At 44.1% G+C, this 144,179-nt stretch overlaps 3 protein-coding genes and 1 long non-coding RNA gene across 4 annotated transcripts in view; all 4 read right to left on the reverse strand.

Moving 5' to 3' along the window:
- Positions 1 to 2,185: 2,185 nt before the first annotated feature.
- On the reverse strand, positions 2,186 to 33,593 carry LOC146170771 (uncharacterized). The gene is made up of 5 exons (XM_084586791.1): positions 33,449 to 33,593; positions 18,747 to 18,880; positions 18,586 to 18,686; positions 14,933 to 15,025; positions 2,186 to 2,389 (listed from the first exon to the last, which is right to left on the reverse strand). The coding sequence occupies exons 1-5, from the start codon at positions 33,500 to 33,502 to the stop codon at positions 2,274 to 2,276; spliced, it is 498 nt and encodes a 165-aa protein (XP_084442917.1). The 5' UTR covers positions 33,503 to 33,593; the 3' UTR covers positions 2,186 to 2,273.
- Positions 33,594 to 51,194: 17,601 nt separating this feature from the next.
- On the reverse strand, positions 51,195 to 70,042 carry LOC146170772 (uncharacterized). Its single transcript, XR_014703112.1, has 5 exons — positions 69,896 to 70,042; positions 64,853 to 64,989; positions 64,694 to 64,784; positions 56,676 to 56,762; positions 51,195 to 51,402 (listed from the first exon to the last, which is right to left on the reverse strand). It is a non-coding gene; the product is annotated as an uncharacterized LOC146170772 (long non-coding RNA).
- Positions 70,043 to 83,247: 13,205 nt separating this feature from the next.
- On the reverse strand, positions 83,248 to 116,120 carry LOC146170773 (uncharacterized). Its single transcript, XM_084586788.1, has 5 exons — positions 115,966 to 116,120; positions 105,491 to 105,630; positions 105,336 to 105,433; positions 104,459 to 104,557; positions 83,248 to 83,466 (listed from the first exon to the last, which is right to left on the reverse strand). Exons 1-5 carry the CDS (start codon positions 116,083 to 116,085, stop codon positions 83,300 to 83,302), a joined length of 624 nt encoding a protein of 207 aa, XP_084442914.1. The 5' UTR covers positions 116,086 to 116,120; the 3' UTR covers positions 83,248 to 83,299.
- A 21,688-nt stretch (positions 116,121 to 137,808) lies between these two features.
- Positions 137,809 to 144,179, reverse strand: part of LOC146170774 (uncharacterized) — a 13,597-nt gene continuing 7,226 nt past the window's right edge. The window contains exons 4-5 of the mRNA XM_084586789.1: positions 141,152 to 141,238; positions 137,809 to 138,070 (exon numbers count right to left, since the gene is read on the reverse strand). Coding sequence (XP_084442915.1) covers positions 137,895 to 138,070; positions 141,152 to 141,238 — 263 coding nt within the window. The 3' untranslated portion in view covers positions 137,809 to 137,894. The remainder of the gene's footprint in view (positions 138,071 to 141,151; positions 141,239 to 144,179) is intronic.

Below are 144,179 nucleotides of genomic sequence, written 5' to 3' on the forward strand. Positions count from 1 at the left end.
CACTTCTTCCATCCGCGGTGCGCATGGTACGGTCCTCGTGGTAGTCGGGCTCGGCATAGGCGCCGCGGTCGGAATGGACGTCGTGGCCGTCGAGGTCATCACTGTAGGCGTTGTGTCGCTGTCTACTTCGTCTTTAAATGGTCGTGGCACAGAGTAGTTTCCTAGATGAAGTCTCGGTGACCTTTGCCGAGTGACGGACGTACGTGCGCGACGTAGAAAAGAAATTCAGCGAGGCGAAGACGACCGATAGGAGGCTCTTTTCCGGTTAGTGTTACGATGATGTTGACCAGAGAGCGGTCGTGGGGTATTGAACTTGGAACCACGAAGTCCAAGGCGTCAGTATTCAGGTACAACAAGAGTAAGATGGCTACACGGCATCAAAAGAGCACAGAACAAGGGTAGAGGAGGGAAAGCTTCAGTTTGCAGGTCGAAACCACGTTTCGGCAAGTGGCCCCAGACGAAGACAACTCCACTTCTAGAAACGTTGGCTCGACCTGCGAACTGAGGCCTCCTCTCTCTACCCTTGATCATTGATATTTCATAAGGCGCCAGAAAGAACAATATCAACGGATGTGACTACCTTCAACACAGTGATAGGACAAGGGCCGCGGAACTGATCCAGCGTTCGCCACACGACTTCCTTTCGTGGAACACGTGCCCCCACAGGATTGAAATTGGTAGGTGGGCGCTGGATGCAAGGCGACGGCAGAAATTGCTCACGAATGAGCTCCGATAGACTCTAAAGGGCGATTAAGTGATGCGGCGTACCTCACATCATTGATTTCGCAGCCATGGCGGCTGCAAGGAAGGCTGCGTGGCTCCCAATGCCTGCTGGGCCTCCTCCCGGATAATGTGAGAGAAAGCAGGAGGCTGGGACTGCGGCAAGAGCGAAAAAACTTGCGCACATCTTCGTGTACAATTGGCTCGTATAGTTTCGCGAAGTGTGTCTTTGTTGAGACCAGCGGCTTAAACACAAGCTGCAGAGGCAAATTGGCGAGGGCGGTCCAACTGCCTGAAGCACATTTCAATGCATTTTCGATGTTCGAAGCCTCGGTGGCGAATTGGCTGTGAGGGGTAGGCGTGTCCCGCACAAGTCCGATAAAATTTCTTCCTTCAACCTTCTCATTAGAAAATGCACCTTGTCTTCAGGAATGCATGGTTCAACGCGTAGAGATAGTCGCTTTATTTCTTCCACAAAAACAGCGACATATTCGTTTGAATGCTTTTGCAGCGTTGAAGCAGGATCCCATCTCGGCCCTCTATTTGCGTACCATGGTCATGATTGTTTGAAGCAATTCCATCTTTAACATGTCGCAGGTGGTTAGCGACGCTGCTCTGTTCTCGAGGCACACCCTTAAAGTAATGGGTTTGGAAATTGAAAAATGAAGTGTGCCTCTTTTTGCATTTTTTTCGCCGACCGAACGACAACATGGTTTTTAAGATTACTGCTCATTCTTCCTTGCCTATTTAGTGTCAATCACCTATAAAACTTTAACAGAGAAATAGACGCGAGACCTCATTCCTCCCCTTAATGTACATTCATAATAAGAAAAATGGACACATCAAATAGTATAACACAATCAAAACTTTATGGAGAAATGCATAAAATTGGTTCTCAGAAGTAACCATCAGAAGTAACCAGAAGTATCGATCAGAAGTAACCAAAATACAAATGTCTCACAGCTAAAGAAAATACTTTCGCAATTCTTTGAATTTGAAATTTGCAAAACAACAGCTCGAGGGGCTAGTTAGTGCTGCATAATACCCAGAAATGTGGCGCAACAAACACAAACACATGCGAAGAGACACAGCACATGCGCACACTTCCAACTGTAATATGGATCTGAACACTTCCTCTTCACCAGTCCTCTTCTTCTACACGCAAGTACATCTTCTCACTATCCTCTTCTTTGCCAAGGAGATAGTGCCACTTTTTCCCCGCAGAACATAAACATCGTCCAAGCATGGCAGTCACCAATTCTACACTCACGTACATCTCCATACCACTGCTTTGCCCAGCAACTAATCACGCTGGACAGTCGCCACCACATAGTCACATAGTGACTATGTGGTGGACTTTCCGGTTCTGTTGTTAATACCTCTGCTAAGTATATATACCCCATAGCCCTTCCAGTGGTTTCCTCTTATAACACCTGTGAAAAGAACAAGCAAACTATTACGGGCCAATTAGATTTATTGCTCTAATTTCTTGACAGTGGTACTTATGAAGTGCCTTTAAGGCTTCCCCGACACTCAGAATAATAGGCTTGTCTTCAGTGTTCTTTAGCAAGATGGGCAATATTGTAAAATGCCTCCAAACAGTCTTGGGGCGGGCTCGTGCTTACTTTAGAGTCTGGCATACGAATGTCGGTCCACTGAAGTGGTTTTCCTAGAAAGAGAAGGAACCAAACAAGTATTTTCTGTACTTGGTGATATTAAGCAGGCTAAATATCAAAATGTCACCCATAGGGCGCTAATAAAAGATGCACCGCATTTGGCTAAGTTGGCTAGAAGCCAAGTAGTGTGCAACAAGTCACGTTTCCTTTCGCCTTTGATTCAAAACTTGGATTTCAAGGTCAGCCACCAGGCGAAGATCGGCGAAAGCGGTGGCAGGGAACCATAGTGGTAGCTGGCTATAAAATTCTGCTACCGCTTGACGCACCTTAAGCACAGAAAGTGATAGCTGTGTAAACATTCGATTTTCTAGCCCCGGGATACTTGCTGACAGGTCTCGGCTTCTGCTCTCACAGGAAGTAGCGTTATGGCCAATTCACTTTACTATGACCTTTATCCTTTGCATTAAGTACAAGCTGCCAACCATCCGTGACCATGATGCTATTCTCTCCCAGTGACGCCGCGCATTTTGGCGTGCGTTTAATACTAAATGTTGATACCTGAAATACTAACCGATGAATACTTTCCGCTAAGGGTGCGTGACATGCCAGAATGCGAAGCGTTTTATACAGAACTCGAATGGCAGGCTGGGACAGGACAAGGGGTGCATCGGAGCAATGGATCAGCTAGGAGGGTTTTTAAGGGGAAAGACTATCTATGCTCATAAAATGAAGTCCCATGAGCAAGAATTTTGCGAGATGTGCGTGGCATCTGTGCGTCAGATGTTTGCGTGGGATCTGTGCATCGAATATGTGTGCTGATGTGTCACATGCCAATCATCCTGATTCCGTCATCAGAAAAATAGAAAAGATTTTCTCCATCTGGAATCGAACCTCCATTCATCGGATACCCAGCCGAGTCGCTTTAAACAACTGCGTCACGTCGGGATCGTGAAACGAAGATCATAATTTTCCGTGTCTACCACGAAATGATAGTAGCTATGACAATGACGCTGCAAATAATGATAATGACAATGATTACATTAGCAATGATACTGACGGTGCATTTAGTTGATAAAGATAATGGCAGAAAAGGTGATGCACCGTGTGTAGCAGCGACGTTCAGGCTTTTGCATTTCTTCAGTGTAGATTCCACAGTGCTCTCAGAATTTGTTGCGCGTTAGCATTCGTGGCATTCGCTGACGTAATGAGAGATGAAGCGGTATATACCCCGCCAGTAATAATGGGGACGAAGACGTGTATAAGTCTTGAACGCTCCGGCAGGCACAACTGAGGGTCGGTGTGAGCTGTCCCAAAGTGATGTCGAGGAATTACAAGCTGCCACAGCCACCCGTCGGGCAGGTAATTTCTGCGGTAAACATGCCTTCGCGGATGGTTTAATATCAGTCTTGGCAGCGCAAAGTCCGAGGGGAAGGAAACAGAGACGGTGTTATAAAATAGTGAGAAGGGAAGCGATTCAGTAGTCCTGCTTTATCTCATTCGATGTGTTTGCAATGTCCAAAAAAGATGAGTCACCGATAGTGACAGCTGTCGAACCAGAGTCACATTAGAGAGGTGACCTAATAAAAAAGCCGCGTCGGTATGCTTACGGCTAGGCCGGTAGGTAACTCTATTGCCATATTCTACTAAGCGGAGCACCCAGCGAGCAGGATGTCCGGATCTTTTTAAGCGAGGACATGGGCTAAAGTGCGTGGCGATCCATGACAAAAGAGAAGAGGCAGCCATATAGATAAAGGCGGAAGTTCCCTATGACCCAATTATCGCCAAGCACTCCCTTTTGTTACAGAGCAGTTCTTTTCTGCCTTTGTTAAAGTGCGGCTAGCATACGCAATAACGGAATCACCGAAGCCGGGCTTTCGTTATGTAAAAAAGAAAAAAAACGCGGAGGGCCACGCCATTACATCAGTGTGAAATTAGGTAGACTCCCCAGGTTCGAAATGGCGGAAAATCAGGAAGGAAACCAGGGGGCGCCGAAGCATCTAGAAGGCCTGAACACAGTCAGACGTCCAAGATAAAACAATAGCGGCACGGGCAAGGAGCTCAGTCAGCGTTCAAATTATTGTAGCAAAATTGCGGATGAAGCGACGAAGATAAAAACACAGCCCAATAAAACTACGTAGCTTTTTGAGTCCCATGTAGCACACAAAACTGGGCTCTTGTAGGTCTCTCTAGGGCAATCGGAGCGGGGGCAACCCTTTTAATAACTACGTCGGCCCCTATGGGCCATAGGTGAGGAAGCCCAAATGCGGGGTTTCCCTGTCAATCCTACGTGGCTACCATACGGGCCTCGCTTGGGCTACGGCTGCCCACAATTTTGCATCTAGCTTGCATTGGTCCCTTGTCGGGTAATTGAGGACAAGTGTAGCGTTAATGTGGGCTCCATATTAAAAACATACCATGGCAGCCCAAGTGGGGCCGCTCAACCAAACTGCTCGAGGTCCCATACTGGCTGTCGCGGAGCTGGAAATCTAGTGTGCCGATATCTGATCCGCAGGAGTGCCTTGTGGATTATTCGAAGGCAGCTGGAATAAGAATGAGGACTCTATGCAGGAAATACCTCGTCAAGCCCAATTGGCGTGGCTAGAAAACGGTCATGCCTACATGCTGACCACAACATTCCCTTGTAAGGCACATGAGAGCAGGCGTAGGAAAACCACCTCAAGTCTAATTGGGGCTGCCCATACGAAGACGAACATCGGCCGCGATGGGGCTGCAAAAGTGGGCGTGCCCATGTGCCACCCCCCTTTTTCCCATCTCGGCGTCTTGAGGGGAGACGATTTGCAAAAGTTGAGAGATATACTGAACGTTTCAGGAAACAATTATAAATATTCATAAAAATAGAATTTTTCAAATAACAATGATTTGCAGGGACAAGTTGTTAGGACCGTTGGGAAAATGTTGGCACAAATCTTGTGTCGTACAATTCATCAACTAAAACTTCCTTCTTAACTCTGTAATTATCGCTGTTCGGTGGGTAGCTTTAAGGAAAGTCCGAGCCAGTAAGCAAGGGTATTGCATATAAGTTTTTGAGACGAAGAAATACCCGATCCTCTTCAGTGCTGCAGTGGAAGAAAATCCGACGCTTTGTATGTACGATACCAAAACCAAGCGCGAGAGATTCTCAGGAAGCATGGTGTACACGTGATTTACGGCGATTATGCGTGCAGTGGCTATGGCGTTATAATATGTCTGTTGTAATGTGGCATATCATGTAATTTAATTTGCTCTGTCGCTGTCAGAATCAATGGCCATGAAATTAGCTATGACTGCAGGCTTTGTCTGGCACCGAGCTGTGAGACAAAAGAAATAATATGGAGCAGTGCCGATGCAATGTGAACTGAGCGCCGTGCCTAATGCACTCCTGAGTACTAGATATCGGCTCAATACCGGCCTCCTGGCGCGTCTTTGGCACTCAGTTCAGGCAATATTTGGCAGCGGCCGTCATCTATTCTCTGCTCCTTTTCCCTTCATACCATGGTGATTATAAGAGTGCCGCCATCTACGCCAAGTACGTCACACCCATGTCCTCTTCCCATGTCCCACGGCTCATTGGCGCAAGACAATCGCGCTTTAGAATGTTCCACGTGTGGAAGGTGGCGTCGCTTGCGGCTACCGCTCCGTTCGTAAATCGGTGTAACAGCAAAAGAAAGGGGCTGTTGAATACCGCATGTGAATGCCCCAAGCAATGCTTGGTTTAGCCATCTGTACCTGACACCCAGTTACGCATAGCAGTCACAGACTGGAGAATTCTGGCCTGGTGGTGGTGGTAGAAAACATTTATATAGGACAAATACAGGAGGTTATGCGTAAGCTGACCCTGAAGGGGCTAACCCTCACAAACACTAGGTGGAGGTCCCTAGTTCGGGACCCCAGTGGCGTCTGCCGCCGCTCGGGCTCGCCCGACTAAGGCCCGTTGGGCCTTCAGGTCGGAGCAGCCGAGCAGGGTCGCCTCCCAGTCCTCCCGGGTTAGGTTGGGGTGAGGGGGGATAGCCGGATTTGAGTTCTGGCCTGGGCCGCGAGCGTAACTCCAGCAAGCGAGAAAGCCGGAATAAACCGGGAAATGTGTATGCCGAAAGTGAAGTGGAGAAGCCGTAGCGCCCTGTCCCCCAGCTGCATCCCAAGTTTGCGGAGGTCTCGATGGGTTTACATATTAACAAGATAGTGTAGCAATGGTCGCTGCGACATTCGCTCTGTTGCGATTCTGTAGCTTCCTGTAAACAGGGCTTCAGTACCTGGCACAATAACCTGCTGTCAAAAGCGTTGAAACAAGGCGATGTTCCGTTCTTTCAAATAATTGTTTGTGAAGATATGAGTAGGCCGCCTAATAGTTTATAATAACAGGTGGAAAATTGTACATTGACCTCAATTCTTGGCAAGCAGTTTCGGCAGATACCTTAAAAAATGTTTGGCTTATATTTAAAACAAGCATTATTAAGTTCGCGAATGAAATACATTCACCAGCTCGCCCTTATCACGTCAGTAGACTGCGCTAAAATGTAGCAGCTATGAAAGGTAAAGTCCTAAGGAAAATATATCATATATCCGAACAATCATAGAAGGCGCGCATCATTAAGGAAACAGCGAGATAGCTGCCGAAGGTTGCCTACAATGTTTGAAAGCACTGGCAAGAAGGAAAATTTTTTTCTTCTGCTCACAGATCACTCCCTGAATGTGACAATAGTGTTCAAGAGGCAAAGCGACAAAGCCCCCCCCCCCCCCCAAAAAAAAAAAAACAAACAAACACCGCTGGTGGTACACCAGAGCTCATGAAAGAAATTATACTTCTTTGCTCTATGCGGATAGCGCTGAGAAGTTTGCTATAATATATTAAATGGAGCAAATTGCTGATATAGCAAGAATAGGAATAATTCGAAAACTACAATAATCACAAAACTAGAAACAAAACCAGTGGAAACGACAGAGGAACCGTAGTGGAGGGCTAGGGCTCCTCTTTGCACTTTCACTCCCATCTTCCTCCATTCCTTTGCGGTGTTTTTCAGGTGTCTAAATATTGTGTCAGGTACTGCTCCCATCCTTTCCTTTAAAGAAGAAAACTAACCAATTTAGTTTTTATAAATCTGAAATTCGTAATTCAGCTCTGTCCTGTGACCCTTTTTGATCGACATGGCTAGTTTAGTGGATTCAGGCATCTTGAGAGAGCATGGCATTCCTTTTAAATTCACCGCCATCGGAAAGCAAATTCAGCGTCTTAATGCTCAAAGACAGTAGAATAACCTAGTTTTGTTTTTTTTTGTACCGATGGATTATTTAGCATGTTAGTACTATACCGCTGTCAGCCGGATAGCAAGCCGTTTTATGTGTCGGTGTCAGAACTCCTAAACGTTTAGAAAGATATAAACTAAACATGACCGAATTGAGGCAAACCTACGTTTGGAACCCACGGCAAGACGAACAGAGGACCTTCGCTAGCCAGTACATCAGTATCGTATGCTATCACCGTATTTTTGCTTTACTAAACTATGCAATCGCCTTACCCGATCATCCAACCAGCGTACCAGCATCTCTGGCACTGTGCATTGAATGTAGTCGTCTCCACCAACTGCCATTCATGAGCAACGATAAAAAACACACAGCCTTTTCATTGCTTTTTTACGGTGCGTTAGGCAGCAGCATAATTTTGTGCTATGCTGGAAGTGGTGCTGCGTGGTCACCGATTTCGCCGGTCTTTACATAAAACCAGACCTCTAAACTCTGAGTTTGAGTGGAAAGCAAAGTAAAACGCAAAATTGTACCACCTTCTGCAAAGCGCCGCACAATTAAGGTAAATCGGCTTCATGTGTAACCACTTACTATTAGCGATTATATCAGTATTATATTTCTAATCATTATTTTACACGTGTACACGTCATTGAAGTGAAATACCTTTATCCTCGTCATTTCAACTGAGTAAGTGGTTGTAGCTAAACTAAACATGTTACTTATGTAATGCCTTCCTCACAAGCACCGTAAAGCCGCCTCTTGTCTGGCAGTAATAGGGATGTGATTGCGGCAGCCAATCATGGGTCGAAAGGCATGCAACCAAGCTTTTAGTTTGCTGAAAGTACGTCCATGTGGTATATGTACTCATGTAGTATATTTAAAATTAGCCTAGCCCCTACTTACTGCTTGTAACTTGATGTGCCGTTGCTATGAAGCACTCGTAAATGGACCGCATCGCGTCTAGACGTCATGCGCTTGGGATTTCATCTTAGTACGCTTGCCAGCAGGAATATTTCTGAACAATAGCATGTTTTATCTTTCTGACTCAAAAGAGTTAGCTGAAGACGACGCAAAAAACTACTTGAGCCAGTTAGCCTGTCGATGTTCTGTTATCTCCCGGATGCCACCTACAAAGCGCGCATAAAGATATGTAGAACCACAGGAATATCATATTTTGCATCGGAGGATTAACAAGCGGATTTTCCTTTAAAAGTAAAGTGCAGTGCATTGTGACTTCATAGAAATCAGTGCAAGGGTATTGGAGGACTCAGTGGAAACCTAACAGTTTAAAGGTAAAGTGCTGTATACGGCAATTTCCGAATGCAAGACAGGGACTGGGACAGCAGGAAGGAGAAAGCGCGGGGAGGCAGGAGGAATTTAGTATATATGCTGATGTGATATTGTCACGACTCAAGCCACAGAGAGCCGTGAAGGTACACATAGACGAAGACCCGAAGGTAAGGTCGGCTTCTAGCTCCGATAACAGTGTCCAGGATCAGCGCGCCTCTCAAGCCAACCGCTTCGTCGTTGTCGGTGCCAAGCACGGCATCCGCGCGGCGTTAGGCACGTGGCAATATTCCCCCCTGTTAAAGGAAAACATCGTTCCGATGACAAGGTGAGAGAAAAAAAATTAAGTGTGAGGTGAACTGTACAATAACTCAAGGTCTCACTTGCAGGAAGTGTCAATGTTACGAAACGCGACGTTGACCCAGCGCTCAGTCACACGAAAAGTACGGGTTTAAGTGCACCACATGCACAAATTCAGGCCGCTGACGCTGAACACTGACGGTCACACTTCCATCTGAAATGACTTCGTAATTAACGCTGTTTAAGCGGTGCAAGATTTTATAGGGTTCGAAATACCGATGGAGCAGTTTCTCGCACAAGCCTTTGTGCGCACGGGGGTCCACACCCACACTTGGTCCCCTGGTTCGTAGTGGACATCCCTGTGCCGAACGTTACAGTGTCGAGCGTCGGTGGCATGCTGCTCCTTGATCTGCAAGCGGGCCAGCTGACGGGTTTACTCTGCCTGTTCCGCGAAATGGGCAGCATCAGGTTCGACCGCTTAATCCCCGCACGGGAGCATCACGTCCAACATAGTGCGGGCCTCCCTGACATATACGAGATGGAACGGCGTGAACTTCGTAGTTTCCTCCAGCGCCGTATTGTAGGCATAGGTGACATACAGCAGGATCTCGTCCCACATTTTATGTTCAATGGCGACGTACATTGAAATCATGTCCACCAACGATTTGTTCAGTGGTTCCATTTGGCCATTTGTTTGTGGGTGATAGGCTGTTGTCGTGCGATGATCGGTATGGCTGAGAGTTAAGGTGTCCCGCAGTAGCCGAGCTGTAAATGCCTTGCCTCGGTCAGTAATAATGGTCGACGGTGTACCGTGTCTAAGTAGAATTTCATTCATAATGAAGTGAGCAATTTCCCCTGCAGTACCTCGGGCAAGGGCCTTTGTTTCAGCGTAGCGTGTCAGGTAGTCTGTGGCGACTACGATCCACTTGTTTCCGTTCGAGGATAAAGGAAATAGGCCTAAAAGGTCCATGCCCACTTGCTCAAATGGTGTGAGGGGTGGCTCGATAGATTGCAACATGCCGGATGGCTTGAGCACGGGTTTTTTTCGCCGCTGGCATTGTCGACAAGTCTGCACGTAACGTTTCACGCTCGGAGAAAGGTGGGGCCAGTAATAGTTCTACCGAACTTGGTTTAGGGTGCGTGTAAAGCCAAGATGACCGGAAGTAGGTTCGTCGTGGCAGGCCAGGAGGATTTCGTTCCTTAGAGCAGCCGATATGACTAGCAGGTATGTTTTTCCACTCGAAGTAGAATTCTTATAGAGTACCCTACTGCGGAGGCAGTACAATGACAGCCCCCGGGCAAGATACCGGGGTATTGTAGGGTGCCCACCTTCAAGATGGTCGATGATTAGTCGCAGCTCGGCGTAGGCACACTGTTTGGAAACGAGGTCGGGCGTAGTGACTGCTCCGAGGAAGCTATCGTCGTCGGTGGCATCTGACGAAAGAGGGTCGATGGGCGCGCGGAAGAGGCTATCAGCATCGGTATGCTTTCGGCCGGATTTATACATAACGTCGAAATCGAACTCCTGGAGGCGCAATTTCCAACGTGCCAAGCGGCCATAAGGATACTTTAAGTTTATCAGCCGACACAACGAGTGATGGTCACTGATAATACAAAACGGTCGGCCATAAAGGTACAGGCGGAACTTGGCAGCGGCCCATACTACTGTCAAACATTCTTTTTCAGTGGTGGAATAGTTGCACTCAAGAAGGGAAAGTGCACGACTGGCGTAGGATATTCCTTTCTCGACCCCGTCTTGGTACTGAACTAGAACGGCACCAAGGCCGGCGTTGCTCGCATCCGTGTGTAGCTCCGTGTCGGCATCATAATTGAAATGTGCCAGGATCGGGGGTGACTGGAGCCGGCATCGTAACTTGTCGAAAATCATCTGCTGCTCGGCGCCCCAGGAGAAGGATGCGTCACCTCGAGTCAGGAGTGTCAGACGGCTGGCCATCTGTGCAAAGTTTTTCATGAAGCGGCGATAATAGGAGCCCAGCCCCCAAAACCGTCGGACTGTTTTTTGTGGGCAGGGACGGGAAAAGCAGCAACGGCAGCAAGTTTCTCAGGGTCAGATCGGATGCCATCAGCACTCATGGTGTGCCCAAGAAACTTCCATTCTGTGAACCCGAAGTTGCACTTTTGAGGCTTGAGAGAAAGGTTGGCAGACCGGACAGCTTCGAGAACAGTTCTCAGGCGGCAGAGGTGTTCTGTGAACGTCGGCGAAAAGATTATCACGTCGTCGAGATAAACAAGGCATGTCTGCCACTTCAGACCTGTGAGCACAGTGTCCATCATCCGCTGGAAGATTGGAAGATGGCAGGAGAACAGCAGAGGCCGAATAGGAGGACGCGGAATAGGAGGACGCGGATCGACTACGAAAAAACTGCCACGAAGACAGTTTTTTCACGGTCCTTCTCATCAACTTTGATTTGCCAATAACCACTCTTGAGGTCAATCGAGGAGAAGCACTTGGCTTGGCGAAGTCGGTCGAGAGAGTAGTCGATCTATGGCAGCGGATAGACATCCTTCTTTGTCATACTGTTAAGCTTCCGGCACTCAACGCAGAAACGCAGTGTTCCGTCTTTCTTTTTGACAAGGACGACAGGGGACGGCCATGGGCTGCTTGACGGTTGAATGACGCCATCGGCAAGCATCTCTTTGACTTGCTGTTGGATAGCTTCTCTTTCCCGAGGAGACACATGATAGGTCTGCTGATGGATAGGTCGAGTGCCTTCATGCGTGATAATCCGATGTTTAATGACCGACATTTGCTGCACTTTATACGAAGACGTGAAGCACGCACGAAACCCCAGCAATAGATCCTGCAGTTGCCTCTTTTCAGCGGAGGAATGGCTAGAATTGATGTCGACAGCATGTAGGGCCTCATCCGGTTCGGTGCAAGGCGTAACTTCCTGGGAAGCAAAACATTCGGCGACTTCCTGCAGATGGTCGACGTAAGCGATTGCAGTGCCACGGAATAGATATCGATGTTCATTGGAGAAATTGGTGAAGAGCATCTCCGTCTCTCTGCCGCGAAAGAAACAAAGACCTCTTGCCACAGAAACTCCCACGGCGAATGAGAGGGAGACATTATGCTCAGCAACCCGGAAGCCGTGATGTGGCTCGTCGCAGGTACTTCTGGCGAGGATGCTGGCGCGTGGTGGAACTGTGAGGCTATTATCGGCGACTCGCTGCATGGAGTGGGACCCACAGTACTCATGCTTTTCGGTGGCCAGTTTAGAGGAAAACGTCCCCAAGTGATTAGGGAGATCTACAGTGGCGCCGTGCTCACGAAGGAAGTCGATATCAAGAATAACATCACGAGAGCATTCGTGTAGAACAAGAAACGTTGCGACAAATGTGTAGCCTCGCACCTTAACCCGAGCCGTACACATACCCAGTGGTGTAACCACATGTCCGCCTGCCGTACGTATGTCTGGTTCGTTCCATGGTGTCATCACTTTTCTCAGCGTCCTTGTAAGCCGCCCGCTAAGCATAGAATGATCGGCTCCCGTATCGACTAAACCACTTACCTTCTTCGTATTGATGATAACAGGGATGTCCAGGGAGACCTGGCCCTGACCAGGGCCTGTCGACGTGGGTTCGGAGTGAAGCGAGGGGTGCGACGCGAAATCTGGGGGCAGTTGGGTGGTCGGTGTCGGGGCGGTTCAATGTCGACGGCGGGTCGGAGTGAAGCGAGCGGTGCGGCGGCGGAAGCTGGGCGGCAGTTGTGTGGTCTGCGTTGGGGCGATTCAGTCGACACGGCGGTGATAACTGGTCGGCGATGCGGACGACGTCGGGGCGATCTGGTCTGTGCGGCGAAAACTGGACGAGAATTCGGCGTTCGACGTCGGGGCGAATCGAGTGGTGCGGCGGTGGAAGCTATGCGTTGAATCGGTGTGCGGCGGCCTCGCCCCCAAAGGTCACCGGAGCTAGTTTTCCCGACGAGGGCTCGAGGAACCACGGTGAGCAGCGGTATAACGTGGCCCAGAGGGCAAAGAGCTGCGTGGAGAAGGCGAGCGCGACACACGACGAGGAGAATGCGGCGGACTATGCTGGCGGGTGACGTACTCGGCGATGTCCTAAGGCCGCTGACCAGGTCGTGGATGAGGGCTGTGGGAATAAAATCCTCTCAGGCCCATCTGGCCATAAGGATACTGTCGGAAGAGGTGACCTGCCTCGCCACAGTGGTAGCATAGAGGGCGGTATCTGGAGCGCGCCGGATATCAGTCTTTCGGGGCGCCTGGCGCCGATCTGCCCCGACGGGCAGCGGATACGCAGCGTGTACAGCGACCTCAGGTGGATTGTAAGGCGAAGGAGTAGGAAGCAAGGCTGGGCGGTGTGTGACTTCAGCATACGTCATTGGCTGAGTGAGGCACGGGTGCGGCGGTTGAACGACTGCACTTATCGGTGGCGTAAGTGCATTTTGGATCTCTTCACGGATGACACTGGCCAGAGAAGCCTGACCAGGGGCAAATGTCCCGTGAAGTTGCTGCAGCTCCTCGCGAACTACGGTGCGGATGAGGGCGCGAATGGAGCTCAGGTTTGCCCCAGGATTGTAGTCGGTGCGATCTCTCGGCGGTAGTGTGGAGCGTACTGACTGCATTGCTGTTGTAGCAGTTTCTCCATAATCACAGCTTCGGTCAGAAACGTCGCAACGGTGGTGGGCTAGTTCCGCACGAGGCCAGAAAGAAGCTGATATTTGACGCCGGGCATCAGGTGCCGCACCTTTTCTTCACTCATGGACGGGTCGGCGCGATGGCAAAGTCGCATGACGTCTTCAACGTACATTGCGACCCCTTCGTTCGGACGCTGGACTCGAGAGGTCAAGGCACGCGCCACGTTTTCCCGGCGGTCACTGTTAGCGTACGTACCGAGGAGCTGGTTTCGGAAGGCCGGCCACGTAGAGAATGTGGCCTCGCGGTTCTCGAACCACGTCCGAGCAGCGTGTTCAAGGCTGAAGTCGACGCTTCGCATTTTTTCAGCGTCGTCCCAGCCGTAAATATTGCGACCCTTTCGTAGTGAGCTAACCAGTCCTCGATGTCTTCGAACTGCTCACCATGAAATGGCTTAAGGGTACGTGGGGTCTGAAGGATGAGACAACACGAAGGGGTGGAAGGGACAGTCGTGGTATGGGCGGGTGGGGTCGTGCCATAGCTAGGGTGGAAGTTAGGGGCTCTTCGTCAAGAGGGAAAGCCTCGGGGGCAAGCCTCGGAGCCGCCGGCTTGTACGATGAACAGGAGTGGTCACGAAAGGCGGCCACGTCGGGTCGTCCGCAGGAGAAGGGAGCATCGATGGGGCTTCCACCAGTGTCATGACTCAAGCCACAGGGAGCCGTGAAAGTACCCGTAGACGAAGACCCGTAAGTAAGGTCGGCTTCAAGCTCCGATAACAGTCTCCAGGAGCAGCGCGCCTCTCAAGCCAACAACCGCTTCATCTCGTCGGCCGCAAGCACGGCAGCCACGCGGCGCTAGGCACGTGGAAATATTAGACTTACAATAATGTCATTTTTCAAGCGCAGAAAGGGTTTGATAAGGTTATCTAAAAGTGACATAGATTTCTTTACTCCTCGTGAAGCACATGACCACACCACCTCAGATGCATACGCCCCTGCATTATTGTCGAGAAACGTACGTCTCTTACTGCTTTGGGCATAAGACTATATGCAGATGCCATCACGCAGGTGAGACATTTTCTCTAAGTGTCAAGCAGTATTGTATACGAAGTCTGAAAGCAATATCTACCATATAAATTCAAATGCGCATACTTACCATTGGCTTTCGAGAGTCCAACCATTAAGACCGATATCACGGCGCAGCCGGCGTCGCTGGTTAAATAGGCTAAGTCCTCTTGACTGTACCAACCTGAGAGGAATCATACCTTTGTTATGCGAAAAGAGGCCCATAGTATAAAAGAGCTAGGTGATCTGTGCACCGCAGCCCATCGATAGCTCTCTCCGGAAAAGAATGCGCCTATCTTGATTTGTGTTGATGGGGTTTTTATTGCGTGTGTGGTTGTGAGATTACTTTTTTCATCTCTCCTGTTTTTTCCTTGCCATAAATTCTTTGGTTCCTAGTCAGCGCATGTGTTTGTCATCTGTCCTGTCCCGTCTTAGTAGCGCTGTTTCTTTCCATTCGTGATCATGTGCCACCCAGCCCGTATTCACCATCTTCTTGTATGTATGTATATCTGAGAATATGGGTATGTGCGTTTGTGCGTCTTATGGTGGTCAACATCCTAAAGCGGCTCGGGCTATGACGAACGGCATAGTGAAGGTCTCCGGATGATTTCCACTTGTTTAAATGGCAGTGGCTACGTGCAGTGTACGGGCCTGTAATATTTCGGCGTCGGATTGCGGGGACCGCCGCAGCCGGGGGGAACCCGCGTCTTTCGAGGCAGTCTCCCAGCACCGTAATAACTGAGCGCGCACACATATGTGTGTGCAAGGGCGTGTGCGCGAGCAACATGGCATGTGCGGAATCTACACAACTTTGCCTCCATTAATGGTGTTTTAGGATTCTCTCTTAAAATACAAAATCTATTAAGTTGTTTACTGCATTGTGTTGATTCTCAGTGATGTCTTCAAGACGTTTAATCCGGACTTAAAGCTACGAAAAAAGGTGCACCAGAACAGCAAAGTCTGTAAATTATCCCTTCTGCGCATAAATTATGAATGACCACACCGAGTGCTTGAAAGACATGTTCCATGTGGCGGGGAACCATTCTTCATACTCAGGAGTGTTTGGTGTTCGAAGTCCAGATAAAACATGTGAAAGAGAGCCGCCCATAACGCGGTGCTTTCTGAGCAAACCACAATTCCTCTAAAATATTCTTTTAAATATAAACGTGCTAGAGGCGAATGAAATAATAAAGTTTCTTTAATTGATCGTATTTGGGAACTGGCGAAACATTATTTGGTATCGACTGATAATTTTCACTTTAATTTTTATGTAATGAATCTATGATACTCTTCATTAACACGACATTGTAGAAGATGCCAGCATTTATCTAAAAGCGATCGTTTTATTTGGTCTCTAAACTTAATTCGATGTCCATCAGAATACAAGGCACTCCATGCATGTGAGCATAAAATCTCGACAGCTGTGATGCGAAGTGACAGTGGATGTGGTCGGATGAATGAGCATTTAGTGTGGGATGGACTAAAAGGTCTTGCTGCCTACAAAACATGGCAGTATCTGAATTGTTAACAAATAAATAATAATATGCCTGAGGCAGGTAATGTTTAGCTGCAGACGTAGCAGAGCACTGATAAATAGGAGCGTTGTTAGACATCGCACGACCATAAAACCTCTAGTTGCTAGGAACTGAGCAATAGCGTAGCTCATGTGATATGGGAATCCAATCCGCAGAGAACATTGGATCCGAAATGCGATGATTTACGTTTAAGCCACACAGACATGCATGTAGGACTTTGTTATAGCTTCAATTTATATTTTTGGTTTTAATTTGGTTTGGGGTTTAACGGCGCAAATCGACTCAGGCTATGAGAAACGCCTTAGTGGAGGGCTCCGAAAATTTCAGCCACCTGGGTTTCCTTAACGTTGGTTGGTTTGGGGAGGTGTAACGTCCCAAAGCGACTTAGGCTATGAGAGACGCTAGGTTTCTTTAACTTGCACTGACATCGCACAACTCACGGGCGCCTTACTTTTCGCCTCCATCGAAAAGTGGTCACCAGGGCTAGGATTCGATCCCACGTCCCTGGGCACAGTAGTCGAGAGCTGTAACCATTGAGCCACCATGGAGGGACTTCATATATTTGCCATATGATCTTGAACGTTATGCAGTAGTTTACAACATAACGATTACGTGTGAGATAACAGATAACTTATGTATAGCATAGACAAACACTGAAATTTCAGTTTATGGTGCTCGGCTTTCGCGTATACTGGAGGAGGCAGCACTGAACAAATGGCGGTGTCAAGTTCGTCTGCCTCAATGGGAATTCGTCTTCGTTACCATGTTTTTGGAAGCGCTCTCGCCTGAATGGTACCCGTAGCTTTCGCTTTGCTCATGTAACCTTTAGCTGAAAGAGTGACTCATATGTTCTGTTTTTTTTTTTCTCCTCGAATAAACAGCTGTCATGCCTTATAATTGGTTTTATTTTGATGGTATGGAACCGCCATGAAGTGGACCGCCTTGGCTTGAACATATACGCTTTTTTCGTGAACAGATGTTGTGGTAGATCTTTTGAGGTAATGCATCTGCGAGATAGCAGCGCAGGAAACACCTGCTCCTTGTCTGCGGTTTGTAGCCGTAGGCGACTTAGCGATATTTCGAGAAGTAAACGCCGAAAACTCTTCTCGAGTCTCTTGGCATGTACGCTGATAGAAGTAAACGTGATTTTGCCCTAAGAAAATTCCTAATGGTGTGCTTGTTATTTGATAGACTTTATCTGCTTCTTGATGTGAAATAAAATCAGCGCTTTTAATGCTTCAGTATGGCTCAAAGTTCAATACGGGATCAAAAAGACGGCCGAAACTCTCTGTGCCACTTGACTTGTTTGGTTTGCGAACTGTTTTCTTATTTCAACTCCAGATGCCGGCACTACATTTTGCGTTTGGACGTTAACCCCAACAAACCAACCAACTTAATGTACCGGTGTGACACATAGAGTAACGTCTCGAAATTTTCTGGCGTTTATAGTGTGAAGTTCTCATCGTTATACTAATAGCCTCTAGTATTGGCAGAGACAAGGGGATACGTAGTGAAAAACAAGCTAAGTGCACGTATGGGTATTAAAAGATACAGAAAGGCAGCCGGCAGGGTGATGTCAATAATGCTGTCACTGAACTTTCGCCATTAATTTTTAATGAAACACCGTTAAGCATCCCCTACTCCAGAAAATAGGGTACTGATGGTGCGAGAGTAAAATCATTGTCGTTGCTGTGGTATATGATATTTTACAGATTACATGACTCGGCACTGACTGGTAGTAAGATTGTTTGACGTCTCGAAGGCGCCTGAGACGGCGGAAGTGGCAGCCGCTAAGGCATCGTCTTTGAGGTTGGAAGGCTAGATAGCAGGGCAGGCTTCCAGGAATCTTGGGCGGCGCGCGTACATGCCGCTTCATCAAAATAGGCACTTTCATTTATGCCGGGTGGTCTTTCAGCAGTGTTGTATTTTACGACTTTATTGCAGTTATCATATATATGTTCAAAATATTCAGTGCACAGCTTACATACTACTGATTATGCTAGTAGCTTAGATATCTACGTAAACTAGCATATCGCAATGATAGCCTCAGCAGGCAGCCACTAACGCAGTCCCCTCATACCAATAAACGTGATGCCTAAATGTTCTTCAATATTTAATTTTTGTTTCGCTGCGTACTGTATTTATACCGTTACTCTTTGCGGACACTGTTGGCTGCTAGAGGGAAAAGTGTGCCAAGCTATCAACTCACCTCCGTTATACTTTGAAATTAACAGTCCGTTATACGGGGTATGCTTTGAATCCATATTATCCCAATCAAAAAGTAGTCCTGTCAGGTTCTCTTGAGATTCTCTGCAGGCAAGATAATCAGTCAAAAACACGGCACATACTTCGAAAACTACATATACTCACACAGTGTTGTTTCTTAAGTATCTCGTGAAAGACACATTAGTTCCTTTGACATCCCAAATGTGGTCTCTTCGGCAAGTGACGTTTCCAGGTTCGGTTGTGTTGACAACCGAAATAGAATCGCCTGGCAAGAGGAGCTGCAATACGCATACCAGTTTTAATGTTGCAGAGGGGTACGTACCTGTACATTTATAGAAACTGCTAGTAATTACTATCTTGCTATTCATGTCCGGTAGATCGTGAAAGTGGCATATATTGTTCGACATGAACAGAGAAACGCTCGTTACAGTAGCCTTCAATATAAGGCAATGTCATCGGGCAGGAAATTTGGGCTTCATTGCTTATTATTGGTCTAGTTAGAACATTAGGAAAAATACGTTTTCTGTTTGCATTTAAAAAGAAAGGGTTAAAGACACCACAAACGTTTAAGCTCAAATCTTTTGTATTTGGAAATTTGTGCCATCTTTTTAGTCGGCCTTTAAAACACAGTCAGCGGGCGTAACGTTCTGAAGGATGTGTTATGTTTTTTGGAGAATTACGCCAAGAGTAAACTACTATCAACGTCCTGAATTTTATACTCCAATTTTGCGCTGAAATATGATGCTAAGTGCAAATAGAACTAAAAATAAATAAAACGGCCGACGTTGTGGAACAGTTGCTCCGTTCGTGTGGCTGTCCTTTTCGCCATTCATCGATTTACCATTCTCAGACGACCGGCCTAATTGAACGCACGAACCGTACTTTCAAGAACATGCTATCTATGTACCTTGATTCTAAGCACAAGAACTAGGACAGCGTCGTACCATTTGTCACGTACGCCTTTTATACCTCCCGCCAGGAGACTACTGGCTTCAGCCCATTCTTATTGTTTTACTCTCGTTCCCCACAACACACCCTGGGCACCTTCCTCCCCCTTCCTGGCGGTCCTGATAAAAATTCGTCTGTCGCGTAGACACTCCGACTTGCCGAGGAAGCCCGCCGCCTTGCCCGCCTTCCTATTTCTTCATCTCAGGATCGCTCAAAAGCACGGTACGACGCTCACCGCCATCACGTCACTTATCAACCTGGGGATTTATTCTTGCTGTGGCTGTCTGTCAAGAAGGGGGCTTGTCCGAAAAGTAGCTGTGCCACTATAATGGACCCTTTGTCGTCCTTGCCGAACTCAATTACCGCATCACGCGCCTCACAACCAGCGGCCGTCGTTCCGCGAAAAGTGAAGTCGTACACGTTGCTCGTCTAAAGCTCTTCTCATCACGCGAGGTCGTTTAACTCGCCTTGCGAGCATAGGCTGCATAGGAAGAAGTGTGACGTCCAGATTGAGACGACGACGAGAAAGAGACGATCGTGAAAAAGGGAAGACAACGAACTATCGGCTCGTGCTGGGGGCTCTAGCAAGCAGACTCAAGCTTCCGACGCTTCACATACGGGCAATAAAACCTTGCTCGTAACAATATTACCAGCTATATCCTTATTGGTAAGAGAACCTACCCCTAATTATCGTTTCTCCGATAAACCTCGATAAAACAGTACATGCCCATTCTTCACTAGTTACCCCGCCGGGGTGGTGCAGTGGGTACGGCGCTCGACTACTGTTCTCAAGGATGCGGGATCGAATCCCGGCCTCGGCGGCCGCTTTTCGATGGCGGCAAAAAGCAAGGCGCCCGTTTGCTGTGCGATGTCAGTGCACGTTAAAGAACCCCAGGTGGTCGAAATTTCAGGAGTCCTCCACTACGGCGTCTCTCACAGCTTGGGCTGCTTTGGGACGTTAAACCCCACAAACCACAACCAGAAACCATTCTTCAGTACTGCATTAGCCTCATTTGGCCTCCTCACCTCACTAAGCCCTATGATATCCCATTGCATACCATCTAGTTTCTCTAACATTACTGCTAAACTAGCCTGACTAGCTGGGACTCTAGCATTAAACGTTGCCAGGGTCAGTTTTCTAATGGTGGTCCGTCCTCGAAGCCAGAAATTCTTAGCATACCCCGCTTCCTCCCAGGTCTCACAGCTGCCGCGATCAGCTGCGCCGCAGCAGCTGGTGACTGAGGTCTGGGGTTTGGTAAGACTATTCATGGAAGTTATGGAGGATGGAAAGAACTTAGGAGAGGCCCTGACGTCATTTTTCTGAAGCCGACGCGGCCGCACCGCGACCGGACGCTGCAACGTATCTCCTCCTCCTTTACGCTCCGCATTTTCTTTCTCCGAGACGCTTTTCTTTCTTTTTCTTTCTTTCTTTCTCCTTAGCAACGCTGTTGCTAGTGGCTCGAGTTTTCATAGCAACAGCGTCGCCGTTGCTAATGGCCCGACTTGGCTAACCCTAATATTTGACGTCACTTCCGCCACACTATCTCCAATGCATTGGGAATGGCAAGGGCCTCTTTTAAGTTGCTTCCTTCCTCTATGATGGAAGTTAACGCCAATTGCTGCACCAGGGGGGTCAACTGATCTTCTGGTGGGAGTGCGTTGCCAAAGGTGTTCACCGGCATGAGGTCGCACCCCAAAGCTGTGCTTTATGCAATTCCATCGACACGCAGTCTTTTGTTTTAACTCCGGTGGAGAATTGGGCTGCACTTCAACGCGAGGCGAATGCTCTACCTTTACGCCACCGCTGTCGCATAAACGTTCAACCGCTGTTATTAGAAGTAACTGTAGTCATCTCAACGTGTTGCTTCACTTGAAACGTTGAAGAGCAAAGCAATCTATCAAGCGCCAGTGAAGGCACCATTAAAAGTTTCGCTCTCCATTTCCAAACACACCTATGTTCCCTTTCAGTTCAGGCGTTCAGTCGTGTCCGACTCTTCGTGACCCTATGGACCATGTCACGCCACGCTTTCCGGTCTCTCACTATCTTCTTAACATCACATAGCTTCATCTGCAATGCCTCGAGAATGCCATCTAACCATCGCGTTCGCTGCCTACCCCTTCTCCGGCGACCCTCAACCTTTCCCAACATCAAATCTTTCTCCAGCGACTCCTCTCTTCTCATCAGATGACCAAAGTAGCTGAGCTTTAACTTTAGAATTTGACCCTCCAATGAGCAGTCAGGGTTTATGGTCGACAATATCGACTGATTTGATCTTCTGGCAGTCCAAGGAACTCTTAAGAGTCTTCACCAGCAACACAATTCAAACGCGTCAATTCTTCGGCGGTCAGCCTTTTTCACAGTCCAACTCTCGCATCCATACATCACAACTGGAAAGACCATAGCACGGGTTATACGGATCTTGGTTGGCAGACTAATGTCTCTGCTCTTTACTAGGCGGTCAAGGCTAACCATTGCTCTCTTTCCCAGAAGCAGGCGTCTCCTAATTTCATGGCTGCAGTCTCCTTCCGAGGTAATCTTGGCGCCCAAGAACAGAAAATCTGTCACAGCTTCCACTTCTTGTCCATTGATGCTCCAGGACTTGATAGGGCAAGACGCCATGATCTTCGTCTTTTTAATGTTCAGTTTAAGCCCAAACTTCTCACTCTCTTCTTGTACGCGCATCAGAAGTCTCTTGAGTTCCACTTCACTTTCTGCCATTAAAATGGTATCATCCGCATATCTAAGGTTGTTGATACGTTTTCCAGCAATCTTCACTCCAGCTGAAGACTCGTCCAGACCGGCCTTCCTCATGATGCACTCTGCATATAGGTTAAATAGGCAGGGCGACAGTATGCAGCCTTGCCTCACCCCTTTCTCAATCGGAAACCAATCAGTAAGACCATGCCCAGTTCTGACTGTGGCCTCTTGCCCTTCATAAAGGTTCCTGAGGAGACAGATGAGGTGAATTGGAACTCCCATCTCTTGGAGAGCTTGCCACAATCTGCTGTGATCTACGCAGTCAAACGCTTTCGCATAATCAATAAAGCAGAAGTAAATGGGTTTCTGGAACTCTCTTCCTTTTCCATGATCCAGCGAAGGTTGGCAATTTGGTCTCTAGTTCCTCTGCCCTTGCGAAACCCAGCTTGCACGTCCGGAAGCTCCCGATCCACATACTGCTGCAGCCTACCTTGCAGGATTTTTAACATCACCTTGCTAGCATGCGAAATAAGCGCGATCGTGCGGTAGTTGGAACAATCTTTGGCACTGCCTTTCTTTGGAATGGGGATGTAAACTGACCTCCTCCAATCCTGTGGCCACTGCAGGGTTGTCCAAATCTTTTGACATAATGTATGCAGTGTGTTAACAGCGTCGTGGTTGAGGTTTTGAAGCAACTCAGCTGGAATACCATCAACTCCGCTAGCTTTGTTGTTAGCAAGGCTGGCTAAGGCCCATTCAACTTCACTCTTCAGGACGCCCGGCTCGATATCAGTAATCACCACCGTCCTATGTTGGGTTTGCACATCCGGGTCCTTCTTGTGCAGTTCTTCTGCGTATTCCTGCCACCTCTTCTTTATCTCTGAGGCTTCAGTGAGGTCCTTGCCTCGTTTGTCCTTTATCACGCCCAGCTTAGCACAGAAGCTTCCTTTGATTGTCTTATACAGAGCTCTTGTGTTCCTTGATTGGCTGTTGTCCTCAACTGCTTGACACTGTATGTTCAGGAAGGCATTCTTATCTCTCCTTGCTATTTTCTGAAAATCCGCATTGAGAACCTTGTATCTTTCTCTTTACCCCATACCTTTTGCAATCCTCCTTTCCTCAGCTATTTGCAAAGCCTCTTCAGATAACCAGTTTGCTTTTTTGCATTTCTTTTGCTTTGGAACTACCTTAGTAGCAACTTCTTGTATTATATCACGAACATCAGTCCACATCTCTTCGGGCTCTTTGTCTTCTAGATCTAATTCTTGAAATCGATTCCTCACTTCCACAGCATATTCTAATGGAATCTGATCCAGATCATACCTGAAAGGCCTTCTAGTTTTCTGCGTTTTCCTCAACCGAAGCTTAATTTTGCCAACAAGAAGCTGATGATCGGTGCCACAATCGGCCCCAGGCCTTGTTTTTACTGCTTGTATAGCGCTTCTCCATCTCTGCCGGCAAATAATATAATCGATCTGATTCCTGTACAGACCGTCCGGTGAAATCCATGTGTACAGGCGCCTCTTGTGCTGTTGAAAATGAGTATTCGCTATGGTCAGGTTGTTTTCTTGACATAATTCTACTAGCCTCTGCCCAGCTTCATTTGGCTCACCAAGACCGAACTTGCCTGTAATTCCGGATATTTCTTCACTCCCGTCCTTAGCATTCCAGTCTCCTATGAGAAAAACGACGTCTGATGATGGGGTGCGGTCTAAAAGGCATTGTAGGTCCGCATAAAATCTCTCAACGTCAGCTTCTTCAGCAGCAGTGGTCGGTGCATAGACTTGGATAACTGTTATGTTGAAAGGGTGACCTTGGATCCGAAGTGAAATCATTCGGTCGTTTTTGGGGTTGTACCCTAGCACTGCTTTGCCCATTCTTCTGTTTACTATGAGAGCGACCCCATTCCTTCTCTTGGATTCGTGCCCACAATAAAAGACATAGTGGTCGCCGGAGTTAAATTCTCCCATTCCGGTCCACTTGAGCTCGCTGATACCCAAGATATCAATGTTCAATCTGTCCATTTCTCGCTTGACGATATCCAGTTTACCTTGCGTCATAGATCTTACATTCCATGTTGCTATGTGATATAGCTCCTTGCAACATCGGACTTTCCGGTCGCTTCCCGACACATCCACAACTGAGCGTCCTTTTGGCTTTAGCCCAGCCGCTTCATTCGTCCTGGAGCTACTAGGAATCGCCCTTTGTTCATCCCCAGTAACATGTGGGACGCCTTCCAACCTGGGGGGCTCATCTTCCGGCGCCATATCGATAATGGTATTGTGACTGGCCATAGGGTTTTCTTGGCAGGAAATACTGGAGTGGGTTGCCATTACCTTCTCCAGTGAATCACATTTTGTCAGAACTCTCTGCCGTGACCTGTCTATCTTGGGTGGCCCTACACAGAAGAGCTCACGACTTCATCGAGTTTCGCAAGCCCCTCCGCCACGACAAGGCAGTGATCCATGAAGGGGATGTTCCCTTTAGTGCTCTTGTATGAAGTGCACCTGGAAGATTTTACTGCGGTAACAAAGAGGACAGCATTTTTGAGTAAGTTGTGACTAAATCGAGTGAATAGATATGCTGTGAAGAAGCGTATAGGTTTGGAATGAAAGGGCACTGAACAATTGTGAGGGGAGCCTCAGTTGAAATGCCGAATTAGCGTTTCGACAAGGGGACTTCGTCTGGGCAGCACGATTGTCATTGGCGGAGGTTTAAATACACGCTTGCTTTCGAAGAAATAAAGCCAGGCAGGGGAGAGATTGGGTAAAAAGGAAACGGGGAAAGGAGAGAAAGATGTTTCCTCTCCCAACGAGGCCTGGAAATAAAATAAAATCGGCAACTGCGCGAAAAACTTCAATGCGGTATGGGGGATAAGTCAGCACCTAAAGCAGGTACGATCCTTACACGTCTTCCTTGTAAAGGGACAGGTAACTGCATAGGATCCTATTAAAGAATACTGCTGCAGAGGAGCAGTTGTCAAAAGCTTTCCGAAACAAGGGCTGAAGGACAAATCGGCAGAATAATAAAAAAATCAAGTGAACCACACCTGCCTCACCAGACATTATCTGAAGAATATATTTGGAGCCGCAATTTGTGAGGCATATTGGTAGGTAAGATGTTACTGCGAGCTGTATGACCGGGCCTTTCTTTTTTGATATAAGAACTCTTTCAGAATAAAGGATAGAGGAAACACGCTGAGCTCCAATGTCTACTTATATACGTCAGCTAACACTGGTGAAGTAGCCCCTTTAGACAATATATATATATATATATATATATATATATATATATATATATATATATATATATATATATATGTATGTATACATACAGATCAATTAAGGGGGAATGAGGGTACTCGTTATAATACATGAAGGAAAGAAGCCAACAGTCGGCGAGGCCAAGGAAAGCGTTGGGGATGGTACTTTATGTCTTTTTTTTAATGTTTACTTAGATAAGGACAAAAATTAGTAATGTAATCTGTTTAAGGGAAAGATAATTAAGCACAAAGTAGAAGAAAAAATAACGTGCCGATGGTGGGAACCGAACGCACGGCCTCCGAATATCGCATCCGGTGCTCTTCCAACTGAGCTACATCGGCCGCTGTCCCCCCTGCTACTTGCTTGGGTATTCATGTTGCCTGTATACGAACCTTGAGAGTGTTCACCAGCGCCACCCTCAGCCATAGCGGCGGACGTGGAACGTCCTTTGTTACTGTCAGCGTCACGTAGAACGTGATCAAGAGCGAGGGCGAAAGCTGTGCTAGAACCCTCTTACGCTACCTATGGCTTCAAGACTGCCAGAACCTAGACCCCCGTAAGCTACAAGCAGATCAATTAAGGGGAAATGAGGGTACTCGTTATAATACATGAAGGAAAGAAGCCAACAGTCGGCGAGGCCAAGGAAAGCGTTGGGGATGGTACTTTGTCTTTTTTTTAATGTTTACTTGGATAAGCACAGAAATTAGTAATGTAATCTGTTTAGGGGAAAGATAAATAAACACAAAGTAGAAACACAAAGTTCGGTTCCCACGTAAACATTAAAAAAAAAGACATAAAGTACCATCCCCAACGCTTTCCTTGGCCTCGCCGACTGTGGCTTCTTTCCTTCATATATACATATATATATATATATATATATATATATATATATATATATATATATATATATATATATTGCTCATATTAGGATTTAGCTGCGGATTTGCAAATTAATCATACTATTATTCACTAAATTGTATATTGTACAGAGAGAGTGTGTGTTTGTGATATGCTCATGGATGTAGTATTTAAGTGCGCCCAGGGGTGTCGGCTTTACTCTTGATATGAGGAATATAGTTGTCCGCATTCGCCATGAAGCAAACCGACGGTGGCAAAGGCGACCTGACTGGACGCATGGAACACGCCAGAAGATCCTTGCAGGTTGTCATACTATACTCTGCAAGTGCGTGGCTAGGTCCGCACGCTAACCGCAGCTGAGCACGAAGCAGACCCTCCACTACAGCACTGTTTGCGATAGACGTCTGCTCTAGTCAGAGTACCCACTGTGAAGGGGCTCTTTGAAACCCCAAGGCACACTCTCAGCTGTATAGCTTGCATGACTTCAAACAGCTTTATGTTTGTTTGCGAAATGCCCTGAAGATCAGTGAGACTATAGCGAAGAATGCCTTCACAAAGTGCTCCATAAAATGTATTAAAAATCCGTAGAACTGCCTGTTCTGGTAGCTGATAGGATGAAAACAATGGAGATGTATAGAGGACACAGGTTTATCCTAAGCTATTGAACACGTGTGAGACCATGAGATGAACTTGTCAAAAGGTCACGTCGGGAAAAGTTTGGCAGTTGACATATGGTATAGGCGTGATAGCAACTACAGTGTCCACATATTGTATAGAACAATTGCTGACCCTTTATAGAAAATCAGACCACGCGTAGTTTCCCTTAACTAGCCATTTCAGTGAGCTTCAAGCTCACTCGCTACAATCTCTAAAAGCTGTAGCCTGAAACATAATATTATAAGAGCGGCAATAGTTTCACAGCGAAATGATGGCATTGAGCCCAGATTTTTAGGAACATTTTTTCCACATCAAGATATGAATAATTCCGATGTTCGATAGATAAGCACTGAAAGCTGATTAAATAAAAACGACATATGTATGACATTGAAATCAGAGCAAGGTACAAATAGGAGTGGTCGTACCTGTTCGAAACCTAAGGTTGTCCAATCTAAGACCAGGGCTCTAAAAAAGGTGCTGTTTGAATTTTTCCTAACGTAGAAGTTTTAACGCCTGTGTAATAAACAATTACTTACATCCTGATTATGTTCTTATTATAAAAAATTATTAGGGACTTAATAAATATATTCGCTTAAAAATATAACGTTTAACTCTTTCAATGAATTCTATTCTATTTCAATAAAAATACAGATATATCTTTACTGCACTCTAGGTACAGCTTAGCATAGAGAACTGCAGTTGACATATGGTATCGGGGTGCTAGCAACTGAAATCAAAACTCTTTGAAGTTCAATCTCTCTTAGTTTACAGTGTCCGTGTCTTACGTTCGGTCGTGAAGCCTTCAAATTATTAGTATTGCGTTTCGTGGGAAAATTGAGACATAAATTCGAGATTTGTATGCTCTATTTAGAAGGGATTTATAAGAAAGTTAAGTATTGTTTCCTTTCTGGAACTAAAAGAATTCGAGAATGGTAATTTTTTCGGGCAAAAATATATTTGCGATGCTTCGGCATGCTCAAGTTCATTAGTATGAGCAACTGCTAAGTCTAGTGATAAGAGGTTGAAAATTTTAGCTGTGTCAACATGAGCGGTCCCCGTTTTGTTGAAAAAAAAAAAAAAAACGCACAGGCCATTTAAGTTTAAGTACCTGTGGCTAACTTCAGTAAGTATTGTTGTCTTGAAACACATTGCATCGCTTCTTAAGGAGAACAAAGAAAATAAAATTTACTTGTCGGAAGTCATATTTCGTTTGCCCAGTTGCTGCAGTGAATTCCGCTATGTTGGCCGTGGTCTCATCATCAGCTCTTATTAACACCGCTGTCGGAAGCAAGGAAAATAGGAGTCCTGAAAAAATATTGAGTGTAGTCATTGGTTCTTTTCAAAAGCACCCTGTCGTATTTACTTTAAGCTGGCAATTTATATGAAATGATATTCAACACAAGTTAAACATAATAAAAACCTGAAAGTTTATTTTAGCACATGAGGTCGACATTTAGATTTTCTAACTTGCTTTCGTTCTTGATGGCAAATGGCCATTTCCTACACTCAATGAAAAAGCCACTGCCTGCAATCTGTGACCTTATGGCAATTTTTTAAAGGGCTACAGATATTGGAGCGATGGTTCATGCTTCAAGTGAAAAGCAGCTGGATATTTTGTCATCCCCACACTGATGTGAAAAACTTCGTGTCAAGTATTTGTCCCTTGGATGTCGTAAACCATGAATGCAAGCTTGCGATGGAGAAAAAGCCATAGCGGACACGTGATTATAATTGCTACTTCAAATAAAAATGGAGATAAAAATCACGAATAAAAAGGGACACACCCTAACCTCGGTTTTGCGCACAATATACACAAACGTGACTGTAGCCGCAAAAATTAGTAACATCAATGAGTGTCAGTTACACTTTTTCAGAAAAACGAAGAAATAAAAGAATCAGTGTTACTGACAGAAGTATGGCTCGAAGTTGTATTGTTTCTATCAGACTATGTGCATATATAAATAAAAACCAGCTATGGTAACAGTCTGATGTTATGATAAAGGCTGATGTTCAATTTCTATGGATGCCGTTGTCCTTGAACGCTTTTCCGCCTAAGGTTCGTCGCAAAAACCTCGCAATGACAGCACGCCTTTGTCCTTACTGGCAAATGATGTGCAGGTTCAACGGTGTTGTCAGAACGCTCAGAGAGAACTAATTTCGTGTTACCGTGTCGATGTCTCCCGTGATGTGTTAGTTCTCAGACGGTTCAACTCTGTGAATTACAATTTTCTGGCGGCGGCTGTACCGTTTCAGTTCTTTCAATTCTTGTATTAGTGATTGGGCACTTCTTTCATCGGTCGTACTTTCAACAGCCTCCAGTCGGCGCCACAAGTGGCCGGTTTCCTCGTTCTAAAATTGAAGGTTGACTCTAAGTTCTTCATAGGTGTGAGATAGGTGCGGCAGTGACTTTCCTATGTTTATCATGGTTTCGTGTATACTCAATATAATGTCAAATTGTTCTCCAGTTCAGGCTTCTGAGGCAACGTTTTGTTCATTTCAGCTAGCTCAGCGTGCAAATTATTAGCGAGATCCGTTGTGTAAGACTTATCCCGCTTCTTGTTTGCAGCTTGCGTATTTCAGCGCTTTTCTAGTAGACTTTTCATCATCCGAAACAAACGCTCGATCGCGTCGCTGAATTTTGAAATCTTAAAAGTGCAGTGGACACATGTCATGAAAATGTCGCCACCGAAAAAACTTGTTTTGCAAGAGGAGCAAGTGTCATTTGCAGAATTTGTGACAAAATGTGCAACAGCAAACGGCGTATGACCAAAAAAAGAAATCTACAAAACAGCAAGGTCAGCGGCAGGGGCAGTCGGTAGAAACATAAAGGACTGGACAAAATGCTTATTAGCAGCTTGGGAGAATTCGATGAGAGGTTTAGGCAGATAACATGAAATTAATCTAACGCCACTGCTATCGCATTTCAGAACCTGCATTTTTTCAGGTTCCACGCAATTGGCAAGTTGCTGTTCACTACTGACTCTGTAATGTATGTCTTGACTTAAACTGCAATATAGATGCATGTAAGACACCTCGGATGAATACAACCTGTTATTTTCGGCATTCCTTCCCCAGTGGCTACGGAACAACTCATATCGGGGGCAGTAAAACTTCTGACCACAATTAAACGTAATTGGTTACATGTAGTTAATTCCATTTAGGGGTAAACTTGAGTCAATTAATAATTTTTTAAACAGTAGCGTGTCCAGCAATTCAATTGTTTTTCGGTAATTGATTACCAGTTAAACATCCTGTTCAGAAAAGACTACAGTGGCGAAGTGAGTCAGATTGTTCGGCCGCACAACGGTGCTCATTGCTGCCTGGCATGTTGCGCTCTCGGCCGTCTATGTTCCTGGCGCAGGCTCTGCTGGCATCTCTTGCTCCTCCTTCATTTCAGGAGAAATGGTTTCAAGTGAAGAACGATGTCATGGACTCCCCCCTTGAAGGCGCCTTTGATGTTCAAAACAAGAAACCGATAAGACTTATCAAGCCTATTTTGACTTTACCTGTAATGCGCTTTCACAGCGCCAACAACGAAGCGTGGCGCTTGGTATGGGATGCTTGTTCTGATTTGTCTTAGTTAATGTCCCAAATTCTCTTAGGCTACGAGGTATGGTGTAGTGGAGGGCTCGCGAAATTTCAATCACCTGGGGTTTACGTGCACTGACATCGCACACAACACAGACGCCTTGCTTTTCGCCTATATCAAAAAGCTCACAACGCGGGCCGTATTCGATCACGCGACCTTGGGATCAGCACTCGAGAGCCCTGACCACTGAGTTACCGCGCTGGTTATGAGGGATGTAGAAACTGACACGGAGGCATTGCGCAACAACGAGCAAGTGCACAACATGTTGGTATGGTATAACAGCGCCCTACCCTTTAGGTCCTACATATCGAAAGTGTTCAGTGTAGCGGTTGATGTCTTCACACAGGAACGTTGTAAATTCAGTGGCGACAAGCTTCAAAAACAACTCCTGTTTTATATTAGCGGTGTGTAACGGAGTTAAAGCAAGCCGAATTAGTCTTGTAGTTTTAGCGTGTTTGTGTTATGAAGGTTCGACGAAAACTAACACAAATGTACTCGATTACTGTTAGCTATTTGGCATTAACGTTTCTGGGACTGTAATTGAATGCTGTGATCAGGTACGTTTTAAATAATCACTAACTTATTTTCTATAACGTGTACAATATATATAGCGACGCAACCGAGGGTGCCGATTTTATTGGTGTAGAAACTCCGTTGGAGAGTATCCCTTGCTATGCTTACTGCTAGCAACTTGTCTTGCGAGGGTAATCTAGCAGTGCTCTTGGAGAAGTTGCTGGTAATAAATGCAGTATGAAAAGACCTTCAGTGATGTTTGAGATACAAATGAAATGTGCACTATAAAATTGCAAACCGCGTAGTTTATTTGCTACTGCGGTTTAGTGAAAAAAGAATTAGGTTATTTAGTATGCGTAGTTTAGGTTTCCAAACCGATTCAGGCCGTGACAGACACCTTTGTGGAGGGCTCAGGATATTTTAACTACCTGGTATCCTTTACCGTGCACTGTTGTCGCGCAGCACACGGGCCCCTTGCTTTTCGCCTCCATCGAAAAGCAAGGGACCCCGTGTGCTGCGAGATGTCAGTGCATGATAAAAAAACCACGTGGTCGGAATATCTAGAGCCCTCGTCAAAAGCTGCCGATATTTCGGGAAATCGATTTGTCGTCCTTTGGTATAGCACTCTAGCGCCCTAACCACTGCACCAGCGTTGCAAGCAGGGGGGAACTAAATGTGGCTTCCTGGCGAATGACAACAAAGCTGGTAGCGTTGAATTCTATCTATTATCAGTGGTCGGTAGTACATGTTAATTAAGCGTATCAAGCGGCAGAAATTGAAGTTTGTACATGTCTATTCTCCTGCATATCACCAGAAAAAGTTCGTGACACTTCTGTCAATATAGAAAATCTTGAATGTCTGAAGCAAAGTCTGAATGCAAGTTACTACCAAGGCTTAAGTTCCCAGCGAGGACAAGATCAATAGAAATGTTGCGAAGTATATGACAATGTTATAGATTCTAGAAATTGTAGATAATAAATGTGAGTGGAATACTCAGAAAGAAAACTTTACGAGCCCTGAATAGTTTCTCCCGCAAACTATAGCCACGAATTGGGCATAGAAAAGCGCGAATTGGTCAAGAAAAGCTGACATCAATTTTCTGTTTTGCTCGCTAGGTAGTATGAAGCATATGCAGCTCATTGCAAGCTTCGAAAGCTTCTAAGTGCGAAACATTTATGGTGGAAAGGCCCTGAATTTGTGTAGATTTGAAGAGAGAAAAATGAGAAGAAAGAATACTAGCTTATAATTGTGGTAGGATCGAACTTCTTGAATTAGGGGTCATGCTGCTGAGCAGACATTCAGCTTTATCCCAAAAATTAGACTTTGTATTACAAGCAATAGGAGCACCACAAACATCATCAATGAGGAGGCAGTAGTGCAGTTATTAAGAGCAATCGTAAACAGTCTAAGGAGACGAAAACCTAATCAAGAAACACCACACATAGAAGTCTCCAACACGAGGCACAGGAATGAACATCTGAGTTTTAGCAGAAAGAAAAATCTATCTCATTACGTATATGGAAGTAAAATATGGACAGCATAGAGCCTACTCTAAAACTATAAGTAACGGCTATCTTAAACGTATGTGTCATGTGTGTGTGTTATATGTGACGACGATAATGGACGATAATTTGATACGCCGAAACTAGAGAAGGCGGATTAAAAAGTTTGAAAACAATAATGGCGGTGAAGCAGCTGTGGAGTACTAGGTAACTGCTGATTTGGTCAAAGACGGTTGAGAGTCTGGCTGAAAAAAAGGAAAACTTCGTATATGTACGGCCTATAATCTCGAGAGCCCTTGACGTCTTCCAGGCCATAGCTGTTTATTGGAGCATGCTTACTTATATCAATATGTACTGATTAACTAATTCACTAAGCTGGATACCTGAGTTCTGGTCTGTGTGATGATTAGAAGAGTTCACACTTTTCCCTGTCCAAAATAGTGTTTAGCTTCCCGATGCGGCTTATTGGTATGCAGCGTAACTTTCCTACCGTGTACGTTTATCGCACGCTTCGTAATGATGAAATTGATGTGATCTTGTCTTTCTGGAAACCGAGGTTCTTAACATTCGCTGTAAGTATCCTGATCTCATGTGTCTTCTCTTTTATCGTTGTTTTTTAAAATGCATCTCTTGTTTGTGGAAGTATACAACTACAACCCGACAATTGCGATCAGGTAATACTCGTTAGAAAACTCGGTATTCGAGGAGTCTCCCAAACGGGAGATCTGTAGGCTCTCTCACCACCTAGGTGGCTGTTTGAGAAGCTCGTTTCGGCGTCTAAAACATGTACGCGTGTTTACGCTGTTTAAGCGTCTTACCGGCGACGGCAGATGCAGACGCCCTTCAAGCAGCGTGCTGGTTGTGCATGTCATAAATCCATTTTTTCGCGGCGTGCTGATGCTGAAACCCGGCGACTTTGTATGAAGGCGTCCAAGAAATTTCTTCTTCGGTTGACAGAGCGTGACATCACATACGGTACCAGCACATATTCTTTAAAACACTTACAAAAATGATCAATTTTTACGCCAGTGATCGAGACTGTTACAACTGATGGGATTACCTGATCAGCATCGCTGGAAGCTGCATTATATGACAACGCCATAAGCGGCGTTTACTTTTCGGACTATTACATGTATACCAGTCTCTTGGGTTTGACTTTCGATGCATTTATTATAACTTTTTAAATGAGTGCAAGTCATTTGCAAAGCAATGGCTTGATGCGCTCATACTTTCAGGGCGAAATATGAATGCAGGTGCAGTTTACTCACGAATAAAGGAACAAAGGTTCACTCAGGAAAAAAGCACGCAGCACATCTCGTGAAAGAGTCTGGATGTTACAAGAAGCAGGTAAGGTTATGGATAAATTCATTAAATTAAATATTGGTCGTTATCGCACTGCAAGCAGTTGATGGTAATTATGATGCTGTGACCTTTGTTGCTAGTTTGCCTCTTGATAAATTTATGTTAAGTTAACGTTAGCTCAGCAGTCGCTTTTCTCTCAATTCGTTGTCCCATCCGCCATTTTCTTTCTGCACGCAATAATGGTAATGGATAAACGAGTGCCATTTCTGAGTCCCGTGTACTTTAGTTTTCTTTTTTGTAGAGCATGTATGGTATAGGCGCGGCTGTTGTCTAATGCGAAATTCATGAGTACAAGGGAGTATTGCGAGATTTCAGAATATTGAAAACCCCAGCACAAACGCGACAGAGAGATCTTCACGGTTTTTATAGAAGGATTGCCCATAGTGTCTTGGAATCAAGCAATAGACATGAAAAACAAAAATTGAAACAAGGCTTTTGGTGCACTAAAAGACAACATCACGCGCGCAAGTTAAGAAAAGGCTCAAGATCAATCACTGGAGCTGTACATGAAAACGTCATCATGAAGTTGAAGACCTGAAAGGGCGATGGCCGCCCGTGCAAGCAAGACAAAAAATATTCCGAACCATGAAGGCTTTCGACACTGACTAATTGAATGAAAAACCTTATTGAGAGATAAAGGAGGTGGATGTGTGGGTTGGATCCTAAGCTCGGAATTTTAGTACTGCCGCTGCTATCCGAGCGCGTGTCACGAGGGCTTTTTGTGGCGAGATCTCATTCTCTCAACGATATGGTCCGCTGGGTAGCATCACCTTGCGACAAATAGTGGAAATATTGTCAAAGGGATTATGAGCGCATTTAAACCCGCCATTCGCGTCGGTTCTCTGGCTCAATGGATTAGTACGACTTATCTCAGCACTCACAACACCTATTCGAATCCTCTGAGTGCAGTTTCTTTCTGAATTAGTATTTAATTCATAATATTCAAATAAATTACAAACATCTTTCCTGGAGTGTTTTTCTTTACGTTGCATTATGTAATATCTTTATTCTTAATAGCCGTAAAATGAGCCATAAACAGAACCACGAGGTCATGGTATGACAACGGTTACACTACCGAATTACCTTCACCGTGATCATTTACTGCAATCAGTGAGTTTATGTTACATTTTGGTTGTGCTGAGAGACAGCTCTACGCAACAATCGCCGTTTAAATTGCTGAGAGACAGCCAGTGAGGAGGAAGTTGCTGACCCTACTGTTGTGAGAACGGAATTACGCCTATGTGTCTCGAGACCAATTATATTTAACGCTCTCGGTCGTCTCCCCCTCCTGTTCTGTAACATCAGAAAATTACAACCCGCAGCAGGCACAGGACAGAGGGAGGCGACTACACAGGACCATAGTTGCAGGACAGTCGCAACTACCACCCTGCCTTGTCTCGTCGCTTCTCTCTGTTCTGTGTCCGCAGTGGTTTTAATCTTCCAATTTCCCAACATATGGTCTACATATCTATCCTCCTAAACCTTGTTCTGTGTCTGCTGCGGTTATTATTATCCTGATGTTCTGCCAACCGGCCTCCACCAGCTCTACACAACGGCCCCTTCCGTCTACCTTTTTCATGACTTCACGGCTCACGTGCCCGCACGCTTGAAGACTGGTACCGCAAATTTGGTTTGCGAAGGCGCTTACTCTTCACCGACATGCTGCTTTGCCCCATTTTGTTTTAGCGCAAGATGCGCCGGGATTAATCTCAAATGACCGCAACCATGCGCTACTGCTTCTACATTCTTCCAGATCGTTGCTTAGTTGCCTGTGGCCGGTTTATCTCGATGTTTATTTGCCAGCCTAATCCAACTGAGCAATTCCGAGAGGGGCAGATTAATCTGTAGTTCTTCGGCAAGGGAGCATCTTGCTGCTACCACCGTCACCGGGGTAGCGCAGTGGTTACGGAGCTCGACTTCTGTTCCCAAATACGCGGGATCGAATCACGGCCTCGGCGGCCGCTTTTCGATGGAGGCGGAAAGCAATGCGCGCCCGTGTGCTGTGTGATGTCAGTGCACGTTAAAGAACCTCAGGTGGGCGAAATTTTCGACGTTCTCTACTACGGCGTCTCTAACAGCCTGAGTCGCTTTGGGACGTCAAACCCCACAATCCAAACCAATCAAGCCTTACTTCCACCGCCGGTGCCGAGCTTCTTAATTGTGCTGATGAAATTCAGTTTAATCAATGATTTGGCCAGATTCGTATTGTTTAACTTCCTAAATGACTCAGGCTATGAGAGACACTGTGGTGGAGGTCTGCAGATATTTCGACAACGTGGAGTTCTTCAACGTCGCAGACGAGAGCGCATCTCGTCCGCGGGGGCCGTTTTCGATGGAGGCGAAGAACAAAGCACCCGTGTACTGCGCGATGTCAATGCACGGTAAAAAACCTCTAGTGATCGACTTTTCCGAAGCACCCCTCTACGGCACTTCTCGTAGCTTGTGTCGCACTCGGGTCTTTACGAAAGCTATCGCTATTTCTACATTGCCACGTGATGTGGCATAATGAAGGTTTGCTGCCACACCATGGGCAGGTGTTCCGATAATGCGACGGGTAAATTTTGCTTAGAATATGCAGGTAATGGAACGTTCCTGTTTGCAGCCTTCGCCAGTGCACTGCCTCTTGTTTTAGATCCCGATGAGGCGGCGGATAGCGGATCCGTACCCGCTTTTAGCAGTTCATAATGTCTGAGTACGTAGGGCCGACTCGCTCGGGTAGATCGTCCGATTGGGAGGAAGCTCGGCTCGTGTACCCTCGAGCTACCTCGTCGGCGCGTTCGTTCTTCGCTATGTCGGTGTGTCCTGGCACCCAGTAGATGTTGTGTGTGACTTTTGATGTGGTCGCGCTCTGGAGGAGCCTGAGCGCGGCGCGACCTATGCGGCCGTTCATGTAGTTACGGCACGCTTCTGTCGAATCTGTAAGAATGGTAATGGATGTCTTGCTTCGATACCCGGCTACCACCGCTAGAGCAACGGCCAGCTCCTCTTCTTCGGTTACCGTGCAATCCCTGACTGAGGCGCTAGCTAATTCCTTCAGGTTGGAATCAATAGCTACCGCCATTGCGCTGTCATGTGAGCTTCCTGTATATGGAGCCGCGTCCGTGTATACCGTTCTGGATTTTGTAGCTAGATTTTGTTTTACATACTTCACCCGGGCTGCCCTACGGACCACATGCAAGTTGGGGTTCATGTTCCGGGGAAGGGAGCTAACTTTTAGCGTCTGGCGAATTGCGTCCGGTAAGCTCGCAGTACGATTCTCGATTTCCGCAGTTCCACCTAGCTCCAGTCGCCTAAGAAGCGAGCGCCCCGTAGGAGTCTGCTGGAACCTGGCTATCTGCGTGACCAGTTGGGCTTCTTTGATCTCTTCGAAGGTGTTGTGAACGCCAAGAGCTAGTAGTTTTGCGTTGGATCGTCATCGGTAGGTGCAGGGCTGTCTTGTAAGCTGATAGCATTACCATTTATGCAGTACGCACTCTTCATGCAACTCATCACAGTTATGTGCTTCACTGTTTTCTTTGCTTACTTTTCTATCCTGCTTCTCTGCTGCTGTTTCCGTGTGCTGCTTTGGCGCTATGTTGTTCTGAGTTCTATTTGGAGACATACTGATTTATACCGTTCACACACGGGATTTGTTTCAGACATTGAATTTGCTTTCTGTCGCACACCTCTATACCTTTAACTTGTTGCCAAAGTACAAAAGCGGTCTAAAGCATAACAATAAGTATTTTATTCAGGTCTGCAACCTCAAAGCTACAACTGCCATACATAATGAGGCAAAGAGAAGTGTGGCAATTGCTATTTTGTCGCTCCAATAATGGCTTTAATACGTTGCAATACCATGTGCCTTGTTTGTTAAATACCCTGGAAAGGCAAAAATGTTAATTTTAAAATTATGACTACAAACAGTTGCAGGGAATATTCGACGTCGTACAATGGTCTCGAGATGAATTGTATTCTTTGAGTAAATTTTTTTTTTTCCAGCATAGAACACTTGAATCAAGTAACCTGCTTAAATAACTGTGTATAAATTTCGATGTAATTGTTAACATTGACAATGTTTTGTTCGCTCGGCTTTTTGTTCAGTTTGCTTTCGTATATGTGAATATTTATTTGAGATATTTTGCATGAAAATGGGTTCTTTACTGTTGTAAAGTACAACTTATGCTTATGTGTGTTGAAATATGGAAGTATTCTGTGTTTACCGTGTACATAAAAATCCGCGGTGCCGAATGATAAAGGGGCAAGATCCTCGTCAAGCTGCTTGTACGAGCTTTCTTGTTCTTGTCCTGGCATTTCTTTTGTACATTTCGGAAGAATACTAAATAAAGATTGATTGATTGATTGAATTTTTAGAGCCCTGATCAAAGGCATATCTCATAGTCTGAGTCGTTTTGGTACATAAATCCCATAAACCAAACCAAACATTCTAACCTATTACATAAACTCTCTTTACGCTTGAACTTCGTTTTATCGGACTCTACATGCAAATTTCAGAATATTTTAAGAACTTTAATTTCAATTTACCGACTTGGCAATCCGGGTCTAGGATGGAAAGTTCCTTTAAATGTTTACTGTTTAAGTTTCATATTATAGTTAGCGTGTTGTTTAAAACGATTGCAGCCAACATTCATGTGTTTGAAGAGCGCAGAATAAGGGATGAAATATAAGTAACTCTATTCGCCAACATATTCGACATGACGTCGCTCACTGAGGAGCAAAAACCTGTTTAGGAACCCTGTCTCTGCAAGATTGTGTCGCCTTTAATACAAGTATGCTTTGTCAAGCTTCTTTACCATTATCAAGGGTGCCCGTGATTTATTTGATGACGGAATAGCGCTTGCCGTAATGTAATTCGTTTTCATTTTCATAATTCACAATAAGCTATCGTACTAAAATTAAAGCCAGAACCAAGCATAGTGGATATTATAGAAACGATTGAAGGCTGATTGTGTATAATGGTACAGGGCCCGAGGTAAGTTTGTCCGTTTTCAAGAAGCGCTTAAACATACGAGCGAGACTGGCCATGTTCTTAGGTATACGCAGGTTTAGTTGACATCGGTTGCGCTTTTACTGAAGTGACACATACATTGGGTGGCCAGAGACTTCACTCTCTCTTTACAATATTCAAATCAGAGTAACCGATGATGCTCGGAGTTCAATTTAAAAAGAATTAACTGCTGCTGATTCAGTGGTCTTACCAACAAAACTGCCGGATTAAGTACTGCCTTTAAAGGGTATATACTTGTTTAAAGAGGCAAGGCATAGAGCCCATATACGAAATGTCAGCCGGCAACCTTTCAATTCAGATCGGTTGTTCTTATGGTACAGCTTCACATACGTGACGTAAAACAGCTAGCAACGAGAAATTGTAAGAAAGAACGCAGCTTTTCTTCAAAAACAAACATTATGCTTGAGCCTAGTCGCGACAGAGCGGTGGCCTCCTAAATATGAAATGTCAGCTACATCTGTACAACAAAGGAAGTATGTTTTATGAAAAAGCTTTCTTTTCCTGGCGGCCAAGTGAAACGAGCACAGAAAGATAGGAGAAATGCTAGAACTATGCAACATAGAAGAAATAAACAGAAAACGCAGCATGTTTTTACAGTTGTTTTATTTTATTCGCACTAGCGATTCTTAATGCGAACCAACAAAACAGACGTTCGTCCCTGTTTGAGCGTTTAGTAGCGTAAAAGCGTAGTAGAACGTGAAGTTGAGATCACTTCGGCGCTGTCCACAAAGGAAGGCAAAGGAGGAGTATGGCAGCGATTATTGCGCTATACATCTCTGTATGTTGCAAGAAGTGCGCGCGTTCCAACACTATGACAAAACACTGTGGGCTTATTATTTCAATTTTGCTGGCATTCTGAAAGACGTACAATGCATAGTGAATATGTGGAGTAGGGAAGACAGATCCGGATAACCGCAGCAATGACTAGCTCGAGACCTTACTTCCCGACCTGGTCAGTCCGGCCCAGCCGAACTTTTCAATAAGAAGGACAAGCTAGTCAAGTTATAAATGTATTTTGCAGCACTAAAAGCTTGCCAGACTGAAATACCGACCCACAGACAAATTGCTTACTAAATCTCAGGCATCAGTTTGGAGACAACTCCTAACCATTCCTTTCTAAATCCCCAATGATGCGGGTTCGGCTATAAAGGAAAATACTCAGAGAAATGCAAAAATATAATGATAGGGCTTATATAAATAATATGATCTGGAACTGCGCTCAGGCTTCACAAGCGAGTCAATTCATTAAAGATTCTGAACGCTGGGAGACACTACTGTTCAGTTCCGACCCGGAACTCAACTCGAACGGATCCGACTGGCCGAAGACACCGCGCGCTCCAATGTAGCACACCACAATTGAACCACCGGTGGTTCAATGTTGAAAAACAAGCGCTTCAATATTAGGCCTGCATTGGACCTAAGGGAATTACTACTTTTTCTTACATTGGGCCAGCCTTCATGTCATGACTGGTTAAGCTTTAAGCCAGGTTAGCACTACCAATATGCGTTTATTATAGGCGTGTCCATTCATTGCCCAACTATTTCGACCTTCCTAATCCATTGGCATTCCCATGGGTGGGCGACAGTGATTTCCCTATATTGTCATATCAATGGCTTTTTCATTCATGTCCCATATAAACCTGCGGATTGCAAAGGCATTGCCCTAGCCTTGCAGCAGATAATACTTCATGGTTATCCGACTGAATTTTAGTATTTTATATTATCAGAAGGGCACAGAATTAAATCCTCACTCACTAATAAATATGCCATTTCTATCTTTCTGTGGCAAAAATAAGTGCAACGAAACTTTTTCTCAACCTACTATAAGGCTATAAAAAAAGAGGCAGCAAAATGATTCAGAAAAAAATGTTTATTTTACTCCTAAATATATGCCTTCAGTGCCTGCTGGTACAACACTCACGGGAGGAGAAGGTTCAACTAATGGCTATTTTATTAGATTGTGAACAGCCGTTCAATATTCGGTGCATATGTCTTAAAAAATGTATACTTTCTTGGTACCATTATCTTGCTGGTTTCGGTACAAAGTAACTCAATAGTTATAAAAGACGGTTTGTTATGTATAAAATGCACGGCGAGAGAGCACTTGGGAGGTGGTTCGGGTCGTCGAGGAAGGTGAGAAGTTTTGTAGGGATGGGAACAGTGTCTGGTTGGAGAGGATACACAGCGTCAGCAAACCGCTTATTCCTGCGCCTCCTCGGTCTAAAAAGTCCAGCAAACATTTTAAGATTAAAATTCTGGGAGCCAGAAGCACCCATTATTTGCTTCCACTATTGCATCCGCAAAAACAAAGAAGCCCAGGCGCTACAAAATGCACGTAGAAATTCGGTTAATTGTGTAAATACACAATCAAAAAAGGGGGAGCTTACATGCCATTTCGAACAATGAGTCCCATGCTATAGGCCTTAAAAAGCAGTTAAATAATAAACTTAAAATGAGACAAAGGTCTTTCATAAAAAGCTGTTATGAGCTATTGTCACCAGATCGTGGTTATTGAGCTGGTTGGTATACTCCGTTTAATGATGTGTAGATGACATTGTAGGCGGCAGCAAATCTGCAAGAGCGCCTTGATAACATATGGACCCGAATGGTAGCGGACCTCTGCTCCGATTGAAGGGCATCTGTCCTTTCACAGTTGAGTTCATTCCAGCTGTAGAATCTCAGATAAATGCATAATTAATTACTCAAAGGTCATATTTATTTACTCATACAAAACGACGGAGGGGCTGTGAAAAATGAAACAGAAACGGAAATAAAATTCCAGCAATACATGCGAAATGTAAAAAAAGTTAATATTCGTTGGCATTCTTGGAAATAAATTCTACGGTAATTACAAAATGAACTGTTGGCTAGTAAAAAATAAGGAAACAAAGTATTCAGCAATGAAATCATAGGTGCACTGAAGGTTTACGAAAGCATTTAAAGTGTCGTATGGCTGCTGCGTAGCCACAGTAGTGTTCTTCCCTACCCTGGTGTCCGCGCAAAGTAAGATGGAAGCTTGTTCTATAGCGCTTGATCTGCTGTAGTGCAGGTTACATCGCATGATATAGCCGAAACGAGTCATTTTAACAGGCTCGCAATTGCATCTTTTTGAGACCACGTAAACTGTTTACAGCAATCATATATGACACTTGCAGAAAGATTAGATAGTATCACATCGCTGGAAACAGACAGCGCAGTGCTGCAAGGCTGCAGTGCATTGATGGCCAGTCCCTTGTCGTTTTCAACGCTTCACCAAGCAAGCACGTGGGATTACTCATTCGCTGCCCCTGCGTTCGCACAAGGTGTCGCCCTGTTCTCAGTCGGCGCGGTTCCTGGAAGCTCGGACGCGCCATAAAGAAAAGGCCAATCAGTGTACGGGATGAACACTTTAACGCTACGTCTTGCGTCGACATTCAAGAATTTTTAGTACCGATGACCAGTTTGGTGCGCGCCCGAATTAAAATCAATCTCGCGTCTTTTGCTCCGGCTGAGCCATTCTCGTCGGGTTCGCTGAACCATCTACCATTCGGGCAGGTGGATTCTTGGAATACTGAACAACGCGCAGTTGGTCTGTCCGATTGCCACAGCGTCGTCTGTGGGCATTTTACGCGGCCATGTAAACGCAGCTGTGCCGCAGTGCGGTACTGCGTCATCTGCGTACAACGACAACAATATGATGGATTACCCAGCATGCATAACTTCATAAAAGATCTCTATGTGTCGCATTCATGTGAGAGCTACCCGGGATGTGTGATGCGTAGAAAGTTGTTCTTTTAGCGCTTTCTCTTTCATGCCCATCTTTATTTCCCTTCGTGTTATCGCGCACCAGTCGGAAAGGGGTGTCGTTAGGGGGCCCAAGGTGGTTGGTGCGCAATGCCAACATTCTGAATTCGCGGCTGGATGGCTGCTGGATATACACTTTCCGTGACTACCTACAAATGATGGAGGAAATGAGGAGTCGCTAACGCTTAGTAGCAAAGAAACTGCCACGAAAAATTTTGAGGAAGCCGGCGTAGAGACGAGCTGTGCCAATGAGAACGGTACCTAATGTTTCGGCATGGTAAAGAATCCAGGGTTATTTATTTCACATGGTACCCACGCGTTTGGCACCCCCAATGGTCTGTGTGTCACTTCGGGAATTGTTTTTTTCTTAAAAATTGATATTCAGCTGATCAACATATATTAATAAAGCGCAAATATATATTTCCAGCCTTAGTTGACAATGAGAATCTCTCCAGTAAAATGTCTGCAAAATTCTTCGAAAACAAAGATGTCGTGGGAAGTAATCTATAAAGCTAAACATGAAATGGATAGTCGCTAGGGATGTCAAATGAACTATTAAAGCACAGGATTGCGAATGCGATGCAGGCAAACTGCGCTTCTTTGTATGTCAGTTTCCGCTCGGGATAGCAAATAGGACTTTTCCCTTTTCTCTTCTGTCGGTACATCCGAAGGCGCAAAACCCCGGCATCTTCGGCGAGACAAAGCTGCCAACTGTGCATGTTTTGTGCACACACGGCGGTGTAGCGAACTCAATCGACAGCCCGCCGCGCGACTGTCGCCGAAGAACTTCGCTGACTACGGGTCGTCTGCCCAATGAACCATTCAGGACGGAGCTTGACCACGCTATCACAACTGGCTATTTGGTTGCGCCGAGGCTAAGACAAAACAGCTGCGATACTTTAGCATCGATCAGCGCCGGACGCGAACTTTCGGTAGCTTCATATACGTCTCACGGCACTCCAACAACCAAGTGGCCAAATCAGCGCGCGCTACTGCCACAGCGTGGGGCTACTGAATTCGAGTTCGGCACTGAAGAAGCCTCTATCCGAGCCTGTGACATCAGCGAGGCGACTTTCGAGACCGGTGGGACCAGCGCGAACTGAGCTTATCCGTGAAATAATTGGCAGCAACTCCGCGACCGTGAGCGCATTGAGGGCTCGGCGCGGACATTGTCGGGGAAGAATCTTCCATAAACATTATGGCAGCTGTGAAGAATGGATACAGTACGAAATGAAGTTTAAATGCTAACACGTCATATAATGCGATGTTTTTTTTTTTTTTTTTTTTTTGCAACACGCGGAACAGGTGAAATTGCATTGTGTTGCTTCTTTGAAAGCGAAATAAAGATTTATTGCAATTGTAGTGCTTTTCTGTACTTTATTTATCAATGACCAACACATGTGGTGCCAGTAACTTGCAATCTGCAAGATACTGGCAACAAACTGTAGCGTTTTAAATTTAAATACGACAAAAATAAATTATCACCTATTCAGTAAATTGGCACTTTATTTACTGTATGCAGATGATATTGCAGATCCGCTTTACTCCCAACCAGCCAACAGAAATTCTTTCTACCTCAGCCAATTCTCAACAGAAGCTTCGTAACAATAATCGAAAATTGCAACTAAATGAATACCGGTTATTGTCTAGTTGATGCAAGTATTCATTATTGTCAAAGGGTAGCTTCTTCAACTCTCAATTTATTATGCTGTAAACTGTACAAGTTTGGTTTCTGGGGCACTTGTTTACGTAAACGCAACCATCCCCATGTGATCTGTGGAGTGTGTGTGATATCAGACTTGAGTCATGAATGTCATTAACGTTCCCGATTCCGAGACAGAAGACTTCACTTTTGAGATACCAAGTTTGTAGATGTACATCCTCTGTCAAATGTTTACAGCCCACCGGGTCTATACTTCTGATCCATACTATGTGGCTAGCAATGAATTCCGAGTTTTCAAACTTGCTGAAGGCAAGATTTTTCGTCCTAACCTCCCCAATGGCTAGGCCTTCCACGATTGCTGAAGAGCTTATATTATACGGCTTAAAAACAAATCCTCTGGACTCTAAATTTTTGACAAAGGCTGTACCTGTTTTACTGCACATGTTTCAGGAATGCAATTCATGCAGCTATGGCAAATTAATCGATTGATGCGACTTCTTCTATAGATGAGGTGTGTGCGATGACGATCCGCTGAGAAATGCCCAGGTTGCGCGACTAGCGACGTGAGACCAAGATAAATCAGTACAAATGGTGTTTACGTCAAACATGAAATATGTCCTCGGCAGCGGAATTAAGAAATATGTTAAAGAATTCTTGCAGCTTGTAAATGTTTGTCTTGCCGTGCGTAATTGTTAAACATCAGTTGTGTCATGTGTGGGAAGTACGAATGGGATGCTGAAAGTTGTGTGTCCAGAACACAAAAGGGGAGTCGCGGAACATGTGTATATGTTACGTGAAAATTACTTCGAAATGTTAACGCAAAAAATTCCTCTTTTATTAATATAATGGCCACTCAGTGAATTTACCAGGGTTTGAGAGAGGGTTAAACATTTCGCATTTCATGTGCCACAAATGTCAAATACTGCTATATTTTTTCCCAGAAAAGAGTGACTGTTAAATCAATTGCTCTTAAATGCTCGTAGCCCTTCCTCGCACTTTTATTTAACCGAGCTCAATTCTCAGAGTAAATCAAATCAAATTATGTTTTCGGTTAGGTGGTGCATCGACGTCCCTACAGAAGCCAGTAATTAATAGGTTAAATTCAGCGTACGAAGCAAGGCGAATAACAACTAAGCGAAGAGAAATTGTTTGAAACATAAACCCTGAATCTAGGGCTGACTCGATAGCCTCACTCGCTCACGTCTACGGCGTAGCCTTTCCATCATATTTTATGCACATGCACAGTATCTATGGGTCGCATCTGTAATTCTTATATTTGACCTCTCGTCTCTTTACATACTGATTAGTAAAAAATAGAAATCTCCCACGTAATGTGAAAAAAGGTCTACATAAATATAAAGCTCCAATTTAAACAACGCAGTGAGAACCAGCCTGCATCACCTAGGTGTGCCGTAGCTGACTCGGTAACCCTAAAGCCCGAGTAGAACTATTATCTTATCCCTCAGTAACAAAGTAGCTGCCTTATTTGAGAATACCTACGAAATGAGGCAGCTCATAATTGTTCTGAGCTTCTCTCAACTCGCAGACCAATAAGTGCTTGGTTAGGTCACTGGTTAACACCTCACCCTCTGCCAGATCCCTGCCTTTAATTTTTTTTTCTCACCACACCTACACCGATAACGCAGAAAGCAGATATTCTGTAAAATTAGGTGCTTATAACATCTCTTCTGTTTCTTGAATGTTCTCTAGGCAGCAATCAGCAGCTCCAAGCAATGAAGTAATATAACCCGTGCGAGTTAACCATAAATACGTCGATGTGCACGAGTAGCTGGCAAAACGTTTTGAATGTACCAAAATTTGATTACATTTCGGGTCATAAATTAGGCGTACGTTTCAGAAATTGAGCAAGGGTTCTTAAGGAACGCTGTAAATGCGTTATTTTGATAGCATCAAAGGCTGTACAAAGTTGAATATGACGTGGGAGCCCTGCTAAGTCCGATGCAGTCAATGAAGGACAGCCCGGTGGGCTAGACATGGGTGCTGTAAGGGGGGCCGACGTATGCCTGAAGTCGGCTGCCGACAAAAGCCCCGATGCACCCCGCTCGGGACAGATGCATCCATCTCTTGTGGACTTGCCTACATTTTTCCGCATTGCCAAATGTGCCCATTCCGCCAACTTTCCTTCATGGTCTTTGAACAGACTAGGACAGAATCTGCATGAACGTTTATTTTTTTATTTCGGTCAGATCCTGGGATAATGACATAGGACCGATGCGGATTTTACAGCGGCAGGCCGTACTTGGGCTTGCCCGCGTGTTCGCATAGGGGTCGAATATAGATGACTGATGGGAAGCCCTAGTGCAAGTTCTCCCACTGAATATTTACGGACATAATTAAGCAATTATTTTATGCATGTGTGTTTTTTCTAAAAAGTTACAATAAATTTCACAATAATTCGTATCAATAATCTAGCCTAAATGACTTCATGTACCATCTTGTTCCGGCGTTGGAGATGTGTGTTCTAAACAGTAATATTGTACTGAGAATTGCAGGCTGTCCACGGCAACCACATAAGAAGCACAGTTAGCAATGAGCATTTTTCAGCCTTTTTCGAGCAATTTGCTTAAGCGCGAGAACTAAAGCCAATGAATATTTCTAACCAACCAAATACAATGGTAACAACTCTAATAAAAATAATTCCGAATAGCACTTTAGGGCAACGTTTAATACAAATAAAGGATTGAAAGAATGTGTGCACAGTAGTATGCGGACAGTCCGGTGTTTTCAGCCCCGCTGTGGCCAATATATCACCCACAACGGCATTGATTCGGCAGCCCCATTTGGGCTAGCGCTATTTCCCTCGACAACAAGCCGCATTTACGTTGTGTTAGCAATCATTCTGAACAAATCTGACCAACATGTGGATGGGCGGGTTTATATCCCCACCAAGGCAAATGTAGGACCTGCTGCAGTTTTTGTGGGCAGTCCCAATTTTTCTGGGTACCGTTTTTGGACCTAGAGCCCACTTGCGGTTTCATCCCTTACAAAAATGCATGTAGGGTTTCTATAGAAATTCGAAAGCGTTGTGTCAATACACGCTGTTGAAAGTCTGTCGATAATCGGCAACATCTTGGATGATGCAGTGTTGACCTCTTGTTGAGCGCTTATGAAATAGTGGCCCATGTGTTTCTTAAGAGCGCTTTTGGAATTCGCGCAACTGAAATTCTGTTGATTTCAGGCTCAAATGCTTCAGAAACTCTGCAAGTGACGCTTTTTGATTTTCTGCTACCTTTCCACTCCTGAACAACAGAAAATAGTACACGACCATCGGTTTGCCAGGAGGTGATTTTCTTTAATGCAAAAGTAGTACAGTACATCTCCTAGCTGCGATAAGTCACCACATTCTATGTTCTGCCCGACCAATCAACAATCCTGTCTGATCAGTGCTGGTTAATGATAAGCATAGTGAGGCATAAAAGAACAAAACAGATCTTGATCTTTTAAGCCCCATTATACTTACTCACTCATTAACCTACACTAAACTGACTAAATTGTTGATTGGTCGAGCAGAACATAGAATGTGTTGACTGACCGCAGCAAGGATATGTGCTGTGCTACTTTTTCATTAATGTAAACCACCTCGTGCCTGCTCCTGGCTAACCATTGATCACGCAGCATTTTCTGTTAATCCGCAGCGGAAAGGGAACACAGAATAAAAAATGCGCGTTAATGAGAAAGAAGAAATATGCATCTTTGGTGAACCCATAACATGAGCTGGGTTGTTTATTTGCTTTATTTCAATTCATGTGCAAGGTATGACGCCAGGCTGTTCTTTGCGTAAAACGCTGATACGTCCGGGAACTCCTCGCATGTGATGCTGAAATAAACAATATAAATCATAATTAAGTTGCGGTATATACTAACCTAAAAATAGAGCAAAGGCATTTGTGCGCTGCTCCACGTCATAGCTGAAGAAATTTCTTGTCTAAAATGAGTTGTCACTGTCTTTCACTGCTTAGACGGCATCGACCGCCGCCTCCACAGCTCGGCAGCACTACCACATCGTTCATTTTTCCCGATAAACAATATATGCTGCCGTCAAAGATCCCATTGTGAATATAAATAGCAAAGCGCAGGTCACAAGCATTACTACCCAGAAAACTTGAAGCAAAATTACCAACTATAGGCACTAAAATGAGTGGAAACAAAAACAAACACTGCAAAAATGGCGGAGCTGCACAGATTCAATAATCCACAATGTGTGACAGAGGCATATTATGATCTCGATAATGTGTCCGTCTCAGCGCGAGTAGCGTATCGAAAGAGTACAGCACTGTGCCGAACAATCCGTCAAAAACGGTCACCGGTTAAAAAAAAGAAAGAAAATGTCGCCATTCTAGCTGACGTTCCATCGGCCCCAGCGTCCGCGTAGAGACAAGCCTCGTTCTCTCTCTCTCTCTCTCCCCCTCCTTTTTTTTTCCGACGAGGCTGGTTTGTCTGCTAGAAATATTTACATGCGAGCTTCACCTTGTAGCACACACTGTACAAGACTGGCACAAACACGAATAGGAAAAAGTAAAACACTCACCAAAGTGCAGACGCTCCCTCCGCCCGCGCTGGCTTTTCGCCTAGAATCCAAAACGCCTGCGACTGTTGAACTTCTTAAACACGTCCTGCTTGCGCAGAAGCTGCCGCCCAAGAGCGGAGTCCTCCGAAGACTTAAATTCGTACGTTCGCGCTCCAATTTGAACAAAACGATCTTCGTGATAATCACCAGCGAAAAACCTACATACGGTGCTTCGTTCACAGTGCAAGATGCGACCACGGTGGCGGGAAAACGCCAACTGAACTGGCACATCGCCGCACTCAGCGTACCCGCGTCTGCGTGCAAAGAAAACGGGGCGCAGAACAGCTTCGGTGAAAAGCCGCCACCCCCGCTGCGCGACTGCTGAAGCCAAGGTCATCTCCGTGAAAACAAACCACGGTGAAGGCAGAGAGCGGAGACCAAGCGGGAGCTACCCCTCCTCCCTCCCCCTTTTTTCCCCCCAGCCGACAGGAAGCAACCCTCGACCTCTCTGGACATGCTGGCGCCGGTCGCGGGGCACGGGGGAAGTGGGATGCGGACAGAGCAAGGCGGTGGCCGAATGTTTCTTTGAAAAGAAGAGTCGCCGTTAGAAGACGCATGCAATCTTGTTTTTTTTTTTCTTCTTTTTTTTTTCATACGCGAATGTTTTTGCTATGCGTGTTAACTCTATAGTATGCGTGGGATCAATCCGTGATTATTAGAACCCCTCAATGTTTAAAGTGACTTCATTTTAGCATGGTGTCCACTAAGAAAGGAAGGAAAAGAAAAAAATAACAGTAAAATTCTCCAAAGACATACAGCGGTGGAGGATTCCAGTACAGACTGCACCTCATTTTGCGGCAAAAAGCTACGGGCAAAAATACCTATGCTTGGGCAGAATGTCAGACCCTGAAGCATATATATAGTGAACTTTGGAACTGGTTTAAAAAAGCTCTGTCCTGCCCTACATGGTAGGTTCAATCTAGGATCCTGTTTGGTAGTATGATGACTCACTGAACTTGTTTATGATAAATATAAAATATGTCCTACCACTAAAGTTACCTTCTGCGACATACAGAAGCTGATCCATTACGGATTCTGATTGACATTCAACGATGTATTTGCATTATTAGTGGAGGCTTTGCCATCATGAAGTTTTTAGGGCATATTTTCCCTGTGTTGCGAAGCTTGAGCTAAGTGTGCACCGTTAATATGTACTTTTATATAACATGAACGAGCACGCAACTGCATGCTGCTCTTATATTTATTTCCGTTTGCAGAATGTGGCCAATAGTTGATTACTAGTGAGACCAAAAATTCATAACGAAATTGTCACATCATGCTCTTATCATTTGTGCCTAAAACTACTTAAAAACATGGGTCAGCATGAACAGTACACGCTAATTGTTCGTGAACGTTGAAAACTGACAACAAAAAGCACATAGAAAAAAATTGCACAAAAAGTCTATTGGGTAGAACACAATGAAAATTCTGTTGGCCCTGTAAAGATTGCATTCAGCTGGGGTTGAATGTCTATCGAAATTCAGTAAATTCAAAAGGCGGTCAATAATCCAACAATAGAGTTTCAAAACTCATTTTTGTAAGGGATGTGCCTTCAGGTTCCCTACAAGGCACCCATTGTGGTATCATGCGGGCACGCCCGCTTTCCAGCCCCATTACTTTCGATGTAGGACCTAATGCAGTTTGGCTAAGCCTGCCTCATTTGAGCTTCCTGATGGCTTGCCCACATTGAGCTCTGATTCATATTCCTCCTGCCCTCAAGTAACTTGCAAGGGGCTAAGTGGGGCAGTAAGAGGACATGCCCGTTTTCTTGCCCCACTACGGCCGATGTAGGACCCACAGAGATCTGATGTGGGCGGCCTTATTTCGGAACTATAAGGGCTTGCCCATAAAGAGCCGCAAATAAATAGATTTGCTGTCAAATATCCGACAAGGGACCCATGTGTTCTAGATGCAGGAATGTACTCTGCCTTAGCCCAAGCGACGTCGCTATGGTACCTTTGTAGAAGCAGCAGAGTCAAGCCCAAATGGGGCTAGCCCACTTTTGCCAACCGATGCAAGTATTATTGGTTCCCTCAACCATACATTCCTACCTCGGACCTACTGGGGCCACAAATTCTGCGTTACCTGGGATGTCATACTTCTATGATCGACATATTATTATAAGTATAAAACAATACGAATAGAGTTACTACGACTTCACTCAATAGTGCGGCTGATTTGAGTTTATTTCTCTATAAATAGAATTAGCAGCTTGTAGGGGGAAGATGTTGACATGTCGATGAATATTGGGCCTTGGCTGTTCTATTCACTTTTCCGAGAAGCTTCTCGAATGCCTTGCGGCATGCTGTACCAGGACCATTTTTCAGGATCTGCTCGCTTACTCGGAGTTCACGCTCAGCTGGTACTCCTAAAATGGCAGCATGAGAACACAGGTACATCTGTTACATTTTACAAAGTGTTACCATTTCTTGCACAAAGACAACCGTCGTAGAACGTCCGCATGAATATAACATCGATAAATGTTTATATCATAGGAGGTTGTGGCCAATTACTGCACCAGGGTGGCCAACTCCTGTTCTGGTGAGGGAGTGCGTTGCCGGAGGTGTTCACCGACATCAGGTCGCACCCCAAACCTGTCTATGCAATTCCATCGACACGCGGATTTTTTTTTCTTTTATCCGGTGGAGAATTGCGCGGCACCGGGATTTGAACCCCGGTCCTCTTGCATGCGAGGCGGATGTTCTACCGCTACGCCACCGCTGCGCCTATGAAAAGGAAATAACAAGAAGAATAAGATTGGGATGGAGTGCATTTGGCAAGTACTCGCAGATTATGACTAGCAGCTTACCGGTATCGCTCAAGAGGAAAGTATACAACAGTTGCATCTTGCCTGTACTCACCTATGGGGCTGAAACGTGGAGGCTAACCAAGAGAGTTCTACTTAAGTTGAGGACAACCCAGAGGGCTATGGAACGAAAAATGTTAGGGGTAACATTAAGAGATAGAAAGCGTGCAGAGTGGGTCAGAGAAATAACTCAAGTTACCGACATTCTAGTGGAAATTAAGAAGAAGAAATGGACATGGGCAGGACATGTAGTGCGAAGAGAGGATAACTGATGGTCGCTGAGGGTAACAAACTGGATTCCAAGGGAAGGAAAGCGTAGCAGGGGGCGGCAGAAAGTTAGGTGGGCGGATGAGATTAAGAAGTTCGCAGGGGTCAAGTGGATGCAGCTAGCACAGAACCGGGTTAAGTGGAGAAATATGGGAGAGGCCTTCGTCCTGCAGTGGGTATAATCAGGCTGATGATGATGATGATGAAATGTTTATATAAGTTACATCTGACGAGAATTACAATATTTGCTGGCAAATAGGGATAACCGTTTCAGTATGTGAATATGACTCTAACCGAAAAAATTATTTGCGTAAGATTGACAAATAATATTCACTACAAATACGCATATACAAAGGTTGTTTTATGGTAGACAAATTTTATTAAATCAGATGAACGATGATCCTAACGCTTACTCACAATAGCGGATCAGCTCGATGAGACCATCATACATTTCTTCCCTGTGCAGTTATGTGGTCAACAGGTAACTGGTACGGCGAATTAATCATTACTATAATAGAGCATGTGTACGTGGTACGTGTCTGTCGTTTTCTGTCTATAATTGCTTTGTTTCATTTATCAACTTGAAGGTATTATGTTTACTTTCCCTGCGTGAAATTGTTTTTTAGCATTACCGATTCTTTTAGCTTGTTAGTACTCGCGTGATCTTAATCTAGATTTAGTTATGAGGATAGGCATATTATGTGGGCACTTCAGCAGGGCACTCCATGGTGAATTCAGGACTTAATTCCAAAGTTTGCATTCTGCCTTGTTCATTATAATCGGAATATTTCACTCTTATAACAAATGAAGTCGTTGCACTTTCCAGAAAATTGCTAAATTACGTTCCTAAATTCGTCATTTTCTGAACGGAGCACAAAAACTACCTAGAGTTTTGCTCTCTTTCAGAGTAACGGATCGCGGAACGTAAGACTAATCCTCCTGCCCTATTTTCGTGTTTTTTTCCTGGACCAGCTCTTTGTCCCCATGAGTCCATGATAAATATTTTTATTGTTATTTGCACATGTCTCTTAGAATTTTTAAATTAATGCCTACTGCAAAGCAGCAGTTCGAGACCAATATTTGCTCGTTACCAACGAAGGCCGCTAGGGATCTGATTATGTTGTGGGAAATTCTTCTTCAACGTGAAAGGCGTTTCCGAATGTTTAAGGGACTCTCGTGGGGAAACCAGTGACGCCTACATGATATCCGCTGAAAAATTATCTTGCAGTCTGCGCATGCGCGATGGTAAAGTGCATTCGCCGAACAGAAATATTAAAGCAAGATAATTTCTGGCACGTAGCCGGAGGCACTGAACGAACTCCGTCATCGTCAAAGTGTCACATCGCACATGTTATGGATGCATAATAAATAAAGCATTTGATGGCGCTGACGGCAGGTGTTCTTATCGTGTTCGACGGCGGCGAAGGAGACAGGCCGCTGCCCCAGCGCTGGCCCGGAGACGCCATCTTTTGCTGCTTTCCCAAACCCTTTCACGCCGAAGGAGAGGCGACGGAAGGGTGTTGTAAACAGCATAAGATGGCGCCTCCAGTGCCAGCGTTGGGGCTGCGGCTTGTCTTGTTTCGCCGCCACTGAACACAATAAAAACGTCAGGCTTTTTCTAATTTAGTCAAGCAAGTAGCCCAAAGAAATTTGGTATTAAAAATAGTAACGTAAACATGGCAATTCGGTGCTTAATTTGAGCTCCTAGGAGCTCTGAGGAGCATTCTACAGCGCGGCTGTAACTATGCAGCGCGTTGTCTGTGTGAGATAGCATATTCATAATTAAAAAAAAAAGGTAATGATTATGCGGATAGTAAAATTGCTTCTATTCGAACATGGGTCTGTAAACGGAGCAGGCGAACGCCTGCCGTTAATTCTGTCGCTTCATGTCCTTAATTAAAGGCAGAGCTTGACTAACTCTCCCTCCTCAAAATTGTTTGCATAATCTGCCTGGACATAGCTTCGAGCAGTGTCTTGGTACAGTTTACCATTGGCGCTTGAACTTGGTACCGGGTAATGTTATATGCAGTGATAGAGGAGAATGCAGCTAAATATTACCCCAAAGATATCGAGTCTGGTTTTATGGTGTTCTGACTGTGTAGCCTGCATGTATACATTTATGTGCCTTTATAACAATTGGGATAATAGGTATATGAGCCAGGTTTTATCAAGTTGGCATATCTTTGTTTCAGACGAAGATAGCTATACATGTAGAAATGTTGCCAAGCAGACTGATTCTCCTTCTTTAACAATGTTCGGTATCTCTTGATTCATTCTACACGCACTTCTCGTTCTACCTGGACCCTTGTAGAATTATTGAGGTTTTGTATGGCAAATGGTGTCAGTGGAAAGCCTAACTGATAGATATGTACTTATACGTTACTCAAACATATTCTACACAAAAACTTTGGTGCGGGCCGTTGCTATTGTGTGTTAAGGTTGCGATTTTCGGATATGTCAGCTCGTTCCTACTGGCTTGATGTTATACAGGGCACGTTCTAGAAGAGGCTATACAGGTTTCCTCATTAAAGCGAAGGCTTTACTAGCCGCATTATTCGAAAATCCGGATGTCGGCTTGAGCACTCGTTGGTACCCCGCCACCCTAGACTCGCCCCAGCCCGAAATAATTCCTTTCATTTCTTGGCAATAAAAGTTGTTACCACCACCCCAGAAAGACTTCAGGTGTCCACAGAAACAAGTGTGACAGATACTACGCCTTTCCTTTTTTTTTTTTTTTGATTCACAGGAAGGGTAAGGCGCAGTATCTGCCACACTTGTTTCTGCTGACACCTGAACCGCGCCGTAAGGGATAGGAGAAAGATGGGACCCTGTGAACCAATTATTAAGGCAAGGTGCTAATCTTGCGTCGGCAAGATTTGTCTGCAACATGTGTCAGTGAGATACTGCGCCTTTCCTTCCCTGTAAATCAATTATAGAACGCCATAGAACTTTGATGCGTTCAAATTTCGTTATCTCAACGTAGGATCCCGCAACTTCATTCTCCTCATTGGTTGTCTTTCAGTGAGTTCAACGGCGATTGTTGAGACAAGTTTCTCTGAAGGCAACCTAAAGTTAAAATACGCTCATTGAGGACAGGAAATGATTACTGTGAAGGTAATTGCACAGTGTAACCGTTGCCATACTACATCGTGGCTCTGTTCATGTCTGGGTTTGCGTCTAATAAGATTCAAAACCATCACATAATGCTACCTAAAGGGGACACACCTCAGCAAAGATGATTTTATTTGAAACTTAGGAACTTTAAAAGAAATAGATAAAAGAATGCACTCAGTGAATTCGAACGGGTAATTCAGTGCTGAGAGAAGCAGAGTTAACCCGTTGCGCCACAGAAGCGACGGAAATAACAGGCTTTCAGCATATCTCATCTACTCTGGGATTGCCCTGCTTTTTCTACTGGACGCTCCGAGATCAAACCCTATCGCTTGAACTACCGTTCCCTTCTAGAAACTGATTCTAATACACAGATATTTGCCAAGTATGGCTCGCTTAGTGGCCTGGTTAGAGCAATGTGATTCGAGTGACGACCTAAACAATGAAGATTCTGTCTACTCCCCTTTACCCCCATCCATGGCCATGAGCCTTCCCATTCAATAAAGAGCAATCAATCAATCAATCAATCAATCAATCAATCAATCAATCAATCAATCAATCAATCAATCAATCAATCAATCAATCAATCAATCAATCAATCAATCAAATTCGCTCTTATTATTTTGACAATATTACAGCTATTTCTTGCGCGGGTGATGTTTCTACCGTTGAGAGAACCCTACCGTTGAGAGAATGGAATCACGCGCCAGTGGAACGCTGGCTGTGTTCGACAAGGGGCTCGGATGTACGGTGTGCAGCCGCAACGTTCAGGCTTTCAAATTTCTCCTCAAGGAGGAGGGTGTCGTCTTCTGACTCTACGGGTCTACCACCGGCGCTTGTACTTGTTGCAGCCGTCATTGGACCCGCCACCGCTTCGGTGACGGATGACGGCTGTTGCAACATGCGTCTTTGTCTCCCCCTCTTCTTCTTTTTCATTCTTCTGTGTTTCCTCCCCGGTCCGCACGAGGCAACGGATGTGGCTCAGCTACAGGGCCAGTATAGCAACAGTCACAACAAGTTCTCAATTGCAGATTCTGTACTACTCTCGGAGCTCACTTCGAGCGGAACACGAAACCTTTCGCGCTTCGTTTCCATTAAACATCCGGGAAAATTCAAGCCAAATTCATTCTGCTCTCTTTTCTTTTTCTGCATCTGCTATAAATTCTCATTTGTAACAATCATGCGCATAGTAATGCGCATATGTTATCTAGTGGCCACGTTCTCAGCGTCGAGAATGTAGTACTAATTTTTTCGCTTTTTGTCGCGCATAACCCGCTAACAGTCAAACCTCCCTTAGGGGTTTAGATGGCAGTTTTGAGAAAAAGTAAAGGTAAGCCGATTGAGAAATGAATCTTATGGAAGTTGGTATTTCAGCTCTAGTCAGTACTTAAGAACGGTTTTATTTTTCTTGCAGAAAACTGTCACAGGCTATTACTTGTAATATTTATTATACTTACCTGATTTGAAGAGGATGACAGAAAATATGGCACACTTGTATGCCTTGCTTGCATACTCTACTGCTTCTATGCCCACTACTTTACCTCCTGTTTGAGAAAGAAGAGTATAATTATTGTCGGAGTATGTAGAGCATCCCATTTGGACACATTTCATTTCTTGTGCGAAAGACTTGAAAATCCGTCCTTTTATGTTACGCCACTTTGGCATGACAACATTTTTTCTGTATTCGACATATCAGCCACTTGGCTCAATGACCCTCAACCCCCCGCGCTTCCTATCACAATAACTGTGATACCTAAATCATTATTGATATTTTTGTGTTAAATGAATGTTATCTTCAAATGGTGGGGGGGGGGGGGGCACCACGATTCATACGTATATACGTTGTAAGAAGGCGTGGATTATAACATCGAGCTACGGGCAAACAAGTGGAAGCCTAACAGTGACGAGAAACTACAGCCTGTACTTCATGACTCAATACAATGTGCTCAAGACGCACAAGCGGGCGGCACGGAAATCTTCTTACACTAATGAAACTATACAAGTACAGATGTCGTCATAATGATAAGCCTGGTACTGTCACTTATTTTTATAAAAAGCGATTACCTACCAGTACATTTCTTGTCAACAATCAGACCCCGTACTACTGATGAAAAAAGTATTGATAGGCCCTAAATCTTCGAGAGAAAATGGAAGATGCACGTTTACGGTTTGCTGTGCAATCCTCTAGTTTCGAAAGAGACCCATGAAAGAGTTGGTGCTTATAGCCCACGCCAGCACGCGTTACTGCCATTCCAATCAAGGAAGCTTGCTAAAGTCACCTGATCACATGTAGGGTGTGTCTGCACAAAATTCCGATTACGATTGCGGCTTTCCTTAACGTGAAATTTGTGCGCAGCTGTTAAGTGCGGGGTTGCATCGCCCTGACCGCGGGGAGAACGAGAGGGAGAAAAGAGTGCTATATGTGTGTATATGTTAGTTTGCATTTATGTTTGTTCGGGGAACAGAGCGGCCGTGGCAGACACATCCTCACGCTGAACGGTTCCAAATTGTGAGGAGCTAGGTATGCTTGCTGGCGCCGCACAGACGGTCAGCGGGCGAATAACGATGCCGGCCGCACAAAAGCGTCCCTCCTTAAAGGACACCCGATGCTACCGCAACCATCCCCAGCCAAACCAGCAGACCAGTGTTTGGCAATTCGACGAGTGCTGGCGGTGCAGTTATACCAGCGGTGGGAGACGCCTGCAACGGCCACAAACAGCCGCGGAGAAAGTGATGAGGAAGGAGGGTGAACCAGGAGCCTGGCAAGGAGGACGTCGACGAATAGAGAGATGTTTTGTAAGAATATTGCCTCAGGACATCAGTAGGCAGACCGACGCAAGAGAAAGGAGGAAACAGGATTCCGGTACCCAGAAGAGAGACCGCATCCTGACAGACCAGTTTTTCCGCCATTTGTGCATAGCTGCAAATCAACTCTCTATTTTGTAATTAGACTGGACCAGTTTAATCGGCAGGTAAGAGAAATTTGAGGAGAAAAAAGAACCTGCAATTTACTCTCCAGATTTTTTTCGCAGAAACCGTCAGAGAACGCAGGCCGAGCACGCGGCAGCGGAAATACAGAGAGGGAAAGGGAGAGAGAGAGAGAGAGAGAGAGAGAGAGAGAGAGAGAGAGAGAGAGAGAGAGAGAGAGAGAGAGAGAGAGAGAGAGAGAGAGAGAGAGAGAGAGAGAGAGAGAGAGAGAGAGAGAGAGAGCGTTTGGGGTTGATGCCGGCCTCGGTGAGTCTCGCACTCTGCCTATCGAGCCACTTTGGGTTTGATACGAGCAAGTGGCTCAGAGTTTGTGGCTCTGTTTTCTTCTGCTAAATTTTCTTTCACTCGTGACTATCTAGTGGATCGCCACTGTCACTCGGTTTCACCGACAAAGGGACCGACGGCATCATGGCATCACGGCACAATTACCAAACGGTCTCAGAAGGCCTACATTTTAATAAGCTAACTAAATTGGTAGGATGCATTGGTAGGACACCCATAATGCGTCCCTTGTTATCAAACTTGTGTTTGGAAGGTAACCCACATATGCCTGCAATCTGCTATCTATAGTGCATTCCCCGCCGATTTACATTTTGTTTCGCTAACCTTATCACGGCTTTGCTTAACCGGCGCCTTGTGTGAATCCATTTTTCTCTTTTTTTTTTTTTGATTTTTAACTGCTACCTTTACCACTGCTAGTTTCACGATGCTTTACTTTGTCCGGACTCTTATTCAAGCTCCTCTCTACTGCCCAACGAAAAGATTATGATAAAATATAACTCAAAATAAGAAAATGTTTAATGAACACTGTAAAGATTTCTTTTGCGTAAAGTACCGATAAGGATAAAGCTATTGTCCCAAGAAAATGTTAGTTACTGTCAACAATTTAACAAGTAACCTAGAAAAAATCACAGTATTTGACCTCCCGTTAATTAGGCTGATATAATTTTAAAGTGCCAATACTGAGCTTATAGCTACAGGCTGCGTGATGTGTTAGCTGTATAGATGGATCCCCCACGCAGAAGTGTCGGAAGCGGTTCCCTCATTTAGTTACGAAAACGTTTATTAATGTCTAGAAGTTCACAATCACCTACAAAAAGGCACCGATACACGGACGCTAGCATCTTGACCTTTGATTATACATTTGAAAGCTCTTTCAATTATAATGGTCTGTCATGCTGAGTTTTGTCGCGCCTGAGCCTGACATACAGTGGGCCAGCCGGGCAAAAAATGGAGTTCCCGTCAATTACTGGTGATTACTGGTGTGCACCGCGAATCGCTTGTGATCGGGTGCGGGATGAGAGTACATAAGGTTCATATTATTGTGTTTTAAATTTCCAAACATACCCCTGTTGGTTTGGTATTTGTGCTGCAACATACTGTGACTTGTGCTACAAACGCTTACAGAGAGCCTCGCTAGCATTCAAGTCATACACACTACTACAGTGTGCTGCAGCACAGCGCACTGCCATCTTCACCGAGTAGCAAGTTACTGCTGTCTGCGCTCTTATGGAAGAGACATAACGGAGACGCTTAGCACCCCTCATTTGTGTGAAAGCGAAATCAATATAGCGCGACGCGCGGTCGTGAGGCACGCTGTCCAGGCTTCTTTCTGTGGCGCGCGGCACCTACGTGACCTATAGCACGAGGCCTTTTGTGCTTTCTCTGCTTCTCTGCTTGCCCCTAATTAGTCATTTACATCGTCTGACGCCTACCGCTCCACTCCTGCTCGGACGGCGCAGGCTTCGCTAGGTTATTTGTTGTGATGAGGGGATTAAGTATTCCGAATGATAGTACACATGTTGTAGATCCGAATCCCTGTTAAAAACGAGCTTCAACTTGACTAGCAGATATATATATACGTAGTAAATGGGATTCGAAATGCTCTCATACCTCATGAAACACGGTTTACAAAAGGTTGCGGCACAATCTTTGCATGGAAGGATATAAATCGGGCACCACACGAAAGTCCACTAGCGCTCTGGTATGAGATAATGACGCTCCAGAGTCGACTAAAAGGGGGGGGGGGGGGGGGGCTGTTAAAGGGTTATGTGCAGTGCATGCCGTTATCACACGAGCTGCTTAGGGGACTACATAACGTTTGCTGAGAGGCCAGCTTTATGCGCACCATGGAGTAATGGCAGCAGCTAGGTCCACCCCTATTAGAAAATCCACCCGTTTTCTAGTGCTGCGAATGTGATACCAAGAAACATATAGCAGGGGTAAGCAGTACTAGCGTATCTACATCACATATGTTGAAATAGCCTAATTGGATGCAATTCTTGTTGGATAACAAACCCGGCTGTTCCACTGGTACCTGTATTTGAACTAACTTTACACACAGCGCATTTGCACTCGTCTCGCGTAATGACTTCATGACTGTCAACAAAGTTTCAATAAGTCAAACGCTTTCTCATAAGCAATGAACGCTATAATAGCCATACGGGCTAAAATCCAGTATGGGTCACTTGTGTTTCTCGCAATTACCCTGTTACGTTATTGATGGCTTCTATTCAGTCTACTGTGGAGTAGCATTTACGATAGCTTATCTGGTCCTGTATTTCAATGAATAATAAAATCCTTTCAATGCTAGTATCGTTTATTTTGATAATTTTCAGGGAGCTGTCAATTGTAAACTAATCAATATTAATGGGCCAAGTGTATTGAGCAATATACATATTTCTTGAGCATTGCAGCTTTGCGTATGAGGCGTGGCCGGTTCTTTTAATGTTTTATTATTAACAGAGCTATCACTTCTTTTATTATCGGCCGAATATGCTCTGTTCTACATTTCTGCTTCCACCATTACTAAATTAATGTGGTAAACGACAGCGTTTTGAGAAAATTTGGTGGCAGCGTTGTTAGACAGAAGTCCCGGGCGTGGGCTCTCTCAGATAGTATTTGGCAGGTGACATGGCTGTGCACTGATTGTACATCGGGTTATGTGACTTCAAGATATCGCATAATACGTCCGGTTTGGCAGGCGCTGCCAACGTGGGCTTCGCCTTAAAGTCAGGATGATGAGATTTGTCGATGTCGAGACGACAAGCCTTTCGGAACACTTGATACCGTATACCAAATTACACATGCAACCTTTAGGTCATGCAGGCTCAGTCGTACGGCTTGGCACGAGAGGGCTTTTACGCCTACGTCAGGTGTTCTTTCGTATGATATGGGAGCTTACAACTGTATGATATTGTCTTGATTCGGGTTTATAGGGGCATACAAATTAGGTTAGTAATTAGGCTGCAGCAATGCGCATGTAAGCCAGAGAAGAACCGCAAGGCGGGGCGGGGCGATGGGGATCCGCTTACATGTGCCTCTGAAGCAGTCGTATCATGTCCTTAAAGGCATATATTAGGTGGTCTTTTTAATCTTTGCCTAATTTTTCTATCAATTGTTATCAATTGTTATCACTTTTATTAATCTATAAGTATTTATCTTGAGCATTTACCAGATGGCATTTTTACTACAACTCGATCTGATTTTCTATTCATGTGAATATAAAGGTGTTGCAAAGCGTATACATCCATTACGCAATATGCATTAGATATTATACATGGTATAAATTATGTAATTTAAGTCCATGCTGTTTGAAGACAGCTGCTTTGAGAAACTGCGTAGTGTGCTTTTTCCGTGTTCCATTTCTCTCCAGTTTTTAGCAAAAAAATTATTCATTGACTCTAAATTTTGTGTACTGATCCGGCAGCAGGCAAAGTTTTCACTTTCCACTCAAGATAACAACTCGGGGGCGGACCGCTAGCGTACGCGTTGCTACACAAGACGAAGTATTTCAGAAGGCTCTATTTTAAAATTTTAACGTGAGAGCGTTTAACGTGAAAGCGTGTCGCAGTGGAGTATGAAATAGCAGTATGGAGTATGTAGTATGCAAAGTGGAGTATGGAGCTCAGCAGAGCAAATACTGTCCTACGCGTCCCATGAATAAAATGCCTCAGTTTATTGACTTATCACCTTGACAGCAGTACGATTTGCGAAATTGAGAGGCATAAATACTTAGATGTAATCCTGACGAATAATTTGTCGTGCTCCGTTCACATCACAGAAATCTGTCCTCTTCATTTCAAGGGTTTCGCTTTCTAAAACGAAAGCTAAAATGTCATCCGTGAGTACAAAGCTTTTAGCCCATAATGCATGTATAAGGCCCAAGTTGAAATGTGAATCAGTACTGTAGGATTCCTACACCAAGAAGGATTGGAAAAACATCAAGGTATTCATAAAAATGTTGTCGGATGCATACATGGCAAATACAGAAGACTAGATTCACTTTGTCGTTTTATCCAAGAACATCAAATTTCAAGGATAGAAATACAACGAAAATTCAATGAACATTTCTGACTTCCGAAATTACTAGATATATCCTACTAAACCATCCGAAGTGCATTCATCAAGCTACTACTAGAAGTGGAAGACGTACTGCAACACAGGATAGTTCGAATGTTTGCAAAAACAAACTCTAATAAGAACAGCTTCTTCACTAAAAAGTGAAAGAATTGAATGAACTCCGACGAATTGTGATTGAGCCAAACGAGTTCCTAAAGAACTGGAATGTCTTTTTATTCAGACAAAGGAAACGTGAGTTGCATTGTGTTAATAGATTGCACCCTTTTCGTTCAGATGACCCGCGCTGAAACTGGCCTCAATGTTCGCGATTTTGTTTAATAGTCTGTTTAAATTATTCATTCTTTTTGTTGTAATGACCCTCCTCAACAGGGTCACCGCATTGAACCTGCAGTATGGTTAAATAAATAATTAAGTAAACAAAATTAATAAAAATACGTTACCGGCATTGTCGCACAAAAATGAGCACGAAGAAAAAAAAATGAAATGTGTCCCCACCATGCAATTGATATAGGTTCCTGAAGTTGGCGAGGTGAGTGTCAAGCCAAAGATTTCCATTGTCGCTTTATGATAAAAGTCGGTTATGTGTAGTGTATGTATGTCTCACTACTGTCAGGTAATCAGTCGGTGCATCAATAGCAGAAAATAGTTATAGAAATATCAGTTAAGAATGTAGCAAAGTGCATTTCTATTCATCTTCCATCTTGCTTATCTGCGATTGTAGCTCCAGCGTTTTAAGGGCTGCTCACCAAATCTTCATTGCATCTAATACAGCGAAAAAGACGCGCATATGGAATCCGTGCGGATGCGGGCAGCTCGTACGACTCGTCTTTTTCGAGTGCGCATGCTGCACCTGCATCTGATTTTCTGCGAGGGTATTGCTCACGTAAGAGTGAAGTCGAGAAGGTAAAGATAAAGGCTAGGAGTAATAAAAGGGCGATTAGGATGGGTAAGAGTGAAAATGTCGGAATCAGAAAAAGTTACGCTGGCGCAATGCATCAGAAGCGGACGAAGAAAATCGGTTATCTTGCGAGGCACGCGGAGGCAATGCGGCAGACGCGGCCCCAATCTGCTGAGTACCGACAGAGACATGCGGGGGGAAACTCTAGGGTTGTGCAGTGCGAACTGCGTAGTTGTGAGCCTCAAGAGCATGAGAAGGATATGAGAAGGCGATCCGGCTAAGTCCGGTGGCACTGACGTGTTCAAAACTCAAGGCGAAGTTGAAGTGTCCTCTATTTTTTTGCCATTTGGCCAGATGTGAGCTTGAAGGAAGCATCAAGTGAAAGCAACGAAGAGACCCATTTCCTGAAATCACTAGGCAGCAGGTGCCTTAAGCCCCATTCCTTAGGTTTTTGGCTACCAACAATCTTATACTTCGGCACCGAAAGGACAACCCTCGAACTTTCACTTCGTCGCCATCCACGTTCACGGCTTTTTTTTGAACGATTATTCGCTCCTACGGCTGGGAGTAATACACAAGCTTTTTCAATTTTTTTCGACGGTGACATTCGTAGCGCGGCAGGCTCTCTACAGCTGGTGTGGAACTGCTATCTGGCGTATGACTAGACAAAGCGCTTAGCCCGCAAAGCGTGCTGTGTACAGCTCTCAGAATGTGTATTTCTGTTCTGGATCAGCCAGCTTAACAGGACCCGCCATCGCTGATATCAATTATCACTCGCCTCCCTCACTGTCAAGCACGTGGATGCATCATGCGGACAAGGCTGAGTTGCGGTCACTAATGGTACAATGTGGCAGTCGGCTTGCTGGGACGTTCGAAATCAACGGCTTCGTCAGCCAGCATCCGAAAGTGATGTCAGATGGTCAAATTGATCTTAAACCGGAAATGAGAGCATACGGAATGAGGTATAAGCGTCTTCATTCCGATAACAGAAATCGGGCTTGACCATCTTGGCTTTTTTATCTCCGTGATTTCTGTGATTTCTAGGGACCTACTCTCTTTTTCAATTACTTATGACATCATTTTAATACCAACTGATCTCCTTGTGATTGTCTTCGGCGAGTCCATTGTAATACTAAACTGTATCATTAGCGTGACTCTCCTGCTTGAATCGACTCAAATCGCTATTTAGACTTCATACTATGGTTACAAAACATCCCCGCTACTTACCTGCGTCGAAAACAAACATAGCATGTAGGGCATCATTGCGTCATCAGAGCTCCTATCAAAGTCTCCTTTCAGAAGTTTTTGCTCCCAGAAACTGTGCAAAAATAAGTCATGCTACAAAATGAAAACCTCATTCACTTTCAAAACAAGCAAACCTCTCACCTTTTGTTATAAAATCTGTGAAAGAAAATTTGTTCCTCGCTAATGTTGTACTTGAGGTCGTATCTACAAATTGTATTTCCACGTTCCTGCTTCTGAGTTGTATTATAAACCCACAATTTTTCATTTATATTGAGAAACTGAAATTTAAGAAGAATGAAGATTATCCTTAATTTTCATGAGGTTGAGGATTTTCGCCGTGAAGCAAGATATCGAAAACCAAATATGGCTAACTGCTTTTTATTTAAGATTCGGCAGTTACAGCTCGATGAAACCCAAATATATCAAAATATTTTCAATATCAAATCGCGTCAGTTGCCTTTACCACGGCTACCTTTTTCAGTATTGCTAAAGTACGTGTTCCCACAAGAGGGTCTGACATTGAAAGGCCGCAAAGGAGAAATCGGTAGCCATCATTAACAATGAAAGGTTATGTAAATATGGTGTACAATATATCTCTCCAGACAATAATCTTTTCATTGCATCTCATATTTAAAAACAAATGACCAACTAAAATATGTATTACGTGCTCATAAACTAGTTTGTGCAAAGTGATTTCACTAGGAGTTTCATTATGCCACCGCTGCCGGGGTACATGCTGGTCGAGGTATAGTTATGCACCTCCGGCTGCGTCCAAGTCGTTTCTGCCCATCTGTTTCTCTAAGTGTTTTACAGTGTTTAAAGGCATTTCATGCTATTTCTTCACGGCGTACAATTAGCAGTTTTACATGCTGCGTTTGGTGCAACAAGATCGAAAAGCGTCGGCCCAGTAGGCGGCGTCGCCGCGCGCAGCAGAGCTTATCTATTAACGCTTTCGCATCGCCTGTTATTGACCTCATTGCGTACACATTACTGAAACTGATGCAAGCAATGCATACGAGGAATATGCCAGACGCACAGACTGGTAGAACCGCAATCGTGACCAAAAAGGAAAGAAAACTGGAACGAGACCACTTCTGCAATAGTGTTCTACTACTTTATCGGAACCGTTTTTAAAAATCTCTCGCCTCAGACGGAGGCTCCTCAACGGTGAAGTCGCTCACAAAGCTTGCGTGTCGTTCACCCTTTTTTGCTTAGCAAGATTCAAAATGGGGCTTGCATGTTTTGTCCGAGTACAATAAGAAACCAGAACAGCCTTGTTCCTAAGCGAAAGAGCCCAACAGTGACTTCCCGGCGGAGGAGAGTGTTGGCTCCATCTGGGAAGACACGCGCATTGCATCCATTGCCTCGGCGGCTCTCTGCAGTGGCGCCTTCGTTCAGGGAGGCCAGATCGCGCTACCAGTGCCCGTTGCCGAAACGTCAGGGTCTGCGTCGTTTGCTCGCTCGATACGGCCGCAAATACTTGCTGTTTCTCATGATACGCAGCCAAACTAAGTAAACAATATTGCCATTATACGTACTTAACAAAAGAGTACCCAACGGGCTTGCTTCATGCGCGATTCCACTATAAACTTTTGTGCGACAGGGTGAGTTGCTCGACTTCTTCAAAACATTTTAGATAAATTTACAGAACGCTGATACTATCACTGTTAAACCGTCCATTCCAAAGTGTACTGCCAAAACAGGCAAAATGCTCGCATACATAATAAAAATTCTCATGTGAACGTAGGTATGGAGTATCGGAAAATTGCAAATGATTGAAAACTTCTGCCATTCCCGTTGAGATTCAACATCGCACTTGATTCGCTTTGTTCGTCGGGAAATAATGATTATTTCTTCATGAACTTGCTCAGCAGCATTATGCAATGGTTCCTTTTAAGGAACTCGGACAGAGCACACGTGCTTGTTGGCCGTCGAACAAAGAATGTCCGTTGCGTTCGGCCGGGCTGAATTTAGGCGCAGGAATATATCAAAAACACTGCAGAAAGGGCTAATGGAAGTTCGGAATAGTACGGAAACAATTGTGCTCGCCTACAATCTTTCCAAACTAATCTTGGCGCATCTCGGGCTACAAATGAAGTAATAAAGTCGCATTTCGCGACACCGAGTATGAACAAAGAACTGAAGATCGGTCCGTGCGTTACAATCACAGCGATAATGTCGCATTCTGGCGGCAGTTGAAAACAGCAAATAAAGTCAGAGAAAAAACCAGCCAAGGGACGAGGACGAAGAAAGACGATGTACACACGGAAGCTGACCCAGATTTCAACCCTCCTTCAAAGCAAATAAAGGTTCACGGCAGTACAGAATACATACATACATACATACATACATACATACATACATACATACATACATACATACATACATACATACATACATACATACATACATACATACATACATACATACATACATACATACATACATACATACATACATACATACACATACATACACATACATACACATACATACATACATACATACATACATACATACATACATACATACATACATACATACATACATACATACATACATACATACATACATACATACATACATACATACATACATACATACATACATACATACATACATACATACATACATACATACATACATACATACATGCATGCATACATACATACATACATACATACATACATACATACATACATACATACATACATACATACATACATACATACATACATACATACATAATTGCCTAGGTAACCAGACAAGACCACAGGCAAGATAGGTAACAATTACCTAGTCTTTCCCTCGACAGTGCAACAGAGACCCCTCTTGGGGCCAAAACAATCGTCCGAAATGCGGCCTCAGCAGTGACAAAGTATTAACAGTTACAGCGCATGAAAAAACGAAAGTTACATCGTATCAGAGTTCAGTGTCAGTAATATACACACATAAAAAAAAACAACGATCACACAGGCATAATCTGCAAAAAAAAGAAGAAAAATCGTTACAGAGACTACAACGAAATAATGCAGTTTAACAAATAAATTCAATGAAACGTGTAGCATATTTGTCACCATTCCGTTTATTACAGCACTTAATGTATTCTAGACGTATAGGCTAGGATTTATTTGAGGCTGAACCTTCTTGACTGACTAAATTGTCAACATCGGATTAGGAAGCTGGTTAAGACGGCCGAGGAATAGAACTTTTGGCACCCTTTTCCCTAGTTCGTGTACACTTCGAACACTTTGAATGATCGTATTGTCCTTGGTATTATAGGTTTGGTTTCACGACGCTTATGTCTTTTCTGCTCATTACTACTTGCGCGAATAAATCATTAGGAATGTACACACCCACTGCTTCTATCTGCTTGCAGTTATACAAGCTCTCAATTGACGTGCCGTGCAGGTCATTTGTAGCAATCATGTGCACTATTTTATTGATTTTACATATTCTTGTCAGTGCGCACAAGCATTAAAAAGCGCGACCGTATCTTAGAACAGACTTTTACAAAGCCTTAAATACAAGCGGACGTAACATCATGATGTATTGAATTTCATCCGTTATACAGATGATATTTTCAACATGAGGCACCCTGGACACATTGCCGTTAAAATGTATACCCGGATTTTTTTTATTTCATGGAAAGGTAGACAAAGAAGCATGTAGAACAACTGATTATTTTAAAATAACATTTTTGCGACCACTTCCGAAACACCACAGATTCTATTTTGCTTGTGAATGTATATATGGTTATCAGTGAACCAATCTGACACATGCTGATCGTTCATTTGCATTAGCTTTACCGCCTTATTTGCTTCATGCAGAGCGATCAGCGCCATGTGATCCACCTACTAGCAATGCACTGAATTCAGTTTAAGATAAGCTGTCATTGAAATAAACATTTATAAACTTTCCCAGAACAACGCCTTGTTGTATACCATACAAAACAGGTTCAAATGTTTTGAACTCGCCTTCAATTCCTGGACATGGTTTGAAATAAAATTGGAGAAACGTTCTATAAGCACAACGAAAACCAATGTTTTAATGTTTTTGTAACAAAGTTACCTGGCCTGAAAAAAAAGCAAAGGCAGGCTAATATCCGTATATATGTATCTTAATTTTATCACAACACATTTCACGATCTACAGTGCTAGACTCACGCCGAAAGCAAAATTATGTGGTGCTGATTACAACAAATCGGTCACAAAATGGCAGCTTACCCTTATATACCATTTTCTTGATTATAATAGTAACCGTTTGCAATATTGTCACGTAGTGGTGACAAGGCCGTACACGCCAAACGAAAACGCAGGCGGGATGGTACTGAAATAACTCTTTATTGGGGCTGACTTGCACCCGCAAAAGAACTAAGCAACTCGGCGGCGGCGATAGCAACAAACGTGCTCGTCGGTCGTCGAACAAAAAATGCCCGTCCCACTCGGCAACGCTCAATTTAAAGGCTGCACAGAACAATCTAGATAACGTCGCAAACAGCTACCAGCACGGGCTGGAACATTGTGGAAAGACACCCGAGTGGCCGGAACCTTCGAGACAGATATCGGTGCATCTTGCGCTACAACAAAACTGATAAAGCTGTGACTCGCGACATCGAGCATTAACAAACAAAGATTACGGAACTGATACGCGGTCCAGAATCAGAGTGATAAGCCTGTATGCCGGCGGCTGTTAAAAAACAACAAATACTGTTTTGAAGGTTTCGCGGCAATATTCTATCCAGGAATGTAATACACTTCCTTTGAAAGTCTCAAGCGGTAGCTGATAAAGGAAACAGACCATTTCTGCAGAAGTGAAGTCTTAGACAGTGTGGTATGTGATACCACATTTTTACTGCATTCTATATGCGAGAGGCCCTACCGTTAATGGGCTGTGGAAAGGCATTGCTCTCACTCATGGCTATGTGATCGTGTGAGGCGGTCCCTACCATTAAAATAATAGAATTATGCCCCGGTGAGTGTCCTTGTGGGGTGGGCAGATTATAAACCGATTATGCCGAAGGTGATGACGAGAATCTTATTTGCTGGAATGCAGTAAGAAAACATGTTTCTCCTCTCGATTAATGCCAGATGCAAGAAACGAATGAAAGCTAAAGATGCTCTTCTGTGTGCAAAATTAAAGGAATTGTCCAAGGGCACTCGCTGAAGCAAAACGAAGTCCTACCCTATGTATGTCGTCTTCCAATATCCGCTTCTTCTCAATGCGTGGTGTCACTAATGGAAGAATCATGACAAGTAAGGACATCTGCAAACATTGCCGTATAGCCATAGCGCCAGTAATCAACGAAAAGTCCGCACAGTGTTCTCTGATTGCAGTGTTATATATATCAGACACTGCTCGGCTGCTCAGGAATGTGCCAAGTGTGCTTCAACATTTCAACGCTGTGACGGCAGTTTTAATTTTTTCTTATCACAATTTGTTTTCATTGCGTGTCAGCATAAGGGTACAGAAGTGTAACGCTAACGACGTATTCACAGATTCATTTCAGCTATCATGTAACAGAATGTAGCTGGTCGTTGGAATTTAGGCGCTCAACTCCAGACTATGAAAAAAGCGAAACGAAGCAAGGAACAGTAAAGGTCGGTAGACATGTTAACAACGTTGGTTATGTAAAATCACACTACGTTGTGTTGTGCTCGAGTTAGCTTCTATTGCAGCTTTGTAACTCTCACAAATTTATCTCTAGCCTGGTTGAACCCATCCTAATGAATCCAAAGCAGCCCCATACATAGAAAGGCTTAACACTAAACAAGGGCTTCAGTAGTTTGCAGTGCTACCACGCCCCAGCCTTTTATCTGGCGCTTCATTCAGACTGGTCAAAGTGTGATTTCCAGGATCTTCAGACACAAATGTACTACAGAATTTGTCGTTACATAAGGAATATGCGGCTAGGCAGACGTCAGCTGTGACTAAGATTGTCATTGTAATACCACTAATGCAATAAATGAATAGATACTGTGTTTATACACAGCCTTTCTGCACACGGCAGTCAGTAAGCACTATAGGTTTATAGAATAGTGGCTTTAGTGGATATTTAGTTTGGAAAAGTTTATTAACATCCTGATGTCCAGTACTATGAATGCCTAATATTTCAAACCAATCTATTTAATTGCGCATTTGGCTCCTCGGCACTCGACGGCAAGCTCCTGACTTGACTGGCGGCGTGTATGGTGATTTGCCTGGCAAGAAAATGAATTTATGAATTTACAGCCAACTGTGACATGCTTTCGCTATTTTACAGAAAAAAAAACTTTTGGAGAAATAGAACGCGCTCCTCTCCGTCACTTCAGTGATTTGTCGTTTGTGCGCGCCAAAAATGAAAATGCCACCCAAGAATGAAAGATTATCAGCGCCGAGTGTCTACATTCCTGTGAAGCCAAGTACTAAAGATCCTCTAGAGCAGCGTCATAGCACGGAGGAGCTTCACACCGAGCGGCATGGTCTTGTATGCCTAATTAGCCGCATTAAGCATAAATCTCAGACACACATATCTGAGTTAATAAAATTCTAAAAGAGCGAACAATCATCAAATGTCGCTACTCAAGTTCTGAATACATTGCATGCGAGCTAACTGCAGTAAATAAAATGTCAAATATTGCAGTTAGTTAATTATAGGGACGTACAGGGGGTTTCGCGTTTCTTAAACCAATGGTAAAAAAGCGGTACAGCGGAGCTTTGTGAAAGAAGCGGCATATCGTTTGTCGTTATAGAGCTCATCACATTATTTTCATTCCGCCTAATTACTTAAATAACTAAGATATATTCTGCAAAATCTTTGTCACTACTTGGGGGCCAAGTGGGTTTCATCAAGTTGCCGAAGAGGTTCAGAAACAACCTGTCCAGCTTTTTCTACCGACTTACCTCCAACGTGGCTGTTTTTTTTTTCGACATTTGAAGAAAGCCCTCAAAATATGAAAAACGTCTAGGGGCCACTTAGGATCACTAACTTGCGATGAGGCGGAAGCTTCTTTTGCACTGTGGTCCAAAGTCCTCCACTACTGCACCTCTTTCTGTTTTCAATCCCACCCCCGCGATGGTGCATTAGTGTAAGCTACCAGTCAACATATAAAGTCCCGCTTTACCCGAACCTTAGGAACGTGCCTGCGTGGCCTAGGGATAACGTGAAAGCAAGGATCCTGGCAATCCTGGCAGGCAGATTCTGATATCCCCTCCCGTATGAAAGGAGAGCACCGAGTTGGCAGCTCCTGACAAACGTAATGTCAGGAAGCCATACTTCCAGTTAGTGCTCAGCCCTGTCAGCTGCCAGCTACCGCCTCCCACGTAACGCAAGCGTCACGGACGTACACTATCCGCTAGCAAGAGCCAATAAAGGCTGTCGCCTTAAAAAAAATATCGTTTGACTGTGTTCGTGCCTTATAATGTAGAAGCGCTCCCACAAACGTCTAAAGGAACAAAACGTGCGCTCTGGCCACGCCGAAGTAAGCCGCCTCCGTTCTCTTAGAAGGGTTGAACCATGACGTTCCATAGCGCACAAAATAGAAGGGACAGAACACGAACGCTACTTGCACTAAAAGAATGTTTATTTCGCTCTGACAGCTTTATACAGCAACAAGCTACGTTTATCTTGTCAATCGCATGGTGAGTGAATACATAACAACAAAAAACGCAAAAACCAACCTACACTTCAGCACTTTTCACACAATCACCTATTACCCGAGTCCAAAACAAATTGGTCTTTTTTGATAATGAAACAGAAGGACTACTAGCACACTTTTCAAAACTCTCTTTTTCCATTGCCGCAGCTACAATTATCTCTCTTTTATTGATCACCATATTTGCCTATCACTGAACAATCTTCAAACTTGGGCGCGCACGTATTTCCACGGCAGGTGGTGAGCCGGTGAAAAAAACAATCACGCTTGTAGATGATTACCTGGATGACCTTAGAAAGAGCAATGGAAGCCTTTTTTAGGTAGCAGAAAGACAATGTCTATCTTTGGAAAATGTCTTGAGCCACTGTCAATTACCCATGAGCGTCCTGTAAAGGGCACCATCCGTATTCTTGATTTAAAACTTGTTTCTCTGAATCGAGTTTGCCGGATGTATGACCTCAGAGGGAATAAGACGCTCTTGCCTTTTTCCTCGGCGTGCACGAAGTTGTTTAAGAGAATGGTAGTAAAAACATGCCTTTATATGCAGTCAATACGTCATGTACATGTTTAATGCAGAGAAGTTTCAGGAATCAAGTAGACCGCGTACAGGAAGCGGGTTACCCGGGTCACCTCGTAACAGCAATAGCAGAATGCCTGCACAGTCAGGGAAAAAGCGTTTCTTCGTTCAGAATACTGCGCCGCCAATCTGCCCCGCCATGCGGAACCGATTGGGCTGTCTGAGCATTCCGAGAATACCGGTAACGAGGCCACTAATGTGTTAGCCCCGTTAGCCCGAGGTTTGTTTTAACCTGGCGCAGGCTGCCTCGAATCCAGGATTCACGCGGGGTCGCATGCACTCCATCAGTGAACTAACGCAGGCCTATCGGGCTGAGCAACTGCTCCACCTCCTATCCCACCCATATCTAGATAACTGCCACCAGTCACTCTGGCGACGACTCTAGACGCACACGCTCCCATCCTCTTATAGAAAGTCTCCCTACCACCAGACCCTCACCGATCCATCCTGCACCCTTTGCAAACACCCTACATCCACGCCGCCGACATTCTGTTCCAACGTCCGGCGGATCCTCCCCCGGGAATTTGACTTGGGGCACCTCAAATCCAGGGAAGACTGGGGAACCCTGCTGTACTCTGAGCACCCGCTACGACAGAAGATCACCGTAGGAACATAGGAACACATGCACCCTTAAAAGAAGGACGTTTGAGCGTAGTGGGGTCGTGCAGGGGCCCAGAGGCATGCATGCCCCAAGCTCCTTTGTATAATAAAGTTTTTACTAATACTCCACAATTCCATTGTGTCCATTCACACAAAAGAATACTGCACCTTCTTTTCACCAGGATTTAAAGGTCCACTGAAATGGGTCACCAAGAAGGGTAAACAACGCCATAAGACTGATAGATATTGAACCACCCATCATTCTCCCGCAAAAATTTTCTATCTAGCTTCTGTAACACCAGAGATATCGGCGATTAAAAATGACCCTTCCCATTTTCCCTCTCAACTCGTACGCCGAAGGGAGCCATAAAAAAATAAAGAATACAAGCAAGCTCAAAGCTCCACCCAGAAATACGTCACTTCGACAAACTTCCGGTTGACGCGCGCTCGCTCGCTGGCGTACTCGCGTCATCCCGTCCTCGCTAGCACACGCCTGAGGAGTTCGCGAGTTCGCGCAGCGACGGTTAGTGTAACCGCGAACCCGTGGTTAGCCCATGTTACACTGCGGACCAAACCATGGTTACACCACTAACCGCGGTTATCGCAAACCGAGCTCGGCGACCTCAGTTTGCGTCGTTAATCGAGGTTATGACGGCGTCTGTTGACGGAGGCTACTCGTCGGCGCCCGAGTGCACGAAACGTACGAGCGGGTCTGATTCACAAAGTTATTCATTTGCCACTGTATCACGTTTAAAGATCGACGTATAGAATATGGTGCCGCCCGACGTCTTCGATTACGGCCGACAGCGCACCGACTGCGTACTGAAGCCTTGCCTTGCCTGCAGTATCGTTTGAACGGCTTGTTGCTGCGCAAAACGTCAAAAAATGCGCGGCCTTAGCTATGAAAGTACATGAGTTTGCAACGCTTGCAGCACGGGATGCCGCGAGCAGGCTGAGGTACAGTCGAGCGTGATTTGAAGGTTATCGCGCGAGCGTCGACCAGCCTTGCACTCCAGGCACCTGGCGGCCGGGTTTGGAACAGGAAAAATCTTGATTTCGCACTCTTCTCTCTCGTTCGCTGTTCCATGCAACAACCATCACCCCCGCGACATACTCACCGCCCTTTCTCTCTATTCTAAGCTTTCCATTTGTTGCGATAAAGTGTCCAATTTCAGATAATACCGAAGAATACGTCGTGCTCACAATGATAACTGCCTGTTCGTAGAACCAAACGAAAAAAAGAATGAAAGTGATCTCCCAGCAGGGAGTGACGGCTACTAAAGGAACAGCAAAAAGAGTGAGGGAGGCTGGCTTGATACCTCCCTCGCCTCGGCAGAGAATTCTGGGCCATGGCGCTGTTGATGTACCCGGTCGACGCTCGCGCGATAACCTTCAAATTGCGCTCGACTACGTTACACAATTGCCGCGGGGGTGGGGCGCGCGAGCGCGGCGAACGATGGCGCCGTGCTTGACCGTCCCTAGTCGTCGCTAGGCCTAAATTGTTTCGCTTCGAAGCCGCGGTGGTCGGCGCTTTGGAACTGATCAACGCTGTCGTAAATCGTCTATTTATGAAACTGACTTATAGTGAATCCTATCCTGCCGTAGTAAAAAAAAAAAAAAGTATTAACTCTGATGACGCATTAATCGCAGAGCTAGTACGAGCAGATCGAATCAGCCGAAATGCACCAGCGGCAGCTGGCTTGAGCAGAAACTTGCTTGTATCACGGCTATCGCTCTTACCAGCAATTTGCTGCTGGTCAGCGATCCTCACGAGGGCCACAGCGGCGGGGTTTTAGGCGGTCGAGGAGGTGCTGCCATCGTGCGGTGCTTGACCGTGCTGTTGACGCCTCGTCGGACGACACTCCGGTACTCCTGAAACCACGTTATATAAATAAGATATTTGTAAATGCAGCTTCGTTCCGCCGATCACTGCGTCGCTTCGGTTGTTGTACTTGATGGGCAATGGCCGCCTAACCGACAAGGGCGGCGAGCTGTGTAACAGCCCGCACAGAGTTCGAGCAGCGCACGAGCAGACGATTTTCGCAGCAACCGGAAGTGTGTCCGTGACGTCATGGCTGCAGTGGCTGCAGCGAATGGCAGCTTCTAGCAAGCCTTGCCAGTCAACTCACCCGTGACGTCACGGGTTAAGGAAATAGTTCCATGCGACACCGCCAAACGACAACTTCTCTGCCCGCGAATTTCAAAAAACGCTGTTTTTAAAAATTAATAATAAATCGCTGGCTTTGTTCCAAGGAGTTATACTTTGGGCTAGTGCTCACAAGTATTTGTTCTACACACTGAACATGTGGCTTCTTGGTGGCCGTTCCAGGAGACCTTTAAACTAAACGGAGAGACAGCCCTGGGTTGGCGCGATGTCAGCACACGTTAGAGACCTACAAGTGGCCGAAATTACTCAGTGGCTTTCACCTACGGGACTTATTTCACTCTTTTTGCTTTACCTGCCACCTTCCTCCTTCCCTCACAGCATGGTTAACTTTGGTTAACGTAACCAATTGAAAAAATGCGGACTGACTTACCGGAGCTCGCGTACTCTAAGCATGGGCGGCCACTTATTTAATGCCAAGCCCAGAACTCGAAAGTGAGCGATCCCAAAAGCCTCAGTAAAGAAAGTTGTAGACCAATCTGCATGCAAATAAAGAACTTTATTGATCAATGAAAACCTATCTATTGTTGTTTATTTTTACGAAATTTTTAGCCCACTTAAGGAAATGTTTCATAATAAAGGTGTGTACGAAAACTATGAGGTTATATGTACACGGCCGCTGCTTCCTCAGCCGGCTTCATCGGCCCTGCATTGGCTTCCATGAGGGACAGCCACTTCAGAACTGTACAGCCTTCTTGGCTACAACAGCGACTGTGGGTCAATGGTTATGGAGCTCGAATATTTAACTCGTTCTGAAGGCGTCCCAGCCGATGGCATCCATGTCTTCAGCAATATTATCTTTTGACAACTAATTCCATGTGGTAGATCATATCCCGACCTTTACTCTTGGGTGTCCTTCACATGTAGCCTGAAGGTGGTTGGAATGTTACACATATTTAATGAAAACAAGTTAAAGCTAAGTTTAAATGTTTAATTTTGGAGGTAAATGCTCCATGTACGTTATGATAGCATTGCATCTCTTAAACCTAGACAGGAGCTGCATTTCTTTGTTCAGGCCAGTAATTTTGCTGCTAGCTGATATGTACGGTGCTTTGTAAATGAAAAAAAAAAAAAAAGACCATTCCTAGTAAAACCAATTATTTACTGCAGCTGCGTTTAAACAAAGCTTCCCTGAAGCTTTCTGTCAAGGATAATGACATGAACAATGTTCAGTTACCGCATGCCGATCTTCATTAAGCATGAAATGATGATCACATCATACAGACACGCGTAGAAATATTTCGGTGGCGATGGAACATTTTGTAGAAATTTTAATTTATGAGGAAAGAAAGCTTGGGGTAAGGACTACATAATTACTTACGCACTGAGAAGCTGTACAAAAGAGTTATTTTTTTTTGTCTATTTAATATTTGGCACATGGAAATATTTGAATATCAGTATAATTAGAAATTATAAAGCTTATTTGTGGCAAAAAACGCAGCAACCGATTTTTAAGCTGCGATTGCAGGAAAAAGATCATTGCAACCCTTGGTTCGTCAGCCTTTTGCATGATATATATTCCACGAGTGAGCGTCGACACCACTTTAGCCGGAGATCATGGACACGAGCAACGACGAAGTTATAAGGAGTTAGTAGAGAAGTAATACATGCACCTCTCTTCACCTTGATCTTATATTAATGCAGTTAGAAGACGGTAACCACTTTGGTATGGGAAAAGCTGATAAAATGATCCCTTTTCTTTTTTTATTCGATTGATTTCGTGCTCCGCTATACAATGTCAGCGCTTAAGATTACATTAAAATATAATCGATGGTGAAAATTGATTCTGTGAATTTTATCTCGGTATGCGCAGGATTATACGGTCAGATAATACACATCTGTAGAAAGAAATATATAGTGGGAAATATTCATGTCCCTTTATTACCACAATGATGTGTGCATCTAAAAGTAGCTCCTGACTACTATGTTGAAGTAAATGGAGCTCCTGAAACACCTCGGAATTTAAGTATGCTGGACCAATAAAAATGTGGTTCTTAAAATTGCTGGGTTTATATTAACCTTTCCTCATATATAAACAGTGCTGTGTCGCTGATTATCGTATCCACATGGTAAATTACACATCAGGCTTTCTGCTTAGTAGCGACTGTTGGGAGGGCGGTGAGGTAACCTAGCTGGTAGTGTTTTCAGGTTTGGTCGAATTAAATTACTGCCCACGTACTGTACGTGCTGTGATACTATTACGAAGTTATTGTTTTTCTCTTCTGAGATCCTTTTGCAATATCAAGCATCAAACTTGGCAATCTTTGAAACTTGCAAAACTTAATGAATACAGTGATTCCGTGGCTTTTAAAAATGCTATTTGAAACACTGATTTGTAGAGAATGGTCAAGCGCGAGAGCTATCTCAAAGCGTTTTTATATCGCAGGATGATTTGGGTTTTTAACACAGAATGACGTTTGGCGTTAAATTGCTACGTGGATTTGACATTTAGCCTGCTCTTCATTTGTTCACGAAGTTGTGGGTCTCTCTTCTGTGCCTTCTTGCGTTTTCTTCCCACTGAAACTTCTGAATGAATTTTTATGGGCACTGTCCTGACATTTATTCCGAGTGCAACCTTTTCTTCGAACGAATATGCTTGGCCTCGGTTAGCAGCTTAGCCGACATTTTTTAAAAATGCAGAAATATTTTGAAATGTTAACTGTAAGTGTTAGCCAGCAATGAATATTCATTGTTTTCATGTGCTCGTTCGAGCGGTGATGAAGAAAAAATTGAAGCTGCTCATCACTTAGGTTTAGAAACTGAGTACAAATTAGAGATTATTGGCTTCCGTGGACTTCGTAGAATTACAGAGGAAGTCATGTCCTTCTCACCCCATCTTCTCCGCAATAGCGTCGAAGGCCAGAGGCCAGGAGAGGAAGGATGAGAGCCCCCAAGAGACAGTGGGGGAGGGTGTTCGCGGCGTCGTGCGGGCATGGGGAAGGTCAAAATAAAAACGTTTTACTCATGTATTGTATTTAAAAATAAATATTTAAGCTTATATACTGAACTGACTGCAAGTCTTAATGTCCCCTTATTTACATAATTGTGAAAAGGTTTGAACTTTATTTTGCAGAATGGAGCCACAATGGTGGATAGCACAGATCAAATATAACTGCGCTACCCTAATTGCAGTTTTTCCTTATATTGGTTAAATAGATGTGAATACAGAATAATCTTTGTCCTAAAATCTCAGGTAATATTTCGTTCCAGTTTCGTTTCGTTCCAGGTAATATTCCGGTTGTGATGTATGGATGCGACAGTTCGGCTATGAAGAAGGTTGACCGCAGAAGAATTGACGCGTTTGAATTGTGTTGCTGGCGGAAACTCTTGAAAGTTCCTTGAACTGCCAGAAGATCAAATCAGTGATATTGTCGACCATAAACCCTGACTGCTCATTGGAGGGTCAAATTCTAAAGTTAAAGCTCAGCTACTTTGGTCATCTGATGAGAAGAGAGGAGTCACTGGAGAAAGATTTGATGTTGGGAAAGGTTGAGGGTTGCCGGAGAAGGGGTAGGCCGCGAACGCGATGTTTAGATGGCATCCTCGAGGCGCTGCAGATGAAGTTATGTGATGTTAGGAAGATAGTGAGAGACCGGAAAGCGTGGCGTGATATGGTCCATAGGGTCACGATGAGTCGGACACGACTGAACTGAACTGAACTGAATATTTCGTTGATAAAGTTTCGACGAACGGAGTCGAAAAATAAATCATCATAAAGTTATCGCTCGATTTCGGGTTAACTGGGATTGAACCCGTATATTGTTTTTACTCTTACTTCACGCTGAAGTGCCTCACCTCAATAGATCCAGAAAATGAACAATGAGCCTTATAGAATAAAATGCTGTTTATCACTTGGATTGCTGTTAGCTGTAAAGAGATTCTGTGATGTATGTCATAAAATTTTGGTATGGTGTTTTCGGCGGGTCGTTGGGTCCCGCCAGAGACGGTGGTTCTGGCGCGCAAGTATAAAACGATAGATTAGAATGAAGCCATGGCAAGACCGGAAAGAAAGATACGGTTTCTTTCGCAGTATAGGGTACATTTTCAGTGTGGAGGTGATCCGAAGTTGATGTTGACGGAGGAGATACGAAGGCTTTTTTTTTTTTTTATTCTAGGGGTGTCCCGTCCGAGAAGGCTTTGCGACAACTTCCTCGATGACAGCAATGAGTGATGGCGGATTAAACTTGTTTCTATAGGCACACACTTTATATAATTATAAGTCACTTTCAGAGATATTCACAGCAAAATATAAAACAACAAATACTCGGAACTGGCTAGCAATAGGGAAACCTCTTCCCAGAGATAACGAATGAGGCATTGCAGCTAACCGCGTAGCCCAGTAGACCCCCTATACCCTCGGCCTCTGTTTTAAAACTTCGGAGCCCTGCCCACATCTTAATTTTAGCCATTTGCAGCAAGCATCAGCATGACTAGTTGCTTGCAGCCTACCATCCCCTTTCACTCTTTCCCAAAGCATCTGTACAAGGATAAAGAATCAGCAAAAAAGTAAAAAAACATGCATGTGGCAATGACCCATCATCATCATCATCATCATCAGCCGCTGCAGGACGAAGGCCTCTCCCATATTCCTCCAATTAACCTGGTCCTGTGCGAGCTGCATCCACTTGACCCCTGCAAACTTCTTAACCTCATCCGCCCACCTAACGTTCTGCCGCCCCCTGCTACACTTTCTTTCCTTTGGAATCCAGTTTGTTACCCCGAGCGACCATCGGTTATCCTATCTTCGCACTACATGTCCTGCCCATGCCCATTTCTTCTTCTTGATTTCCACTAGAATGTCAGGGACTTGAGTTATTTCTCTGACCCACTCTGCACGCTTCCTGTCTCCTACTGTTACCCCTACCATTTTGCGTTCTATAGCCCTCTGCGTTGTCCTCAACTTAAGTAGAACCCTCTTGGTTAGCCTCCACGTTTCAGCCCTATAGGTGAGTACAGGTAAGATGCAACTGTTGTATACTTTTCTCTTGAGCGATACCGGTAAGCTGTAGTCATAATCTGCGAGTGCTTGCCAAGTGCGCTCCATCCCAATCTTATTCTTCTTGTTATTTCCTTTTCATGGTCCGGATCTGTGGTTACTACCTGTCCTAAGTAGACATATTCGCCTACTACTTCGAGTACTTCGCTACCTAATGTAAACTGCTGTTCCTTCCCGAGGCTGTTGAACATTACCTTAGTCTTCTGCATATTGATTTTCAAGCCTACCTTTGTACTTTTCCGGTCTAGGTTACCAATCATTCTTTGCAGTTCGTTTATTCAGTTCATGACCCGAATAGCCTCAATTGGCCTGCCAAACTATGGGCTCTAGCTGTCGCCCCACTTTACCTTGTACCCGGATCCGCCACAGAGTCGGAAGAAAGAAAAGGCAATCGAGAACGCAACTTTTTTGTTCTCCCCGTGTTGCCTACGCATCCACATTCCGTACTTGAACACTTAGTCGATGGTAATTTGCCATCATGGTTCAGATGCCTTCTTCCCGTAGTACTTCGCGCCGTGCACCGCGCTAAGTGGACGTGGTTTCGGCTAGCCGCGGTATTGTTGTCCAAACGACAAGCCACGGACCATGCAAGCAAGCAGGTAAAATTCTTGTAGAATGTCCGAGATTCATTGTTCAAACCTCGACGCACCAACCACATTAGCGCGTGCTTACCTCGACCGGGGTTAAAGCAATTATGCTTCTCACGCAAACGACTAGTCTTTGTCGCTGGATAATAGGCGCACCCCTAGGTCCGGCTGTGCTTATGTACACCTGCCTGGCCAGGTATTCGGACAGCGATCACTTCTTTGTTAACATTGTCAATGCGTCACCAGCTTCTGTGTTCCGGCTGAATTAGAGGGCTCTGTGTTTTTTCGGACGTGAATGTTTGTGAGCCACAAGCATGTTTCCTTCACGCACGCTTATTCAGGGGCCTGGAACAACTAGCAAACAATAACCTGCTGTTTGTGCCTTAGACGGTGGCTTACCCTTCAGCCGCTTCTTGCAGGCTTCCGGCAATTGGAGCAATGAACGTCCCCGAGCGCATCTGATGATCCCTTACAACTAGCATATTAGGCCACAGGTGAATTGCATATGGCACAATAACTAAAACTGCGTATGCAGAAAAAGTGCTCTTGTAATGTGTTTGAAAGTAGGTGCAGTGCTTTAGCAAAGTAGAATCTAGCTGTCAAATTTACATTTGCCTTTGTAGGAGTCACTGAATGTGTATAACATTTGGTTTCAATAAAAGCTTCGGAAACATTTTTTTTATATGAGGCTCACCAGCACACAAAGTAAACGAACTATTCATTGGTACGGGCATTTAATATGCGGAGAACAAACATTTAACATTGCGAACTTATATTTTGATATTGCTTTGAAGTAAGGTTTCAGAAGTTGCTATATTCTGCTGTCTGTAATTTTCTTTTTAATGTTTTTCTTCATTTTGGCATTAAAACGCTATGCGCTAAAGCCAGTATTCGATATTGCTCAAATTATAATACGTCAACCTTTGCAACCGTGTTGAAAATATAGGAAACAGAACGACGTGATGACATGACGATGAAATGTACTTTAATGGCCAGGGGGCCGGGCCTAGCGCGAGCACTCCCCCTCTGCGCCACAGCCCACTTCGTCATCTTCGTAGCATGAACCGGGCCCACCGAGCGATCGTTCCGATCGATTGCTTGTAATTCAATGCATGATGTGACAAATAAACGCATGCGAAGGACTCGGAGATGAAATGAATGCGAGATAATGGTTGCCTTGGAGGATAAGGTCCAATGTTCACATTTTGCCGAAGGCCAAGGCCATGTACACGCCGGAGGGCTTGCGCCGGGGTGCTGTCTTCGCTCGAGTGGCCGTTAGGTTGCTTCGTCGTGGGGTCGGTCGGGTCGGCTTTGGGCTCTTCCTGTGTTGGGGTCAGGGCTGGGGACAGGGCTAGGGAGAGCGGCTGGTCGGGCCTGAACAGAATGGGCTGGGGCGGAGCTGTGCGGCGATCTCCGCGGGTTTTCGGCTGACGGTCCCGGCTTACAGATGGCATCGATGCTCCAATGCGAGGATGGGTATGGCCCGCACCTTTACCAAATGTTACGTGGTGACATGACAAACGCGGAAGCACGGTGATGCAAAAGAAACAGAACGACGTGATGACATGACGATGAAATATGCTTTAATGGCCAGCGGGCCTAGCGCGAGAACTCCGCCCCGCGCCACTTCCCGCTTCGTCGTCTTCGTAGCAATATGTTGGGCGAGTTCGTTTGGAACATTGTGCTGTGCCCTGTTGTGCCCTTCCCTCTTCTCATTTGTACCGTCAAGTGCGCCGTTATTATAGAAGATTAAGTAGCCAGTCCTGTGTCCTTCTATCTGCATGTGCTTGTTCCTTAAGATTCTACAGTCAATACGGAAAAGATCATCGTAAGCCAAAAGTTATCGGCGCTGTCAAGAACTAATATTTCTGTGCTTTTGTCCCAAATAGTACCACTATAGATTTTTACAGGCGATAAAACTTGGTCTTCCAAATAGTTTTTTATTTCATTATCGTTCAGAATTAAATAACGAAATTCACTTCAGTTTTCGGTGTTTTCAAAATAACACTGCCTTTTATTCAGGGCAGCATCTAGAGCAGCTTCTCCTTGCAGGTAGGTGAATAAGAAGATTTTGTGGTTCTCTTGAGATCTTTGAGTATAAAGTTAAATATTTTCCAGCATTCCGGGTCAATTTCAGGTGTTTTTAGAGCGCTACCATTCAGCCGGAGTTCATGTATCATTTTCGTTTCAGATGGGTCTGAAAAAGAAAGAAAGGCAAATATCTTTTTAACTCTCACATGACGGAATTCCTCCCATTATATTTAGTAAGATACAAATCTAATATTTCTTGCGCTGTCATCCGAACCATCATCCAACCGTAAATGCGGCGTTTCTACAGGTGTACAGCCACCGAGAAAGAGGCAGCGTATAAAAACACAAAGCCTTGAACTGCTGTTGGTGTGAAAGTGCCGATTTGCTTGTCGCTGATTGCGATACAGGACCATCACCGTAACATTTAATGCTAGATGTAAAAATATTAGCGTATCACTCAATGGTTTAGATCTCGTCCCCATTATCAATTTTGTTTCTCGTGCGATACAAACCAAATGCAGAAGTACGTTGGCGCACCCATGTATGAGTTGTATTCTGCACACTTTTTAAATCTCAAGGTATGCTTGTCGGCAGTTGGTCAACTGTTTTATCAAAAAATGCATTTAATTGATAGAAACGGACAGTATTTCGAGTGATTAAACAAATTAGAACATGAGAAGACTATTTGTGAAACTTAACCTTGAGTGAATGACCGCTTGAGTGAATGATTCCTTTTTTCATAACAATAAGGACAGATAGACCTTGATATTTTAAACTTCATATATTAAGAAACAGTGTTTAGGCAATGTCTAGAAATTTGAGGTGGTTTGTTTATGAATAGGCAATTCCGCAAGGCCAGTTAAGCATTTCGCCATAACCGTGACCCTTTTGTGGCGGCCACCACTGCAACGGATATAAATCAGGTTAGGGTTCCGTTTAAATAGCTCGGTCGATTGTGTCGCGCGCGGTTGCCGTTGTTGCCTGCATCTGTCGCATTGACAGGAACTTCCAACAAGGCAGTACTTTGCAGGCCAGATTATGTTTCTGCGGACTGCGATTTCGATCATAGACGCTCTTCGTTGGCAACACATGCGCGTGCGTGTGGTTAAAGAGGCTCGCTAAATATATTGCGATGGTCCGGCACATTATGTTGTGGCTTACGTCAGCATGATAAGAGTTATATTGTGATCATCGTCTTCAGCAACAAGATAAACACTGCAGGGCTAAATGTTTTCCCATATCCTTTCGATTAATTCGGTCTTTCGCAAGCTATATTCATATAGAACCAAAAAAGAGAATTTGTAACCGAGCGAGTGGCAGTGCTTTTATTCAATGAAGGATCCTCAACTAGAGCCGCAAACTAGAGCCCTCAGCTCTGACGCGCGATTCCCACACAGGCACTGCTTATGTGTACCATGTTTTTTCATCACTCAGCGCACTATAGCACTAAACTTAAAACATTAGAAATTGTATATAGCTTACGGAGGCAAGCAGCTGCCGCAAATTTAAAATTTTAGCTTGGTTGTTAATTGCCCTTTTAATAGCTGTACTTATTCCTTTGATTAAAAGAGCCCTTCAACAAAGAGGTTGCGGTCTAGTAACTGTAGTCATACTACAACGAAATAACTGACATGGCTCCCGAAAACGCTGAATTTAGAAGATAATTTATTGGCAGAGACACTCAGCAGAAACGTTTGATGATGGCCTTCAAACAATCCTCACCTAGAGCCAAGACAATAGTTTTGAACCAACTGTTAGTCTGGTCTATATACAATTACTTGCCAAATGCTATAGGCACATAAGCTCGGTGAAATAAAAACTCCCTGGAATCTGTGCAGTGATATTTCTCCGTTTTTGCATTTTTAAATCTTGGAACTTCGCAGATTCCGATTTGACGCAATTACTTTGACCTCTTTCCAGATATGGGGATCAAATAGGGTGTATTTAGGTTTTTAGGCACATGCGATGGTTTCTGAAGCAAAGTGGCTAGCTTCTTACCTTTGTTGGTTCTCTGATCATGGGCTATAATTGGCGTTCTTACTTTCACGTTTTTATTGCTACCAGCATATCTTCGCTAGGTGCCATGTTCGCTTGCTTTTGTACCACCATTTATCAGCATTTATTTTCGTTCAGGAATATGCGACCAAGTAGATATGAGAAGCTTGATCTGTTAACGAATAGAACTACCAGAATAGAATACACCCCTTTCTTCGAAATGTATTTATGAAAATGCAGCTTGAGTGAAATACACATTCGCTAATTATGCGAGGAAGGCAAACCACCAGAGCATGATGACTACCATAATGAAGCCGGTTCAAAGTCAGAGAAGGACGCACTTGAATATCTTCCGCACACAAGTAAGGTTTTCTTTGGAATATCTAGCTATCCTCTGTTTCAGTGCAAGGGTCATCTGTATGTTTTGAAAACACTGTGCGTGTGCCCTCAGGATTTATTAAAGACCTATATTCACGCTTGTAATAAATTCTCAGCATGCTTCTGCGATGTCAAATGATTAAAGAATCATTGGAGAATGCAATCATCCCCATAATTTATTTGGTAAACCTAACTAGGCCCACGCAATTTTCCCTTCGTGAGTTTATATATGTTTGAGTACACAGGCTGTGCAAAAAATTTGTGCATTTTATCCTGAAGCTTACAGATAAACATAATTGGCCCAATCACCAAAACCAATATGTTCTACCTTTGTGCACTAATAGCTTTATATAAATATTTAGGCAGTAATGTGCAGCACATAATGACATGAATGCTGGAAGTGTTGCAGTTTTATGCAGTTGTTTTTAAAATTTACCTTTTAGAGACACATCTCCGAACACCGAGCACACAGCCCGCATCGCTTACTTTCAAGCTAACAATAAGTAAAAACAACTTAGCGAAGACCACCTACACCGCTGTCATTTGTTGCTGAGCCGAGGATTGTATCCAATCGTCACATTCACTTCCAGTGACAATATCACTTTTTTGTGCGCAGTGTTTCTTTAAGAATATCTAGCGTGCATTGAATTACCAGATATGTTATCCTGAAAGGTGAAGACACATTCTTCTACCAGATAAGGTAATCTTTGTAGATTCAAGCGTGACTAAAATGTGTCTTCACCTTTTTGGAACCACTAATTGTGAGGCAATTGCGGTAGAGGGGAACATATCGTTGGCACATTCTAATCTGAACGGTGGAAGTTTACGATGCAAAGCAAACATTTTCTTCTAGCTATTTAACTCCATATACAGAAAAGACGGCTTCTCTAGAAAATCCGGCGACGGATTTAATGATGTGAGTGAAAATGACAGACATCGCCCTGAAATGTGAAAATTCGCATTTGACATGCCCGTACACTTATTGGCCGTCATGTTGGATGGCATTGCGAGACTGCACGACATGAGAGGCGCTGGTAATTCGTGATTTGCCTTTGAGATGGAAGAGTGAGATTGGAGTCCAGCCTTACAGTGGCCTTCGATCCCAAAAGAGATGCTTCCCGAAGTCCACGAATGCAAGTTGGTGTGTCTTTTAAATCAGTAATTTTATTGGTGTTACTGGTCCATCATATAATGTGGCTGACAGCTATATCCAAATGAGCATGCGTAGAATATTAGAGGCAAGAAAGGAAAGGCCTGCTAATTAAACGAGTAGCAAATACGATCGATGTGAGCAAACCGCTAAAGGACCAGATAAAAGGAAAAAATCAACACTGGGGCGTCATCCCTTCCTAAGCAGAACATCCCAGTCTCCTTCTCATTTTTCAATTTTTATGCACCACTCGCAAAGAGTAGTTACCTCAGTCATAGGATATGATTAAGCGGTATTTCGAAAATAACTTTGAAGCATCTTGGAGCGCTTTAAGAAGAGCGCTGCACACATAACGTGACCACGTACATCTTCCATTGCGTATAGAGCAAAATTCTCGGTTTGAAGTTTATTTTACCTTGACACAATTTAAAAAGAGCTGCTCGGGAATATACCGGGGCCTGGTTAAGAAAATAGCCATTATAATACTGTACACTGGCTTGAGAATAAGTATCTGTGGGTATATTTCACATTTCGTCCTCAGAATTTCTCCAGCGTTCTTCAGTATTTACTACTGGCACTAGCTTCCATATGCCCTCAATGCACCTTTAATATCAGCCAGTTACACAAGGACAGGACTAACAATTGTAGCAACAGTGCTCAATCAAGGTTTTTGCAGACTTTAGAGGTTGCGAGTGGGAATAGTTGAAAGAAAAGGACTACCTCTTTGACCGCAGGAAAGAAAGACTGATTACTTTTGTGAACTTGATAGTATGAGTAATAGGCTATTCTCGGTCGACTCCCACAATGCAGGTAGCGTGAATAGAATTCACAGCTTTCTTCAGGTACAGTGGTTTAGCGGTCATCTTAGGCAATCTCATCGCCCTTGTCTCATCACTTGAAGAGTACCTTCACGCTGACTAAATCCTGACAACCGTTTTCCTCGACATCAAGGCCGTTTTTGAGTCGGTGTTTTATCATGCACTTTTCGCAGTCATGGCCAGTCTTTGCCTTGGAGGAAAGCTTTACAACTACATGGGACACTATTTACAACAGCGACAAACTTTTATGAGCACCCCAAATGGTACACCTCTCTTTGACGCAGTGAAGAGAGGCGTACCTCAGGGAGCTGTGTTCAGCCTTCTCCTATTCCATAGTTCCCTTATACATATAACAAGAAACCTTCCGCGACGAGTACGGATAAAATTCTTTGCAGATGATATCTGCATCTGGAGTTGATCACGTTCGCGTTACATTACGCAGCAACGTATTCAGAGAGCGTTACTGCACATCTCAATGTACCTGCCTACCCGTAGTCTTCGTCTCTCGTCAGAAAAGTGTTGCTATGGCTTTCCCAAGAAAACGAATGACTCAATATTGGCTCCTTCTAGGTGGACGGCCCCTATTCTATGTACAATCATAGCGATTCCTAGGTATTATGATTGACAGTGGCGTGGTTCTGTATGAAAGTAGGATCCTGTCAATGTTGGTCTGGAAGTCTCCCGGAGCCGCTTTTTTCAATTTCCCCTTAATTGTTTGTACAACACGTTCAGCTGCACCGTTGGACGCTGGATGGTATGGTGGGATTAGGATACGTCGAATGCCGTTCTTGCTTAAGAAGTCAGCGTATTTCTCGCTGGTGAATGCGGTGCCGTTGTCAGAGACAATGATGTCTGGAAGTCCATGAGTTGCAAATATGTTTCTCAGGCATCGGATCGTGGCGTCCGCTGAAGGCGTACGAACAGGAACCACCTCTACCCATTTAGAGTAGGCGTCGACTAAGACGAAGAAGTAGTGGCCTTGAAATGGACCACCGAAGTCCACATGCAGTCTCGACCATGGTTTCTTCGGAAATGGCCAAGGATTCGACTGTGCTTTCCGTCCCATTCTCTGATGTTCTTGACAGGTTTTGCAGAGTTGCACCTTCTTTGTGATGCTGCTGTCGAGTCCATCCCACCAGACATGGCTTCTTGCAACTGCTTTCATTTTCTCCACGCCTGGGTGGGTTTCATGAAGTAGGTCGAGAACTTCTGCTTGTAGTTGCTTGGGAACGACGACGCGTGTTCCTCGTAGAATGCAGTTTTCGTGCACGCTAAACTCTGTGCGGTTCTTCTGAAATATCGCCCACTCACTTCCTTTTGGCAGCTCATCCCCAGTAAGTAGCGCACGACGTAAATTTGATAACACAGGATCACGATCTGTGGCTTTGGCAATGGCGGATGGCGAAAGAAGTCGTGGATACGCATTTTCAAGCATGAAAATCTCAGCAGGCTTGGGCACTGCGCCGGGCTCCGTAGGAAGCGGTAAACGGCTCAGCGCGTCGGCGTTGCTGATGCAGGTGCCAGGGCGGTACACAAGCTTGTACTTGTACGCTGACAGAGTAATTGCCCAGCGTATCATTCTGGGTGATGATCTATCAGGAATAGGCTTGTCTTGCCCAAGGAGTCCCAGAAGAGGTTTGTGATCAGTTATCACTTCGAAATCTTGACCCCATAGGTACTGATGGAATTTTGTGACACCGAAAATCATGGCAAGGGCTTCTTTGTCCAGTTGACTATAATTCTTCTCTGCTGGAAGAAGGCTTCTCGATGCAAATGCAATGGGATGTTCCCCAGTTTCATCTCGATGTGCGAGGACTGCTCCAATTCCGTACGGTGAGGCGTCGCAACTGAGAACAATTTGTCTTGAGGAATCAAAGTGTTGTAGTACCTGCGCAGAGGTCAGTAGTTCTTTACTTTTTCTGAATGCTTGTTCCTCTACGCTTGTCCACTTCCATGCAGTTTCTTTTTTAAGCAGGAGGTTCAAAGGGTGAAGCACTGTCGAGAGGTTAGGCAGAAAACGCCTGTAAAAATTAATTAGTCCGAGGTAGCTTTGAAGTTGCTTGATGTCCTTCGGACTCGGAGCATTAACGACAGCTTCTACTTTCTTTGGTGTCGGCCTTAGACCATTTGCATTTATGACATGGCCAAGATACTCAACTTCTTGAGCTAAGAATGAACACTTTGCAAGCTTGAGTTTGAGACCTGCTTCTTGTAGGCGCTGTAGCACACTGGCAACGTTCTTTAAGTGATCTGCCTTGTCTAGACCCGTTACTAAGATATCGTCAAAGTACACAGTGACGTGCCGCATGCCCTGTAACAAATTTTCCATTTCTCTCTGGAAAATGGCTGGCGCTGAAGCTACTCCGAAAGGCAGTCTAGTGTACTGAAAAAGGCCTTGAGGTGTGTTTATTGTCACAAGCCTCTGTGAGTCGATATCAAGCCCTACCTGCTGGTAAGCATCTTTCAAATCTAGCCTTGTGAACTGTTGGCCTCCTGAAAGCTTCGCCCACAGGTCTTCGACTCTCGGCACGGGATACTTTTCCAGCACTGTTGCAGAATTTATTGTTACTTTGAAATCGCCACAGTAATCTTTGTTGCGCACCTCAGATAAAAACGAATCCGCGAAAGGATCACTGCAGCATTGCAGGTTTTAAGATTCATGGCGGGAACAAGATGGGGCAGCAACTGCCGGTCGATAGTTCTGCTTGAAAAACCCTACGCTGAAGGAGAGTTACGCTACTATTTACCAGTGCTTCAAAGATTATCTCCACCCAATAAGAAGGCTATTGAAGCAGCGCGTAACGACTGCTTGTGGATATATACCTTGGAGTCTCAAAGAGATCCTCTGCAGCAGAAACACTTGTTGAAGCAGGATGTCTCCCGCTTGATGTGATTGCCGCCTAAAAAACTGTGCGTATCAATCTTCGACATCGCCTCCATGGGAAGAAGCACTTCTTACACCATGTCCTCCTAACTCACTGCTACTTTGGCTTTGGGCAAGCTGCATAGTTTCGGCCCCTCCTTACTATTATTCAGCCACAAAATGTACTATCTCAGCGTTCCTCTATGGACACTATCGGCTCTCAAGGTAAATATATCAATACCTAGCTGGCATGGATGCAATGAGCCGCATGCCCCAGACAGCTCTCGCCTACTTAGCCAAAGAATACATGCAGTACGCCCACATATTTACCGACGGTTAAATTACTCATGACACTGCTTCCTGTGGCGTTTATGTGCCCTCGACCAACCATGTCCTGTCTCACCGACTGCAGCGGAATATATCATCTACGACAGCTGAGCTCAATGGCATTAAAGAAGCTGTTTCACTATCCTGCACCAATACCCCGAATGTTGGGTTATATTCACTGATTCCAGAGCATCTCTGCAAATCTCTATAACCTGCTGAAGAAAAGTAGTCATCAGCCTGTTTCCCTTGACAATGGGAATCTACATGATTAGCTTTTGCCGCAGGCCATTGCATAACATTTCATTCGATACCAGCCTAATGTGGCATTAAAGTCGATGAAAGAGCAGATGAAGCGGCTCGTAAAGGCCACCAACATCAAAGATACATTCGGACTTTCTTCACAAAATGTACTGCATTCCAACTGGCTAAATTTCGCTTCCGAAGTAATCTATCAACTTTGGAGCTTGCCGATACATCACCACCAATGTCTTTACTGAGTTGACCCATATATAAGATTAAGACTCACTCCGAAATTTCCTCGCCAACTAGAAACTGTTAACAAGCATTGAGGTGCCGGCTAGGTGGTAATACATTTTGAAATAACAGCGCGAAGGACGAGGACGAAGATCAGAAGGGCACAAACACAGCGCTGTGTTTGTGTCCTTCTGATCTTCGTCCTCGTCCTTCGCGCTGTTATTCCAAAATAGAAACTGTTTACCACCAACTTCGCCTAACTGTGCATATACATATGGCTTGCGATACAGTTTTGGTCAAATGAACAGTCCGCACTTAGACAACTGTGCATCGATTGAAATTGTGGAACATATTTTGTTGATTGTCTTGGGTACGCTGACAAGCTTGCGTACAATGAACATAGCATGGAGAAGCTCTTCCCAGTGCGTTTAACAATAGACTGTGTTTAGGTCCCTTAGCCTTCCCTAGGCAATAGAAACTCACAATAAACTTTTTATTTAAGTATTTGAAAGAAACTTGACTTCTTGACAAACTGTAAATTCACCTTACAATGTTACCCTCAGGCATCTTTCCCACTGCGAACTCTATAAGCACATTTGACGGATTATACATTTCATCATTTAATTTTATACCATTACTCCACGATGGATCCTTACAACACAGTTGATGGCCGCATTTTATCTCCCCCCTTCATTTATTTTATTCTTCGCACCATACTTTTCCAATCTTTCTCTCCCCAATTCACCTTCTTACAGGGAGGTGCATGCCAGCGAAATCTAGAGCCGGATAAATTCTCTTTTTTATAAAAGGGTCTCTCTCTCTGTCTTTCAGGCATGCACCAGTGAACAATAAATATAAGTTTGAAAATGAAACTGATCTTCGAGTGGATTTATTTTAGAGGCACAGCTATGAGATTAATAATTTAGAGCAACTTCGTGACTGGCATGTATTCTCTCTGAATTTATTAAAATGGATCTAGTATTTAGGACAGTATTATCTTTTCCTGCAAGAATTGAAGTTAAAGGCCGGATTAAATAAAGAATGGTCACTTGTAGTAGAAAGCTTCGAAATTAACAAGACGTTTGGAATTCGTCAAAAAAATTGTTATTGCATGTCCTCACAGAAATTTAGGATGCTTGTACGTCGCACTATCAGCCAAGTCAGGTGCAATATTATGCGTGAACAAGCAGTTACGTGTAGAACTAATGACATCATCACTATGATGACCCTTTGTCAATCGTTAATTTTGTTTAAAGTATTCTCTACAAACGTACTATGTGTAAAAAACAAGACATTTAAATGGTAGCTGTGGGCCTCTTAGTAGGAAAGTTGAGTTCTTCTCGTATTGCTCCAGTATTAAGTGTGATGCTTGCCGTGGCAAGGAACGAAATGCGCATATGATTTGGGACTAAGGCTTGCCAACCTCATGTAGGGTGGCATTCCCTCCCTCCATTTCGCTATCTAGTGCCAAAACTTAAGAAGGCTGAGCGCGCACTGGGTTCTCTTGCTTTGTTGTAACTGGAAATCTTGGCTCGTAATTGTTTCCTTCTTACAGTGGAAAGGGAATACAAAAGGAAATTCACCGAAGCCAAGTGGTCGTTTAAAAAAAACTATCGGTCTATATTATTATCTGCAATTACCACGTCATCGCTACGATAATGTCCTGGTCGAACTGATGTTCTAACATAAATTTAAGGACGTCATGCACCGATGCTGAAAAAGAGTAAATAAAGGATATTACTCTTTCGAGTACTTAAAATTACGCACTGAAGCATGCTCTGCAAAGCAGCATAAATGCAAAAGAAGTGTTTGGCAATCCATTACTGGTAGCTGCTCACAGTGAATCACCGCCGTGGGTTGGGTGTGTGATGGTTGGTTGTCCTAAAAAAATATGAAGCATATACAATCCCTCGAGTGGTCATGATACTGGTCGTGAATTGTGCGAGATGAAAGCACTGTGTTGAAATCAATCAATCAATCAATCAATCAATCAATCAATCTTTATTTAATGTGCGCAGGAACAACCATGTGGTCTTTGTGCTGCAGCACAAAAAAAAAAATGAAAAAGCACAAACATGTTTACACACACAGAGAGAACACAAAAAAAAAAGAAATAAATAATACATGAAATGAAACTGAGACGAAAAGTATCACGGAAATTAAGCAAACAATGAGTATCATCACTTATATACACAGTGAGAGAATTTTTTAGCACACCAGGAAATAAAGAAAAAAAAAAAGAACGGTAGGTAGAAGAGGAAAAAAAAAAAAAAAAAAACAGATGACTGACATTGATTATAGTAATATAGAAATATACATAAAATAAACAACCATTCCAGGCGCAACAAGTGCATGGTACTTAAAACACAGGCTAGAAATACAGAATAATACAATAAAGAAGTAAAATTGAACAAGGGACAGTAAGATTCGAATATAAAGTTTAAAGTTGAAATATAAGCAAGAAACGGATAAAAAGTAGTTCAAGATACAGACAGCATTGAACAGGAGAAAAAGCAAAAAGTGAAGTAAATACAATTTAAGGCTAGAAAGTGGGAGTTATATGTGATAAAGTACTATTTAGAATACAACGCTACGAACATCCAATGTAAATGAACAGAGCGAGTTTTGGAAGATGTCAAGGTGAGGACAAAAAGAGTTAAATAACCACTGCATCCTGTCCAGAGGGGAGTGGGAATGAAGAGGAGAAACCTGAAATGGTCTGAATTCCCTCATGCTCTTTCGCGGAACGCGCAGTAGGATGTACTCTAAGAGCTGAGGGCACATAATGTGGCCATGAAGGAGTTTGTACAGAAATATGATATCAAGTCTGATACGACGGCAGTGAAGGGAAGGAAGATTCAGTTGGGCGCTCCTGGTGGAGCGAGAGGGGGAAGTTGCGAAAGGAAAGCGATAATGAAATATCCGTAAAAATTTTTTTTGTACTCTGTCAACCTTGTCCAAGTTCGATTTGCAAGTGCCATTCCAAACAACCGACGCATACTCCAAGACCGGGAGGCATATGGACAGGTACAGTTTTAGGAACAGAAGTGGAGTATGGAACTCTCTCGAAAGTCTGCAAACGAATCCGAGTGTGCGCATAGCCCGCTGAGCAATGCGTTTAGTGTGAGAGGAGAAGCTGAGGGTGCGGTCAAAAAGTACACCAAGGTCATTAATTTCATCAACCCTATCCAACAGCACAGAATTGACAGAATAATGGTAGAGAAAGCTATGTGTTTTACGAGTAAAGGACACAACCCTAGTTTTGGAAAAATTGAGGGTAAGTCGATTCATCGCACACCAATCAGAAAAAGCAGATATGTCCGATTGCAACAACACGCAATCTTGAAAAGAATGTATTACCTTGAATATTTTTATATCATCAGCATAAAGAAGAAACGAGGAGTTCTTTATCGCCGAGGAAACATCATTAATAAAAACGGAGAAGAGAAGCGGGCCTAGTACTGAACCTTGAGGAACTCCACTCGTTGCAGGGTAAACGAAAGAAGTCTGTCCATTGACACTGACAAAGCAGAAGCGATCAAGGAGATAGTTGCGTAGGAGGGCTACGAGAGAGACTTCAACGCCAGAGAGTAGAAGTTTTTCAAGAAGTAGTGAGTGAGTAACAACGTCGAAAGCTTTGCTCATATCACAGTACACAGTGTCAACCTGACCCCTCTGAAGGACTGCTGCAGAGGCATACGTCATAAACGTGACTAGGTTGGTGGAAGTAGAGCGACCCGACATGAAGCCATGTTGATTCGGTACTATGATATGTTTGAGATGGAAGGAAAGTACGCTGTGCAAAGCTAATTCGAAAAGCTTAGAGGTTGCACATAGAAGAGAAATCGGACGATAATTGGAAACATCAGTTTTGTTTCCAGACTTGAAGACAGGAAACACGCGTGCCATTTTCCACACGCGAGGAAAGGCAGCATTTTTTAAACAGTTATTAAATATGGCAGTCAGTACTGGTACGAAGATATAACTGAAGGCTTTAATTATGGCAGCTGGAATGCCATCAGGTCCAGGAGACAAAGATGGTCTCAGACGCTTAAGACTCTCAGTTATCAACTCCTCGTCAAAGAGAATGGAATTAGATAGTGCACCAGATGGGAGGCAAACGGAATCACAATGTGGATGTTTGTAAACGGAGGAAAAATGTTGTGCAAAACTGTCGGCAACATCCCGAATTTCCGAACCCTGAGAGTCAACTAAGCTGATACTTAAATCTGATTTAATGGAACGCTTGCGAACGTAACGCCAGAACTGACTAGGACGATTTGAGGCATACCTCTCTAAAGACTCAAGATAGGAGTCGTAGTCCCGCTTGTATAAGCGTTTGCAAAGAGAACGCACACGGCGAAACTCATCTGCCCAATTGTGAAACCCAGGGCGTTTCGCTTTACGATGGGCCCGTTCCTTGAGCTTTAACGCCGTTATTAGTTCCCTTGAAAACCAGGAAGGGAACTTCCTACGCGTAGGAGTATGCAAAGGTATGTACCGACGCATACCATCAAGAACTATTTCTGTAAAGCGACTGACTTGTCCATCTGAATCATTAATGTCATTTAAAAGGGACCAGTCGACGGAAGAGAAGAAATTGAAAAGACCGACATAATCACCACGTGCATACGCGAAACGGGGCGAATTCCCCACCCGATCTGAGTTAGTAGAAGGTGAGGCAGAGACAGCAGTAGTAACTAGAAGCGGAGGGTGAAATTTGTCACAGCGAGTCAGCGGTATGTCCGAACTCGAGACTCGAACACTTTCAAAATTCGATAGACAGATGTCAAGAATATTACCGCAACAGTTTTCAATGAAATTGTGTTGCTGCAAAGAGTTAAAGGCTATGAAATCAAGTAGAGCGTTACACTTACTTAATATGTAATGATTGTTGTGAGAAGAAATAAGTGAGTTCCAGTTGATACCAGGAGTATTCAAATCACCTAAAATAAGAAGTTTGTGTTTGCTATGACGGGTTATAACATGTTCGATTGAGAGCAGAACATCATCATAGGCTGAGGGAGGTAGATTCGGAGGAATGTAGAAAGCTGCAAGTAAAAGTTTTTCATGTCGATTTAAAGTGAGCTCGAGCCACACACATTCTTCAACAGTTTCCAGATCGGAACGTCGAACACACTTCACAAAACTGTCAATAGCAATGAGCACTCCACCTCCTCTTGATTTGGGACCTGTTTCAGGGCGGTCGCTACGAAAAACAGAGTAATTATTTGGAAAGAAATCATTGGAAGGAATATCACTTGACAGCCAGGTTTCGGTAACCACAACAGCGGTATAACAAGAGGACAAGACGCTAGAAAAAAATTCTGATCCCTTAGTCCGAAGACCTCGGGCGTTTTGATAATAGATATCCAAATTAGGGGCCACTGCAATTTTGCGTCAGTTCAGAGGGATGAAGCATATCGTCGTAAAGCTTCCCACGAAAGTCCTTGTATATGCAACCCATCGGCCACATCGAAGGCTCAACAAGCTTACTGTAGGATTCTTCATCAACTTCAATATGGAAGGACGAGTAGGAGTCGTACCTTGTTTTCAGCTGCCGGCAGGAAATGGGAGTAATATTCACTGATTTTAGATGGTTGGTAAGGTCTACCGATGTAGTATCGGGACTGAGTTTAGAGACGAAAATAGTCTTCGGACGCTTCTTTTGGTAAATGGCAACGTTCAGGACAGATGAGCTCGATGCGCCAGTAATGGCTCGACTTCGGTGCTTCTTCATCTCACTGGGTAAGTCAACCGCACGGCGAGGAGCAGAGGCAGAAGATGAACAGGGAATATCTCCAGGAGTCATCCCTCGATGAAGAGCGGCGGAGTAGTCCACAGATGGCTGCTCCTCACGGGTAGGATTGCCCACGGAGACAACGAGAGGACGCTCGACGAGAGGACGCTCACACTGCGAAGCAGCGCACCGCACAAGCTCCTGGCGTAGGCCGCGAACATCGGCACGTAAAGAGGCGATAACCTCGGCTTGTTGTACGAAAGCCCGCGAGTTCTCTACACGAAGGCGCTCGTTCTCTTCCCGTAGCTGGGCAACCTCATCGCTCAGAAAAGAGATTCCCTCAAGCGCGTCGAGGAGGAGAGCCCGTAGCGAGGCAAACTCACCGCCATGTTCGCCGGTCGCGGCTGAAGGGGGAAAACCGGTCGGGTGGCTGGGCAGGAGCGGGGCACCAGGGACTCTAGCACCACCGTCGCTAAGACTAACACCGTCAGACGACGACGACGCACACAAATTACACAAGAATGGCCGAGAGCCGGACTTCAGAAGTTGCAGCTCGTCATCCGCCCAGGTGACGCACTTCGTGTGAACACGTTTCGCACAGTCGGCACATCGTAAAAACTGCTGCTTGGCAAAAAACCGCCGGGAGCACAGCGCACATGCGTCCTTACTGGGCGCCATCTTGGAAAAAAAAAAAAAAAAAGAAAGAAAAGAAAATAATAATAATAATAATAATAATAATAATAATAATAATAATAATAATAATAATAATAATAATAATAATAATAATAATAATAATAATAATAATAATAATAATAATAATAATAATAATAATAATCAATCTTTAATCAATCAATCTTTATTTAATGTGCGCAGGAACAACCATGTGGTCTTTATGCTGCAGCACAAATAAAAAAAAAGAAACAAAAATGAAAAAGCACAAACATGTTTACACACACAGAGAGAACACAAAAAAAGAAATAAATAATACATGAAATGAAACTGAGACGAAAAGTATCACGGAAAGTAAGCAAACAATGAGTAGCATCACTTATATACACAGTGAGAGAATTTTTTAGCACACCAGAAAATAAAAAAAAGAACGGTAGATAGAAGAGAAAAAAACAACAACAACAAATAACTGACATTGATTATAGTAATATAGAAAAATACATAAAATAAACAACCCTTCCAGGCGCAACAAGTGCATGGTACTTAAAACACAGGCTATAAATACAGAATACAATAAAGAAGTAAAATTAAACAAGGGACAGTAAGATTCGAATATAAAGTTTAAAGTTGAAATACAAGTAAGAAACGGATAAAAAGTAGTTCACGATACAGACAGCATTGAACAGGAGAAAAAGCAAAAAGGGAAGTAAATACATTTTAAGGCTAGAAAGTGGGAGTTATATGTGATAAAGTACTATTTAGAATACAACGCTACGAACATCCAATGTAAATGAACAGAGCGAGTTTTGGAAGATGTCAAGGTGAGGACAAAAAGAGTTAAATAACCACTGCATCCTGTCCAGAGGGGAGTGGGAATGAAGAGGAGAAACCTGAAATGGTCTGAATTCCCTCATGCTCTTTCGCGGAACGCGCAGTAGGATGTACTCTAAGAGCTGAGGGCACATAATGTGGCCATGAAGGAGTTTGTACAGAAATATGATATCAAGTCTGATACGACGGCAGTGAAGGGAAGGAAGATTCAGTTGGGCGCTCCTGGTGGAGCGAGAGGGGGAAGTTGCGCAAGGAAAGCGATAATGAAATATCCGTAAAAATTTTTTTTGTACTCTGTCAACCTTGTCCAAGTTCGATTTGCAAGTGCCATTCCAAACAACCGACGCATACTCCAAGACCGGCAGGCATATGGACAGGTACAGTTTTAGGAACAGAAGTGGAGTATGGAACTCTCTCGAAAGTCTGCAAACGAATCCGAGTGTGCGCATAGCCCGCTGAGCAATGCGGTTAGTGTGAGAGGAGAAGCTGAGGGTGCGGTAAAAAAGTACACCAAGGTCATTAATTTCATCAACCCTATCCAACAGCACAGAATTCACAGAATAATGGTAGAGAAAGCTATGTGTTTTACGAGTAAAGGACACAACCCTAGTTTTGGAAGAATTGAGGGTAAGTCAATTCATGGCACACCAATCAGAAAAAGCAGATATGTCCGATTGCAACAACACACAATCTTGAAAAGAATGTATTACCTTGAATATTTTTATATCATCAGCATAAAGAAGAAACGAGGAGTTCTTTATCGCCGAGGAAACATCATTAATAAAAACGGAGAAGAGAAGCGGGCCTAGTACTGAACCTTGAGGAACTCCACTCGTTGCAGGGTAAACGAAAGAAGTCTGTCCATTGACACTGACAAAGCAGAAGCGATCAAGGAGATAGTTGCGTAGGAGGGCTACGAGTGAGACTTCAACGCCAGAGAGTAGAAGTTTTTCAAGAAGTAGTGAGTGAGTAACAACGTCGAAAGCTTTGCTCATATCACAGTACACAGTGTCAACCTGACCCCTCTGAAGGACTGCTGCAGAGGCATACGTCATAAACGTGACTAGGTTGGTAGAAGTAGAGCGGCCCGACATGAAGCCATGTTGATTCGGTACTATGATATGTTTGAGATGGAAGGAAAGTACGCTGTGCAAAGCTAATTCGAAAAGCTTAGAGGTTGCACATAGAAGAGAAATCGGACGATAATTGGAAACATCAGATTTGTTTCCAGACTTGAAGACAGGAAACACGCGTGCCATTTTTCACACGCGAGGAAAGGCAGCATTTTTTAAACAGTTATTAAATATGGCAGTCAGTACTGGTACGAAGATATAACTGAAGGCTTTTATTATGGCAGCTGGAATGCCATCAGGTCCAGGAGACAAAGATGGTCTCAGACGCTTAAGACTCTCAGTTATCAACTCCTCGCCAAAGAGAATGGAATTAGATAGTGCACCAGATGGGGGGCAAACGGAATCACAATGTGGATGTTTGTAAACGTAGGAAAAAAGTTGGGCAAAATTGTCGGCAACATCCCGAATTTCCGAACCCTGAGAGTCAACTAAGCTGATACTTAAATCAGATTTAATGGAACGCTTGCGAACGTAACGCCAGAACTGACTAGGACGATTTGAGGCATTCCTCTCTAAAGACTCAAGATAGGAGTCGTAGTCCCGCTTGTATAAGCGTTTGCAAAGAGAACGCACACGGCGAAACTCATCTGCCCAATTGTGAAACCCAGGGCGTTTCGCTTTACGATGGGCCCGTTCCTTGAGCTTTAACGCCGTTATTAGTTCCTTTGAAAACCAGGAAGGGAACTTCCTACGCATAGGAGTATGCAAAGGTATGTACCGACGCATACCATCAAGAACTATTTCTATAATAATAATAATAATAATAATAATAATAATAATAATAATAATAATAATAATAATAATAATAATAATAATAATAATAATAATAATAATAATAATAATAATAATAATAATAACAACAACAACAATAATAATAATATAAAGCCTAAGAAGCTATAGCAAAATGTTTTGCACGATTAGCGGAACCATGGGAGCGTTTGAAGTCATGTTTCATTCGGCACCTTGGCTTCGTGAACGAATAAAGATGTATTTCATGTGATGTTTCGAGTTTGTTTTACTGTATAATAAAGACGTCACCAAAATGAAATCGCAGCGTTTCTAGTACGTAATCGTACACTTCTTCCAGGAAGAAACCGTGCTAGAAAAATTTCCGATACTTGCCTCCTCCAAGCGAAGACTTGACGGCAGAACAGCATTAAGTGGTCTATTTTCTCGGATACGCACAAAACGGACACAATGTCGACTTCGGCATTTCATATGGTTAAAGGTAAAATTTTAGCGCTGTAACACTGAGACGCATCAGATAAAAGCAACATCCATCGTGCTCGACCGGCAGTTGTTGCTGATACCAGGAACTAAAAACAGCTTTTATTCGCGAGATGATGCAAGTTCCAAGGCCATAAATTTCTCAAATCCTTTGTATCTGTGAAACTTCATCGAAGATCTGTATGCAAAGAGAGGCCTTTTCCTATGAAAACTGCAACATCATTCAAGAAAAAGCGCTTATGAGCGGCTGTAGTTAATTTAGGTTTAACGCCCGAAGCTGTAGGTGAGGGTATCAAAAACGAAAATGACTGTCCATCATAACCAAGAAATGGAAGCACAATTTTCTAATTTATTCAGAGCTAGGATTAGTACTAATAATTTTGCCAGACAAACAGGATTTCAACCGAAAATGTAGTGATTAGAACCAAACAATTAAGGGGAGGCATTCCTAAGCCAACATTTTTCTAAGGATTGTGAGCCATCGACAGCAAAAGGAAGGGAGAGCGGAGGTTTTATTATCCTACAACGGACTGAACAGAAGAGGAAATATAATTATCTTTGTAAGCATACAAAAACGCATGAAATACTATTCGGGTAAGAGGACAGCTGTCATACACTGGGGAGGGATCCGTAAAATTAGTATTTGGGAGATGAAGCGCAGACCGCAGGAAATAAACCTGGATGCCACAGACAAGATCACGCTGCAATAAAAAGATCTGCGGGTCGAAAACAAGTATCATACTTAAGGGTTGAAGAGGGAAGTCGCATCATTTCAAACATATTGAAAATTTCCCATTGAAGTGGAATACCGTTTATTTCACTAGGTTAGACATGCGTTCGCTGCAAGCGATGGTAGCAGCGGCCAGCGGCTACCGATGAACAGGCTCATTTATGCTTGCTATTCACTCAAGGGTAAAGGTGTGGCCACTTCGGAGCAATAGGGTTGTGCTTGCAGATACAAGGCATGAATACCCAAACCTGTAAACCATACAACGCTACCAGAGCTTGCAGTAGTCATTATACTAAAATAAGGCATATTCTTCTTGGTGCAATTCCCTATGTTGCAAAAATGTGGCCACCGGTATAAGCCATGAAGAGACCAGTATTAGGTTTTCAACACCGGGCCCTTTCGGCCCCCACAGGCTGCCCACAAACAGTTCAATCCATCTCTTTAAGACCACTCCAGGTAGGCTATATTGGGCTGCCTACAATCGTCCCTCATTAATTAGCTTCCCTCCGAATGCGCCGGACCGATACGGCTTCTTAAGGGATTACCCCAATCTGTTCTTGTCCTCATTCTTTCCAAAGGGGACTGACGTGGGTAATTCAGAGGCCGCCCTAGCCTCAATTTCCCCATCGCAACATGAGGTAGTAATATCATGCACCAATGTTTGAAAAGTCAGCTTGGTGCAAAGCTGCCCGCTGGAATTCTCTCGGTGATTATTCGTGCAATGTGGTCAATATGTGTAACCTGTAATGAGCCAAAGGTGCTCCTATAGTGAAGATAACGCCCATTTACTTGTCGTTCAAGGACGTACTTTCTCGGTATTCTGCACCTGCAACCGCAGTTCGTCACCCATACGTAAAATTGATGCTCTGGGCCCACTCGGTGGCGTATACAGGGCGGGCGAGCCCGCTGTTAGCATGCTGACGCTTTGTCCAGAACCTTAAAGCTCTACCGTTGACGTGTTTCTCTCTAGCACTAAAGCCCTCGTGTGCCACTACTGACATTCTTCATCTCCCCCCAGTGCCGCTGTTGCAATGTTTCTCAAGCCTTACGGAGCAGCTGCTCACATTTCTCTAAACTCTCCGACTGGGCTTTCTTTGCCTTCTCTCAGACCTCGCCTTCGGAATTGCTTTTTTATCCTTTCCCGGTGCACTCCGTTTTGCGCTACGTCTCAACGCGATGTTAAAACAGATATTTAATACTTTTGCCCTTCACATTTAATTCGTACATCGACTTATAATGAAGCGAGTGGGCACATTCCGGGGATAGGTCATGTGCGTGTTCCATAGAAGTCGTAAGACGCCCATTGCAGCCTAGTGGGTTGTACAAAATTTCCTCCGCATCGTCTGATAGGTATGCATAATTTACATGCTCGCGGGACCAAAAGCAGTGCAATTTTATCCAAGCAAGTGAAGGTGGATATTGTTATATAAAAAGTTATCTACAAGAAAAAGTCAAGAGCGCGTATGATAGAAAAATATTAAATAAATTAATTCATCCATAAAGTGATGGGCACATACCGGCAGGGTCGTCTGAGCTGCAGCCAATATATGATAATCTTTGGCATTGCTTCGGAAATTCTATTATGTCTAGCCCTGAAGTTTTCTTATACAGCCCGCATTTATGTTGGATCCGCCCCCAAGAACCTGAGAAGGTGCCAGCGGGGACAGCACGTTTTCGCACCTGGTTTCTTTCTCCGCCTTGGCCGATGTGTAACCTTAGTGCCTCTGTATGAGAAGCCCAATTTGGCCTTGCACTAGTTTCTCACGCGGAAATTTCACATTTAGGTCCACTTAAAATACCCTTTAATACACGATGCTGGGAGCACGTTGCAGAGCATTTTTCCAGCACTGGCACGGCAGATGTGTGACCGACAGCGGTGTTATATGCGGGCAGCTGGAATTGGGCTTGACGAAATACTTCAAGCATATATAGCCAGCACAAACATTCAAGCTTCATATCCCCTGAAATGCTCTACGAAGGAAGGCTGAGGTCAACATGTAGGCGCGCATTTTGCTAACCACGTGACAGCTGATGTGAGATTTCATTGGTTTAGTGTTGTTGGCTCCAGTGGCGCTAACAAAGCTTTTTTCAGCACGGAGCCCGCATACGCGCCTCATGTTTCCTCATATACGTCACGAGGAGCCGAAGTGGGCTACATGAGAACAGTCGTAACACCTGGCCCCAGAATAGACAATATGGGACCTGCGGAGTATCATAACAGGCAAGATCATTTTGCACTGCCTCTTTTATTCTCCACAAGATGCCGACGTAGGTACTTAAAAGCTAGCCTCAGCCAAACTTGCCAATGTAGGGCAGGCAGGCTCCTTATATTGTTTTATACTTAGGCCATAGTATGCGTGGGGGATTGTGTACCATTCGCAAGGTGCATTAACTTCAGCATATCTCTTTCAGCAGCTGCCGGAATTAGCACGCATAGAAAAATTACGGTTACACTTAGGCACCATATGTAAGGGTATGACGCGACAGCGTAGACTACCACCTGGAATAAATCTCCGTTTTAAATAAGACGTATAAAGGTGCTCGTTTGAAGTAGGAATAAATGAGAGACTCCTGGCTGGCTTATCCTGATATCACCCTTTCATATGGAAGGAGATGCCCGAGTTACCAGCTCCTGCCAAATGTAGTCTCAGAAAACCTGGGGTCCAGTCAATGAGAGCCCATGGAAGCTGCCAGCGCAATCCCCAACATTTTTCACTCGCAACGATAAAGCCAGATTTTCGGTGCACGGGGCCATTAACTCTATCGCTTTAAGGGTTATCGCTTTCGCTACTCCCATCTTGTCTGAAGTCACTTGACACTTACCCATGCTTGATCCAAATTTCAGCACAGAAACTACAGCGCACTGCAGTTCATTCCCGGCGTATTCATACACTTCATAGCTGTTAAAGATTTCCGGCGTTCCTGCATGTGGAAGAAAAGCGGCATTTTTTCAAGCGACATCGAATGCATTGACCCATCATCCTTAATGTCGATTTGTTTATATAGTTGGTTGCGAAAGATAAACCAATGCGCACTTTTCCTCGTAACCCAATTTTTGTACCTCGTCAAACTCTACACGGTCACTTTTGCAGTTACACTCTCATTACCAGTGGCAAACAAAGCAAATAATGATATCGCGACCTAACACTGAGGGTAACAGTCCATTATATATTTAGGACCATGATATATCTGTAGTGTTAGCACTCTTACCCACAATAAATAGCTAGGGTTATATTCTTTTATATATATAAATTTATAGTGTTGCAAAAGATCTCCATATATTTAGTGACTGCAATGAAATAAAAGTGCCGCGTAGTGAGCGGGAGGGAAATTATTGTTTTTAAAAAGAAACCTCTTTAAGGCATGCTTGGAACTCGGAGGCTTTTAAAACATATGGTAAAACAGTAAAACACTTTGGGGGGCAAGTTGATGCATTGCTTCTAATACCTGAAGCGCCACAACGACGGCACACAGATATAGAGACGACAGGACATGGCAGGCTGGCAATGTTCACTATTCTTAGGTTATACGTGTCATATGAGGTTTTCACTTCAGAAATATTAAGAGGCTTTCTAAGTTGTCAGGGGACCCTATGTCTTAAGTTTAAAATTTGATGCTCTCAGATCGGTTTTTAAACCACGTGATCTCCTTCCTGATAACACGATACTATTTCTATGGCAAATGAATGATCTCCACTTGCCTTCTTTGTAGAGCTCCAAAGAATCAAACACAATTGTTTTGTTATCATTCCAATTCAAAAAGTTTCCTTTCAAAAGTGTTGGTTGGGGACTGTTGACACTGAAAAAGAAGCATTGAATAAAATCTCCTCAATTTTTTTTTAGATAGCGAAGTTACCTTTGTGTTTTTCCACTGTATCGTTTGAAAAATATACTGTTGCCGGTTATATTGTAGCTTGCGTCATATCTGCATAATGTTTCACCTTCCGTCTCTTCTGTCGAGTTATAAACCCACAATTCGAGGTTGGAACTGAAGAACTGGAATTGAATGGAAATATCAGCAAATTATGTGAATTTCCGGCCGAATCCCTGCTTCACCAAAAAGCTTAAGACTGCAAGGATGCGGACGGTAATAAATAATCATGAAAATTATGCTGTTAAAAGGCGGCAAAACTGTGAACACGGAAAAACCGAACACGACCAATGGCGATGAACGATGACTTTTTTTAAAAAAAATGTCGACGGTATGGCATTACGCGTCACCGGTGCTAGCACGAGGGCTCCTGCCCATGCCTCTGACTGCTCATTTTTTCATGTCCTTAGAGAGATCGTCCCGATTCAGGACAAGGAAGAATGCCGTAGAGGACCTGATGTATGACGTGATAATGGGTTTGGCGGGATGAAGTAAAGCAGACGAGAATAAAGTTAATTGCTTGCTGCCACGATGATGATGGTATGAAGCCTGATCCAGGAAGTTTTTGGGCCGCAGGTCGCCATGGTCCGAAGGCCGAGGCTCAGGCATATCGCAAGGCATGGGCAGGGATGATGCGTTCACATGTGACGGCGTCTGGTTGGCGTGTCGTATCGGTGGGGTCTCTATGGCTCGTCGTGTCTTTTGGTTGAGACGGTGGATGGCAGGGGTGTGGGGAACGGCCTGGCCTAGTCAAATAAGATAGGCTGATGAAGAGCCGAGCGACGCGCACCAGGCGCCGACTGTCGACGGCGGAAGCAGACGCGAGGCACCGAAGCTGCAAGGCCAGGATGGAGTTAACGTACCCCTCACCACGCCTCTGCCCACTTCTTCTTCCATGTATTTAAAAATATGTTTCTTGCTTTCTTTTTCATTCTAAGCATATCCTTCAGTTTTTCCAAGCCCACGGGCTGCTGTACAGAAAGGACTGTGCATCTTCATTTTTTAATTTTACAAGCGCTCTGCTGAAATTCCGGCAATATAAAAATGTTTCACACTACTTAGCAGGAACTCCAAGATCGCTTTTATTAAAAGCAGAAACGAAACTTTAATAAGCGAAAACCTAAATTAATCTGTATCTCGCCGCTCAATATTTTGCACGCATGTTGGGGCTTAATATATCGATCTCCAGCCATGCACGCCTAATTGGTTAAATTGCTTATGTAAAGCTCCGTTCTACTGGATTATCAGTTAAGCTATTAAGTAATCTTAAAACATTGGAGAGTTAAATGTTAGATCTATGTGTCACATGTTGCGCTAACAAACTCAGTGTACAGAAAACGCTGTTTCATTTGCTTTGCTTCCTCGTTTTTATTTGACTTAAGAATTATCATCCTATGACTTTCTATATTTATAGCTTCTTCTTGTAATCCCGGAAGGAACCAACAAAGCAATTTATACTTTATTATCATTTTTATTCACAGGCATTAACGGCATCAGCAAAAGTTTCGGAAAGCACGAAACTAAATATAATTATTTTTCTCTCAAATATTCCAACAATTCATATATTTTGGTACAATGCAAGGGGAATGGAAAAAAACAGAATGAAGTTCCTGTTCGTATATCCGGACTACAATTTGTATGATAGTTGTCGGTCCGCCGCAATATCCAGCACAGACATCTTCTGTGATCATTAATTTTTGATACTTAGTATGGCGTCCACAAAACATACCCGTTTAAGACAGAGCTTCTTTTATCCACTTATGAGTTGTCCTCAGATAAGATATCCGTTTCCTTGTGGAGTGTTTACTATCTAGACTTCGCGAAGACCTTCGCTAAAGTGTGCTACTATGTTTTATTACTGAAATTATACATGGTAAGGCTGCATACTCATGCACTAATATGACTTGTTTTTTTCAGCGCGCAAGCAATTTTTACACACTCCCGATATTAAATCTTTTCTACATACTCTTCATTCTGGTGTTCTGCAATGCGCCGTACCCGCAACTTCACGTTTTCTCATCGGCATCGAAGACATGTCTAAGTGCGTTACCGTCTGATTAATTTGTTCACTCACTATTGTGTTCTTTTCTGTGAAGCAAAATACTATGATAACATATCCGTTATTCACGCCGGTGTTAAGACTGTATATGCCTTCTGCGGTAGAAAGAAAATGACACTACAGCTTGGATAAACATTACTTCATGCGGTCGCGGCAGAAATTAGCAATTAAATAGAGCTTTTCCTCAACGATAGCCTTCTCTCGCTATTCCTGCTAGCTTTCTGCTGTGCACGAATCCTTATTTATTGTAAGGTGTTTATTTTATCTTCAGGCCGGTAGGCGATGATCCAGTACCGTTGCTCGGATCAACTCTGAAGTGTCAACCAGGCTCCAGGCTCCACTTCGGTGCGTCGCGTGTGTTGATCCATCTTGGCGATTCACGCGACGAAAGGGCCGGCAGAACATAATAGGGTTCAAGCAGTCAACATGTACCGTTTTTGGCCACAGTGACGATGATCCAAAGACTGTCAATGGGCTCCACTATGTAATTCACGGGAGATTTTTCAAGATTGTGGCAGGGTCCTCGATAAAGAAAAAAGTTTCGTTGCGAGACCGGCAGTGGAGGAAGGCACCAAAGCCAAACGAGATAACCAGAGGGATATGAAGGGGGTTGGATCTCATGGTTCTCGACTGTGCTTTTGGTAAGCCTTTTTCTCAATTGCTAATGAGCTTGCCAGTTGTTGGCATTGCTCAGCATACGTGTTGGCTGCAGAAAGTAGAATGGTCTCAAAATGGTTAGGGCGGTAAAGGAGGATAAAATCAATGGTGGACATAGGTTCACGACAGTACAAAAAGAAAGTGAAGAACTTATTCGCGGTCGGCGTAGCCATGTTGTAGGCATGCGTGACAAAAGGCAGTATCCATTCCCCACTTGGACTGAGCTGTATCAATGTACATGGATAGCATGTCGTAATGAGTGCGCTTAACTTGTTAAGTCATGCGGTTTGCTTTGTTGTGATAAGCTGTTACACAGGTGAGGGATCTGGCACTGCTTAAGTAGTGTTTCGACGGTGTCGGAGGAAAATACGACCACGGTCAAGGAGCAGTTTTTTCGGTGCGCCGTGACAAGGAACCAGGTGATGCAGGGTGAACAAAGCAACACACCGCGCGGTGGCAGTTTCCAATGCCAATGTTTCCTCGCCACGTATCAGATGGTCAGCTACGCCAATGGCTCAGCGGTTATTAACAAAATGTGGTTTGAAGCCGGTCATAGATGTCGAAGCCGACGTGGTCAAAAGGTCCGCTGAGATAAGGCAATAGCTGCAACGCACCAGCTGCATAGTGGGGTACGTGGGTTCTTGCGACTTCACAGGCGGTACACTATCTGATGTATTGATGAACGAACCGGTACACGCCACGCCGAAAATATTGCAGACGCAGTCGAGCATGTTTTCAATACACTCGCGTGGCCATATTGGGATTCAGCCTGGACGAAGGTGCAGATGACAGCACGGAGGTGACCAGGAATTACGAGCAGTCCATTTTACCCCTCAGAATTGTAATTACGATAGAATCAGCGTGCAAGAATGACGAAGGGGTGGGCTTGACGATGAAGTGGGCGGGAAAGATAATTCGCTGAGGGCGTAGACACGAAGGTTAAGAATAAAGAAATCCACAGATTCTCTAGCTGCTCATTTAGGACGTCGGGCATCATAAACGGCGACAGGTCGTAGGCGCAGATGAAGTGAGACATGGAATTGTTTGCAAACGGCGAACAGAAAAAGGCATTAGGATCAGTGTACTTGAGTGTAGATCAATATATGACGTAGATGCCGTACTCCTGAAAATATATAGCCCAGCGGGTGAGGCAGCCAGACGAACCTTTGAGAGACAACCAACAGTTTGCGTGGTCTGCAACGACGTAAAACGGGCGACGGTTGATGTAAGGACGAAACTTGGGTATTGCCTGGTTGTGGCCAGACACTCTTATTTGGTCACAAAGTAGATATATTCCTCTTTGGTGACGGTGCTACTGGAGGAACTGACGAATATCGAATTCCATTGGGCTGCAATTACGCCCAGACCCAAGCCACTTCTTCAGTGTGCATTTCGGTCGGGCAGATACGATGAAAATGGCAGAGTCTGAGGAAAGACTAGTAGGTGACGTAAAGTATTCAATGCCTTATCACAGGCTGTGGACTAAGAGGAGTGGTTCGGCCAGCCGATGAGAAGGTACATTAAAGGGACGACAATACTGGCCCACCTGTGGATTAAACGGTGGAAATATGAGCACAAGTCAATGAAACTGTGACCTTTTCTTAAGATGGTCGCTTTGGGGAAGTCAGCAATGCCGCCACGTTTGCTAGCGTTCCGTAGAACGCATTACTTGGTGGCAGCGTATCCTAGTAATGTTAGCTTGGTAGCGGCAAAGTAACGTTCTTTCAAGTAGATTTGTAGGCCAGCTTCAGTAGTCATGTGAGTACGCGCTGAAGGCAGAGGAGGTGGGAAGGAAAATCTTTCGAGAAAGCGACAATGTTATCAAGATAACAGACATGTCTCCCATTTGATACCACTGGGAATATTACCCGTCACGTTACGTTCATACAAGCTGGGGGGGGGGGTGATGAAGGCTATTTTCGGCCCGTCAGCGGAAGCCATCGGCACTTTCCAGTAGGCATAACGTAAATCTAGGGACGAAACGACCTCTGGTCTCTGCAAGCAATCCAGCGCGTCGTTATTTCTAGGTAGTGGATAAACATCCTCGCGGGTAATCTTATTCAGATTGCGGTACTCCCCACAGAAATGTATCATGCCATTTTTTATTCATCACCAGGACAATGGGGAGGCCCGAGGGCTGTGGGAGGATTGATTGCATGATTGCCGTTTGATACACGTCATCGTTATTATCACGGATGACGTGGCCTTCAGTGAGCGATATGCAGTACGTGCGCTGGCTCAAGATCGCGTGCGTGCCGGCATCAGTTTTGTGAGAGATGGCCAACGCACCTCAAAGGTAGAGTGGCAAATTCCAAATGAAGCCCTGAAGCGCTGAGGAAGGGCCAATACTTGGTCGCTTTGGTCGGGCGGAAGGTAGGTAGCGATGGTACAATGAAGGGCGTCGACAGGAAGCTTATCGACTGTAGTCGCACGAGACGTCATGTCAACGGCATATAATAAAACACGATGGTCAGATATCACATGGGGAATATGATGGTCATCTCAATTTAGCCGAGGCACACGACAGCTATCGGGCACGGAAGAAGGTTGCAGAATAGAGGGCACAGGTGGCATCGCAAATTATGACAGAGATGAAATTGAATAGGCTGTAATGGTGCGCAGCGGTGGCAGTGTGCGTGAAGAGGACAGAGCCAGCGAGAGGCCGAGCCCAGGACAACGAGAGTAGAAAAACAGAAAGGTTGTCAATGTCTTCAGCGATAAGAAGCTTAGCTACGCACAGAGCACGGTCACACAGGGAAACTTTACACATGGGGGAAATTGCAACTTCAGCTCGGGCACAATCATAGCATTACGGGTCGAGGGAAGTTGTAGCCTAGCATATCTTTAGAACAGTCACATAGAACTATCTCGATTATATACGCAAGGTCGTGCATGATAACTTGTACCGTGCGTGCTGCCACTCGGTTGGTGCACTGAAAACTGGCTGTACAAAAACAAAAGTCGAAAAGCGGCGCCGTAACCTTGCGAATTTTTCCCCAAGGGTATCACTGACGGTGGACACGGTAGCGCCCGTATTCAGTATCGCGAAAACAGAAAGGCCTTCAACGAATGCTCCCTCTTCTCCCTACAACGAAGGGAGAAGAAGGAGGATTTAACGTGTTAGCCAAACAGGCAGGTCTTGTGCACGGAATTGCGGCATTCCGTTTTCTCCTCGCATAGGCCTCTGTCGCCGATACATCGGTGAAATAGACAATCGGCAAGGTGAAGCCGAGCGTCGTGTGGTGTATCGAGTGTGAGTTTGAGACGATGCAGAAGAGACACTTGGTATAGGTGGCTCAGGTTTTTATTGTTAAGGAATCAGTGCAAGGATGAGATGGCAAAGAGGGGCGACGTGGCCCAGAAGTCTCTATCGAAGGAGATGGAGCCATTGTCGATGGTTTCACGTTTGTTTTTTTAATTTTTTTTAATTGGTTCTCAGCAAGGCAAAGACTTTGTATCTGCCACACATGTTTCGCGGACACCTGAACCGCGCCGTGAGGGAAGGGAAGAAGGTGGAGTGAAAGTGGAAAGAGAGAAAGGGGAGACGTAGTGGAGGGGTACGGAGTAATTTCGACCACCTGGGGATCTTTAACGTGCGCTGACATCGGGAGGAGAGGTGAGTGGTGGCTGGTCCTGGCCCTGATGGGGCTGGGATAGGTATGCCAACGCCGCTTGCGGCGGGAGCTAGCCTGCCACTGAATTTTATCTGTTGTAGGCTGTCATTTCGATCGCCACCGATTAGGTGGTGGACGACGGCTGTTTCGGCGCGCACCTTTCTCTCCCTCTTCTTTTTTCTTCCTTCTCTACTTTCTCTCCTGTCCGCACGAGGTATTATTCAATCAGGCAGCGGAGGTGGCTCAGCTACAGAGCCAGTAGCAGGCCCGTGCATTTTATTTTTCTTCTTCCTACGCCCACAACACCAACAACAACAACAACAACCACAGCGCTGAAATCCCAGATCGAGCCAAGAGGTGGTAAAGGGTGGCTGTTCCTGGCCCTACGGGACTGGGCAGCACGAGGCAGCGGAGGTGGCTCAGCTACAGAGCCAGTAGCAGGCCCGTGCATTTTATTTTCCTTCTTCTTACGCCCACGACACCAACAACAACAACAACCACAGCGCTGAAATCCCACATCGAGCCAAGAGGTGGTAAAGGGTGGCTGTTCCTGGCCCTACGGGACTGGGCAGCACGAGGCAGCGGAGGTGGCTCAGCTACAGAGCCAGTAGCAGGCCCGTGCATTTTATTTTCCTTCTTCCTACAGCCACAACAACAACAACCACAGCGCTGAAGTCGCACAGCAAGCCAAGAGGTGGTGAAGGGTGGCTGTTCCGGGCGCTATGGGGCTGGGCAGCACGAGGCAGTGGAGGCGGCTCAGCTACGGAGCCGCCCGTGCATTTTCTTTTATTTCTTCCTACAGCCACAACAACAACGACGACGTCGCACAGCACACTAACGCCACTTCGTTTTGCCTCCACCAAAACGCAGCCACCGCGGTCAGAATCGAACCCGGGCGCTCCGGCACATTAGTGGGGCGTCTTACCACTGCACCACCACTGCGGGTCCCATGGGTTCGCAATTCGTTTTTGGAGTCAAGGAATCGAAGCTGAAGGTGGAGACACGGAAGCGGTTTGATCATAAAAAGTACTCTTCTATGGTAAAACGCGGAGGAAGCAGGACACTCGGTGGCCGAACTTCGGCGACTTTCTCTTCAATAACTTGTGGGATAGCCAGCACAAAGAACGGCCCAAACTTCAGAGGACAGATGGTCGGTTGAACGGGATGTAAGATGGTCAGCTGACGTCTGCCTTCTTGGCGGAAGAAGTCACTTTGCATGGCCAAGAACTGCTCCGCAGATGCTAGAGCAAGCGCCAAGCCAACACTGCCCTCGACCGCTGCGCCAGAGTGTCACAATGAAGCGCGTTGCTTCTATTGCTCATCAAAGCTTGACACAGTGTTAAACCGTCGCAGGAAGAAATATATTCCTGGACAGGAGCATTTACAACGTGCCGTCAGTCAGTTTTATGAGAGTGTGGTTCACTCTTTCGCTATCAGCATGGACGGATTGAGACGCTTGCAGAGGTAAACCATGACCAATTTAGGTGGCAAATGTGTCGAACAGAAGCTGAGCCCGTGGAAGTCGACGTTGCTGTACGCGGAGTTTACGTGCCAAATACAACAAAGAAAGGTCGGCTAGTTGGTGATTGGCGTTAGCATGCACCTTACAACCGCCGGAAAGGACAAAGAACAACGGTCAAGGAAGAAAGCAACACGGCGAAGCGCAGATGGTCGCGGGATGCAAATCTTTTCGTGAAAATGGACCACGTCGGCATTTCGACTACGTGGGTCTTGAAAGTACAGATTGGCAATGTCCGTGAGGAATAACAGGGCGTTGCTTAGTTTCATCCAATCGTCAAAACGAATGTAAGTACTGACGCTCTTCGAGGAGGCCAGCCAATCTCCAACGTGTCGTAGTCGGTACCAGTGAAGAAAGATGCGTCACTCTGCCATTGCAGTACAGAAAGAATGGGCCCCTATGGTCCTTCTGGAGCGTGTTCCATGGGGGCCGAATAGTTTAATCTGCGGCGTCGACGCTCCAGGGGGAGGACCTTAACGAGGGCCGGGGCGAGGACAGGACCTCCGCTAAGTGTACTGTGCTTAATTTAGCTTCAGGGTGGTACTCGAGGAATGAATACTTTTGCGCGGACCAGCTCTCAAAGTGTCAATCAGGCTAAAAACTCCAGTTCCCATATCTCTTCGCTATATATCTTGGGCGGCTGACTGTCAGGTTCATTACATAACAAAGCTAACCTCAAGCTTGGATATCTGAAACACAATTTTCATGCAGCCCCTTCTACAAAACAATGTATTTTCAACAATATTATTGTTTCTTCGCAGGTTTTTATTTATGAGCCATCAATTTCACATCATGTCTTACTGATCTGATTGACAAATCAGAAATGATTCATAACAACACATTTTTTGTACTCCAATAATCATCAGGTGTCTGGCATATGTAGGAAGCTTGCAAAAGTATTTATTTCGTTAAATATTCCACCACGTATGCATGTGTTGAATTACTTACCCTACTTTCATATGTATAACCGCGCTTAGACTGGAGGCCCAAAGTTCATTTAATTTCATGTGCCACTGAAATATTATTACTCTTTCCCCGCACGAATACATAGGGGAAATACTATTATATCTCCATTGCGACGATAGATAAAATATTATTAGCTGTCTCAGCTGTAGGCAGTATACATGCTAAAACACAATGTATCCCTAGAAACGTCAGCATTTATAGTCTTATTTTACTTACGTCTATCTTCATACAAATGTTTATTTGGTTACTGGGTAAAAGAAACTTCAAAAATTATATTGCAAGTATACTACTATTGGTCTTCAAAATATTGTATTTTGCCCACAAACTCTGGCATAACCTAATATAAAGGTAGTATTCACAAAGAAGCCAGACATACTATAAGTTAGTTGATAGCTGTGCATGTCCATTTACCTCTCCGACTACACTGTGTGATCTTCTATGGTGAGCTCACAAATGGATGAATACTTGAGCTTCACATTGTAACCCATCCTTTTGAGATTTCATCTAATGTAATCTATTCCTTATACAATGCAATCAACAAAAATCACCCTTTATATATCGTGATGTACCTAAATCCAATTTAATTCGGTGGTATAATTTATCTTATAAACTGTAGATTTATTTTCGTATAATTAAAAAATGCAAATCTAATGCTACGCCATCCCCTTAAGCCAACGTGATTTGTCACCATCACCTCTTACCCTAGCGTCATCTACACTCCGCTATGCGAAGACTTCAATCGCACCTTTGCACCACCTTTGTGTCTTAAAGACATCACGCTGTTTTTTCGAGGTAATTGCCGCCCCGTTGTCGCATTCTGTTGGTATCTGTATGTACAGACTTCGGATTAGTTTCTGTTGACACCGCTCGAAACTATTCTTCATCAGCTCGATGCAGAGCCGATAGTGATTGGCTACATAGAAAGTAGAAAAGCTGTAGCGCCAAGGTTTTGATTGTTTTTTCTTTGTACGTCACGGTTAGGCAGCTTGTCTTCGTTTTTAATGTCGCGTTTCTAGCTGTTATGGAAACCACCTCTCTTCACTCATATTTCTACTCTGGCCGTTTTGACCGATTACGCTGAAGAGACTTAAGCCATGCGATGACTTACAAAGTAAAAAAAGTACGAAAACTCTTAGCATCGATATTTACTGCATTACGTGACAGCTTATTGCACTTTGTTACTTCCATAATGAAAATTATCTTACATTGTGCCTCTATTATCTGACACATGTTCGCATATACTCGTTAACTGGTTAAGTACAAGCAAGATTACTAATCATAATTACAAACCTTCAGTTTAACAAATCTGCTAAACTGCCTTAGTGGCTTAGGTAGCGCCAACGCGTCTGTCTCGGGGTCCAAGTGCTTCTGGATTGATTCAGTATTTTCCTCGATCTCATCTCACATGTGCTGGTACAGTTGACACCTCCTGCCAACAGCGGCTTATGTTGTGATCTCTTAACATCATACAACCCCCGCCCAATCTGTGCCTGGCCACATCAAACCTCCTAACTGCCACCTGCTAGAATGACGTTGTGATTCCTAGCTCACAAAAGCGGCGACCAACTAAGCCAAGAAAGCCCTATACACCGTCGTCTGATTTTGTGCGGAAGTTTGTGTTAACATGAACAAAACGAAACATTACCTTTCGTATGTCGACTAGCGGGCCATTCGTCTCAGTTTCAATTATCTGGTCATTAGCTTGTGCAAAAGAAACAAGCACTGCACAAAGGCAGAAGACGGATGCTTGTGAAATGGATGCCATGCCACCGCTATGCAGGTTTATTTCCCGAGATTATCCGCGACGTTTTAACTTATATAGGAACGAGTGGTTATTATTCTCGGTAATATGAAAAGCTCGCATCGACATTTGCCTACGCAGTAGCAAAGTATTGCTTCTTTTTCGATATGTTCTGGCGCTATTGTTAAAGATTTGAAGTTGTATTTCACTTTCTTCTGACCCCAGCGGAAAGAAGCAACCTTTTAAAGTGTCTCAGTGCGTCCAAACCGCTGTGAAGTAAATTATATTTAAGAAAATGTTTTATAGGGAGTAAAACACCTGAATGGTCATCACTAAAGGAACGGATTCATTTTCAACTGTCCGGGTTGTTTTCATTTTCGGCTTTTTAAATAAAGCATGCACGGCAAACGACAGGAAAATCTGAGACGGCAGAGAAAGATCACTGAATGGCTATGATTTAGAAAGGTGCTGGGAAGTACGTTTATTATTTTCTGAGTTCACTGAGGCCGTTATAGTTAGCCGCCACTCTTGATTGAAATCAAACCCTTTATCGCTTGCCCTGCGAAGCAAAGGTGTTATTCGTGTAGTTTGCACCCTTAACTACCCCATCCCTGTTCTTGAACATCAGGCTTAGTGCCTGCACAGCCGGAAGTCAGTCTGCCCTCCACGTGAAACAGCAAGAAAAACGTCATGTCTGTAATGCTTTACCAATTTAGAATATGCTTGGCCGTAATAGGTTCATAATCTTTGGCATAAACGAATCCAGGCATGATAACTCAGCAAGAGAGTTCTTGCTTTATTTAGCCAATGTCCGACCGAACTGATTGAAATAAGAAGTGAAAAGTGAAGACGTTTACAGCCCGAGTGGTATGCCTGCGCCCTTCCATGGTACAATTTGTGATTTGAACGCGTAACGAAGGGTAATTATGGTCGGCAGATTACTACATGCTCATGCTATATATTACCTCCGCGCATCAAAAAATTTAGACAAATTGTGCATTGTTGGGTGATTTGTTTCGAGAAAGTCAGATTGCGCCGCTTAGGGAAATTAATAGAAATGTTTACTTGGTAGGTGTAATAAAAAATTTCGTTTATGTCCTTTACTAATTACAATTGAGCACATACACGTAACACAGCGCATCATTCCAAAACCAAGCTTGGGTTTACTAACGACTTTGTGGACTGACGAAACGTATTCTTTCCTCAGCTTTATACATTCAACGAGGACAGCTATTTTTTTTCTTGTTCTTGCTCTACTGTGCGGATACTCTGAGGCCAGTTTTTATGAAATAAGTTTGTGGTCAAGCTCAGAGGTATGAGTTACTAGGAATCTGATGTTCGATTAAAATGTCGTGGCTAAAAGGTAAAGAAATTCCGGCCGAAGAAACATAAAATGGCCTTAGAGAGCACAGTTAAGAACCAATTTCAGAGTGCCGCCCTCCCCTTTCGAGAACGAAAGTGCAGAGGCAAAACGCAGGTAGACTACCTTCAGATTGACGAGATTGTGCCTGCGCTGTATTTTTCTCTCCATGATATCAGCTCACGCCTGTATGCTTTCGTGCGGCCTGACCGCAAAATAATATGTAAATATCCAAACCACAGACTTCGGCCATGTGACGCCAATCAGTGGCAACATCGATTTATTCATTCAAATCTTCCTTTCACTGCCATAGCATTAGGGGCAATTCAGTGTGCTGGTGAGCCTTACTCACAAGCAAATGGTATTCCCCGCATTGTTTAAATTGGTCACGTTGGAAACACTTAACTGCTTCAGAAAAAAATTATCAAGCGAGAAATTTTGTTCTTGAATTAAGAGGCGCAATTGTTACGTAATGGTGGACGGCAACACACTTTGATGTGGTCTTCCAAGTGTATTTTCCCGTGTTGCTGCGGGTAACGAATGCTTACAGCATTTGGTTTATTATGCAAACGTGAATAACGCTAGTAACAAAAGAATACACACCTATAGTTTTGCGCACGTATTAAATGTTTGTACGTATACCTGTGTGCGTTGCGGGCTCTGTAAACGGCGCTAAAATGACACATCTCATGCAGCGATGACAGCGGCGCCATGCAGAGACAGGAATTCAGAGTACATCAGAACTGGGAGAGTTGGATCTCTCTGGGTTAGGATCTCTCTAGTGTGCGTGTTTACTTCACATTTGAGTCGTTCAACTCATTGATTTAGATTGGCGAACTCCCTCGGAGCGGTTCTGTCCCTGACTTTTCTAAGAGTATCCCAGTCTGTCCGCTTCTTTTTGTGCAGCATTCCCTTTAGCGGTCTGGTATGTATTGCAATCCTATCTATGATATAGTGATCACTACCTAAGGTGTGTCCTGTGTTTGACTCCTTCTCGCCCTCTAGGTCACTGCGCAGCGTCAAGTCTGGGGGCGTGTCTACACTGATACTGTTGCCTATCCTTGTGGGGTCTTGTGGGTTGTTTAGAATTGTTAGTGTTAAGTGTTGAATTTCCATCCCTAGTGTGTTTCCTTTGGGGGAGGTCATCCTATATCCCCATGCCAGATGCGGGGCATTGAACTCCCCAGTGATTATTAGCCCTTTCCTGTCAGCTAGTCTTATGGCTTTTCGTAAAAGATCTACCAGCCCTGCCCCTCGGTTTTTGGGCGAGTTGTAAGTATTCAGAAACAAGAGACTGCTGTCTCCCTTTGTGTTTTCGATTAGTTCAATCATTACATAGTCTTCACTTGTGTTTTAGAGTTCGTGTTGTCATCATCATCATCATCAGCCTGATTATACCCACTGCAGGGCGAAGGCCTCTCCCATATTTCTCCACTTAACCCGGTCCTGTGCTAGCTGCATCCACTTGACCCCTGCGAACTTCTTAATCTCATCCGCCCACCTAACTTTCTGCCGCCCCCTGCTACGCTTTCCTTCCCTTGGAATCCAATTTGTTACTCTCAGTGACCATCGGTTATCCTCTCTTCGCACTACATGTCCTGCCCATGTCCATTTCTTCTTTTTAATTTCCACTATAATGTCGGTAACTTGAGTTATTTCTCTGACCCACTCTGCACGCTTTCTATCTCTCAATGTTACCCCTACCATTTTTCGTTCCATAGCCCTCTGGGTTGTCCTCAACTTATGTAGAACTCTCTTGGTTAGCCTCCACGTTTCAGCCCCATAAGTGAGTACAGGCAAGATGCAACTGTTGTATACTTTCCTCTTGAGCGATACCGGTAAGCTGCTAGTCATAATCTGTGAGTGCTTGCCAAATGCGCTCCATCCCAATCTTATTCTTCTTGTTACTTCCTTTTCATGGTCCGGATCTGCGGTTACTACCTGTCCTAAGTAGACATATTCGCCTACTACTTCCAGTATTTCGCTACCTAATGTAAACTGCTGTTCCTTCCCGAGGCTGTTGAACATTACCTTAGTCTTCTGCATATTGATTTTCAAGCCTACCTTTCTACTTTTTCTGTCTAGGTCATCAATCATTATTTGCAGTTCATCCCCCGAGTTGCTTAGCAAGGCAATGTCATCAGCAAATCGCAGATTACTGAGGTATTCTCCATCTACCCTTATCCCTAACTGCTCCCATTCCAAGTCTCTGAATACCTCCTCTAAGCAAGCTGTGAATAGTACTGGGAGATTGTGTCTCCTTGCCTAACACCTTTCTTTATGGAAATTTTGTTACTTTCCTTATGCAGAACTATGGTTGCTGTGCAGCCACTATATATATCTTCCAGCACTTTCACGTACGGCTCGTCTACCCCCTGATTTCGCAATGCCTGCATCACCGCCGAGGTTTCAACTGAGTCAAATGCTTTTTCGTAATCAATGAATGCTATGTATAAGGGCTGGTTATATTCCGAGCACTTTTCTATCACCTGATTGATGGTATGGATATGATCGATAGTAGAGTACCGTTTCCGAAACCCTGCTTGATCCTTTGCTTGATTGCAGTCTAAGGTTGTCCTGATTCTATTAGCGATTACCTTAGTAAATACCTTATACGTAACAGACAGTAAGCTGATTGGTCTCTAATTTTTAAGGTCCTTAGAGTCCCCTTTCTTGTGAATGAGGATAATGTTTGCATTCTTCCATGGTTCCGGTACCGTCGATGACACCAGGCACTGCGTATACAGGGTGGCCAGTTTTTCTAGCACGATATCCCCCCCGTCCTTCAGCAAATCTGTAGTTATCTGATTCTCTCCAGCTGATTTCCCCCTTTTCATAGTTTCTAGTGCTTTCTTGACCTCGTCCTTCGTCACTGGTGGAACGTCTGACTGTTTTTCCCTACCGCCAATCTCATTACGTGTTGTATTTCGTGTTGTATTGCTGTCAAATTTCTCTGCACTAATGTAGCCGTGAACCACCTTGGTTTATGGCCCCGTTGTAATTCTAGCGGGGTATATGCGGCGTAGCCGGTTACTTTTACTGTGCCGCTTGCCTCTTCTAGCGTGATTACATCGGGGGTGTTTTCAATTTTTTCAATGTGTGCCTGCAGGTGTCCTCTCTTAGAGTTGAAACCTCTACAGTTCCACTGCCAGATTTTAATTTGTTGGTGAGGGCCCATGATGTCCTCGGACTGTTGCTGCGAGGGCAGCTGAGGGAGGGTGCTGCCGGCAAACGGGGGGAGTGCAATAAAAAGCTGCGCTGATAAGACACGGACGAAGGTGCGTCCTGCCTTTCCTTTGTCCGTGTCGTATTAGCGCAGCTTCTTATTGCATTGAACTATGAACCAACTAGCCCGACAAATTTTACTTAACTGGGGGAAGCCTTGCTTCTATGTTGTTTAGTCGTTCCATAATTTGCTTGAAGCAAGTCCTTGTTTGTTCTCTGACCATGACGAATTCCGCCGTAAGATTATCTACCTGCTCGGTTAGGTTTTCAACTCTAACCGAAACGACATCTATACTGGCATCTTGAGTTCCTGCCCGCTTCATGAGTATATTCATGTCCAACCTAAGCTTGCTGTAAGTCGGGGTCGATGCTTCTTCATTCGAATTTTCTAACACCTTTTTGGGCTTGCTGTCTGTGTTTTCCTCTCTGGGTAGAGTCTTTTCGCGGGAACACGGGTGTCCGTTTACATTCATTTTTTCTTTATGTACCATTTCGTTTGTATTACATGGAGACGATTGACTAGTGCTTTGCGAATTTTGAATAGGTGACTTGTCGAGTACCCTCTGCATTTTCGGGTTATCAGTAATAAGTTTCCTCATTTCTGCCAATTCCTTCTTTATGGAGACTTAAGGATTAAAATATTACTTTACTGGTGTTTAGAAACAGTCCGTGACAGATTCAGTTTTACAGGAACATCATTTGTATGGCTTTTTGGGGTGCTACTAGGAAGGTAAGGATTGTCTCTGGACCCTATGACATAGTGCTGATCACAATTTGGCATTTCTACGGAGCTCGGCCACCACCGCGACCTCGAGGGTAGCGGGCTACTATCGTGCACTGAGCCTTCGCCTCCGGAGTGGGCCTAGAATTTCGCGTAAATGGTAAGTTTGAGTCGAGGCCCTGAGGTCCGCTGATTAGTAGGTCAGCACAAACTGCCTCTTGGTGGCGGAGTAGCACCGGCAGCTGCCACAGCAGTGAGGGTGGGGGGGGGGGGGGGGGAGGGGGGTTCGCTGCAGGCGTTACATAGCTGATTCCGTGCCATGTTTTACCATAAAAGGTGCTGCTAGGATTTGGTGGCAATGATAGTCGCTTCCAAGCTTAAAAAGGTAAAGATTCAAAGTCACGCTATTACGCAATGTGTAATCAATGGCGGTCATCATGGCAACGACGCGAGTACATTCTAGCGTGATTTGAAAGTTATCGCGCGACCGTCGATCGTGAACATTAACAGCGCCATGGCCCAGAATCTCTGCCGTCTGTGCCGTGGTGAGGGACGTATCAGACCAGCTTCCCTCACACTCTTCGCTGTTTATTAGGCAGCCAACTCTCCCTTCGACGCGAGTAGCTTTTCATTTGCTTCCTTTTTGCTTTAGCGAACAGGCGGTGATCGTATGTAGCCGTGACGTATTTCGGCCAATTTTTGTTATCGTTCGCGAAGAGGTAGCCCAGTCTACACTTTATCGCAACGAATGGAAAACTTAGAATAGAAAGACAGGGTGGTAACTTTGTCGTGGGGGAGATGGTTGTAGCATGAAACAGCAAAAAAGCGAGAGAAGCAAGCGAAATCGTGTTCTTCCTTGTTCTGAAACCGGTTTCTAGGCGCCTGGAACACTAGGGTGGTCGACGCTTGCACTATTACCTTCAAATCACGTTTAACTGTACATCACAAAATAACAGAATCTATGCTAGAAAGAACAGATCAGCTTCCCTTACAGAGCATTTGTTGTTTATTTTCTTTATTTTAGTTCACAATGAAAATTACAGTGTGGGAAGAGTAAGGCTACTCCATGTTCCAGAAACGTTTTAGGTTAGTCAGCTAGATCAAAACTGGAAACCATACAGGCTTCACATTTTGTACGTTAACTCTTGCTTTGAGATTAGTAATACATTTGATAAAACACTCCTTCAGAGCGAGCATCCACCTTAGTGTGTCTCATAGCTCTTTTTGTCCTGCATACACTAATGAAGCAAAGCCACATGATTAAGTCGTATGGTACATGCCCTGATTAGGGACAAGAGCCCTGTACCATAGAGCGTGATTGGTAGTCCTTTCTTAAAGTTCTCAGTAAGATTTCGAATAGAAATACTGCATCACAGTTGTGAAGGAAAACATTTTCTACGGTTTCCGGCCGAAGGCAAATCGGAGTCTTGCGACCCCGGTACATACGAGCCTTTTCCCCACAACCATGGTTTACAGGCAAAGTACCACTGTGTAAAAGAAGAAATGTTTTTCTGATGGTAGTACTAGCATCTCGCTATCACATTCTAAGACGTTATTACCTTCCCCTCCTCAGTATAATGAACGATGCCCAGGCATTTGCACGTCCTTGTACAGGTGCTGATGTGTTACAGTAAGGTAGATATTCCAGTCAGAATCTAACTTGTATTGAGTCAAATGAAGCCGCTATCTCTAGAAAAAAAAACGAAACGCCACACTACCCCGCTGCCGAGAAGCTTATACCAAGCACAGAATTGAGCGAACACTGAAGCGGCAGTAGCGAATGCGGCGCCGGCCGAACGCTATACGCTCTTGATTTAGTTCAAGAATAGTTGAGCTTCTTGAAATTTTTAGTGCTTTCCTCTCTGTATAAATACTACATTTTCCGATCAGGGGAAGACTATGAACTAGCCGGATAATGGCTTTCACAGATTGCGAAAGGGTGCGGCTGAACTTCATGATTCGTAGAGTTGCTGAATTCAAGGTAGTGAGCAAAAATACATGGTGTCACAGGCGCGTTATCAATCAATCGGACTTGTGGCACGTTGAACTCACCTCTATGCATAATGGCAACATTAAGTTTCTTTAATATTTTCGACAGTATTTTCAATGATGGAGGACTGGAGGTAATATGGGTTTGTTAGAAATCACCGAACACGAATTATTTGCTACTATAAAGCAAAACATTACGCCACATATTTTCGCATGTATTCCGCCTAGGGTGTATCGTAGCACTCGCAAGTGCTCTGTCAACAAGTATTAAGCAACCTCGCCCTGCGTATTGCGGTATTTTCTGTACTCTTCAAGCGAAGGGGAGAAATTCGCAACTTTACTGACACTCTCTTCTTACTATGATTTTGTTATTAGGACTGCTTTGTAAATAAAACTAGGAACAGAATCTGCCTTGTTTTCTTTACGCTGATGAAGTTAAGTAGCAAAATGTTGTGTATAGGAATTCGACACTAGCCGCCTGATTTATTACTAAAAGCAGATTTACAATAAGTTGACTGAATCAATTTGCTGCCATTCTGATGGACGGGATGAGAGCACCGGAGAGAGTATCAGAGATAAAGCAATGTTCGCCAACCAGTAGTTGTCATAAAGGAGTTTCTAGAATAAAATCTTTTCTTTTGTGTATTCGAGCAGTTAATTTTGCTTGCGGGTAAGACGTTAAATATTGACGAAAAATATTGGCGAACTGCAAACTCGTTGTTCTTCAACTTTTGTCCCGGAACAACGAACCTTTCTGTTTCAATTAGCCAAATTTCGCAAGTAAATAGCGGTTTGTATTAGGCCGATAGCGACCGACCCTGTGAGTTCTTTCCACATTAGCCTTGTCAAATGCTACATCGATAAAATGAGCGCATTTAGTGATACCAACCCCCCAAAAGTGTCCCCATGACTCTGACTGATTATTAGGTAACCAAAAATTAACAAGTTACATTAGCGTGCCCTCTTTTTGGCGTCATCCCTCTCCGCCTAAAGGGATGCAATTGTCCCTGATATTCACATTTGTGCCGCGTTGTTAAGACAAGGGCAATTGCGGGCATGTAGAAAGCGTCTGGGGTTCTTAAATGCGTGTTAGCCGTTCTTGAAATTTGTCAAACTTCATTTAAATCTTGTTCTGCCATTCCTGAACCCAGGGTAAGCTAGAAAATAGAAGCTACTGAATTTGCTGAATTTGTCTGACAGCCTCATATACCGATGAGTATTCACTACTTAATCCGCATGTTTCTTTCACAACTATACGTTAGGTCAGGATTTACCTCAATATCACTGGTTAGACGATGAATTAGCACATGTACAAAACCAAAGCGGCGAACAAAAAAAAAAAAAAAAAAAACAGGGACCACTTGAGATGAGTTCTAGGCAAAAACTTTCGAACTTCAGTATGGCTTGATATCGCAACAAAACAACGGCTAGAAGTACGAAAACAAAAACCGTTGTCTAGTGTTTTCTACAAGTCTTAATTCAAGTGAGGCTAGATAAATAAGGCAGTTTTTTTTTTTTTTTTTTTGCTAAAGGGATGAAGAAAAAAATGCCTGGTTTAGCTTGTGCTTCTTATGAGTCTACTTCTCTGTAGCCGAGTTTCCAGCTTCTCAACATTTATACAGCGGGTTTATTTATATATGTTTCTGTACTTGCAGACAGTTTCCGTTTCGAGCACCCCGTTATTCCGTTGTTTCGTTCGCTTTGTCTTTTTATGGGTCTTTTTATTATTAATACTGTTGTGATATTGTGAGTGATTATTATGTTTTCACACAAGGTTATTTCTATTTGGAATAATGCACTCTAAATGTACTGATCCACGTGCCGAAACGTTTTTTCAATTTGCATATTTTATGAGGTCTTGAGTCGCTATTACTCACTATCAATCGGTGCGATATAAAAATAACTATCTCATCATATCGCATAAACTTCAGCATTTCGATTGATGAACTTCACCATGCCTCACTACTTTCAGGATGATTTTTGATCAAAATGGAAATACCACAAGGATATTAACTTGAACGGAACGCGTTCAAAAGACATCGGCCGCTCTTCATCAGTGGCCTAGGAGCAATGCACGCCGATATGTAGCCGCTGCTTTGTTCAGGTCAGGGTTTGAAGACACCCATGAGGTGGTACAATCTGTTAAAATATTTTGAGTTATTTAAAGTTACATCAATTTCTGCAAGAGAACATTACTTGAGCGTATGACCGCCCTGAGATACTGAAAAACGCTCAATACATTTTATATTTTTCTACGCCGCATTGTTAATGGCGCCGTGAAGCCTGTTGCGGTCAAGCAACCTGCCCGTAAGTCAAGCAACTGCAGAAATGCGGAAGAGTACCTGCAGGACCCTAAGTTTCTGCACTGCATCCTTGAAACTGCAAATACTAATAAACGCTATTCGTGAGTTACTAAAGAGTCATCAGTGCCTCTTATGGAATTCATTAGCGCCACGACAAGCAAACATCCCTGCCATTCAATTGCAATGATAGGAAACCATTCCTGTTTCCTGGAATAACCTTGTGTGCAGAGTAGCATTCTGAGACAAAGTGAACAAGTACTGCCCTGTTTCGGCAACATTCCTTCATCTAGCTGGCCACCTTTGCTCTGCCTATGCTGACACTGCTTTGTAGAACACCGATGTTGAACGAATGCTCAGTCCACCGAACTTTATCAAAGCTAAACTGGAAACTTGATGTGAAAATAATTACAAAGTTCGTTATAATCAGTCAAACTGAACTTCGAAGGCAGCGAAGATGTGGCATACACTACTAACTGCTCGTAAATGTCGTCCAGAAGATCGACACGATATGAAATTTATGTTGGCAGTATTGCTGCCTATAGGACCTGCGCTTCGAGTGGACAGACGCCCTCATAATGCTCTACAAACCATTCATCAAGTGAGACCGAAACAGCTGTCCTTTGTGCCTATTATTCATTCCTTCGCAGCTTTTGCTTTATTTTTGAAAAAGTAGTTTCGCTCTATGTAGCCTCTTCGTTCGTTTCGATAAAACTGAAATGGAGAGGCGTCTGTGTTCTGTGCGATAACAGTGCACGTCAAAAATCCGCAGGTAGTCGAAATTACTCCTTAGCACTCCACTAGGGCTTCGCTATCTCGAACTCCAGCCTTCCTTCCTTTCCTTTCTGGGCGTTTGGGGTTTCCAATGAACAAGTGTGACAGATACTGCCCATTTAATGTAATGTGAACCAAATATTATTATGTACCCAGAGCATTGGAAGCAACCTCTACGCCATATATCAACACAAAACAGCTGTACAAGCGCAAGCTCCAATATATTATCACGATTTACATTAATCTTTAAACCACATTCAAATAAAACGTAAGTGGTCTAAAGAGCACAGTACGTTTTCACGCATATTTATTCTGTTTGCGACCTTTCTTCTGTCGAATGCTCATTCTAGTGACAAACGTCAAAACCACAGCGCCTAAAGTCATACATCGACCTTTGAAACGAAACATCTGGACACTTTGCTACCAGGAATTTCGTCCTATGAAGATGAATAAGCAAAAATCTCCGTTTGATTAATGAGTCACTGTCGCAAACTGCACTCTCTGTCAGAACGATATCCTTCTGGACGAAAGCGCACGTCTTCGCTGATTGCGACAGTGATCGAAGAAAGCAAAAGTTACTATGGTTTTTACTGACTGATACCAAACGGAAAATGCTTACTTTTGTTATGTTTACAGCAGAATCCGCCTGGGGGGTTGGTTTTGTTTATAGCTGAAGAATTCTTGCATTCGTGCATTGCGTTAAGACGTAATTTGGTTTGGTTTGGTAAAAGCTGCGGAAGGAGTTATGAATGGGATGCATACCCCCTGGAAGATGCGGCACCTCAAGTGTGCATTCTATGAAATTTAATGGTGAGCGCGTTGCTTTAGTACACAGCGTGACACCATACGCAGCTCGTGCAAGCGGTAAGATGGAGCCCTGCGAGTGCGTTTCCCCTGCGGTTTAAGAAAATCTACATATCCATGATCGAAATCCCACTAAGCACCTCAACAGCACAAGCAAAGAACCCTTCTTCCCAACGTAATCATCATAACAAGGTGACTTTCCGTCACCGAATCAACACCCATGAAAAGCCCTCTGATATTTGAAGACAGAGCTGGAGCTTTGCAGGTACACGCAGGAATGAATTAGAGGCATGACATGGACCTACTGCGGCGCAGTCGTCGAAAGGCTAGCCCTCATACAGTGTTTTTCACAGGAATATCCCCCCCCCCCCCCCCCTTGGTGTGCATGAAGGCTGCACTGAGGGCTAAATTTGCATCCACACGGGCACTAAAAACCGCACGGATAAACGCCCAAGGTAGTTTAGGTTCAACAGAATGGCTGCCTGCGTTTCATCTATGCATCTTTTTCGTGTTCAAACGTACCCGGAAGTTCTGCAGAAGTACATTTTCCTATCAGGAAATTTTTGGTGCGCTAATTTTGCATGATTTCGAGGTAACAACACGTCTGTAATTTTGTCCGAAATGTTCCTTTGGTTTCGCTATTGATATTTGAAAACGCACCGCATCGTTTTTATTATAACAGCCTTTACTATTCGATGTAAGCAGGCAGCAAAATTTATACAGAACAGCTTGCTACGCATCGCAAGATCACACATTTTGCAATAGCAGTTTAAAAAGAATGTCAAAATATTTCACGGTTGCTTCAAAGGTTTTATAATACATAACGTTACAATGTTTATAACAGTATTGCACAATATGTACATTTGTATCACAGTTAAATATGGTGCCACAGAAAAGTGGATTTAAAAACATTGCATGCAACCTGGCTCCAAATATAATCCTGCGGAGAGCAGCCAGGGCGACATGTAAAATGAAAGAAGCCGCACTTTGCAAGAAGCTGTATAGGCAGAAAAAGAAACAGAGTAATGAAAAAAAATAATTTGCTTTTAGGGGCAGTGCATTCTGAATTCCTTAAATAGTACCTTAAAGAAGCGAAAACTATATTCGTAACAACTGCATGGCTTCCACAGATTCTTCGTGCCTACTTTATTGTGCCAGCTCTAAGTTGCAACCTTTAGGGATACTGCAGATGACGCGTGCAAGTAAGATTCTTGGACTAGTAGATAATGATTTAAACGTGGGGAAGCTTACATTATTGCCACGGAAAAGTAGCACAACTCTGAGTGCACTGTAGATAACACCACTTAAGAAACGTGTTTACATCTGTTTGAAAAGTTACTGTTAGAACAGAAAAAAAAAAAAAAACATTTATAGCACTCCAGAGATACGAATTGGAGAAATGCGAAAGCATGTGTGTGGGTATGGGCTCCCAGAATGTCATGACTCCGCACTTTTGATAGTCATGACAAGGCACAAGTTGTGCTCGTGAGTTTGCTTTACTTACAAAAGTTATAATTGCATAGTCATGCCCATTGAATCTTAGATCTGACGAGACACATGATATGTGACAATGACTCATGGCTAAACTATAATGACTTAAATGACATGACCAGGCACGACATGGCATTTATAAACAGCCTGTTATTACATACACATTCATTAATACCAGTGCTATCTTAATGTGACGTCAAATCCCATGTTACATTTTGCTTCCATATTTTGCTTCCATACTTGCTTCCATGTTTTGCGGACAAATTTTCGGAAACAGCCAAATAAGGCTCCGACTTAACGAAATGACAGGGCTAAGCCTAGCGGCTCAAGACATCATTCAGCGACAGCTGATTCATTCATGTGTACTCATCGAGAGCAGAATCATGCTTGCCTTCCTTGCCACAGCGACGGTCATTTGATTAGGTGAAAATAGAGTGATGTTTTTTGTTTTGCTGGCTAAGTTTTATTCTTGACCGAGTGCCCAAGGGCATACTAAAAATTCGGTTTGGTTAGATGAAAGACGTGTCTATGAGACAGGCGTTCTTCTCTTCTCGACCTTCGCCCATCGCCTGCAGTAGCGGTACTATTGCAGTTTCTTTACTGCAAAACAATCGGCTTGTATTTGCTCCATCATGGTGTGGCAAGGCTGACCAAACTATTCCTATGAACATAATTTCACATATTTTCATACTTTTTCTTGTTTATTTATCGCCCCTGTGAGCATCTTTTTACGTGGTACCAGTGCAGACTATCGCTCTTTTACGCCGGTTGCTGGTGATACGTCTTTCCGTACAATGTTTTCCTGCGAGTGCAGACGCTTTTGTTAAAGAAACGTGCTGCATATAAACACAGTGAAACGCCAATTCTCATTAAGAAAGTTTAGATACCGGGTTTGTAATATTTGCATCTTAGTAGCCATTTTCTAATCAATTGCCTTGGCACGGCAAGAGCAGCACGAGTTCTCACCGTGCTTGAAGATATTCCCCCCTCCATTTGGCACTTCTTCGCGCCAATCGTTTAATTTATTTACACCAGAAACGACGCCTTTTTAGATTTTGTTTAGATGTCGCTGCCGACGAGTTGAAAAATTCGAAGCACAGGGCAATCAGGGTTTTTCTTAAAAGTTGGCGAAGGAGCTGTTCCCGAAAATCACGGTAAAATATTCAGTGGGGATGCAGCATTAACATTACAGACATTGTTTAAAAATGCATATCCCATAATTGTCAATTGGAAGCCGCATACATTCGCATTAAATCAGTAAAACAGAAGTCTACCTTTGTGCTCAGGATATCTGCGTACATCTTCGCGCACCGAATCTACCACGGTAGGACTTAACAACACTTTATTCATAATCTGGAAGTAATCGATTCATGCGACCTTTCTGGGATAAGTGCAGTGGGAGAGTGAAAAAAAAGATAAGCGTTAGCTAAACATGAGTCCAATTTAACATGTTTTTTTCTTTCATTTATACACATGCGAGGAGCGCATTTGATGGATGATTTTACCCTGGAAGTTATGTATTTTTATGCACGCGAATAATAAAGAAAAACGATTCTGCGGTTCAACACTTGAACCAAAAACTAGTGGTTTAGCTCTAGGTAAACCGTGGGCTAGCGAAAGCTAGGGAGCTATGGTTACGCTTAGAAATTGGCGGTGGCTTAGCTCAGCTAAGCCAGGATATATGTAGCTGACGCGCTAGGCTGTCTACACCTCTCCAATCTAGTTCTATCGCTTTCAGTGAAGTGTAATCCAATCCAATCTTGTCTAATATAATTCAATCCAAACCAATCCAGTGTAATCCTATCCAGTCCAATCAAGTACAGTTCATTGCAGTTAAATACAATCCAATCCAATCCTGTAGAATTCAATCCAATCTTGCCCAATTCAATCCAAACCAATAAAATCCAAACCAGTCCAATCCGAAGAAATCCAATCCAATCCAGTTCAATCCAATATAAAGTAATTCAATCGTGTTCAATGCTGAGTACACACTCAGTCGAAATGCACCACTGACTAGCCTATCATCCTTACTATTATCATCCTCACTCTGGAGAAGGAAAATTAAGATGCGCTATTCACGATCCCGGGCGTGGCCGGAATAGTAAGTGGGAGAAAAGAAACCCACACCATAAGATGCGTCGAATATACTAAGATCCGTATAACCCGTGCTATGGTCTTTCCAGTTGTGATGTATGGATGCGAGAGTTGGACTGTGAAAAAGGCTGACCGCCGAAGAATTGACGCGTTTGAATTGTGGTGCTGGCGAAGACTCTTAAGAGCTCCTTGGACTGCCAGAAGATCAAATCAGTCGATATTGTCGACCATAAACCCTGACTGCTCATTGGAGGGTCAAATTATAATGTTAAAGCTCAGCTACTTTGGTCACCTGATGAGAAGAGAGGAGAAAGATTTGATGTTGGGAAAGGTTGAGGGTCGCCGGAGAAGGGGTAGGCAGCGAATGCGAATGTTAGATGGCATCCTCGAGGCGCTGCAGATGAAGTTATGTGATGCTAGGAAGATAGTGAGAGACCGGAAAGCGTGGCGTGACATGGTCCATAGGGTCACGAAGAGTCGGACACGACTGAACGACTGAACTGAACTGAATCTTTTTATTCCGGCTACGCAATATTATTCCCAAAAGCAAAGATGCTCAACAGTTGAAAACTGTCGAAAGATATCGTCCCATCTCCTTATGTAATGTTGATTACAAAATGTTTGCCAAGGATCATTGTTGTCGTCTGCAGCTTGTCATATGGACTTGATAGGTTCGCATCAGGTATATGGGATCAGAGAGCGCCGTATTCAAACACACTTCCATATTGCACATCCAGTAATGGAGACAATAGCAGATGAGACAAGCTAAGCAGCTCTGTTTCAAATTGACCTGGCGAGGGCGTTTGATAAAGTTCAGCACGAATTCTTGTTCGCTGGTCTTGAAGCATGTAAACAATGGTGACGTTTTACTCAATGACATAAGGCTGCTCAATATGAACTCGTTTACAAGACTAATTGTTAATCAGGAGCTAACGAAACCAATACCACTGGAATCATCTGTACTTAAAGGATGCCCACTGTCTTCATTGTTGTCTGCCCTATATCTGGAACCCCTCTGTCTCAGTATAATTATCCGCGCAGCTATTCGTGGTTGCTCTCTGGCTCAATGTGAAGTTAAGATTTTAGCCTACGCTGATATCGCCCTCTTTTGTTATGACAAAAAGAGTGTACTTCAGGCTTCACACTAGACTAAACAGTTCTGCGATGTATGGAGGTGCGGCTCCTAATTTAGATAAATCGAAGGGCTTTTTGTTCGGACATTGGGGCACTAGGCCAAGCCAGGTTGGGGGCATATGCTGGAACTGTAGCCCTCTTCAGTGCCAAGGGGTTCCGCTGCACCAAGTTCACAACCGTGCAGCCTACTGGAATTGACAAATTGTACCTATACGTCGACAAACACAGGCTTTGATGGGTATACGGAACTCTCAGTGTTTGCTAGGGCACATGTCTGTAACATATTCTTTTTTCCAAAGCTTCCGTATATCCTTAAAGTCCTGCATTGCGTAAAGAGAAAGGTACATGTAATACACAGAATATTTGCAACATTTGTGTGGCGCTTTCAATGGGCATCCATGCGGCGTGACTACTTGTTTCTTCCTTTAGAGTCTGGTGGAGTGGGCCTTGTTTACTTGTTTATGAATCAGCTTGTTTCCCGTTCTTTCCTTTTATATCGGCAAACCACCCGTCTCGTGTAGCTGCGCTCATTAGGCGTCTTAGTCCTCATTTGATTTACTTATTTGTACCGACTGGGCAGGCTCTTGAGGGGGTCTTACGAGGATTCCTAAAGGAGGTTCCCGACACTTTCAGTTTTCGTACTGTGCTTTCCTGTTCAGATTACCTGTATATCCTTTCCAGAAAGCAGATGACCCAGGTTCTAACTGAGGCTTTGTTCCCTACACAGTTGTATCGACATCCCTATCTCTGGTGTCTGGACACCATTGTTTTAAAGCGTGTTAGGCGAATGTGCATTCACTCAGCCGCAAAAGCGTTCTTTTTCAAACTACCCGCAGCGACGTTGCTGGTCAAGACATTTCTTAAAATTAAAATGCCTGAGAGAATTGATCATTGCTTTATTTTGTGCCCTAATGCTATGTTCTTTTGGGACATACTACAACGAACTCTTAAGAAGGATTAAAATTACACCATGTACTATTAGATATTGGCCTCGTGACAAAAACTGCGGTGCCTATGATCGATTTGTGTTAATGGGAATGTTCATTCTTTGGAAAAGTCGTATGATGGACAGGCATGCTGAGCCACCAAGATTGTCCAAATCCGTATTTTGTGACCAGTGTGCTTTGCTGAGGAGTGTATATGCTGCACGCGAAGAACCTCCAAACTGGCTACCGTACCTAGATGCATGTATGTGTCTCCCAGAATTTTGATGTTTTGATGATGGTGCAGTGTTGGGCTAGGGATATGGCGGGCTCATACTAAGTAGCCCGGTTACTTCAGACATGAACAAATTTGAAGAAAGTTTTTCATTTTTTAAGGGACCTTTTCTATGAAATAAAGAAAAAAATACTGGCCGTGGCTCAGTTTGTCAAAGCGCTCGGCAGGGGATCCGAGGGATGCAGTTTCGATTGCCGATGGAGAGAATTATGTTTTACGAGGAGACCATAGCCTCTCCATGGCGTAGCTGCGGCCACCCGAGGTTTCCCTTTGGTTTTCGGAGTGTTGCTTTCGCAACAAAATGAAAGCCACCATAAGTTTAAAGAAAGCCCAGTGCTAATAAAGAGCATGGACGCATACAAATATGCGCCCTAGTGTTTGTCGTGTTATTAGTGTAATGAGCTTTTTTGTGTGTGTCACGTCTCGGCTAGTCTAGTTGGCTGTTTTAGCTATGTATTTTATTTTTAAAACGTTTCAACGACTTGTGCAAGATTTGCACGAGTCCTTCTTTTCATATGGCCAGAAGGTTATCCGTTCATCAAGTCGCTGCAGTCGAAGAATGCTGCTTGCTCAGCATTCCAGCTGAGGCACTTATGGTGCGACAATAGGAAACAGCATGATTATATTTAGCAGCTTCGCTCTCATTTTTGTACAATCCGGCTTGGTTTGTGGAGCCTACAGTTAATTTTAGAATTTTAGCCACGGCAGCCGATTTGTGAGAATGTATTTAAAGCTATTTCTTAATTGCTTAGAAAATGCTGTCCGAAATACAAACAGAATTTTTGAAGAAGTTGGCATGGCTCAAAAGGGCACTGGCCCACGAAGTCTTTACAACAATCAGGAACGACGTAGAAAAATTCAATAGTTCATGACTGAGAGTACCTAACAAGCCAATTGTCCACTATTACCCTCGTCAATATGTATTACAGATGCCGCAGCGCAGAGCGTCGGCAGCTTTTTGAAGCAACGTCTAATCCGCTTCAAAGATATTCGTTAACTTTCGAGATTCGATTATGCTTTATAATAAACACAAAGATTCATGCCATTAGATATGCTTGCTTTATTAATGATAGCAAAAATGTACTCGCCAAAGAGAAAAGGCCGCTGAAGGCGGAAGCGAACATTGCAGAGGGTTGTGCCACGAGAACGAGTTGTGTGGGATCATTGGCTGATATCCACAGGGAGCATACTCCCGTGTGAGGGAACATCTTCAAATAGCAAATTTGAAGGAAGGGATCTCGATTGAAGCGATGCGCTCTTCTTATGACCGGCGAAGCGCTGGAGATTTGCCTCTGGAATTCAACATTAGACTTCAAGGAACAAAATGATGAGACGGGTTTTCGAATTGGGCATTCCATCATAAATCATACACATACTATCAGGAAGTGAATGAGAACTTATTGAAATATAATGAGCCCCTGAGTAGGGCATTCATCGGTTACAAGGAAACGCTTGACTCAGTGGAAACCGCAAAATTAGTGTGCGGATGAGCTGTGAAACTATTGGGCGATATTTATAGCGGTGACACAGCAACCGTAGCTCTGTGTAAACAAAGGAATAAAAATCCCATAAATAAAGGTGTTAGGCGAGAATGCACGATCTCCTCAGTACTATTCACAGCTTTCTTAGAGGTAGTGTCCACTGACTTTAAATGGGAGGAGCTAGGGATAAGTTTTGATGATATGAATGTCAGTAGTAACCTGAGTTCGCTGATGACGCTGTCTTGATCAAAAACCGGGAACGAATTGTAAACAATGAATAATGAGCTAGACATGAAAAGGAGAAATGTAGACCTAACGATAATATTCAGAAGACTAAGGCCATGCTAAACTGCCTCGGTAGGAAACAGCTCTTTGCAATACGTTATGAAGCGCTGGGTGTCGTAGACAAATACGTCCAATTAGGGCAGGTAGCAGCAGCAGATCTGGATCACGAAAACGAAACGAAAATAGTAAGATTGGGGTAGAATGCATTTGCCAACTATGGAAAATATTTCACACATTATTACTTTACCATCAGTGCATTACTTTGTATTAGCATGCTTTCTAGCGCATTTATAGCGTATTTTTAACGCAACAGTAATTTTTGGCATATTTTCTGACCCAAAGCTAATAACCGCGGTGTCCACAGGATCTATTTTAGGCCCTCTCCTCTTTCTTATATATATTATAATGACTTGCCAAAATGCCTCAACTACTCTAGTTCAATTCTTTACCCTGACGATACTACTATTTTTTCCCACACTAGTGATATGTCTATAATAACCACCGATTTGAACACTGACCTTCTGAGTATTCATCCCAGGCGCCAAAATAATAATCTACAAATTAATCCAAGAAAGACCACCTTTATGGTTTTTCATTCATGCAAAAAGAAGGCAGTTCCTGCTCTTCAGGTGCATTTAGCCATAAACGCAATTTACCCGTCAGAGTCCACTACATTTCTTGGTGTTATTTTAGATAATCAACTAAAGTTTCATCACGTGATTCAGTTTGGTATTCACGTGATAATTAAAGCCCGGCATTACTTCGACGTACGTACACTTCGCATGTTATATTTCTCCTTCGTACATAGCCACCCCTCGCATTGCATATCATCTTGGGGTAACATATACAACACTCACCTTTCATGTGTTCACCACCTTTAAAATACAGCACTCTGAATGATTACTTTCAGCCCTTACCGTGCATATGTTGTCACTTTTTATCACACACTAAACATACTGCCATTGTCGCTACAGATTAATGTTAGGTAGGCTTCAATTACCTTTAAAACGCGTAATAATCAAGTCGTTCTTAGTGGTTTTAAGTCCTCCAACCTTTTTAACAATAATACCACCATACTTGCTGAACATCATAATATACTGTAACATAAGAGCAGGATAAATTATGGCAAACAAACTGCATACTTTTAGGCATATCTGTATGGAATTCACTGCCTTTCGAAACCAAATTGCAGCGGGCTCTTCATTCATTTCATCATTCATTAAAGACTTACTTATTTTCTACCTTGTTGTGTTCCTCCGACTAAAGATATTTCTCTGGATAGTAAGTTTCCGTGTTTACATTATTTCATTATTTTAGCGCTGATTGCATTCTCAGATTTCTGCAATTATTGCGCTTTTGTTTCCAGTTCATGATTATTTGCAATTTTCTATACTGTTTGTCATTTGCATTGTATTATATAGTATTTTTAGTATTATAAGTTGTTCTCTGCACGCCTGTATATTCTTTTCCTTATAACTGCCTGGTAAGCTACCCGCGAATTTTATTCACTTTGTCATAGGAGGTCCCCTGGACAGTTTACACTTCGAGACGTCCTTCTGTAATACTGATCATCATGTACATGTATCTAACAATGAAAATAAAGGTGATGATGATGATGGTGAATACGCGTTCAATAGAAAATCTGGCGTCCTCGGTGTTTTGAGCGAAAAATGACGAGCATGGAGCTGGCTGGTGGTAGCTGGCAGCTGACATGACCGCGCACTGACTGTGCGTAGCGTTTCTTGGTACACGGTTTGGCAGGAGCTGCCAACTTGGCCACTTCATTTATTATGAGAAGGCTATATAAGAATCAGTCTGCCGGTACAACTGGATTCAAGTTACTCCTAGGTCATGCAGGCATCTTCAACAGCATGATTAAAATTGGCTCTGTATGTCGGGGGTCGCGTAGGCTATCGCTTCATACCCGTATTTTATTTTTCTTCGCATATTTTACGGTAGACAGCAGCTAAACAGCCAGCAGAAGCTTTATTCCTGATAGAAAAACGTTGGCTGTCGTTTAGCTCTGGTTAAACCAGGTTGAATTGCGTTAGTAATACCTCCATGGTTGACTTATGGTCCAGCATGTAGTGTACCTCATGGTGTAGCTTGAGATGTTTAGCTATGAGTAAAGACATGGCGCACAAATGAAGGACAAGTTTTCTTTGCCTATGTTATGTCAGAATCAGCCTGCCAGGACCATGGCAATCACGTTCTTCCTATAGGCCACTAAGGTACGTTCAAACGACTTGGTTTAAGCCGTATTCCGCTCTGCTGCGGCTCAAGGTCAAACGTGGCCCTTCCTGTGACTACGCGACGGGCTGAAATCTGGCGCAGTATTGCTAACGCCATAAACAATTACCAGCAAATTTATCGTCTTAAAGGGCTAAGAAGTTTAATGAAACGCAAGTCTTTTTATTTTGTAGATAACAATTGGGCTGAGAGAACAGGGCTCAGATTTTCATTGCCTTTATTATTTCGGCATTTACAACAGCGTACAGAGAACATTGCAATCAAAGGAATGGTGTAGTAGGCATCCAGGTTATTGGTGGGATCAGAACCGATTGGCGAAGAAAGAGGTGAGGGTAACAAAACACGTTAAAATATATTACAGAAATAGAAAAGGGGTCATTAACACAGGCTCGAATAAGCATGGCCTATACGGCCCTTAGAAAACAGCAACGGTGCTGTAAGCTCCTTCAGACATATATTGCTAGTTTGAATTAGCCTGCAATATTCATGCCACTGCGCTGCTCTCCGGCCACTTGACCGATACCAGAACACACCTTCTCTCAGATGATACTGCAGGTGTGCGTGTTGTCTAAACTAAGAGAGAAGAAAGGCGTCAGAAATTCGTGCGCCGAAAGTTTATACATCAGCTATTTGGGGCTGCGTTATTGAAATTTTGGAAAGTAGTGCGCAAATTACAACGTGCATATTACGATATATTTTATTCGACTTCAGCCTTGAGACAAAAACCAAGGATGATGGTTTCTTAGTTTTTCATGACATCGATGGTCATATACACGCCTAATTTTCGCTTTTCCTTCAATGTGGTTCAAATACTCTTGCATACAGTCTTCTCTCGGGCCCGTTTTTATTGTAGAATTTTTCACCCTGAGGTCGTATGATACACCTGAAAATGCATGTAGCAAAGTTTTTTACCGCCATCTAACATAGGACACATATAATGTGTAGGTTTTCTTAAAACCTACAGGCCAGGCAGCATGCTTTTCTGCCAGGTGCTGGAGCTTCATTAAGTCTGGAAAGTCTTACCTATTTCAAAGAGCTGAAACGAAAACGTTTTTGTTTAAACATATGGTTGGGACAATAGCGATTTATCACAAGCCTTAGGAAGCATAGCCTTACGAAGCATACTTCTGAAGTATGACAATAGGAGGCCTAAATGACCTGGCGTTAACTGATCGTCGTTATGTAACGACACCCCTTGGCATCAACAAATGACAGCAGCTGTCTACTCCTACAGTTCATTTAGGCTGGGATAGCTAGAGGAAAATCTGACCCTTTCGTATATTTTCGCACCCTTGGAATCCGAATCAAGCGCGATACCTTAGGATACGCACGCATATTTGCACGGCTTGGTTAAAGCAGGGCTTAATATCTCCGCAGCGTGTTTTCACTTGATAGCGTTAAAGACCTCAGTCCCCAGAAATTCTTTCGACGGCGTAGTCGTTGTGAGCGAACAATGAGACACTTGTGGCGCTACCAGGTAGTAGCTGGCTGGCTGCATAGCCACGCGAAAACTGGTCTTCGGGTTGTGCGACGGCACAGAAAAACTTGGTATAGTCGCATTGTCAGGCGCTGGGCATCTAATTTGAGGTGGGTGGGTGAGATGAGAATTCAACCTACCACTACCTTTTCACTGAGATGAAGATACACATCTCTTAGACCACGCAGGTCTAGGAAGCCCTAACGGGTTGCTTAAGGCGAGGCTTTATATCTAGCTAATCTGGTCGTCGTGTACATAATCAGCTTACGACTGTTTGCTAATGTACGCGGGATTATAATAGAGGAGCAAATTAAGACATTAGAGATTAAGCGAGTAGCAAAGAGGATGCACACGAGCAAGGATCTACAAGGGGTGTTGCAGGTGAGAACCGTTAGGAATATCACGTCGTATTTTTAAAGGCTGAGCCTATGTGTCCCTCATTTTGTTTAATTTATACGGCTGGTTAGGACTCCCTGAAAAAGAGTATGTGTGAGCTATTAGACGTGCAAACGAAATTATTAGTGATAAAGAGAGTTGTGAAGAGGATATATCTGAACCTGAAATATCTGCGAACTAGCCATTAGCCTTGATAGAAACATGATAGAAAAACAGCGCAACAAACGTGGACGGAGGTGAAGAACAAACAGGACAGGTGCTGACTCACTACTGAAATTTATTGAAAAAAACACACATATATAACCCAGCCAAGCAGCACCAAACTGCACATTAAACAAGAAAATCAAGATGACCCCACACACACACCACGTTCAAGAAACTCAACCTCATTATCTGTTAAAGCGATTGACGGTTCACTAACGCATTTTGCACCCAATCGAGTGATATGCCTGGCCTCAATGATTTCCCATTAGACTTGTAAATTATACTCTTAAAGACAGTGTTTGAAGTCCCACAACAATTTTTCTCTTACTTTCTGTTTCAGACTTTACAATCACGCGGAAAAAGGAACCCAACGGCTTTGGCTTTGAATATGGGTATAATACTGTATGCTAGATGATCATTAACAAAACAGCTGGTGCAGCGTTTTGCTTTATGTGGATTAGATCTCATACACGGCGCCCGCAACGCTACTTTACATCACAATTTCCGTGTTTTAGACTTTTGGGCGGGATATTATTTATCAAAGGAAGTAGCGACTGCAGAACTCCCCATATGTTAAGATTTTTATGAATAAAAGCGTATTTTATCCACAATAAAGTGGTACACATCTAGGGGTGCATTTTCTGTTGCATACTTCATTCCACTGGTGGACGTCTATCACTCTTATGATCCATCTTTCCCCTTTTAGTATAGATTCGCTGTCATCCACCGCGAAGAAACGGTTCCAAGTAGCGGACGTTGCATTTCTCAACCTTATGTGCTGTCTTTCATTTTTCGCAGGTTGTAATTTACAAAACGCTCTTCTTTCTCCAAGCGACCTCCACACGCTTTTTATCAATCATTGATACATGTATAGGGCTCGTAACTATGGCCTAATTGCCAGTCAGTTGTTAGACTACTTTGCGAAATTAAATTGCTGCACGCTGTAGCGCGCATTTCTTTCGTTTTGTTTATTTGAGTAACTTCACGTCGCTTGCAGTTACAGACGCTCATGGACGCTCGTGATCAGAATTATTGCAAAGAATATTAATGAAATATAATTTCAGCTTACAGGTTTTTCTGACTAGAATATCTCTGACTTGCTACAGCCAGGCCAGCTAGCTTTGCTCCTTTATATTGGAAACCCAGCCGTCGATAAAACGACGATTCTTACGTCGTCTGCACCGGTTCGACATCTTCGTGCAATTTTGCAATCATCTCGCTATTGTGACGGGAAGAGAGTGCATAGGTATTGACAGTCAGGGAATTAATTTATTTTTAAGCTTATTCCCATAACTTCTACTCTATTTTTGAAGCCGAATATAGAGATCAGCATTTATTGATACAATGTTGACCACACTGTTAAAGGTCCTCTTTAATGCGCAATTCTTGCTCAAATGATGACAATGCATGCATATGCTTCATTTGTCCAGAGCGTTCTGAGCACCTGTGAAACTTCTGTCATGCATGATAGGTCGTCTCACTATGTAAAACGAGGCTCTTAAGTTGAAAGTCTTGGTTTAACTTTTCGGGCTTTCTTTGAATAGACATCTTCTTTCAATTTGGAGAACCTAAAGACAATTTTGTTACAAGCCTGACCGTCTCAAAAACGGCTAATCCGCAGGCACACTAGATGCAAAGTTATTGCATAATAATTGATTCAGCGTGAATATGTTCACGTGTCAGCAAATGTAAACTGTCTGCACGGACGCACAGCTGATGGTGCCCGCCAAAGCAAATATCGTAGAAGGGGTCTAGAGAGTGGCGTGGATATTAGGATCGAACATCAGCCATTGCAATACCAGTTCCAAACATTTACTTCCACATGATCTCCAGATGTTGCAGTAGTAATTAGGCGACATATTTTATAAACGTGATAGGCATACATACCGTTGCCACCATTCATGACTGCAAACACGCCGCATGTCTTGTCATCACTTTGATAGGTAAGTGTCTCACGGTCAACCCAACTTTTACCTGAGTATACAAGTATAAAATTCATTAATGCCTACTTCGTCAAGCCATGAATACAATGCGCAATACAGAACATTTTGTGAGAAAAAATACAAAAGTGCGAGGCTGTTCGAAACGAATTTTTCCCTGCAGACTGATTGGGGAAATATTTTGATGCAAAAGCAATGCTGTCCGCCTTTTGCGATTTCGCCGCGATGGCTGTGTATCCTCGTTCGTAAATAAACTTGGAGCAAGTAGCTGTAAAACCCAGACTAAGGGAAATAGATAAGGTGACTGGCAACCACGAGGCAGCCACCAAGTATGTGGGATATGGTCTCGCCACACCTGCTGGTGGCACAAGCTTGGATACTAGCCGTACTTATCAGAAAGAAATAATAGTTAGTCCCGTGGTTGGTCACTGCTACACTAACCCACAGGAGGAACACAAATGTTTTTTTTTTATTTCGGGGTAGGCATAGTGGAAGCCGGAGCTTCAGGTCAGGGTCCAAGGATTCTAGCGGGAGTTCGCATGGCTAGAACTCCACAAAGCGAATGTGAGCTCCCACGCAAGTGCGCGAAGCCGGCCAGTAGCATTTGCTCTGGTAAAAAAGATCGACACACAGTCTCCGTCGTGGTGAGCGGTTCGTGCGACCTCGTCCGCGCAGAGATTGCCCGATATGCCGCGGTATCCTGGAAGCCATTACAAGATAATGAGTGTCCTTTATTGATGGCGTAGTGATGCAGTTCTCGTATTTCCGCGACGAGTTGCTCTTTAGCGTTACGGTGAAGAGCAGGTTGTAAGGCTTACTAGGCTGCTTTGGAGTCTGTGAAAATACACTCCTGCTGGCGGCTTTGTTGGTTTCAAGTACTCGGTACCGCGGAGGTGCACGGATGCGCTCAAATGGGCTGTGTGTGCGACACATGATTCCGCAGCGATTTCAATGGAATTTCGCCGAGCTTCTTCCAGCATCATCTCCGTGAAGTAACGAGAAATCTGCGGATACTCGACTTCGAGGTCGAGTATTGCAGTGAGGTCGATTATCCGCGGATACTCGACTTCACTAAGAACGTCAAAGACGTCACTCGGAAAAACACTGCGGTTGATTTTAGAAGCGATCATAAGAATCTGAAGATCTTCCTCCCGACCTCAGATAAGTCCTTATCATTCAAACAGGAATTCAAGTGGACAGACTGGGAAGGGTTCCAGTCAGTCATAAAGGCGAGGCAAGACTTCGTGTCCAGCTCCGATATCGATGAATGGACGCGCGGACTCAACGCCGACACTAGAAACGCCACGAAGACCATTGCGATCGACATTCAAATGGAGAGGATGGACAGTCACCTCGTTCATCTAATTGAAGATGAAAAGGTCGGCGACTAAACAGGAAACTGCGAATAAAGGTTGCTGAACTGAACAAAAATATCGATGAGCTCTGTCGACTCCTCTCCAAACAGCAGTAAAACGGCACATGTAACTCGGTCGACGGACGGTTACATAACGGACAAATATGGAAACTACTGAAGCATCTGTTAAATACCACAAAGCCGCACCAAACGGCCTGCTGTACATTGAAATCAAGAGACCGGGCGAAGGTAGGGTGGTGAATATACTCTGCCAGAAGTATCTCCCTCTAGGGCCCTCTCTCATACAAGGTTCTTACGCGGGGAGGACAATGTTTCACTAGTTGAAGATTTCAGCAGCAAAGAAATTCGTGTGGCCCTGCACGACCTTCACAGTCGGTCGGCTCCTTCACCGGATGGTGTCACAAATACGACTGAGAAACTTGGACGATGACTCCGTGAACAAACTCACGTAATATATAAACGAACAATGGAGGAAGGGCTCCGTACCAAAGCAGTGAAAGACCGCGGAGATGGTACTCATCTCCAAACCCGGCAAAGCTCCTAGCTTGGAGAGTTTGAGGCCAATCTCGCTTACTTTATGTGTGGGCAAAGAGATGGAGCATGCATTCCTCAATCGAGTAAACACCCAGTTCGATCCTACAGGTGTCTACCCACACACCATCATTGGGTTTCGGCCTCGCCTCTCGACGCAAGACGCTATGCTCCAGCTGAGATGCTGGACAACAAGACCCATTCCACTAAAGCAATTCTCGGACTCGACCTCGAAAGCGCATTCGACAGGGTCACACATTCGGCGATCCTGGAACAAATTTCGCGCATGAAACTCGGCGAAAGGGCCTACAATTACGTAAAAGACTTTCTCACCGACAGAAGAGCGCTCCTCGTAGCGGGAGACATCAGGTTTGAGGAGCAAATGTTTGGAAGTGCCGGATCCCCACAAGGAGCGGTGATTTCGCCCATGCTCTGCATGTCCTTCGCTTAAACCGGAGTAGGAAAACAAAACTATAGCACGCAAAAAAAAAAGAAAGCCCGAACGGAAGTTGAGTACACCAAAGCCTCTTGCGAACTGCAGCCTGCAGAGCTGCTTCAGAGCGACAAGCGAAATTTCCTGAAAACGAGTCTGAGCGACAGCGACGAGCGGTATTGCTTTGGCGGTTATCAGCCCACCGCGCGATGGCGTCGCGCGGCGTGTTGCCGCGAATTGTCGCCTCATGCGGTTAACGCTTTATATTCATTGCCGCCATTCATGCAATATGCGTATAGGCATGGTAAGTTGTTCACGGGATCAGTGACGCGATAAAAATTCGATCCGTACAATGCAGTACGTAACAACGCTAATGCCTTCGTTTTGTGATGAGGTATTTCCTCCCGTCCCTGCCGACAGTGATGTAGTAAATCTTGTTTTATGGGTAAATCATTCCACTCTTGCTGAATGTGTTATGCTATGTGATTCATGTTTTTTTTGTGACATTCTTGACTTGTAAGGATGGCAATTATTGAATAATGTGAAGTATATATCAGTTGTAATTCTAGTCATTGTGGTTCGTTTTTGCTTATTTTTTGCGTGATGTTGTGGCACATTTAGAATCAGTGCCTTGCA

The sequence above is a fragment of the Amblyomma maculatum genome, unplaced genomic scaffold (genome assembly GCF_055883805.1).
Source record: "Amblyomma maculatum isolate TAMU_Amacu unplaced genomic scaffold, ASM5588380v1 scaffold_50, whole genome shotgun sequence".
Lineage (NCBI taxonomy): Eukaryota > Metazoa > Arthropoda > Arachnida > Ixodida > Ixodidae > Amblyomma > Amblyomma maculatum.

Excerpts from the sequence above, each read along its gene's own strand:
- LOC146170771 (XM_084586791.1), bottom strand. The coding sequence starts at position 33,502 with ATGACATGCACAACCAGCACGCTGCTTGAAGGGCGTCTGCATCTGCCG. Across the intron at positions 15,026-18,585 it reads AATTTCAAAGTATAACGGAG|GTTGGTACAGTCAAGAGGAC; the intron begins GTGAGTTGATAG and ends GATTCCTCTCAG. Across the intron at positions 2,390-14,932 it reads TGGACTCTCGAAAGCCAATG|GAAAACCACTTCAGTGGACC; the intron begins GTAAGTATGCGC and ends TTCTCTTTCTAG.
- LOC146170773 (XM_084586788.1), bottom strand. The coding sequence starts at position 116,085 with ATGGCATCCATTTCACAAGCATCCGTCTTCTGCCTTTGTGCAGTGCTT. Across the intron at positions 105,631-115,965 it reads CGCTAGTCGACATACGAAAG|TTCTTCAGTTCCAACCTCGA; the intron begins GTAATGTTTCGT and ends ATTCAATTCCAG. Across the intron at positions 104,558-105,335 it reads TTTGGAGCTCTACAAAGAAG|GAACGCCGGAAATCTTTAAC; the intron begins GCAAGTGGAGAT and ends TTCCACATGCAG.